The sequence below is a fragment of the Gallinula chloropus genome (assembly GCF_964237585.1).
Source record: "Gallinula chloropus genome assembly, chromosome: 4".
Classification (NCBI taxonomy): domain Eukaryota; kingdom Metazoa; phylum Chordata; class Aves; order Gruiformes; family Rallidae; genus Gallinula; species Gallinula chloropus.
The window spans coordinates 33543205-33676223 of record NC_140088.1 but is presented as its reverse complement, the minus strand read 5'-3'; the positions used below and the strand labels follow the sequence as shown (position 1 = coordinate 33676223).

The window sequence follows — 133019 nt, the reverse complement described above, 5'->3', positions numbered from 1 at the left end:
CGCGCTCAGGTAAGTGCGGCGGGAAACAACGGCCTCCGGCGCGGGACCGCACCCAGCCCAGTGCTCGGTGCCCCGCTCCCTGATTGGGCTGGGCCCGGGCGCCCGCGCATCTGCCTTCCCGTCCTGCTCCGTGATTGGGCTGGGCCCGGGTATGTTCGCGCCCGCCGTTTCCTGAGGCGCGCTCTGCCCGCCGCCCAGCTCTGCGGCCCTGGGCCTGGCCTGGCCGTACCGGACCAGCCCAGCCCAGTCCAGCCCGGCCGGGGCGACCGGGCGGCTCCTCACTCGCCTCGTCCGGCAGCGCGGCCTCCGCGCCCGGGTGGCCTCAAGCGGGGATGTTGGTGTTCGTGTGGCGATGTCCGGCTCCTCCCGGGGACGCCTGTCGCGGCGCGGGTGAGGGCTGAGAACCGGGGCCGCTTCCACCCGCCCGCCGCCTTGAAAAAGTCTGAGCAACTTAGGAGCTGGAGGCGAAGGCGTGCTGCATCTCCGGGGGGAGCGGGCGGGCGGGTAGGCAGCGGCAGGTGGCTTGGAGGGAGAGCGCGTTTCTTGCACGGCAGCACCCTGCAGCCGGGTTGGGAACGGCAGAGAGCACGTTGTCGGCGAACAGCTGCAGCTGGCAGCGTCGTGCGGAGAGGAGAAACCAAAAACGTATCGCCCGAAATCAGTCTTTTCATCTTCGGCCGCAAAAAGAGCGCTGATTGTAGTTGCTCTTCTGTTACCGCCGGTATTCACGGAGTCCGTGTGCTAGGTGGGTTTCGCTGATCTGCGATGTGGGCAGTTGCCTTCTTTTCTGCTGTCTTTATGTCCTGCTGGTGCGGGAGTGCACAAAGGGGATGGTTTCTGAGTGTCTCGGTAAATCCAGACCGTACGAGTAGTCCACGGTGCAAAATAAGTTTCGTGGGGGCTGGAGAGACGATATTGGAGAGAGTGGAATTGGTGGTGGTGGTATGAATTCATGCGGTTGTTGGGAACGAAAATGAAAAGGGCTTTACACGTGATGAAACGTGAATCTGTAAAACCACTGTCTCTCCGTGTTAGTGATGTACAGGCCAGGTGTGCCCTAATTTTTTTTAAGAAAATTGCTGGATGTATTTTTTTTGTATAGAATGGTACTTTATTAAATAGAAGAAAAAAAGAGGGGACTTCCTAGTGAAAGCAAAAGAGATTACCTCACTACCATGAGGTTCCTTATGTTCTGTGTTTGGTAACAGTTCTTTAAACCTGGAGTTTGCCATAGAATTCTAACTGCCTGCATTTTCAGTGTGCATGTCAGGTAGGAGTACAACGTTGAAGTGGTTAAACAAAAAGCGCAGCTTTGGAGGTGTGGCATGTTATCTTACATGATCTAAGAAAGGACTAGTTGCTTGTATTTCTTTTTTTGAGCTGTTTCACCAGTTACAAGTGCATTTGTTGCAACTAGTCCTGAAAGCAGTAGTTGGTTATGAGGAAAAGTTTCCTAAGGAAAACTTTACCAATTTCACGTGCTCTGCAATTCATGTAGTGACAGTAATAGCATCTTATGAGCAGTGTTAAGGCACGGTATGCTGATATTGATCAGTACTGCTACTTGTGCTTGTCTGTGTATGAATTGATAAAATATGCCAGGGGATTTGCCTTTGTCTATTACATATAAAGATAATTCTGCTTTATAGTGTAAAGAATAACAACCAGTCAACTTTTTCATGTGAAGTTGTATGCTATTTTAGCAATAAGTAGGTTAATTTAATTAGTTTGATGAATGCACAAGAGCTGTGAGTAGTAAAATCTAAAAAAAAAAAATAATAAATCAATCTTCTGTTGCCCAGGTATATGTCAGAGCAACTTTATGCACTGTGTTACCACCTTGCCTGTGTGAGCAGGATTGGTCACTCAGGGTGTGTAGCTTATGATGGTGAGTTGTCATTCAGAGGTGTCCAAAGTCGTGGGCCATTTACAGCTAAAAATTCTGACCGAGCCTGTGAAGAATGCAGAGTATCCCTTGAACAGCTCCCATGTTCCTTCTTAAGAACTAGGAAAGGAACGTTGTTTGAAACCTGTGCTGACATGATGGATGTTGTATGAAAGCAAGAGGTGAGGGCCTGCATGGTCTTTGGAGAGGATTTCGCTAAAATGGGATGTGGAGGAAGGGATGTTTCTTTGCCTACAGTGTACTCAAGAAGCATGTTACTAAGGTATGTGAATCATGGAATAGAAAGCTCAGCTGCAGAACAGTCTTCCCTATTTTCTTTGCTGCTGTAGGAAGTACTGTTACAACACTGTGCCACTGGCATAGCAAATGTCCATTGGAAACCTATTAGAAGAAAGTGGTGGCTTTACTTAAAATAGAGTGAAAGGAGACCCTCCCTCAGGCTTGCAGTCTCCTGAGCGGCAGATTGTGCGCAGTGGGAGATGTCTGTCCTTCAGCCAAGCACCACAGCAGGGGTGTCCAGCAGTCTGGCGCTATGTTTCGCACGCTCAGCAATGTGTAGAGGACAAGGGATGTCAGCTGGCAGGTTCTTTCCTCTTCAGGCTTATTCCTCAGTTGGCAACCATTCTAAGTGTCAGATATGCCTTTGTGTTGCCTTTCAGAGGTGACAGTGGGCTGTGTCTCTACCCTGACACACTCTGTGGGTTATCAGTGTTCTTTGTCTCAATAGCTGGTTGTCTTCTGAAATTGGAGGGGGACAAACTGGCAACTTGATGACATGCTAGCTTGGGTGCTGCTAACAAGCCCTTCTGAGAGCCCCGTCTCTTCTGTACATTCCGTTTTGTGCCTCCACACTCAGGCATTCCCTACCTTTCTACGAGCATGCCAGTCTTAGTCTTTCTTCTGTTGGTTCCCTACGTTGCCTTGGGTTTAGATGCCTGTTTTAAAGTTACCTGGAAAGTAAAAGGCACAAAGGCTACATATGTTGTGTTATGATTTAAGCTTTTGTCATTATCAGCTTTCCAGGTTAAATTTGACACTTTTTAAGCCATTGGGAAGACCTCGGTGGACTTGTGGTCTGCGGTGCTGATTTTGCTTTCTGCATCTTGATACACCTCCACCACATTTAACGCTTAAGATTTTGTGTCTTGTCCTTTCTATAACCTGTTTCTAGATCTTTCATTCCTCACCTACTTCTCAGGCTCTAGGGAAGAGGAATGGAATAATTGTCATCTTCCCTGTTAATTCTGCTTGTCTTCTGGCACATTTGTGTGTGTAAGAGAGAAAGGTAGAGGTGGGGTGGAACTCGGTAGCACAGCATATTCATTTCAGTGTCATTTCCAATTCCAGTGTGCTGATTATGTCAGAACACTGACTCCTCCCCTCCCCCCCCCTCCATTGGTAGTGGATCTATATGAGAAGCCAAATAGTACAATGTTGCAGGTAAATTTGAGATGTTTCTTCATCCCTTTTTCATTCTGAAATTCCTGAAGTTGCCTGTATCCAAGAAATTGTCTATCTTAATGTGAGATTTAGTTTAACTAATCTTCAGTTACAGTAGAGAGGGGGAAAAAAAGGCAGTAGGTTATAACAATAAAATAGTATGTTCAGAATTTTTAACAGAAAAGGATTGCTATGCATAATGTTGAGTTTCCACAAGTATTTCTCATCCCAGATGAGCTGACTGTATGTTCAGTAAGGGATGTAAGTAAGAAAAAGATGAGTTTTTTCCTTCTTCATAATTCCCACTAGATTTTAACTCAAGAGTTGATGCTGTCACCATTGATTTCAATGCCTGCTAATATCCAATAGCCTCGACTTATATCCGGTTACTTTCACAAGTTCAGTTGGTACTAAAGTGAACACTGCTCCCATATAATCCCTGAAAGTCAGATAGAAAGTGTATCAGAGCAGTTAAAAACTGAGGCATCCAAAGTGAACTTGTTGAAATAAAATTTCTTTTAAAATGGGACTAGAGGAAATATTCCTTTGTATGAGATGCCTTAAGCATCACCTGCTTCTATTACATAATAACTTCAGCATTTTATAGAGTTCATCTGTAGTTTTATAAGTGACAGAGAACTCCACTTTTCAAAGACTGGCATTAGGAGTTGTTTCCATTCTGCTAAGTAAGTTTGGGAGAGTTCCTGATAACTGTTCCTTATCAAATTAATTGTTTTGTAAGTCATTTGCTGTTGGTTCCTCAACCTCTCAAAGTCACGTAGCGCTTGGCAAGTTCTTGAGTAGGAGGGGTCAGAATTGACAACGTAAGAATGGAGTAACTGCCCTGAAATACAGGGCTAGGGATCATCTGCTTACTGCAGATTTTCTGGAGGTGCATGTCCCTGGTGCTTGCAGAAATGCTGGTTGGAGGAGGGTTGAAGCTTGTAATAATTTGGAGAGGATACTGGGAGTTTTTAATAATATAAGTTCTGCGTAATGAGATAGTTCTGGTTACAGCAATCCGTTATTCTTCCAGTTAGGTTGTCAGCTCAGCATCCCCGAGAACAGTCATTATGCTTCCCTGCTACAGTGGTTTGCTATTAACATAAAAGTGTCTTTCCTTACTGGAGACTGAAATTGTGTCCATCACAGTTCCTGTAGAACTGAAATGTGCATCTGTTGATGATAGCTTGCCATAACAAGGTCGTTTATCTTCAAAATATGCACAATTTAAAAGTGGTTTTGGTAGTGGTGTACTTAACGCTCCAGGTATAGCCAGTGGAGCGTGGTCTGTAGGCTGTTCTCCATAAAGCAGAAACCAACAAATTCCAGGGAAAAAGGGGATTTGGTACTGTATAAGTTGCGTTCTGTGGAATGAATGATACACGTTTTATTCCAGGGAACAGAATGGCTTCTGAACAAAAGCCTTTCGGGCATGTTTTGGGTGTATGCTTCTCCCCCCCAGTTAAATGTGCCTATCCTAGGTCATCCATACTTGGCTCTAATTTACTTGACCATCCTTTCCCTTAAACTAATGTAAGGGGGTGACCATGATTGTTCGAAAAGAAACGTCAGCATGTTTTGTGTAGAATGCCTGAAACTGCTCACTGGTTTGTGGAAAGTACAGCTGATATTTTGGCTCTTGTGCAGATAATCATGGGTGATCTGAAGAGATGCCTAGGTGCAAATTTAATTTCACTTCTTTGTCTCTCCCTCTCTAGGCTCACTGAAGAGAATGTGGGTCAATCAAAAATAATGGTGAGTAAAGCTGTAAGGTTATTTAGATACTAAAAATCAGGTACTAAACTTCTCCGGTTTGTTGTTTGATTTAGGATGGGTTGGTGTGTGTGAGTTTGGGTTGTAGTTTTTTTTTTGTTTGTTTGTTTGTTTGTTTTGGAGTTTTTTTGTTTGTGGGTTGTGGGGGGTTTTTTTGTGGTGGTAGGTTTTCTTGGGGGTTGTTTTTTTTTTTTTCTCCCCCCTCTATCCAAGAAATCCGTCATAGAGATTTAAATTTCTCATAGGATACTTTCAGAAAACTGACTGTTGCTTTCAGCTTGGGCTTTGCTTGAAAGAAACTTTGATTTAACTTTATATTCTAACAAGAATAAGTGCTTTAAAGTTCTAAAATTCCTGCCCCATGGTGTCATTTTGCTCTGCTAAGCAACACTAATTGTGTAATTGTATTAACTCAGAGTAGTTATCTTAAAAGCTGTATTTGTTAAAAGGTAAGATTGAAAGAAAGGTAACACAAGCAAATGTCAGTTATATACAAAAAAGTGCATTCAAAATTTCTAACTATGACAATCAAGATTTGTAGTTTTGATTTATTGGTTTAGTTTTTTAATTTTTTTTCCCTAGTGAGTGAAATAAAGATACTCTGGTAGTTAAGATGTGTAACAGTGCTACGTGCTGCTTTCAGCCCTGACACAAACCTTTGACATGTTTTGTTGCAGCTCTCCAGGTCTCTTTTTTTCCCCATCTTCATAACAAGAGTAAGACTTTCCCAACAGTGTGAGCATGGATGGTCAAGCTCATGATCAACTGAAAACATTTGAGTGCCTCAGAGAAAGCAATTGTGATGCATGCTGTTACTTCCATTTCCACGATGATCTCACTACTTCTAACATAGGAGTTGAAAAATTTCACTGGAAGATTATTTCTGAGCCTGAACAACTACAGCATTAAGGTAATTACAATAAGGTGAGAAATGTAGACGGAGAATAGAGAAGAAGGGGTTAGAATCATAGAATGCTTTGGGTTGGAAGGGACCTCGGAGATCATCTAGTTCTAACACCCCTGCCATGGGCAGGGAAGCTTTCCACCAGACCAGGTTGCCCAAAACCCCATCTAACCTGGCCTTAAATGCCTTCAGGAATGGGCTTCAACAACCTCGCTGGGCAGCCTGTGACAGGGCTTTGCCACCCTCAAGGTTAAGAATTTCTTCCTAACCTAAACTTACCCTCTTAGCTTAAAGCCATTGCCCCTTAGAAAATACATAGCTCTATGGGAGCTAAGATAATAAATGTTTCTGGAGAATGATAATAAATGTTTCTGTCATGAGCTGTGCAGGAGCACACCTGCACTACCTTCCATTCCAGGCTGGCTGCAAACTTAAAGCAAAAAAATTGGGTGTTAACAGCTACTGTGACTAGGTGATGCCAGGTGAGTGTTGCTGATGAAAGACGAGGATTTCAGTGACAAGGTGGTAGTTGTTGAAGAGTGTCTGTCCTCTGTATAAGTGGGGAGAAATGAGTAAAAATAGGTACAAGTAAAAATCTAATCTGTGTGATCTTACAACTGTTATAAGTGCTTTTCACCTCTACGGCGCTGACAGTTTGGTAGTTAATGAGGTGGTAGCTTCTGGTGTCTCTTTGAATCGGACCTGCTGTAGCAGAATATACTCTGTGTGTAGCGTGCGTTCTGGTGCTACCTCAGCCTTGTCATGGTACGTGTTGGAGCCACAGTTAAGAAGCCCCATAACTAATTAACACCGATATGCCTTTGGATATATTGCGCCTGAGTAAATGCATAGTTCTGCGTTTCTTGTGGCATTTCCTTGGCCAGCTTAAGAACATCTACAGTTAGATACAAAATCTTAGAGAGCAAGAGATCATTGCAGTTTGTGAAGCCAGCTAATTTTGTTGATTAGAACCAGGCTTTTAAAGTAATGATCCCCTGGGTGTTTTAATGTTGAATTTATTTTTATTCTGTTTCCTAAATTACCTCTTCTGGGTTTTTTTATATTTTTATTTTGGGATTCCAGATCCTCTCCTGACGTTCAAGAAGGAGGTCCTGTTGCTTGCTTGTAGGCTCTGTGATGTGGATGTTTCTCTTTGAGCAAGCAAAAACCCATCCTTTGCTTCCATGGAGCTGAACGAACAAAGATCTCTCTGCTTCCTGTTTCAAGCATCTCCCCCAACATTTGATCCACCAGATGACTTCTGCAGAAGTACCCCGCTGTGTTATCAAAGCTCAGAAGCAGAGTAACAGAAATCAGCGTGTGTTTCCCTGAAGAAATAGCTCCTGTGCCAGCTCTTCATCCAGCTTTCTGCACTCTGTTTTAAAGTGAGAAATACTTCATCATCAGATGCAGGTGGAAGCTGGTGTTTATCACTGACATCTCCTTCTTCGTTTTAGGAAGGTGAAGTACTTCACTGTGTCATACCAGAATTCCTAGCAGATAAAGCGTCTGCGTGCGTTGCTATGTCAGACCATCTTGACATGTACGAAAAGTTGCAGAAGGGAAACCAGAAAATATTTTCTGTTCTGACATGAGGAAGGAACTTGCCAAGCACTTGGGGACATCACATACAGGTATTTTCTAGTCCAGGACCCAGGCTTGACTTTGTAGATAGATGTCTTGATGTCAATTCACATAAAGCAGCTAATGCACAGGAACAAATGCAGAATCACCTTGTCCATAGTGTGTAAATGCATTGTCCCAGTCTGGGATCAAAATGTATATTTGCATGTGTAAACCTACGTAAGTGCTGGATATGAAGAGCTTTCACCAGAAGGAGGAATTACTCTGCACCATTTCATCTTTAGCAAAGAAAAATGAAGCTTTAAAGGCCTCTGGGGTAACAGGATAATGATGAGGTTTATGTTAATTCATTCCCTTCCTCTGGCTTTTTAGGAATTCTTAGCAGCAAAAAGAACAAAAACATTCTGAGGTAGAAGAGGTGGGGCAGAACTTCTCTCTTGGTTAAAGAACTTAACTTCTGGTGGGATGGAAGAGGACAGAGGTGTGAAGTTGCAGTTTATCCACTCAGCTTCCTTGGCACAGTTTTGGGTTTACATACTGCTGATGAAATCAACTTTTTTGGTTGTTCTGTGACTGAGATGACCTGTACGTTTCCATCTTCTAGGTAGAAATAGGTCTGAGAGAATGGACTGTTAGCCACGTAGGGGGGTTTGTTTGAGAGACAGTGGAAATACTTAGGATAGGCCTTCTTCTGGTTCCTCTTACTCCTTCCCAAACTAAGGCGCACCCTTCTTGTTCCTATGTTTACACAAGATTCTTTGTCTCCATCATTTGTGATTTGTCATTTTGAGATGGGAGCATATATGGTTTACGTGCTCCCTGCTATGGTATTGTATATGGCAAGTAAGACTTCTTGGCAAAAAATCCAACCCCAGAACTGGGATATGTATTCTATTCCACTTCAAATCTGGAGCTCTTCTTAGTGCACCTTATTCAAAGCTTGTGATTTAGAAAATGTGACTCACTAGCTTAAAATAATAATATTTTCAGATCTGGATCAAATAGAGGTATATAGGTTCCATTAATAGGTTTTGGGAGAGAATAGCGTGGTTGGGAGTGTGTGTGTTAGAGTTCTTTTGTTCTGTTCTTCCTGTTAGAAAACTGTTGGAGAGAGAGCCAGACAGCCTGAAAATGGCTGGAAAAGCCAACAAGGGAAATCCTTCTTCAATCTTAATGTTAGTGTTCTGATACTTAAATTGTGGTGACCTTGTATGGGACTAAGTTCCATGGCAGAGCAAGAACAAGTGTTGCTGTTGATCCAGATCTTCAAAGTAGAGTTAAGTTAGGTCTTTGTTTAGACTTCCTTTGTAACAACAAGATTTGATGTCAGCTTTATGCATTTTTTGTTTCCATGAAGATCAGAGGCCCAAGCTAAAGAGTGGTGGTGGGCAAGACACTGCAAGTCCAAATGGTGTCAGAGGCAACAAGCAGAGAGGTGCACTAAAGTTTCCAGCGACGATGTGATGAGCTGTGTTACTGTATTAGTTTAGTTAAGAGTTACTTTGATCTTGATGAGGTAACCACCAGCTTGGCCTGACTTCTTTTAAGAACACAGAATTTCTTTGCTGAATACAGCCTGAGTTTTCTGGCATTGGAGGCAGTTAGAAAAGGGCACTTCCTTTTAGGGCCTCCTTATGTCAAAACCGGCAGGTTTTAATGTAGATGTCTGTAGAAGCAGGATCCATCTTGAAGCAATGGAGAATATTGTCAATATCATAGGGTTAGAAGTGTTTCAGAGGTATCTGGTATAAGAAGGATCTGATGTTAAATCTGGGAACTTCCTTTTCTTCCTTTTACCTGTACTTACCCGTCTGACATTCGAGGTAGCGGTTGTGCTTGATGACAAAATACTTGGGTGACAGGAAGGTGTTTTTGTTTCCTGTGGACATGTTCAAAAGCTAGGAACTTGTCTGACTGGAGAATAGACACTTTAAGCTCTTTGATTTATTTTTCCATTGGAATAACCCTCAACATTTTGTAACCCTACATTGTAACAAAACAAACAAACAAACAAAAAGAACCAAACCAATTGCTGATTTTTCCTGACTCCTATCCATGACAATGTAACGATATTAGTTTTCAAGTTTAATTTTAGAACATAATATTTTTAGCAGGGCTAAGGATCTGTGGCTTTCACAGAAGTAATACTCCAGTAGTGCATGCCCAGAAGACCCCCGTTGCCGTACCTTTCCGGCCAGCACTTTTGTAAAACTGCTGTGTTAGGAAATGCTGCCTCAGCCTACTTACTGTTTCTTGCTCTACCTTTTCTCTGTGTTGGTTGGAAATCTTCCCATGTGAAAGATTACAGAAACAAGGGGCATGTGCAATACGTCATATATATATACATATATATATTTTAATACTTGTGGACAAAATGATGTTACAAGTTGTTTGAAAACAACAAAATCACCAATGTCTTCCATTTTGAGATGTGTATAGTTCCATAAGCATTAGTGCTTTGTAGCAAACTGTAGTGCCATGTTAGGATCAGTGCATGAGCCTAGTAGTATTTTTACAATTTCAGAGTGACAAATTTATTAATAAACAGTGATAATGTAATTAACAATAGAAAGGATACAATAGAAACGTCACAAACATGGTCTAAACATGCAGTATCCTCCCTTTGACAATGGCAACGCTATCTGTTAGAAATGAAATGCGTTCACTTAACAGGCTTCATAGAATCATAGTTGACTTTTTGTTTTCAGTCTGTCTGTCTGACTACAGGAGTGAGCTAGTGTGTGTCAGCGTCCAGAACTCTCATCTCTGTCAGTGCCAGTCTCTTTTTCAGTCTTTGTTGGAGATGCTTTCTTCCATGTGCAGCATTTTCAATTTTATTAATTGCCCATCCTGTAATATGCTCAGAAAAGTACAAATATGCTAAGGAGTTCGTGTGCTTTTTGCACGCCTCTCTGCTACCTGAAGATCATTTACAAAATCTAGTAAGTAATTTTTTTGTTGCTCAGCTCTGACTACATAATTTTCATAACTAGTTAAACATTATCCTTATCTAATAAGTTAATGGTTGCAAAATGCTACCTGCCAACCGCGCGTAGAAGACTCTTATCCATTATTGCAGGAGTGGGGAACCTTTTTTATTTTCAGCTGAAGTCCTGCTAAATCTTTTAATGCCTTTGGTGGATCCTGTGTTTACATACATCTTAATAAGAAGAGAGGATGTAAAAGTCAAGGGCTGTTGTAAAACAAACACTGCAGACTGTGTCTGTGCAGCAGGCTATCTCTAGCCTACGGAACAGAGATTCCCCACCCCTGTATTATTGAGAATTCAATATTCTGTATTTTAGGGAACTTACAGAATTTCTTTCCAGCTCTAAGCTCAATTTTATTGATTTCGGTTGCTCCCTCTGTTGGTTTTTTTTTTTTTCTGAAGGAAAGTTTAGACCAGATTTAGTACTCAATGGGCAGCTTAGACTGGTCGAATAAAAGACTGGTATGATTCCTGAGATGTGCAACGCTCTGTGGATGGCATCCTCTGATCTCCTAGGAAAAAGTCTTTTATTTGGTGCCAGTGTTGCTCTTCACCCATTTCTCTCTTTTACGAGAACAAAATTCTCTTTCCACTTAGAGAGGATACTGCATCTTTTTTTCCTGAGACCTGCCTGTAAATGGCCATTAGGGGGAGGGAGGGAGCGGGTAGCTTGGTTTTGTAATTTTGATGCGATATATCTCTAGAGTAATTAATTGAGAAGCACGTACTTTGGTGCAAAACCAGTAATCCCTGCAGAGTTAATGCATGTAACAGGGAAATGGACAGAAAACCCTCTGCATTGAAATGAATTTCCAAGAAAATTGGGCAGGTGGGCCATTTACAGCAGAGCTCTGGGGGACCTGTGCTGAGAGTTAGGTTCGCTTCTAAGGGGGGGGGAGTAGCTGTACCATTGAACAAAGTAGTTTAGTGCTTGGGAGAATCAATTGAAAAATACCTCTGAAACTGGAATGCAAAATAGCACAGTATGTAGGGGGAAGAATCCCTGATGCAAACAAAGCCATAAGATGATTTAATAAGAAAATAGAACTTTAGTAGCAATAACTGTTTTGCATGTGATAGTAAATAACTTGCATTAGCAAGACTGTACAGTAGAGTAAGTGGGTAATAACCAAATAGGTTTGTGGCGCTCTGTGCTGCGGGGACTTGCGTTGAAGAGTCTCTTCCTGAGAAGATGGATGAATTCCTCTCATGTTCCTCTCGTTGGAGGGTGTTTGGCACTTGAATACTTAGTTAATGAACCTGATATAAAAAAACCCCAAACATGACAAGCATTTAGCTTTGTCACATGTTAGAAGCACTGTCAGTGAGTGCTGGGGGAAGGACAGACAGTTCTTTCTGATAGCTGAAGTTTCCCTGTATCTCTTTTTTTTTTTTTCTTCTTCTTCTGTAATTTAGCATTTGCTCTGTTTCTCTGAGAAGGAACCAACCCCTTCCAAATAGCAGACCATGAAGAGAACCCGATTCTGAAGTTATAAGCTTTTATTGTGGGAAGCCCATCTTTTTTTTTTTTCTTTGTTTAAAAAGACCGATCTGGGGTGACCTTTAAAAAATTAGAGAACACTTGACATTCAAAACACTTGTACATCCCAAGCAAAAGTGTAGAATTCTTAAAAAAAGTTACTTTACTGCAGAAAACAATTTTAGCCTTGCTGAATGCTCTGTTTCAGACCATAATTGATTTCTGTTGATGCCTGAAGTTTCGCAGAGGAAAGTACTGTGAAGCCTCGGTAATGCAAAGGTTTATTGATCTATGGCTGAAGCCTCTGCACCCAGCAAAGTATTTGCTATCAAAAGGTGACAAAGAAGAGCCGTGGGAGCTCTAAAATGTCCCTAGTTGACAGTGTTTTCAGTGCGGATGTGTAGTTCACAGAGACAATATGGCCCAACAAATAAATGCCATATTCTGGACAGAATTATTACATCAGAGGTTTAAATCTCTCTGGCTGGATTTGTTCTAGGAAGCTGTAGTAGTTCTGGGTGTAACTTCCAGCTGAAGGGAGGCTTCTGATGTTCCCAAATTACGGAGTTGAAGCCTTTGCCTTCTTCCTAAGTTGGTAATGGCACTGTGAGGGCTGTGAGCATTTTTGCAGTATAAAGTAACCAAGATAAGTGTGAGGGATGTCTAAATTAAGTGCTGGCTAATATGTAATATGTGTATGAAAAGCTAATTGATCTGGAAGGTTGTAATCAGCTTAAATTCCAGGTATTGAATTATTGATAAAATTGGAAGCTGGCCACAGGGGACCTTAATTTGATTGCTATCTGATTACATTAGAGAAACTATAAATTTATTCTGGTTTGTGCAAGTACATTTACATAATAATGAAAAGATGGGTCATGTTTGTACTTCAGAAATACGAACCTTGTGGCTGAAAAGAATTCTTTGAGGTTTTAAGCATTCAGAGAAGGGGCAGGGATGAAATGAAGACCCATCTTAGCTAGGCAAGCTATCTTCGTATTCTTCCCAGTTCAGACTTCTTATAATGATATCTATCTTTATGGGCTGCTAGACTAGAAATTACAATTCAAAGCAACAAAAGGAATCCCTTTGCCTTTCAGCTCTTGAACTATGGCGTGACTTCTGCTCCAACCCTCTTGACTTCACTGTTTCTAAAACCAAGTGGAAGCATTAGATGCTATCACACTTTGGTGTGAGATGTCAGAGGTGTAGTGGCCTGTGCTGACGTACCTCCTTTAGCAGCACTACATCTAGATAATAATGCACATATGTGCTGTTTCTGTAGCCAGGAGTGCTGCTACAGAAGGTCTAGCCCATACTTTTGGTGGGAAACATACCTTCAGGAATTGCACCTTCTGCAGCAGAGGATAATTGTAGAATTTAAGGCGGGGGGGGGAAAGTCTTGCAAAGACTCCTTGAAACAAGCGGTAAGAAATTGTACCGAGCTTTGGGATGCTGACAATTCACACAAGGTTTACATTGTTGTGAGCTGGCGGTGTGTTTTTTGAGCAGGGAAGGGGAAAAATAGGGAAGAGAAGAGCAGTTTTTGATGGATCAGTGATTTTAGGAATAACAGCTTCTTGTACCCCTAGGAAACTGTCTGGTCTTCCCCCAAAACAAACCATTGTGCTTGCTGTTCTGGTACAGAGCTGCATAATGACAATTCAGGTTAGATTCTGTTGGGTTTCTTTTACTGGACCACCCAGCCTTTTGCCCCTGCAGTGCTCTGACTGGCACACAAAAGCCAGCAGTTGAGCCAGGGTGTCTCATTTAACGGGGCAGAACACTGCCCAGGGATTCTGATCTCTGTTCCCTTCCCGTCTGCTCCAAGCTTTCTCCTGAGCTTTAGAGAAGGTGGCAGAGTTAATCACGGAAGTGAGCATATTTCTGTCTTTCAGCCTACTCTGCAGGCTGTAACAGAGATTCCCTACGGCTTTCCAACACCTAAGGTTAAAGATAAAAGGTTGTAACTTACTGTTCAGTGTGTTCTATGTCAGTCCTGTCTGCTTCTCTCCACTTCTCCTCCAAAGGAGCGTGTTTGCTGGTGAATGAAAGGGGCTAGTTTGTAATGCCTTAGGCGTGAAGAGCTGCATGGAGAAACTGAAGGAAAGCGGCACAGGCCCACAAGCCAAACTTAGAGCTAGTATTCTAATTATGCATGATTCAAAATGTCTAGTGTAACGTAGTTATTACCAGTAAAATGAGATATGCATTTATACATAACGAAGCAATAGGAATTAATATATCAATAGCTTGAACTTCCTGCTTTGATTCTCAAATTCTGTTGGGGTTTGGTTTTTTTTTTTTAGCGAATGTGCTGCCTCTGTAGAGAAAGGGGCAGAATGTATAGTTAGGGACAGAAGCATGGCACCAAAACTGTAAATCAGGAACCAGGATCAGCAGAACTCGCCTTTATAACCTCTCGTCTGGTTCATACTACTGCCCTGAGCATGTGAAAATAAAAAGCAGGGTGTGAACTGAGCATGTTTAGGGGCGAGAGGAGGTTTCTCACCTGCTGCGGCTGTAGCAAGGAAAAGGGTGCAGAGTTTCTTACAAGGTGCAGGGGGAGCAACTGGTGGGGAAAAATAAACCACAACACACAGGGAAAAAAAAAAAGACAAAAACAACACAAAAAAAAGAGTTAATGGAAACCACCGACTCAAAGTGAGTGTAGTCTTTGCCAGGCAGTAGGTAATAAGCTTGGGCATGGTGAGAGAAATTACTTGGAGAAGACTGAAATTAATAAGCACAGTACATATATTTCAGGTGTTGAATAGCTTTTTAATAAACAGTGTTTTCAGGTAACTAACTTTAGCTACATAGGCAGCTGTACTGACGCATACTGGTATCAGCCAGCAATAATGGCACCTGCAGGAACGAACCTGAAAATACTGGAAATCTTATATATTTTTTAAGTTCTTCAAAGAGATTTTTAAAAACAGAAAGTGAGATTTGATCACTGAAGATCTTTATCTTCTGCAACACAGGTTGCAATAGTCTTCTTTTTTTTTTTCTTTTCTTTGTTTCACTTATTAAATAAAAGGGAATCTGGGTGCCATTTTTCTGTGAACTTTTAATGTGTTCTCTGTAATATTTCCCGAGCCTTTTAGTGGATAATGCAGTGAATTTCTGCTGGCAGTTTGAAAATAACATAGGCCATGTGGCATAGCCTGTGTCACTGATACTTTTCCAAGTTTAAACTTGTACTCAAACATACTGAATACTAGCTTGTTACTGCAGAATTCCTTACTTGTAGCTTAGCTTAATTTTCTAGGTGGGCTTAACTTGTGCAGAACACTTCTCCGTGTATGGAGGCTCTGTCCTCCTCCTGTTTGAGGAGGAGGAGGATGTGTCTTGGAGGATGAAATCGAGTGTCAAGTTAAATCCTGTTCATACTTGTAGCCAGCCATCCGTAACGCGCCGCGACGTGGGTTTAGAACGGGGGTTGCATTTTTTCCTCATTAACGCTCTTTCCAGAGACACAAGAATTGCCAAATGACGGTAGGAAATACTGTAAGAGAACTGTGTTACGGTATCGGAAGGTAAGACGAAGTGAAATCCTTTGAGCCAATTTCTTCAAGCAACAAGGGAATTTGTAAAATGAGTTTAGCCCGGGGGTTAACCGTGGCCACCGGAAAGGCATTCTTCAGAACGTCCTGCGTGGTTCTAAACCCCGTTATGTGTGTTTTCTTTTGTGTGGTGAGTAAGCAGCTGTATCCTTTGGTAATGCTGATCCCCTTCAGCATAAAAACCTGGGGAATAAACTTCTTTAGGATGTCAGTGAAGACATCCTCCTTTTGAGAAGTACAACAGCAAAGGAGAGAGATTTAGAGATGCTGAAAAAAGTACCGTGGTAGCTGAAAAGCAGGCTAGAAAATACTCCTTACACTGAGCTTCTCTAATGGCATGCTCACATGGATTAGTGGAGGAAATGACTTGTGTGGCTAGGGTCTGTGTACCCCCATTGCACGCGTTTTACGTGGTAACGGTGAAAGAACGTCTCCCTGCAAATTATGTTTTTCCAAAAGGCAGCTTGCTTTTATATCTATGCATCTTTGAGGATTTCAAGATAAGATTTTATTATTTTGACACTGTAAAGAGGAACTGTTTAAAAATGAACTTGGAAACTCTGCACCTGTATACAAATTTTTTTAGCAATAAAGCAGCACAGGCTGAGAATGCACTAAAATGGGATCTGTCATTTGTTCAGAAAACAAACTAACCAGCTTTCTGTATGCTGTGGTCACTTCTGAAGCATGTGTGTGCTTCTTGTGCCTCTCTCAGAACTTAACCCTTTGAGCTGACCTCACACGTGCTGGATATTTGCATTGGGTCCAGGCTGTTCCAGCAGACTTCAGGCACAAGAGCCTCTGACGTCATGGAAGGCAACTGAAGAAAAATTGTTAATGCTGCTCCTACTAAGATGGACAGTTTATCAGATGAAAGTTTCAAGGGTTGTTTTAGGTGGCAGCAGGAAGCTTCTGTTGCTTGCCTAAAGGCAACCCCCCCCCCCCCGAAAACTGTTTCATGTATGTGGATTGGTTATTGTTTTGGGAGCTACCTTTGAAGAACTCCTTCAGTGGGGGGTGTGTCACAACCTCGAGGGAAGCACAACTTTCCTTACAGTTGCTGCTGGAAGCAGTTTTGGGAAGTGCTGTAACACAGCAGCATGACCCCACCTCCTGAGGATGGTGCTGAAGAAGCCTTGGCTCCCACCCCTGCCCCAAACTTTCCAGACCCTGCTCCGGATCACTGACCTTGAGCTAGCTTAGGGAAGGCAGACAGTATGATCGGTGCTTCGGTAGCCTGGTCAACCACCTTCAATTGTTTCATTTTCTAGTTGTTTTTGTCTTTATATCCCAGAGCAGGTGGGTGCTGGTTAGTGAAGGTGCAGCAGCCTGGCCTTGAGACTCTCTTTCCAAGGAAGAATCCATCCATCACACGGGGACATTCCTGGCTTGTTGTCCACCAGCACTCCTAGGTGGTGCTTGAGGTTATTCCTTCACAGGTTCAGGACCCTATATTTATTGAATTTCATTTGGTTCCCCTCTGCCCAGGTCTTGCTGAAGCCTTCTGCTCCAGGCCTCCAACCAGACTGCACCACGTAACTGAGCTCTGCCATTTGGCCAGTTCTCAACCCACCTCACTGTCCAGCCATCTAACCCGCACTTCCTAAGCTTGCCTATGAGGGTGTTAGGGGGAGATGGTGTCAAAAGCCTTGCTGAATTCAAGGCAGACAATCATCCACTGCTCTCCCCTGTCCACCCAGCTGGTCATGCCATCATAGAAGGCTACCAGATGGTCAGAAGTGATTTCCCCTTGATGAACACATGTTGACCACCCCTGAAAACCTCCACTTGCTTACTGATGACCCCCAGAATGGAGGTGTGGCTGGCTGGCCCATAGTTTGGTAGGTCCTCCTCCTTGAAGACCACAGTGACATATGCCTTCCTCCAGTCCTCAGGCACCTCTCCTGTTCTCCTTGACCTTTCAAAGGTGATTGAAAGTGGCCTTGCAGGAACATCTGCCAGCTCCGTGAGTACTTATGGGAGCATCCCATCAGGGCCATTGGATTTGTGGATGAGGAGTTTACCAAGATGTTCTATAACCCGATCTTCCTCAACGAAGGGATAGTCTTCCTTTCTCCAGCCATTCTTTCCTACCTCCAGGGTCTGTGATTCCCGAGGGCCAGCTTTAACAGTAAAAGTTGCAGTGAAGGCAGCATGCATTTAACAAAACGCAGAGAGAGGAACCATTAATTCAAGGCTTCACAATGACCTGGAACCCAGGCAAGATAAACAAGTGTGGGTTTTCTGCAAACATTAAGGCAAATGAGTGGGCTTCTGACCCTCATGGTGTTACTAAGTGATCCACACAATGTATTTTCCTGAATTTCAGCTGTTTTTTATTTTCAATTTTTTTTTTGTTTACAACTGTAAAGATAATATATATAAAAAAGTGTACCTGACAGGTTGCTTTCCCTTGTAAGGGGCAGACACTCAGCTGAACAAAGCAAGATGCACTTTGTACACGGTATAGGTGTGAAGTGTCTAGAAAGAAAGCCTCGGTGCAGAAACTGGAATGAAAGGGCAAAAGGGAGCAGTCTGTTACCAGCCACATCCCTTAGACTGATGGAGCACCGGGGCTGTTGCGTCCAAAGCAACCGAGAGGCGAAGCTGTGCAATGGAAAGCTTTTACCCGCGACAGCAAGGTGCTCACAAAGACAGCTGAACCAGGAGACCAACAGGCCCTTAGATACAATGCAGAAGTCACCGTGCAACGCAACTATGACACACTTATTTGTTCTTAATAGTGAAAGAATCAAATGCAGCATCTCCAGAGTTTATGTGCATTTACAGTAATAGCTGTTAAGAACATGCTTCCAGGTAAGGGGTCAGGAGGGAGCTCATGTTCGGGGGATAACATTAGTTATTACAGGCAATGTAAACAGGTCTGGCAGCAGTGGAACACGTACTGTGTTCATACCCTAATTCCAGTGACAGCTAAATTCATACCCTGAATTTAGCTGTCACTGGAAAGCTCTGTATTTTTGCACGTCATGCCTGTGAGATCTGTAACACAGGCAAGTACCATAGATGGCACGCAGCACCAGCACCAAACAGTGAGCACCCCTCCTCTCCCTGTGGGCTAGCTGCTGGCATTCCACCTTACCCCTTCATTCCAGTGAACTGAGACAACCACAAACCTTCATCAGAAAGCAGTCCAGCAAACAGAAGTAGTGGTATAAATACCAGCTGCCTTCCTAAAGCCCTCAAAATGCCTTCCAGGGAGTTTTGTCCCTTCTGCTCCAAGCCCAGAGTGCCACCTGCCAATCGCATACAGAAGTAGAAGTACAGCAATAGCCAACTGCGTCACTGCAATACCTTGATCAAGTCAATGCACTCCTCTCTAGACTGTTACAGGCAGCTACTGAACTTTATGGAGGTTTAAAACATCAACGCTTTAGGCAGCACAAGGGAGAGGACAGGAACTCTCAACCTTTCAACTAACAAAAATTAGGGATTAAGACACTCTGTCCCAATAACAAGGGGTAAGTAGTGTTCTTTTCCATCAGATTATTTTCCAGGTGTTTGGAAAAAAGCAGAACCCATTCAAAACAGAGAGAAACACCAGTGAGAACCCAACTAGGTATTTCTTGGGAAACATCTGGACCGGCCAGGTGAAGGCAGCAGGCATTCCACCACGGCTTCAGCAGGGCAGTGCTCCCACAGCAGCAGGAGTGCAGAAGAAAAGACCATTGCTTGGTTTCACAGCTCAGCCCCAGAAAGAAAGGCTCATATCCATTCAAGGCGTTGCTCACAGCCTGAGCTTCGTGGAGCTGCCAGAGCTCGACTCAGTCCTGTGCAGCCACTTCCAAAGGACTTGGCAGGCAGATGGGTCGCTGCTGATTTTGAAATCCAAAACCTTGTGCTCCAGCCAGCTTTGTGCCATCCAGCTTCATGCACTAAGCACGCTGTGCAGCTTCTAGGACATGCCAGCTTGCTGCTTCTACAGGCCACATAACCAAACAAATCTAAAAATTAATGAGGCAGCTGTTGAGCAGGGCCTCCTGTACCAGAGGTAGCCCACGAGCCACGTGACCAACAGCTAGCTGCCATTAACACCGTGTCTGCAGGAAAGAAGCAGAAACAGAACTTTAGATCTCTAAGAACGCTCAACTTGTAAAATCTCCTCTTGAATCTCATCTGCAAGTGTGTTTTACGTCATTCCAGAAACTCGATTTTAGTAGTTCAAAGGGTGCTTTACACCCGTGAAGCCATTAGAGAGAATCAAAGCCATAGTTATACTATCATAGTGATGTGCTGCATGGGCCAGCAAGTTGTTTGTCCAAGCAGAACTGTCAGATTTTCATGTGTCCCCCTTAAATCGAAGGGATGCATTTAAACATCATCCTTTCTATACACAAATCAAATGAAAGATCAACACTCAGACATGTTCTGGTGCATTATTGCATCATAACACACAAACATGGCAGAGATGCAGAAACAACTCCAGCAGTTCTTGAAAATGGGATGCAATTAGCTGACCCTGACTTGCATATCCTGTAGAAAGCCAACTGCATCTGATGCAGAACTTTGCCCTTCTGCCACATTATTGGTTTTGTTCCTCCAGCTTCTTCATCACATAGTCTAGGCGAAAGTGGGCCTTCACAAGCTTTTCTTTCAGCTAGAAAAATAAGAAGAAAAAGGAGTATTAAACCAGAGAAAACCATTCTAACAGTGGAACTCTGAATGACCTGCACCCCAGTGCTGGCTAAAGAGCAGCTGACTTAGAAGACAGAAATTGTACTAGGATTTAATTTCTGTACAACCAGATCAGAGGCTGGCACTGCAAAGAGAAGATAGGGGCTGTGCTGGCACACATTCATCTTCAGAGATGCACAGAAGTACTCTGCTTCAGGAAACAAGAGCTGCTAGAGCCTCACTACATCCCAAGTTCTCACACAGCCAGAGACCTCCTTTGACAATATTTGGACAGGCTGTTTCATCATTAGCTTAGGGATACACATGGACGGTCCCTCAAAAAAATGCCATTTCCAGAGTCTGGGCTATAAGGGAACAATTCTAAAGCACAGGAGTAAAATCCTGCTGGCAGTAGGTCTCAAAAGGCAACAACGGGATTCTCGTGCTTGTTCTAGTCAACAAGCGAACTACAGTGTCACACAATTTCTGTTTGCAATGCAGTACTACTGGGGTTTTGTTTTAGTTCACGTATCTCAACTTCGGAAGCCTTGCCTTGGTAAGGTTTTTGTGTTTTAGCCCCACTTCACCTATAAAACCACTCTTATCTTATGGTAATACGCCAAAAGATTTCTTTAAAGAGGACAAAAACTAGAGAGGACAGAAACTTCACTGGCATGTTTCCATGCTCAGAAGAGAAAGTAAGCAAAACAGTAAGGAACGAGTGAGCACGTCCATAACGGACAGGCTGGCTGCCTCCTATGCACAGTAACTTCCTTACAGGACAGGCAATTCACTAAGTTCACAACCAACCCAGTTACAGGCAAAGACTTCCAGTTTAAACACAAAAAAGGAGTGAGTTCTCTGAAACCACAAGCAAATACTTGAGCTTACATAGCCACATATACAGCTGTGCTAGAATCCCTTTCAAGTTAACAAATCAAGTGCCAACTTAGACAAAGTCTGTTAATTCTTGGTCTTTTTTCTTTTCAAAGCGTCAAGATGAAAGGGTAACAGTCTTGCCAGAAAACTGACCAAAACTGGGTATGTTTTCTGGGTAAGTTGCTCTACAAAGCGTTGTGCATGAGGCACGCACACGAGTCACTGTAAGTTGGTACATTCTCCATCTTAAACACTTGAAAAAAACCCTCATCCAATATTTTGTTACTGCTATTTTTGGACTAATATGAAAAAGTATCCACATAAAATATTTTCCATACAAATTAATACAGAAACCTTACTTCCTGCACTTGTCCCTTTAAGGTCACAGAAGGAAAATTCACCTTTGAAGCTTCTATTACCATTTGGTTTTCTAAGAGATAACTGGAAAACAAAAGGGGAAAGGTAAAAGAAAACCAACAAGAAAGGCAGTTAAAACCCCCATAGTTGCATTCGCTGTTTAGACATATTATTTAAGATGATTTTAAAGCAGATACAAAGTTGTTGGCAAAAGTAGTCAATAAATTGTTAAAAATACTAAAACCATAATATTAGATTTACTCTGAAGTCATAAGATCATCTCATCACCAGCTATGAGTAATACAGTTTCTGTAGCCGAGTCCTCAGCCTGTTGCAGAAACACTCGGATTCTCTACGTTAGCTAAGTGAATCTGGAACCAGAGGAGGCCGCACTATTGCAGGCAGTTAAATTTAAACCTTCAAGTCATAAATTTTAAGCACGAGGTCACTCAGTTCAAGGCAAGTCAAGTGGAGTTACACCAACACGACTGAAACACAGAGAATATATAAAATCTCACACCAAGCGCACTCGGTCAACAGTGAAGTTATTTCAGTTCGGTGTAGAGGAGTCATACTCACTGTTGGAGTAACTGTGAAACCACCAACTCAGAATACAGTGTGCTCACCAGATGATACTCTCCTTGAGGAAACAGAAGAAGCCCCGGAGATACGCCAGGCCACGGGGGGCACAATGAAGAACGAAGCCCACCATCAAGCCACAGGACTGACAGGTTAACGTGTTGTAAGAGCTGAAGGGAGAAAGGGAAAAATAAGAAGCTTCTGAAACCATAGATAGGGCACACTTGTGAGAGGACATGAAGTCATCGTTCCATCAGGACAGCAAAACAAAAGGAAATAATGCTTTCTGCTTAAAGAAACAATATGCCCAAAGAGAACATGAACATAAAACATTGGGTGTGTTGTGCAAGAAATAACCTCTGTAATAAGCAAATCTGCAATTAGGGAAGAAAATACATGTCTTATCTTCACAGAGTAGTTCAGGATATGCTACTTGAACATGATTTAACTGCCAGTCATGTTCACATCCTTCCCACCACATGAACTCCAGAGCTGCCAAGCCTATTACTAACTGCAGGCTCACAAAGAGAGCAGAAGTTACTTGTTTCCAGTATAAAGCACGCCCCAAGCAGAGGGGTCACTGATTTAGAGAAGGAGCAGAAGGAGGAACGAGGGCTTGGCTGTCTTTCACTGCCTTGTTCAAACGTTCCTATCCCGCAAGCGCGTTTAGAACAGCAGAACTTGGGGGTTCTGGCAAAAATTAAACCCACAACTGGTTTCTCTCTCTGAAACGACGACGCGCGGATACCAGAAGCACCTCGGAGCCCCAGCGCGAACGACAAGAGTTGCTCCCGGCTCCCAGCCCCGCAGCGGCCTCTTTGTGCCCAAGCGATTCACCGCAGCGACCGGCCCCGGGGCCGAAACGCGAGGTCCGGCGAGCTACGCACCATCCCGCCAGCGCTCCCTCGAGGCCCAGCATGAGCGAGTCCTCGCAGACCACGTTGTTCGTGACTTCTGAGGAGAAAGAGAGACCCGCTGAAATCGAGACAGCCCCTTCCCCCGAGCGGCTCCGGCCCGCCCCGCCGCCTCGGGAGGAAACCCGGCGCGAAGCGCAGCCCCGGCGGGACTGGGGGGAGGCCGCCGGCCCAGCGCGGGGCGGGGGCCGCCAGGCGAGTACTGACTGAAGCAGACGAGGAGGCCGAGCCGCTTCTCCTCTTCCGCGCAGAGGTGCAGCGAGTCCCCCAGCACGACCCAGCAGCCGCGGCAGTGGAACACGGCACAGTGCCCCGGCTTCGGCCCCTGCCGCCGCCGCGGCGGCGACACCGCCGCCGCCCTCGCGGCGTGCGACGCGGCGAGCGACGGCCTCTCGGCTCGTGCGGTAGAGGCTGAGACCGACGATCTCTCCATCGTGATGGACCCGATGAACTCCGAGCCCCCCAGCAAGCCGCGCAGCTGCTGACGCACCGCCATCTTCTCCCGCTTCAGCTTCGAGCGTGGTGCCCGCCTTCCGGGCCTCGCAATTGGAGGACTCTTTGCTGATCTGCGTTGCCATTGGGCAACGGATACATCAATCCTCACCACCCAAGGTGATTGGGAGCAGGGCACCACTGAGCCGCTCGGTCGGCCAATGAGGGCAGAGGTTTCCCTCCCCGGGAGCACCTATCGCGTTTGAAAAAAAGCAATGCTCACTGGCCGCGCCGCCATTGGCGGTTTCCGTGTCCTCCGGCCCCGCCCATTTGCTTTTCACAGCCAATGGCTCGGCGCGGCCGGCGAGTTCGAACGGCGGGGCGGGCGGGGACGAGGCGTGTAGTGTCAGTTGGGCGCGAGATTCGAAGCGCGGCGGTTGGCGAAGCGGTGCCATGGCGCTCTCATCGCTCCGGCAGCTGGACTCGCTGAAATATGCCGAGCTCCAGCGGATGGCCAAGGCTGTTGGTTTGAGGGCCAACCTACGGGTGAGGCGGCGGCGGCGGCGGCCGTTGCGGGGAGGGGGCGGTGCTGGGGCTTGAGCGAAGAAGAGCGGCTCCGGCTCTTCTCTGCTCGGCCGGGGGCTGGGAGGAGCGGGTGTCGTGCCGCTGGCCTGCCCCGGCCGTCCCCGTTGCTGCGGGTATCGCGCTGACCCCGCCTTCGGTCCCTGTCCCTTCCTGGGGCTAGAGGCGGTGTCGGCAGGGGCACGGCCCGGCCCCCCGGGCTGGCGGCAGCTTCGCGTCCCCTCCTGCCCGGTGCGCTGGGCAGTGAAGAGCCTGGGAACGCGCGGCTCCCTGTCCTCTGAGGCGGGTCCGCTGCCGCGCCGGGCTGCGCGTTACCCCGCCGTGCCGGGTTGCTGGGGGTCGGGCGAAAAGTAACGACAGGGCATGGTGACCGCGGGAGGGGGTGGAGAGTGTCTGCGGGACGTGTGAGGGCGCCCCGGTGCCCTTTGTCTCGAGGTGCGGAGCTGAGACAGGCCGCTGCCGGCGGGCGCTGCCGGCCAGCGCTGCTGCGCGGCTGGTGGGAGAAGGGCACAGAGCCTTCCGAGAGAGGAAAGGTCCACGGCTTGGGTGGACAGAGGAGCTCCTCGTCCTGGCAGGGCTGAGACTTCTGCTTGGGGTTTTGGTTCGCGGTCGTTTTGTTTTCAAAGCTCTAGCTCAGGTTTGGTGTTATGCTGGCCTCTGCCACTGGGTATTTGAGAGGCTTTGGTACCCTAGAGCATCGAGGATGTAACTTTGTTACTGTGTTGTTGCCGGTGGGTGTGTACGAGGGGTAAGGAGAGGGCTTGGCACACAGCATGGGCAAGGCTGAAGCTGCAGCAGAAATTCGGTAAAGTTCTAATTGACGTTTGGCTATGCAGGGCTGTTAAAAACAGTCGGTACCGTTCATCATTAAACAATTGGCACCTCTGGAAAATAGATGGACCGGGAGAAACTAGTCTTCATGCCACTGCTGAGAACATGCTGCATGTTTACCTGCAGCCTCAAGCACTCTCTCTAACCTGATGGCCTTGAATGAAAGTCTAGGGCGCCCCTTATTCCCCCGTTGGGCTCAGGAAACGTTCTGCTTGTTTGTCGGATCAGTTTATACGACACTAGTTGGGTTGATGCCGTCTTACTTCATGACGTAAGGCAGTATTTGGGTCACATGTTCTTTTGATTTCTCTCCAGGCGGACAGGTTGTTGAAAACACTGAAGCAACACTTTGATAGAACGGAGCAGGAAAATGAAAACATGGTAATGGATGCAAAATCAGCCGTGCTTTTTAGGAGAGAGCGATCTAACCCTGTAACAAGCAGAGCCTGGCCTGTACTACAGGTTGAGTTTTATCGTGATGTGCACTGCAGTAAAAATACTCTTTTCTTTATGTGACCACTTTAAACTAAATGCGCTGTTTTGATCAAAACAGATGTGCTAATTTAGCTTTGAAGTGGCTGCCTCTTGTGTGACCCAAAGCTAGTTTCTTTTCAGCTGTCACAAATAGCAGTGTATTTTTCAGCATCGTGACAAAACTGGTCTCTGTGAGCACTAACATTTTAATTTGCACTGAACAAATCTCAGTTCTTGCCTTTTTAGCTCCAGACACCAGCCAGTGCCACACAGAAAAACATCTACTTGTTTTGTGTGCCTGAAAGTGACTAGATACTCCTGGGACAGTGGTTTGAGCCTACTAAGGTTTCCTTAAGGTGGAACCTATCATGAAAGTGACATTTTAAAGTTTTCCTTCTGTAACCTGCACTATTTTGTTGGGTATGGCGATGTCATTTACATTTTTGATACAAAGTAAATAGCTATCCCCTTTTTCTAAAAATATATCTCCCTTTAAGTGCTTCCTTTCCAAACTCCCTGAGAGGTCTGAGGAACCCACATAATCCTTGTCAGCTTACATAATTTTAACAAGGGAGGAAGGGGCTCTGCTTTTTTAGGGGAAGAGTAATCTACAGAACTGTACAAATCTGGGAGGGTCACAGCATCACACAAGTCTAATTAAAATAATGTATTACTTTTTTTGTAGCCTTTACTAAAATGTTATATAATAAACCCACCACATTGCCTTCAAACAATGAGCTTTGATGTTTAGGGAAATAAAATACTAGATACTGCCAATTTCTTGATTACTCTACTACAGACTGGTATGCTACTGTTTTTCTTCTGTGTGAAATGCTTCTTCCAGTAATAAAACTGAAGCGCTCACTTTGGAGTATCCAATTCATGCTTGTGTCCAGTATGTTCCATGTTGTAGTATTTTTCTACTGCAGGACTCTGGAAAAACCCCATCTGTTCCCATCAAATCAGAGGAGCTGAGCAATAGTGAAGAAGCGATGCCTGATGCAGCCTCTTTCATTACAAAACGGCATGGAAAAGAAAAAAAAACAACCAGAAAGAAGAGGACCTCCAAGAAGGAAAGTAATGCCAGTGAAGGAAGTACAGGGCTTTCTGAGGAGAAACAGGTAGCAATCTGCTTTGCTTGGTGTTGTGTGCTGCCCACTTCCCCTGCTCCTTCCCTCAACCACAATTTAAACACACTTGACTCTTTTTCTACTACTATTTAGCAGGTGACACACATTTTTTTAACATGTATGTAAGAATTTCATAAGCAAACATTCTGCCACTGGTCTTCTGTATTTGGTAATGCTGATGTTATCTATCTTGATTATGTGCTATTCCATAATGAACAGAGATTATTTGTGTAGGCATTACTTCAAGTAAATGAAGTAATTTACTCTCTAAGTAAATGAAGTCTTTCACCTCTAAGAAATCTACAACTCCAAGCACCTTATCTGAATGTTAAGACTGCTTTCATATCATGGTATTCTGGACATTAGGCTAGCTCCAGAATTTAGCTACAATAAGGTTGTTTTCATTTTCTTTACATTACAAAAGAAATAATAGAAATTGCATGATTGCCTAAGCACCACCATCGATGGCCTGAGGCTGCACCAGGGCAGGTTTAGATCAGACATAGGAAGAAGTTCTTCACCAAAAGGGTTATCGGGCACTGGAACAGGCTGCCCAGGGAGGGGGTTGAGTCACCAACCCTGGGTGTGTTTAAAAGATGGGTAGGTGAGGTGCTCAGGGATATGGTTTAGCATAGGACAGGAACAGTTGGACTCAGTGATCTTAAAGGTCTTTTCCAACCTTGGGATTGTGTGATTATTTTTTCAATTTTTTTTAATTCCCAGCCTTCTCAGTGGGCACTTTATTCATGGGTTGTATGACTTAAGGGAGGGGAAACTTCAAGGTGAGGTGAGGGTAGAATTATTTTTCTCTAGGACTATGTGCAAGTCGTGAGTCACCTAAGAACTGTGTAGGAGACTTACTGATTTGGAGTTGGAGGAGAGAAACGGGAAGTTGAGGAGTGTTAGCCTGTTAGTGTCGGTGACTTGAACAGTAACCAAAGCTGCAGCATTAAAAAATAACAAAGCCAGCGAATTTATTTTCAATTGCAAATAATTAACCTTTGTCAGCAAGGGCAGTTTTATATCAACAGGCTAAGTGTTGTACAGGTTAATTCAGGTTGGACTTGACAGAGTCTCTTGCTCCATCTCCCAATCAAAGCAGGGTCAAGTATGAGGTTAGACCACGATCCTCAAGACTTTAAATAATCTGATATTGAAAACCTGTAAGAATGGAGGCTGCCCAACCCTCTGGGCAGCCTGTTCCACTGACTAACTCTTCGCAGAACAGCAGCTTTTCTGTATATTTGGTCAGAACAAACTGAATAAATGAAGTATGTTTAAACTGCAGGAGTGTTCTGAAATGAAAGAAAATGAAGTGCCTCAAGATGAGCATGAAAAGGGACAGAAAGTATTCCAAAATGAGGAACAAAGAACTAAAAAGAGGGCTACTGAGAATCCAGGGATGGGTACTGGTCAGAAGGAACAACCAGAGAAGACCTCTGCTAAAAGCAGAGTTAAATGTAAGTAGAAAATTCAAAAAAAGTAAGTTTAGTGATTTGCACTCCTAAAATTCACCTGTCTGTTCTTTTATTATGGCTGCAAAGCTTTTTGTGGCCTGTCTGTACCGTACTTGGGGATACCAGAAAACACGTTTTCTCCTTTGCATGGGGGTTTCTCTTACAATTTGTTCAACAAACAAACAAGATCTACACTGTGGAGATTCTGCTGGCTTTGCTGTTATAACCTGATGTTTTAAAATTGGCAAGAAAGGGAGAGAGCTTCCTCCTTTGTGCTTCGCTGCTCTTTTCCCACAGATGAGCACGTTTTGTCATTTCCTTCCCAGGAGTAAAATTGGTAGAAAAGGACATACTGACAGAATCCTTTGTAACGATACCTGGATGTATTACAATGCATCATCTTACCATCTGGTGGCTTTTTTAGACCTTCAGACATAATGCTGCTGAAAACATTAAATATTTCTCCCCCACTCCTTCACTTGTGGCGTTGGCATGAACAAGGAAGTTTGGCTGCCCCTCTGATAACGTACTGATGTTGTGGGTCTGCTGAACAAGATGCCACGATCTGTTCTGGATAGGCCAGGTATAAGTAGCCAGGAGCTGTATTACAGATGTTCTCATCATTCTTACTGGATGCCATCTATAGCTTTCAAACTGATTTTGAAGATAAGGATTTTCAATGAAGCTTCTTTTTACAGCAGAAGCACTAGAAAACATAGAGGCAGTGCAGTTGGTGTGACACTTGTCTCTTCCTGTAACTGTGGCTGTAAGTACCCATACAGCTTTCTGTGGTGGTGGTCTTTTCAGTTAGTTCAGGCAGCAAGAGCTGTGTGGCAGAAAAATATCGTGTGTGTGTTTAGTGTTGCAAAGTTGATTTTTAATTTTTTTAACAGCCCCCAGTTTGCTTCTGGTAAGGATCTCTTTCAATATATTGAGATCATCCAAATTTACTTTAAAGGGGATGTGAATTGATAGAAAAGCAAATGTTTGCTTTTGATTTGCAAATACGGAACTTGATGTGAAGTCTTTACCTGATTTTTTTTTCATTAAAAACAGTTGCTGAGTTGTGAACATGAGCTTAATACTGTAACTAAGAGCAGAGAGAACAAGAGCTTCAACTCTGTAGATGTATGTAAGGCAGTGGCAGAAGAGCTGGCCAGAAGCTATTTCTTCTTTATTAACAACACTTAAATACCACAAGACCTGTGAATTTAAAGTTGTCTGTACTTACCACAAGCACAGTTCTCTTTAACTTACCCTGCGAGATACTTCGCATCCTGGATGATGATCCAGCACGACTGGGTTTGTAGTTCATCAAGATGGACTGTTACTGCCATGCCATTTGAAAGGCTTTGGAGAGACTTAGGATGCACTTTTTCCAGCTGATGTTTTAATTGCTTGAAACCTAGACTTAATCTGAGGAGTGTTTTGGAACAAATACTCTTCAAAAGGTTGTGTTAACATTAAAATATTTTTTAAGATTTCTAATGATTTTGTCTAATCTTGTTGTACCAGGTGATGCTCAAGGTGCAAGAGGGAAGACTGGAATGAGAGCTACTACACCAAGTAAGTAAACTATCTTTCGAGATAAATGGGTTTGTATGTGAGGGGAGACTTGACTTAGAAAGTTGGGTTGTAAAAAAATCAAGCCAACACTATTTCTGGTTTAATGGTCCCTTCTAACCCAAATCATTCCATGATTCTGTAGTTCTGAGCATGCACCAGGCCACTGCCTGAACTAGATCCTATTTTGTACTGTCAGGTAACCTGTGAATACATGGGTATTCTTTAATTAGAGGGATATGCTGTATTTTCTTTGAGGCCATAACAGCAGGTGTTGCAAGATTCTCCTCCTCAGTAGTAAAATTCCTTAGGAACTTATCAGTTACGTGACCCTTCTTATTTTTGAAACTTCTTAGACTTCAAAAAGTTGCATGACGCTCACTTCAAGAAAATGGAGTCTATCACTGAATACATGGAGAGGAAAAAGAAAACGATTGAAAGCTACAGCAATTCTCTCAATGAAGTCAAGGTAAGTGATAAAACAGGAAGATATCTGTTGTTCCTGTATTCTCTTATTTCTCAAGCATCTCTGTGAAAGTCCTGTGGAGTCTCTTTACAGCAGTAAGCAGCTGGCTGTGTGTATGTGCAGTGGAATGTGGAATTTAACTGCAGTCCTATATAACTAGTTATAGCGAGTTGCTAGTATATACAGCTATCCAAGTTACAAGCTCTTGTATATTAAGAATGTCTGGTTATAGGAACCAACAAATAACTTGTCAGTTTTGCACAAAAGTATTGTCACAATTCCTTTTGTGAAGGATGTCTGGGAGCTTTTGCTTCCAACTGTTTGACTTGCTCCAGATCTGAACCAGCTGGATGGGTTATTTTTGAAAGAGTGGGAATTGAATGTGAAGTTCCTCTTTTCTGCTTTTGAAGAACTGCTGCCCAACAGCTGCAGTTGTCTCTCCTTTACCCTACGTGCAGTATACGTAGTTTTCAGTGACCCTGGCTCTGTGCTCTGGTCTTTCACGCTTGCGTGGGTGGAGGCTGCTGGCATGGCTTCTTTCAGAGTGCACAGGCCCTGGGCAAGAGGCAGTCAGGTGTCAGTGAATGTCTGAGGGACTTTGCCAGTGGACACGCCAGCACAGGAACACTGAAACTCCTGAACACTGTTTCTTTTTTCTATGACATACAGGTATTAATGTATACTTACTGCACATTACTTTTGGTAGGTGCTGGCCACAAAATCCAATCACTTAAAAGCATCAGAAAAAGGCAGTCCACACAGCATTAAGGTATGTGTTTTCAGATCAGTTCAATAATAATAATAATAATAATAAAGCTACTTAAGCTTAAAACACGCTTTTAATGAGGGAAAGGGAAATCTGAAGAGATTGTGTGCATATTTTCCCCTCCTCTTGTTTTTTTTCTCTGCTCTTTTTCTAGCAGAGCATGCTAACTTGTTATCATCTTTTTCCTAGAAACAAAGCAGTGCCAAAACGTTTTTGTTCAGCCCAAATCCAGGAAGAGGCAGATTCTCTGCCACCTGCACTCCCAGTAACTCCCGTCGCTCACCACGCACTTCTCTGAACGCTGCCAACCGGAGTATTTTATCTCGGAAATCTTCTTTTAACCCTTCTGTCCTTTCAACGACCAAAATGAATGTCAGGTAAAAAGAACAACCCAGAACTTGGTCTGATATGCATGAAATAATCAAAACTGCTTTTGATTTGATTGTGTTATTTTGAGTCCAAACAAACCTACATGAGACTAATTCTGACTACTAACTTTCAGCCTAGCTGGTTTAAGCCTTACTGTGCTATTGAGTCTTTGTTTTGATGTCTGGTGATAGAGGAATTTTGCATCTCTTTCAGCTCTCGTTTACAAAATTTTTTTTCCTCCTACTGTTAGGTTTTCCATTTATTCAGACAACCTCATAGTCTCTGTCATATCTGAATTAAATCATCTTTGAGATTTGCTTAACCAGAACTGTATCCAGTATTCTGTGTGAGTCTTGTGATGGACTCACTTGGAGTCAGCAGGGGCTCATCTTGTGATTGATTACTGCAAGCAGGTGGGAACCAAGTTCTCACCAGAAGGTCATGAGGGATTGCTAAATGAATGAGGTCATACTCAGTGCTATCAAATCTCCTTTTCTTCTAAAACATCACACACTCTTCACTGTTCCTACATGGTAATCTAATTCTCTATTGTGTTCCTATTTGATGAACTTTGTTATCAATATATTTTATTAGCTTATTACTAATTTTTCTGAAGTCTTAAAAAAAACCCCAAACCTCTTAAAAGAAGGCTGTAAAAGGACAAGTCCTTGTGGCACTTCATTGATAAATGCCTGCTTGCCCAGCTTTCAGCAGGAGTCCTGGTCTGTTTCTTCCTCAGGTTCTGCCTATCGTACTATGTGCAACTTTTTACTTAAGCTCTCCACTGTGATGTACGTTCAGATTTAGACATTTTATAACTTACCTGTCTCCTCCTGCTAACAACACCCTGTTAATCTCATGTTTCAGTTCTGCTATTTTTCTGATAACCTTCACTTCTCAACTTCTGCATACCAAGATACAGCTGCTGGGATTCTTTCTGCCCCTAAATGAAGCGTGTATGAGACTGTTGTTATTGTCAGGGGTGTAATTTCTGATATAGAGATCTCCTAATAATTATGGGACTTCTGAAGGCAATTCTTCTGCTATTCAGAACTCAAGATTATGCATTCCTTGGAAAACCGAACTCGTAATTTACTGGCTGTGTTCCTACTTGAAATCTGCTGTCTTTCAACAGATAACAACAAATGAAAACAATAATCATCCTGCCTCTGGCATCCTGCTGGACATTCTTTGTCTTCACTGCAGCTCTCTTTGATCCATAGCAATATGGAAAACAGAATAACATTTCTAGAATTTGCTTTCATTCTGTTTGTCCAAAAGTACGCTGAGGGTGGATCTTGGCGGCTGTGCTTCATCTGTAATCTTTCTAGTTCTCAAAACAGCTTTCTTCATCACTTCCTGCCTGTCATTCCTTATCTTACAGGCTTTTGGCTTATTCTCAGCACCTTTTTGATAAGGGTATTACTTTATGCAAGATTTTAAATTTTCTTTCAGGTATTTATGTACGTATGCATGTATATACATTAAAAATGTGTGTATAGACACACACAGGTATGTGTGTGTCTTGGTATGCAGGTAACTTGTGTGCTTTGACTAAATTTCCAGCTGCTTGCTCTTGTAGATCTTTGAGTTCTAGTGTTAATTAACTTTCTTTTCGGTTTTCCCTAACTTGAATTTAAAAATTAACAATATTTACATATAATGTTTTACAACAGAATCCCAATTTAAAGTAAATCATATCTGTCAGTGAAGAAATCTGCTAGCTTATTGCATCCAAATATATTTTCTCTCCAAAATAACAAGAATGTCAGTCCTTTGTAATTCCTAATCTTACTTACTGCTATTGATGATGGCTCTGAACTTGAAACCTGCTGGCAGAGTTTATGCAAAAGCTGTAAACACCTTACGCACAGGAAAACTTTTTACCTGTAAGAAAAGCAGAAGGTAGAACTAACTTTATTGTGTCATGTCGTTTACGTGGCTTGTAGGTGACTTTTTCTTTTGTATAACTTTCAGGTTCTCTGAAGCCACAAAAGATAATGAGCATAAACGCTCTCTTACCAAGACTCCCTCTAGAATGTCTCCATACTTCCAGGAGATCTGCACACCTGACAATCAAAACAGCTGTAAAGTGAGTCAGAAAACCAGCAAGGGAAGCGTGAGAAACAATGATCTGACCACACCAAAGGGGAAAGCAGATGGTAAATATTGGGTTTTTTAGATCAAGACTTTTGTTGAATTATTATATATACTTTTTTATAACCTAACTACATCTAGTCCTAGGTTTTAATTTAATTCACGAATTTATGACTGATTCTCCAGAAACTGTAGTAGTTTCTTTGGTTTTGTTTGGCTTCAAGTGTTTTGACTAACATGTTTGGTGCATGGACCTAGCTAACTACAGGAAAGGGTACAGAAAACCTTTTAGACCATTAGGGACTATGTAACAAAAGATTTCCTGTCTGCAGTGAGAGCTCTCACTGAGAGTTCCTCCTCTGAGGCTTCATCTCCCTGTGGAGGACTGGTATTGCACCAGGCTTCTAGCTGTGTTTTAGGCTAACCTGTTGTTAGCATCTTCAGTAGCCCTGATTAACTCGGGAACTAAAGCTCTGTGAGAAAAAGTCTTCTGACTACTAATACTGAAGATCTCTGCACCAGCACATGCAGCCACATATGCATTGTACAGCATAATCAGAGCAGAAGGGCCAATTCCAACTCTTGCTTTCTATGGACCTGAAATCTCCCTATTCCAAGCGAGTTGTGTTTGTGCCATTTGACCTTTAGAGGTAGCAGAAGGAATGTTTAATGTCTCTTTGGCATTAACTATTGGAAGGAGCCTTTATAGCCACTTACTGAGGTGCTAGGTACAATGATGTTCTTGCTGCTATACTTAAATACGGCATCTTTTGTAGCTTTGACCCCCTTCAAGTTTGCAGCTCAGCCAGCCGAACCCACAAGCGCAAGGAAGACGTTTGATCTTAAAGCAAGTCTCTCAAGGCCGCTTCGCTATCAGCCACATAAAGGTACTGTGATCTTGTGCTGGGTGTACCCCTCAGGCTGAACTGTGTGTGCCTCACATAAGGGGGCTCGTGTGCTGCTGCGTGAGAAGCTCAGCTGTGTGTGATGTTACTTGTAAGCCCAGTCACCTGTCACGTGTAGAAAAACATCTCATAGGGAATGAGCTGGTAAAACTGGCATTCAATCTTTAAAGTCAACAGGTTAGCTAGTACAAAATGTGTGACAAAGTTAAGCACACAATTACTCAATTACCAAACTAATAATTCAATACTCTCTCCTTCTGTTGTCCTCAAATTGTAGGACGACTAAAGCCATGGGGGGAAAGTAAAGAAAATACGGTCCCAAATAAGTCTGGCAGTAGCAACATTTCTTTGCGTAAGAAGGACTACAAACAGCCACACCTGCAGACAAGGTTAGTATACCCCTCTTTATGAATTGTGTTTTTTAAATAATAGGATGACTTGGGTTTCATGATTTCAGTATGTGGTTTGGGAAAGGAAAATTTATACTGTAGCCCTTTTTTTGCCTTCAATAGTCTCTCTAGTGTCAGGAAGGCCAACAAAGAGGCTGACCCTGAACCTGATAGCTTTCCTCAGATAAAAGTCTATTAGTGATAGCCTTTGGACATTCACCTTCACCTTGGAAGAAGCTGTATTCACAGCTGACTGCCTGAATGTGTGGATTCAGTCCAAATTGGAACTGTTCTCTGCCCACTGCAAATGCAGCACAGTGGTTAAAGAGATGTTAAGCCTCAGTCAGTTTCAGATTCCTTTGGTTACTTGTGTCTCTACCCTTTTGATAACTTGGTATGGTCTGTCTCTCTTCTTTTTTCCTTCAGGGAAGAACGGCGTGAGAAACACGAGCAGGAGAGGAAAAAGAAAAAGACTCAGGTTCTTGGAAACCGTAGGGGACTGACTGTGGGTTAGAAGGAGTAAGAAGTATCTAAAATTGCTGTAAATACTGTCCCTGTCATGTAAATATTTGTGGTGTTTGTGTATAGCTCAGGTTGCCCTTAGCTAGTGGAATCCAGAAAGCATTGAGTAAGAACTTTTAACGCACCTGAGCATAATGTTTTAGGGATCAACTTCAAGATGGCAGCTCACAACTTTTAGGAGCTCAAAACTATCTCTGTTTGCTTAAATATTGTTCTCATTTAACTAGACGATGTTAAAAGAAAAAACATAAGCAGAAAAAAGATGCTCAAGAAGCCTCTGTATGGAAAAACTTATCCCCCAGAACACACCTGTTAGCCACTAGAATGCACACTCTGGATATCAAGCTTTAAAATGTTCCATGGGTAAATGACAGGAGTTAGAGATGTCTGTTTGCCTTGTTCTCTGTATCAGTCTTTACAACCTTTTCTAACCACTTTTACATCAACTATTCAGCATTTCTAACTGTGTGTCTGAAGTAGTAGGGAATTTCCAAGAGAGAAAATGTGCAAGCTCTCTGGAAAACTAAAACTTATAGTGCAACCTAATTGTAAAGTACTGCATTTTTTTAAAAAAGTCATAATTGAAAACTGGCTTTACAAATTGTTCAAAACATCCAGTTGGTAGTTGAAGTTTTGTTCTTTTTCTGTAGTGAGTGGTAGATAAACATGATTCTTGTGTTTTTCATCTCTACGCTTATATGAGGTTACAGTAGTGTTGAGGCACATCCAGTACTTTAGACTTAAAAAGCTGTTGTTACTTTAAAAAAACCAAAACAGGTAGATGGCATGTCTGGATTTATTATGGGTGGAACTGGATAGGTAACTTAGCAGTTGTAATCTCAGCTAGAATTGTGAACAAATACTTATTTTGATGCATTTACTGGGCTATCAAATATATACTGGAATGTCAAGAACAAGCAATATGTTTTTATAAACTTAAGGGGGTGCAAATAAATATTTTGTGTATGCTTTGTTCATCATTGGTTATATCATCCAGTTTACTATGAATTGTCTACTGCCTTAGCAAAGCACTAGATTTTGTCACACTTGTATTAGCTACTTGGTGCTTTTGTGATGAGTTCTCCTGCCTGGTGAGCCTACCTCCCACTGCATGAAAGTATGTTTTGTTCTGGCTCCTTTAAAACTGCTAACCATCCCCCTCCTTGCTCTTAAACTATTTAATTCTGTGGAAGAGGAAAGCGACAGCATGAGCCAGTGTTGTGGCTTGGTTTACTCTGCCCTCTTCCATAAATGATACAGGCACACCTAATGTTTGTAAAGCACACGTGATGCTTGGTGAGTTGTGCAAGCTGGAAGGAAACACTTCACCACTGTGTTCTTTACAATGTTTCTCATTTTACTGCAAACCAGACATTGAAAAAGCTGATGCTGTAACATCCGACAGTGCCACCAGTTGAGCTAGTTGTGATCCTATGTGCCCTGTACTGGTGCCAATGGGTGAGATGGGTCTCCTCAGGGGGTGGACAGTGGAGGGTTACCTCTGAGCAGCCTTCAGTGTAGCGAGCTGTCAGTACTTCGTAAGAATGCATTAGAGCTCTCCTCGGGCTACACTCCAGTCTGTGTGTGAACATTCTCCTCAGGGTTCTGTATTTAGCAGCTTGCAGACGTTGCTGCAGTCGATGCTTCATCTGCTTCTTTCAATATTTACGTGGAATCATCAGGTGGTTAAAGCAGTTCTCAATGGGTGGTGCTTACACACATGAAGCGAGCAGCTGAAGAATGTTCTAAAACCTACCAGCTCAACTTAGACTGGAGCACTCTTGTCATATGTTTCATAGGCAAATTCTTCTGTATGAGCTCTGTCATTTAGCAGGCCAATAAAATCGATCTCCAGCTGGAATGGACCATCTACTTTATCTCCAATTGTGAATCCAAGGGTACTAATCTAATTAAAAGACACATACATTAGTATTGATACAATTGTATTGACTGCTTCCAGGTATTCATTCAAAGCACAGCATTATTTCTTAAGGCTCAAGCACTACCCCATTTTCCACACAGGCTTCAGTGGGAAGTTACTTTACATTTGCCTTTCTACCCCTGTCTTGGAAGGGCCTGAGCCAGAAACACCACCACAATTTTTATTCTTCAATGTTTCTGTAGCACCCATTTCATCACACTTGGGCATACAAGCACATTTTCATACAAAAAAAAAAAAGTCATAATTTTATCAAGATCTGCCTTCCCTCAAATACACTTGTACAACTGCACTTTGTAGTACGTGCAAGTGCATAGTTTTTACTGTGAAATACTAAGCATAAGGTAACAAGGAATGAAAACTAAGTGGAGGATGCTTAGATCAAATACTGTTTTGTCCCTGCAATGCTTGAAAAGTATTTTTAAACACCCTAGACACAGCTTTCATGTTTCCATTTACCATTTTGAATGGCTGTATATTCTAAATCCTGGTACATTTTTCAGCGTCTCTATTTAAACACAGGCCTTTTATAAAGCTTTCTTCCATGAAGCGTGTGTTTTTGCAGTTTATCCACCTTCATATCATTCATATTTACTTTATGACACTCAATTTCCCTTTTAAAACAGATTGTGTTCACGTTGCCAGTCACTGAATGGCCCTAACTTTTTTCATTACAGCAGTTTGGAATTAAATGCAGCATTCCAGGTGCCTAGCATTGATTTATGATCCCTGTATTATTTTGGGCAGTACTGTGCTAACTGGCATTTTAGATTTTAGTTACTTTGATCATTACTCAAGTAAGTTAGTTGCGAGTTGTGTCTTGATTATCTAGATCTCTTGAAAGTATTTTTGGATATAATTTGTAGTAACTTGATGCTGTTGTCACTAAGTAGGAATAATTTATATGCAAACTTCTGTGCAATTTCAAATTCACAAACGTGAAAGGATTTGTAAATTAAACCATAATATAACCTTAAAGGATATTCCAGGCAGATAAAGCCTATTGAAAACTTGCCTTGTCTAACCAGATAGGATGCTGGCTATCCTGGACTCTTCCCCGACTGGAGAGAAAGAATTTTGAGAATGGAATCTGGTGGGGAAAAAAAAACAAACCAGACTTTAGTGTCACTAGTACATAGCATAAAAACATAAAGAAATAAAAAGCCTGCCCTGGTGAATGAAATAATACTCTGCTAGTTGGGTATGCAGAACTGGTAGACAGAAGTGGGCCACACTGACCCTTTCACTGGCCACTCTGAACCAGCTCCAACCCCAAACTGTTCTGCGGTGACCGTGTGTAGCTGTGATGCAGGACTGCCACCCTGTTAGGGCACAGTAAGAGGCTGCAGCACAAAAGGTGCCAATTTATATCCTATTAATCTTTATATCTCCTACTAATAACATATTAGCATAAAACAGAAATTAATGAAGAGTAGCATGTGTATCAGCAGCTTGTCTGCACCCAAGCTGTGTATTTCACAGTGCAAGCTTTGTACTGAGGCATCAGTACTCTAGTAGAGCAGTTCAGAGTAATGGAAAAATGACTGTGAATACCATGGGAGCAAGAAAAAGGAGGGGCTGTGTTAAGGCTTAAGAAACTGGAGGGTTGGCTAGCATGGCTGAGAGGAAAACAAGCAAACCAGCAATGACACACTGGTTTGCATCTTCCTGACTCCTCATCTGTGGAACAGCGGGCTGTTCTCCTGTGGCTGGACAAAGGTATCATGAGCACTGAATGCCAGTTCATAAGGATGTGCAAACCTTAATGTTGTCATCAGCAAGTTACAAAACCTCCCCAAGTTCCATCAGAAAAGAGACAAAACTCCCACTTCTTACAAATCTACTTTGTGTCACAGATGCAAAGGCTGTAGATGACGAGCCACATCTGTGAGTCTCTGACTGACTCCAGAGAGCCAGCAGGTAAAGAAAATCCTGTCACAGGGGACAAATCTTACAACAGCCTATGCGCGTTTCTGTTACAGATGTAACAGTTACCACAGAGAACCTTCCTGGTAGCACCTGTGAAGCTTCAATTGTTAGCTATTACTGGAGTAATAAAAACAGATTTTTAGGTCAACGTATGGTGAATCAAATCATTAATACAATTGATACAGTGTGCCTTCCCACAATTCAGTGAGGTACAATTTGGGAACTCCCAAGCCAAAGGCTGGTGTCTGTGGTATAAAGATACATAACAGCAAGAAACTGTGACTGTTGAAAGAATTCCCTCTCCCACAGAGCCAGGGCCAGGACCCCAACACAGTCCCACTGGTCTGAAAGACATGTTAGTTCACCTTTATTTCCTCCCAGTAGGGGCCTCCTCGGGTGAACATGAAGTAGTTGTAGAGGTCATCCTTTTGGTGAGAGAAATAAGGGTCTGTATAAATGTTTACCATCCAAGGTCTGCCATCCCCACGGACACGTAAATACAGACTGTTGAAGTTTGACCAGTCATAATACTTCTTCCTAGCAAATGACCCCTACAAATTATTTAAAAAAATAAAAAAGAATTATTCTTCCTCAATAGAGTGAAACTTTTGTTATGAAGAACAGAGCACTATTGTTTTGATCACTGTCATTATTATGTCAAATAATGCCTACTGTGATACAGTTAAGACTGGGTTGCATCATAGTAGCTGGTGATCTCACTGGATTTCCTTCAGCACTGTATTAGAGCCCACAAACTGCTGTATCACCACTCTGAGGACTCAAAACCACAACCCTGTAACTATCAGAAACCAGACAACCTTCCTAGGACAAAATTCCCTACCAGGCAAGTACACAAACCCTATAGCAATGGATCGGTAGGAATGTGGTTCATGAAATTTAATATTCTGTGGTTACTACTAGATTATTCAGAGATGTTTACAAGAAACTGAAGAAGTGGCATAATTTATCCCCTGTGATAACTTTCCTTATTGAAGACTGACAAGCACTGGAAGCATTTAATGTTTCCCAATACATCTTGTCATTAATTGTGCATAATGATGCAGATTGCAAGCAAGTCTAATAATCACTTTTTTTTTTCAAAGATCTTAAAAGTCCCAGTGTGATTTTCATATTAGAAGATCCAAGAGTGTTCAGAGAATTACACTGAAGTCACTTGGAACAATGTCAGGGGAGGATGGGATGGGGATGATAGTGCAAGGGTTAAGGACTACTCTTGGCCAGAATTGCTTCAACTAAGCTTCAAGAACTGCTTCAAAATTAACACCAAAAAGCCTGAAATTTCCTCCTCATCTTACAGCAGTACCCATCAACTGCCCTTCTACCAATGCATCTTATAGGTAATAAAATTAGCAATACATTAAAACATGTGGGCTGTGGCTACTTGATTTTACATTTTTGCCAGTTTTGAGCCTTTTTACTTACATAAAGAAAAAGCTCTGTATTTAATGTTTTCACCCTCTGATTTCGAACTGCGTTTTAAAGATGGACTGATGCACTCCCCTACTTCAGAAATAGGAGGTTTACAGAATGTTTCAGTAGCAGCCCAGGGAATTTAACTCTGATGTGATTCAACCTATTGTTCCATTCCCTTGATCCAGTGTCACCAATTTAATCAGTGTTCATCCACATCTCATTTGCCCACTGCTTTTGTTTACTCATATTCTCTGCTCTCTCAGTTTCTGGCCTGGAAAAGTTTTTCCCTGTGTATTTGTGCCAAGTCACAAACAATAGAGGAAACTACAGAAGCATTTCACACAGGGAGTCAAAATGTTCCTTTGCTTTTAGAGGTACTTAAAAACCAAAATAAGCAGTATCAACAATCAGCAAATCTATTTCTTGTTCTGTTTTGTTCAATTCTGAGCTATCAGAGTTGTCTCTTGCCTCTTCTGATATACAGCAGGAGTCAGATCTTTAAAAAGCACATTTCAAAGTCTTATTTCTGTGAGAAAAAAAGATGAGCTCACTCACTTAAAGCAGGTTTGACAAATAGGCCAAGTTAAAGCCCAGGGAATTTGTCCTTACGACACATTCAATTAACTTGAAATTTAGAGACATATCTTTTCTAGTCATACCAATTTTGGATATAAAGGTTCGTAACAACCTTTATTTGCAAAGAGGCTACAAACAAGGCTGTCTTAATGAGCAGATGCCCTACTGTACCTAAGTAAATGATCAAACACCTATTATTCCTTTTCTTAGAAAAGGCAAGCAAAATCCAAGAAAAAGTTCAAGTTCCTTCCAGCAGCAATTAGATCCAGGAAGGAATATCTAAAGCTCCTAGAAACAATTAGTTTCACCTGCAGTAAACAACAGTGCATTTGTTATCCCTGGGATTACACAAAAATGTTCTCTGATTAAATAACAGAAGCTATGCAAACACAAAGCTGTACTTACCAGTGGTGGTTTAGATCTCATACTACAATATCCACTGTACTTTGTCTCCCCATCACGAGGGACTTCCGTGTTGAGGTTTCCATACAGCAGAGCAGCCTGGTTATTCCTACCCAACTTGAGGTAAACTTCACTTTTCCCTCCAATCTCTACATCAGAGGAAACAACCCATTTATTTAAATCTTCTTGGCTCCGAAACTCCCACAACACCCGTGTCTGTTCCAACATGTACTGATCGAACGGGCGGCCTCCAGGTCCTATTAAAAAACTTTTGGTCTCCTTCTTCAGCAAGCCTAGCTGAGTCTTCAAGATATCAATGCCCTTCTTAAAACTGAAAGGATTCTCTGGCCAAGATGTTTTTTTCTCAGGCTGTGACCCTGGCCTTTTGTAGCTGCTATACAATTTTGACGTGGAATCGCTGAGGAGAGGTCCAAGTAAGGGGTGCAAAAGTTTGTGCCTGCAGCATCTGCCACGTAAGTAAGCACTGGTCAGCAATGTAGTAGACAGAGCCATGTTGGTAAAGCTGAAGAACTCACTTCCAGCAAGGCAATTAACAGGTCTGGGATTAATTTAACAACAAAACTAGTATCCAGAGCTATCTCACTTTAGTTACCGTAGGGTATTTCCACCTTTAATAAGAAAAAAAAATAATTACATATAGGATGCTTGTAAAACTGTTTAATTTTTTAGAAAAGATATTAACTTGAAATGTAAGCCTCTAGTAAAAGGAATAAAAAGAATAACATCAAGTATTACACCTCCTCAGACTTCCAGTTTACTTAATGATTTCCACCATACACGTGTGTGTCCCCATGATTTGAAATACCCATGTGAATAAGTAAGTAAAATACTTAAAATAAAACTGAAAAATACAAATAAGTAATTCTTGTTCATCCCTGTCACTGTAACTAAGTTTAGGTATTATGAGCAAAAAAAAAAAAAGAATGTTTCTAAAAGATGGCACCTATATATTAAACATGCAAGAAAATCACAAGTTCACAACAGGCAGACCTGCCATACAGGCCAGAATGACAGTCTTGTTTGACAGTCACAGGTGACAAGACTTTTCAGATACTAAGCCCTCCAGTTGCCATCCTACCTGCCTCTTCCCTAAGTCATGCAGCTCCTTGACCCCTCAACACAACTGTCCCAGGATTACAGAGCAGTTTCTGAAGACCAAATAATTTAATGTGAAAAACTGCAATTCAATAGGGGTTTTTTATAAAGTTTTGGAAAAAAAAACCCCTAAAATCTTCTCTTTGTTTCTTTCTGCATCACTGCTGGTAGGAAGATCTATGCCACATCTCTATTCTCTAAATCAGAGGGGAGAAAAAGGAAGAGCCATAATGTTCAATGTGCTGTACAGAAGTGGCTATTTCTGCCTCTTAAGACTAGACAGACTAGTTGCCTGGTTTGGGTTTTCTTCTTTGTTTGGGCAGTTTTGGGGTTGTTTTTTCTGACACAGAATAAATCTTAAAGTGATGTCACATCAGTTCCTCTTATTTGAGCTTTTAAGAATAGACTCAGTCAAACAAATGACAGAAGTGCCATACTGGACCATTCAGCTTATTCAATCCCTTTTGAACCTGAGTCACGCCACTATTCCTTTCACCCACAAAATCTTCTTATGTGGAAGCACCACATATTTCTCAGTTACAAACTCCCGCTGCTCATCAGTGGGAGAGCCCTTTCCTTTTTCACATTTCTCCTGTCTCAAATGCCTTCTTTCCCTCACTGCAATGTGCTGGCATGCAGATAGCAGCTTAATGGGAAACTTTAGACACCCAAACACAAAACATCTAAGCAGGCAGCAACATGTCATATATTAGCCAACCCCACAAAAAGACTTGCAACGAGACCCGCTCTATTCTCTATGTAATACCTTCCTCTAGTCATGGTAAAATCATAGAATTATAGAATATCCTGAGTTAGAAAGGACCCAGAGGATCATCGAGTCCAACTCCTGGCTGGTCCACGGGGGCCAGCCAAGTAAGAGCATGGGACTGAGCGCATCGGACAGATGCTTCTTGAACTCAGTCAAGCTCGGTGCTGTGACCACTTCCCTGGGGAGCCTGTCCCACTGCCCCGCTACTATTTTTCTTATGCTCCGATTAACCTATGCACTGGGGACTAAAACCACGTTTTCTCATAACGCACTCAGCAAAGTAAGAGGCAAGTTCCCGAACAACAAAAGCCACACGCAGGGTGTCCGTGCCCCTTGGGACGGAGGTGCAGCACACGCCGTGACAGCGACGAGAGCCCGCGGCGCGGTGACGCGGCCACTTCTGGGCCCCGCCGGCAAACCGGCCCCAAAGCAGCAGGGGGGAACCGGCCGACAGGACCGGTATGGAGAAGCCGCAGCCCGCGGCTCAGCACAGGCTCGCCCCTGTTTCCTCTGAGTACCGCGAAGGTAAAACGCCCGATTAATCGGCCCTTGTCCCTGCGCCGCGCTTTGCCAGCACGCGGCTGTAACGCCAGCACCGGTTACAGAGCCCGGCAGCCACAGAACCCCGGCTTCCCGCGGTAGTGCCGCCCGCACCTCGCCGCCATCCCCACAGCGAACTCGCGCCGCGGCCCGGGCACCGGGCCCGGACTCCACCCGCATTCCCCAAACCCGGCGGGCAGAGACGAGGCCGGGACGCGGCGACAGGCGGCAGCGGCCTCTTCTATGCAAACGCGACCGCCTCCACACCCCCTCCCTCGGCTCCGCGCCTGACAGACTCCCCGACACTGAGACTTGACCTCACCTTCCCGCCCTTACCGGCGGGTCACACCGCTTCCGGGCCCGGAGGGGAAACGCGCACCGTGCTGCTCGGGTTCCGTCCGGCGGCGGGGGGCACCGAGGTACCGCTCCCCCCGCGGCGGAGGCGAAGTCTTCCCTCCGCGCTAAGGCGGCGAAGAGGCCGCTGCCCAGTGCCGAGCTGTTTACAGACAACTATCTTTACGTTTAAAGAGAGGCTGGAGGGGAAGGGTGCCTGTTTGTGAGAAACACGTCGGCGGGGCGGCTCGAATAAAGGCAGAGCTCGATCGCTAAGCCACTGGCACAGCAGAAGACCGCCGCCTGCTTAGGGGAGAGGAGAAGGCGGTGGCAGCGGCAGCCCGGCAGCCCCACCTTCCTTCCCGCCCCGGCGCCGTGCGCATGCGCGGTGCCCTTTGTGTCCCGGGCGGGCGGGCGGCGCGGGGCAGGCCGGGCCGCTGTGAGCGCCGCGCCGCCGCCGGGGCGGGGAAGTTGGGGGGGGAGAGCCGGCTCCGCCATGGTGAAGAAGCGGAAAGGCCGCGTCCTTATCGACTCCGATACTGAGGATAGCGGTAGCGAGGAGAACCTAGATCAGGTGCGCGGGGAGGCCCGGCCCGGACGCGGGGCCTGGGATCTCCGGCCCGCGTAGGGCTTGGCGCCGCCATCCCTCCCTCGTTCTCTCACTCCCGCCCAGGGGCTTGCGCGCCGCCTTCGCTCTCCTCAGCCCAGTAGGGGCCCCCGCGGCCCCGGTGGAGAGAGTCTGCTCCTCTCCGGCGGGTCCCCGGCCTGCCCCTGGCAGGCGGCCCGCGTTGGCGCGTTTCGGGGGCTCTTTGCAGCGGGCCCGGCGCTTGCAGGAGGGCGGCGCTCGGAGGGGCGATGCTCGGGGACGGTTTGGCCCTGAGGAGGGGGGAGCGAGGCTCGGCTGCCGGTGGTCGTCACCCCTCCGGTAGTGGGGGAAGAGGCCCAAAGGGCTGGGCAACTTTCCTGCGCAGCCTTGGCACGCCGGGAAAGCTGTTACAGAGCAGCGTGTCAGGTTCCTGCCTCCCGCTGGCCCGGTGAGCCCCTCGGGGCAGGCGGGCTCCCGGGAGGTTGCCTGTTAATTTGCGTTTAGTGCTCCCTGCTCAGCGACTGAACTGGGGAAGCGGCGTTAATGGGAAACTGCATGGAGTGAGGAGCATGTAGGTCTAACGAGGGGAAGTATTTATTTGTTATCAGGGCACCTCCTGGGATTGGGGTTGCAGTGTCTCGTGTCAGTTCAACTGTGTCAGGCCTGCAAAGGGGGCGGGGGGGCAGGGGGGAGTCATTCCTCTGGAAGGGGCAGCTTTCAAAGACTCAGCTTTTGGTGTAGCAAGTCTGGATGATGTGATTCAAATGGTAAATAAAGACATTATAGGTGAAGTGTGGTACAGCTTGCATGGCAGTGCTTGTTCCGGAGAGAAGTTTGGCTGTTTAAATATGCTGAAGCCTACATGTCTGATGTAATTTATCTGCTGAACCTTCAGGGTTTTTAATATAGAAGCTGTTGCTATGTTGCAACAAAAAGCCTTCCCAAACACTCAGAAATAGTTTTGCAGCTTGGAGCTTCAGAAAAATAAAACCAGAGGCTCTTTTAGGCAAATATACTGGAGCAGAGCATGCCCTGATGTTGTTGATCTTGCATGCCTTGTGAGTCTTTAGAGTTGCCGACATCTCACCACTAGTATATTTGTTTGGGAGTTTCTTCAGAGCTTGGAAATAAGAACTGGACTAACTCTAGCATAGGTCAAGCTCGCAGAGTGATGGTGATAGGAATAACCACATGGTTCTGCATCTGTTCCATCATTTGCTGGGCGTGTGCAGCTGTACCTGAGGAGTAGGTGCTTCCTCCTCCGCTGAGCTGCTTGTAACAACTATAACAGCAGGGATATGCATGTGCAAGGACGAAGATTAGGTAGCAGGGAAAGCGATGTGTTTGTGGTGTGACTTAAGGATGAGAACGTCAGGGCGGCCTCACTCAGTTAGGTACATGTTTGACAGCCTTCCTTGGCAATCTAGGCTTGGTGAATCAAAGGAGTAGGAGCCTTTCTAATACAGTGTCTGGAGAAACAGAACAAGGGAAGAAAGAAAGAAAATGGCTCTAAATAAACGTAGTGGTAAATATGCTACAATATACAAGGAGGTAATCTGGGTTGAAGGGCTACTTAGAGACAGTTGTGAGAGAGAAATTCTAGAAAAGGTTGTAGAAAAGATCAGGAGTTTCCTGAAGTGAAATGTTAATTGTACAAATATGCCCTCTTGATGTTGCATGCCCTCTTCAGAGAGAGGTCTGTAAAATGCCATTACTAATGGAAGGTTTCTTTGTTGTTAAGTAGCCTAGGCCATCAGTTTCTGCAGTGTTTATGTTGTCATTTGAAGTACTAAATTGCAATCTGATTGCTGTGGAAATAATCTTTCAGTTGTGAAACTAATGCAAACCAATCTAGCGTTGACTACTCACGACTGAAGAAGTTGGTGTGACTGTATTTCTACTCACAGCTAAGATCAGCCCCAGAGCAATGTTTTTAAGAATAAACTATGTGTCACGAACTACAAAGGCAGTAATGCAGTTTTGGAAATGTTTGTTTTATACTACTGCTTCTGTCATCTGAACAAGCTATGGACAACATGATGAGATTATGAGAGCCATTTAGCTCTTTCTGCTGGTGCATGTTCCTTTTTTGCAAGTGCTTCCTTTGGAGAGCAGCTCTACTTAGTTTCACAGACTTTGAGCTTGTTGCCTCTTCTGTGTCTGTCCAAAGCTTCAAGTACATTCTGTGGTATGCAGGGTCAGTGAAAAGGAATTGAACAGCCTGACACAGAATGAATGTTATGAGCCGTTGCACTGCAGTGATGCCTAAAGCATTTCCCTTTTAAAGTGTATAGTTGCAAGCATTTATTTTGTTTAGAAGGAGCTGTTCTCTACCCGTATTTGGCTTTTGGGGTTAATGCTGCATAATGTAGTTAGGGTGATGGCTCTGAAAGTAATAAGTTGTTTGTACTAAGAAAGTAATGGTATAGTGTGTTATCCTCAAAATACTTTTCTGGCATCCAGTTGTATTAAAATGTGTGTGTGTGTGTATGAATGCAGTGTGTGTGTGTGTGTGTGTATTTATGAAACATAAATAGGCTTTGTCCTTTAGTTAGTGGAGATAATCAAATGGATTGTCTCAAATGTCGTTGTACAGAAGGTGCATATGTACTGACATGGATTGGTAAAACTAAGTACTTAAAATGAATGTTTGGTTTTTCACACCAGGAGCTCTTGTCGTTGGCCAAAAGGAAACGTAGTGACTCTGAAGAAAAGGAACCACCTGTGAGCAAACCTACAGCATCTTCAGACTCTGAGACGTCAGACAGCGACGATGAGGTGAGTTTGTCGTGATATTAGTGAACTTGCTATGGGTCTGATGGTACCTAAAGAGTGAAAGTGTGTTTAGCCTGCTGACTTTGTAAAGTGAGACTGGCCATCAGTGGAGCTTTTGGAGACACGTTAAGCCCAGAGGACGTGCTCAGAAATACTTCTTTTTTACTTGTATACGGTTATGATTGAGAACATAGGAATTACAAAATAGTCTGAATGTCTCTGGAACGGATGACTGCTTGTTTAATCCCATGTTCATGTGGTCTGAATGCTCTGGTGATCTGCATGCTTAAATCTAGTTTATTTTTCTGTGTAGTGCTTGTGGTTGAAGTAGCAGTGAAGCTGCTAAAAAGCCGCACTCTTGTATTCAAGGAGATAGATTTTCATTTCTGGAAGAGAGCTTCCTTCCTCAGGGAGGAAAAGTGTCAAGGCAGGTGGTAGTATATTACAGGTGGCAAAACTGTTCTATTTAGCTATTTTGATTTTCCAAGAACTGTTGTGAACTGGCTTATCTGGTCTTTTGAACATGCAACAGACTGGTTTTACTCCATTTTTGAAGAAAGTGAGGCAAGGAAGAGTTTAGAATTACTTGAATTACATTGTGCTAGGGTTTTGTCAATGCCTTGTACAGCTGTGCTTATCTGCTAGATGTCATTTTATTATTTGTTCTTGGTGTACTACCTTCTAGGTCGGGTTAAGTCTTTGCTTTCACCTCTACAAATTAAAATTGAAATCAACTTATTAAAATAGAGGAATTGACAAACAGGTCATACAGGTATTTGAATAAAAGCATTTTTATTGAAAGCTTACCAGTGTCTTTTGCAAGATTTCTACACATTGTAGTGAGGCTGTTTTTACCATTCATTCTTAAAAAATTAACAGGGAGCTGTTTGGTACAGGGGGGTATTGTTTGCTTGCTTGTTTGTTTTGCCCTGAAACTACAGGAAGGATTATTCATTGTGATAATTTGAAAACCAATAGGGTAGGTCAGTAATAAACTGCTAAGCTTTTGGTAGTGGAGCAGAGTTCTTCCAAGTAAGTGTAAAGAACATGTGGTTAAGTTTTGTTTCTGAGGCATTCTTGAAATAAATGTGCTTAGAACTCTGCTTCAATCAATCCTTAAATTCTTAAAATAATCACTTTTTTATTTTAAATGTAATGTATGCTTAAGACATAAGGACAGAGACAGCTATGAATGGACTGGATATTAGGTTTCTTACTGGGTAACCACTGTCACTGTGTGTGTTCAGATCTGCTGGCACACAGCTTAGAATAAATAAGCTGCGTGAAGTGCAGCTTGTCTGGAAAAGCAGACTTAGGTGTGGAGAGCACATTGATGAAAGTGTTTTGTGTGTCTCTCTGAAAACTGACATCATAAATAATACTATTATTATACCATTATGTATAGAATATGACAAGGTGTCTATTCTCAAACTTGCATGGACCTTGCAGATGCAGAAATAATCTCTGTTGCACCTTGTGCATTTGATACTTGTTCTAATCTGTGTACCATTTCTAATTGATATTCTGTTCTGTCTGACCTCTATGCAGCAGAAGGAAAAGATTTAGAGAAGAGGTAATTAGGACACTTGCTTCTATTCCTGTGCCTGAAATATGCATTCTGAACTGCTGCTCGTCACAGCAGGGTGATAGAGCCTGGGTTGTGACAGTTTTGCTTCTGCCAGTTGCTCAGTTCTGTGCACCCCTAGCCTTGATTACAACTACACCTGCTTGAACAACTTCAATTTTAATCGGTGTTCTTGTAGTTGGTTTGAAGTATTCTCAAACTTGGGGGTTGGGAGAGGGGGTCTAAAAGTTGAAATTGGCTTACTGGACTTGTTTACCTTGAGGTAAAAGCATGGAAATTGTTGCCCTGGGCAAATTTGCTTCCACATGGGTTTTGTGGTGTGCATATTCTTTGTGGTTCCTGGCAAGTGCTAAACATTCCAGGATTGTCTCTGTTGCATGTACTGGAAGGCAGCCTAAATCTCTGCTTCAGAGGCTAATGCTGCATTCTGCGTTTTTTTAAAGGGAGGAATGTTTGTTGGACATAGGGGAGAGAAAGTGTGTTTTGGAATTACAGAGTACAGCAGGTACAAGTCATGCCACAGCTATACGTCGATGCCTGAGGGATTTCTGTAGGTCTTCAATGTGTCTTATGTCCCTTATGGAGAAACATGAAAGCTGTTAGCTGCTTCAGGTGTTCATGGTGATGTGTTCTGTAATGCTTTAAGGACCTCCATGGTCTGAATCAAGTTACCTAGGCAAGGACTGCAGGTGTGTTGCAGGCAGTGAATTCCGGGATGCTCTGAACCATCTTGTGGTGGATCCGTGGAATATATGTGACTGAATTGACTATGAACCGTTCAGAGAACGGTTAAACAGCAATGACTGCAGGCCTTTGCACGAAGAAGTGCTACCTTCACAGAGATATGCTAAGCCAGACGTGGATGTGGAGGCAGATGGTTCCTTTATTTGTGGAGTAAAGTGTGCCTTGAGCTCACCATTCCACACTGCTGTTAGCCCGCTGCACGTAACCAGTTTGGTGTGAGCCAAGTTACTATTTGAGCTACTGTGCTGGAGCTTTATGTGTCCACAAGGTTCTCTCATTACTTGTTGAAGGCATTGTGTGGATGGTGTTCCTCAGTTGCAGTAGGTTAATTCCAGGTTCTTGCTCTTCCCTGTATTTTGGCATCATTGCTTACAGTGAGTGAGTTCTTTCTGGTGAGTGGTGAAGCCTTGATGACTTTTGTGACAACTTCGCTGACAGCAGTGTAGATTAGACAGAAGTCCGTGATGCTGTAGGAGCTCCTGTTTGTTTCTCTTGAAAACACGGTGGTGGTATAAGTCTGGGCCTCATTCTACACTCATTCTAATGTTGTGAGGGTGCCTTTTAACAGCTCTAGGGTGATAGATGGAGATAGTTGTATCGTCACTGCTTGGTACTAGTCTGGACTTTAATGAGGAGCATCTCTTTATGCCTTTATTTGCAAGTGTGCAAATTCAATAGGAAGCAGCATAACTGAAAATCCTGACAAGAGCTGTGGGACAGAGGAGAGGAGGTTGGCAGTGTTCATGCAGTGAGTGAGGAAATGGGTCTTGAATAACAGCGTATGATGTTAAATGTCTTCCTTCCCTCTGTGCTTTTATTTAGTAATACTGCTTAATTAAACCTTCAGGAATGAGTGGCTTCTCCAGTCCTGTGAGGCCATATATTTTTTTCAAGCTGAGGAAATTTGGAAGAGGCAGTGCCTTCATCTTCTGACATGCAGAGGCTCTGCTCTTTGTAACTGGCATTTGAAGACAATTGTCCTTTAGCTATTAATGGGTGCAATAGTAAAGCTTTCCTTAAGGGAGAGAGGTATGTTACTTCCCTCAGCCCAGAGTGCAAGTGGAAATCCGAATAGTGCAAGCTAATTGTATGGTAGCTAGCATGTCCAAAGAAGTTATGTGAACCAGCTGTAATCAAAATAGTATAAAATTTCGTCTGCAAGTAGCTTCTTTAAGTTGCAAACTAGCGTGGGATAACTTCTGAGGACTTGATTTATGTGGTACGAGAGTCTGCAGGAGCTCTGAAGTGGAGCAGGTTGCTCCAGAAATAGATTCATGGAGATACTGGAATTGAATAGGTGATGGTATTCCAATTTTTTTCACCAAATGAACTTTTCCTTTGTACTCAGGGAGCAGCTTTTGCTGAGAACAATCCAGTAATGAGGCACTAATATCTATAGAAGTCATTCAGGCTTTGTTAGTCCAGGTAATGCTGGCCTGTGATGCTAGAAACATGCAAGGTATGCATTGACCAAGTGGTTTTAGTTGTTGCTATCTCCAGCTGTTTAGCCCAGGCTTCTGAAAGAAAACGCAGGCTTTGACAGCCAGTAGCATTCCTAAGTATCTTTTGGTTATGGAGAGTGCTGCTGCTTTGGCATTTGATATCTGACATCTCAATGCTGTTTTTCAACACTCAAAAACCACTTTCAAAATACTTCTAGAGCAAATGGTAACTTGCAGCTTAAACTGAATTTAAGTCTACTATAGGTAGACTTTTTTTTTTCATTCTGTGAGCTCCTTTGAGCTGTACTCAGACAATAAAGGTGGATCAGGAGTCTAGTGATATTTTGGCCCATGAAGCTGTCTTGCAGCCAATTCCTGGCAAAGCCTCTTCTGTGGTTTCAGAAGTGTTTCCTTTATGTGCTTATCTTCCCATTTTGGAAAGACACACTGACTGTCCTCTTTGTGTCTAAAATGATCCTTTAGGTTTTCTAACTGCTGGGCTGTTGTCATTGTGAAGGTGATGGAAAGGCAAGAAAAAGGTTTTTTATTTACTATTCAGTTTTAGCAATAGTGGTAGAGAGCCTTTTCCTCCTTGTAGCTCTTGGGAGTGTTGTCACCAGAGTTCTCCCAGCTTTGAGAAACCCTGAAGACAGCAAATGCTGCCTTGTCTGCATATATGTTCTACCTGCTGTTGTCTTCACACAGACTGAAACTGCAGTTTGGTGACTTACCTGGAGAACTGCCTTTTTTTTTTTTTTCCCCTGTATGAAGGGAAGAGAATGGATCAAAGTTTGTTAGCTGGGCTAACAAAACTTGTCCTGTTAAGTTGTCATGGCATGTCAGTTTTATTTGGCATAGGAAAGGAACACATTAGTAAGGGACCTGGTTTTGCTTTGGTGTTGTGGCTTGTATTTTGCCTTTTCCTTATAAAAGCCATATCCAGGCAGGGAGGATATGGCAAGGACAGGCTGGTAACCTTGGTTATGCATCTCTGGTTTGGTGGTTTTTTGGCAGGGAGAATATCTGTTTTCAAAATAAAATCTCAGTGGATATCATTTAGGTACTGTCTGAATAGAAGAAAATAGCAACTGTCTGAGCTGTGGGATAAAAAAATTATACTGTATTCTGCACTCCTAAGAGCAATTATTTTTTCAGCCCCTTTTCTTTTTCTCTCTCTCTCCTCGATCTTACTTCATCTCCCTAGTGGAAATATGTTCCAAGTTTGCTGAGCTGTAAATTATTTTCTTCAATAATTTTGTGTAGTTCCTTGTGTAGAAGCTGACATCTAAATCTGGATGATTTCTAATGTGGGTTTTGGAGGTTTTTTTTGTTGCTGGCAGTCCATTCTTGGTACTGTGGCCTAACTTCAAGTTCTTGGGAGAAATATGCAAGCTGTTAGCACTGTTATGCTTTGAAGCAAGAGGAAAAATTGAAATGTTCTTCTGGCTACATCCTGTGAATGAACCATTCGATCGTACTCAACAAGCACAAAGCCATGTTGCAGTGCACTTCCACATGGATTTATCGACTTGGTGTGTCTGAAACCATGGAGAGTTCCAGATGGTGACTGAAGGGGCAGCAGTGAATAGGGGGCTGTGTAGAAGAGAAGTTATGGTCATGGAAAGCATGTGAGAAGTGTTGACTGACTCTGACTGGGACACAGAAGAAGGAACATGGACAAGCTGCAGTAGAGGACAGATTTTTGGCAAATAGTTTGCTGTTTGAGATGCACGGGGGTTAAGGGAAACAGCAGATAAATGCTCCTGACTATAACTGTATATGCACTTTTAGTTCATCATGCATGCAAACATCGTTCCCTTTCTGATACCTGTTGGTGTACTAGAGTATGAGGAAATGCCTCAAGACTCTGGACTTTGCCTTGCAGCTCATGGCTTTTCAGTATTGTCTTCCACACTATACCTTCCCTCTAACTTACTCTGTTATGTCTTCCTCTGAAATTTGGTGTTGGCTAGTCTGTCTTGCAGCAATGCGGAGTGGTCATTCAGTGTTCAAATGACAACTGATGGTCCCTGAGCCTGCAGAGCGATCTGTGAGCTTAAAAGAGCCTTGCAGTGGCTGCATGCTGGTTTTGATGATTTATTTGTCCTTAAGGCTTGCTCAACCCCCTGTCTTGTCCTGTAGTGGTATCAGGAATGATGAAGCATTCATGAGAGATTGGGATAGCTGAATAACCCTGAATAACCCAAGCACCTGAGTTGAATGAGGAAGAATTTGCTTGTGTAACACTGCTGAAACTGGGAGGTAATAACAACTATTGTGACTTAAAAGATGTAGAGGTCACTTGGATAAAGAAAAGTGAGATGAAGTGTAATCTCCAGGGTGAAATGGAAACCTAAGCAAATTTTCTGGATCAGGACAGATTTTTTTAAGTTACTTCTTTTGTTGAAGAGGTTACTGCACAGCTTGCTTTTCAGTCCCGTCTTCTTAGACCCAGGTTCTCGACACAGCTCTACTTGAGTAAGAGGATGAAAACAGTCATCTGTAGCACATGGATCTACAGCTATTAAACGTTTTTTAACAACTGAAATCCTGCTGTTTTTATCTGATCTTAACTTCTTTCATCTCAGCATGACCTTTCAAGGTCTTGATATAACTGTGGTGTATACTATGTTTTTCTCTGTGCTTCTTCCTTGCTATGCAACATGCTGACACAGCTATAATTCAGTGTTGGAACACCAAAAAGAAGTGTCAGAGCTCTGGGAAGGCAGCACCTCTGCATCCCTTGTTCAGAGGTCTCTGCTTCTCCCTGCTAAAAGCTCAGTTTTTACTTCCTTGCTGTTGTGTTTTCTCTGGCATGCCGACAGTAGATGAGCTCTTGAACAAATAGCAAAACCACACTTTTCTGTAATACCTGGGAGAGGATCCCTTGACATTAAGGCTTGAGCACATTCAGGCAGAGTAGAACCTTGTTCTTAGCTGGTTTACGTGGGGCTGTTAACCAGGAATATTATTAGACAGCAGTATTGTGATACTGTAGTAAAACTTTAATGTGGAAGTCAGTACAGACCCAAGTGCAAGCTCAGGTTGATATCAAGTCAGACGCTTTCTTTGCGGTTTCTCATCTGTCCTATGACCATAACAGACTGGGCAAACTGCATAGGGCATAGATTGCAATCGGAGGCTCACCGCCAGGTAACTTTACTCTTACCTCAGAAAACTTCTGCTTGGCCTCTTAGAGATGGTTTAGAATGTGCAGATGATGCCTAACAAAGATGATGAAGCAGGTGGTAATACGGAAGGTACAAAGCTGGGTGTGCAAGTAATCAAACCCTAGGAAATTCTAAAGATGTTAGTACATCAAGCAGTGGCTTCAAACTCTTTGGTTGAGTTTCAGAGTATTTGAACACCGGAGTTTTCTGAAGATGGTGTGTAATCAGGTAGAAGTCGTCATCAAATTTGATGGAGTGATGGCTGTCTGCAGGGATTTGTGCCCCAGGAATGGGTGGGTGAGAAACCTGGAGTTTGTGTGCACCTGAGCTCAAATATAAAGATATTTTTTCCCCCCTGGTTTGGAGTGCAAGATCTCACTTCTGCAACAGTGTTTGCTCATTTGAATTAGGAATGTATATTTTTTGGTAGACTACATGCTTGAACAGATGATGATGTGAATGATGAGAGGATATACAGGTGCGGAGAGGGTAACGATCTGACTATATGTATATCTGTTGGAAAGAAACTGTCTTAGCCCTGAAAGTCTTGTGCATGGAGAATGTCTAGGAGGTAATGAAGTGGAAAGTATTGTAAGACCTTAAAATAATACACAGGCAATCCTTATGGGTTCTTTTCTGTGGCTTTACCTGGATGGCTGGGACAGTGCAAAAATTCTAATATGGAAACACACTGTAAGGTGAGTACTGGTTCTTCTTGTGGGACTTCAGGATCTGAAGTTGTTACACATGCTTGTGTGGTGCTGCAACTCCTGCACTTGGGAAGTGCAGTTTGAGTTAACTGAGGATAGGATGTTAAAAGAAAATTAAAATTAAGACTCAAAATATGGTTTGTTTGTTTTCCTGACTTCTGTGATTGTGATTTGATTCAGACTTGTGTACATAGATGCAAGTGATGACACTGTTGTCTGAGTGAGTGTGCTATTGGTTGGTTGCATAAAAATACAGGTGCTGTTTAGAAGTGAGATTTTGGAAAGACTGTTGTGTGTAATTGGTGTGCTTTCATGAAATCTAAAATCTGTTCGTGAATAAAGTAGTTTTGGAAACACCTCTTGCTGCTTCTGTTTAATCATAGTAAACTGAAGCTAATCCTTACAAATGCAGTTGGACAGTTGTTTTCCTAGGAATATGTTTTTTGGTATCTCTTTTCTGCTAGCACATATTGTTGAATCAAGTCTTCATTGTTTTAAAAGGAGTGTCCTGCCAATGCTGGCTTGTGCAGATAACTGATTTTTATTTTTTTTAAGAACCTTCCTCCAAAACCATACAACACTCCACACACACCTCCCCAAAACACACAAAAAGTTGTAAAATGTTTTCATTTTATAAATTTTTTCTTTCTTTTTTTATCATTTTTCCTTGTATGATTGATTTGTTGCTGTCAGGTATTGGATTGGTGGAGGGAGAAGAGAGTGATGTATCTGTCTCACAATCCCTTTTTTGGTTCTTCCCTTGCAGTGGACTGTTGGAGGTTCGAAAAACAAAAAAAAGGGAAAAGCGGGTAAGGCAGAGAAGAAAGGAGCCATGAAGAAACAGATGAACAAAGCTGCCTCTTCAGGCAGCTCAGATAAAGACAGCTCAGCTGAGAGCTCAGCACCTGAGGAGGGTAAGATAACATATGTGCAACTACTCGCAGCTTAATTCTAAGTCAAATTGCCCCTTTGTGCACACTGAAGAGAAATGTTAAGTGGTGCACTCCATTAATGGTGTAAGCACTCCATTATAAATGCTACATAAAGAACTGGTTCAGCTCAAGAATTTATGACACAGTTTAGTTCTTGGCTTTCTCCTAGAAAATTCTTTTCTTCCCTCTAGCCTGTCACATCTGTAGGGTGGGTAACATTTTCTTTTATTCCTATTAATGTATTTTCCCTTCCCAAACTCAAGGAAGAGTTGCATAGTGTTGCCTGATGCAAATATCTGCTTATCTTGCGTGCATTTGCTCTGAGTTGGACTTCTTGCACGTTTATACTGACTGGAAGAAGAAGAATCATTACTATAACTTTTTCAGAATTTATTTACATGAATACTGAATCTGTTCCAATGCTGGACAAACGTCCTGTATTCTTTCCTGTCTTCATCATGCTTACGAAGGTTTGCAGGTGGTTAGTTGCAACCTCAGTTGATAGTAAAAAAAACAAAGTTAAAGTCTATGAAGTTTTAAGGATATTAAGCAGAGTGGAGATGGACAAAGCGTGAAGTGACTGAATCTGTATATACCAGTGTATACAAATCAAGGTTTTTCACAGTGTAGGCTTGCAAAGGGGAAACATAACCCCCATTTTAAAAAGGGAAGAAGGGAAGACCCAGGGAACTACAGTTCCAGTCTCACCTCTGTGCCTGACAAAATCATGGAGCAGAATCTCCTGAAACCTATGCTCGGGCCATGGGAAGTTCAGCGGTGTTTGGTGACTGTTTGGTTCACTGATGGCAAATTGTGCCTGACAGATTTGGTGACCTTCTACAACTGGGTTACAGTGTTGGTGGATAAGGGGAGAGCAACTAAAGTCATCTACATGGGCATGTGCAAAGCATTTGACACTGTCCCACATAACATCCTTGTCTGTAAATTGGAGAGACCTGGGTTTGACAGATGGACCACTCTGTGGATAAGGAATTGGCTGGGTGGTCACGCTCAAAGAGCTGCAGTCAGCAGCTCAATGTCCAAGTGCAGGTCAGTGACTAGTGGTGTTCCTCAGGGGTTGGTATTGGGATCAGTCCTGTTTAACATGTTTGTCAGAGACAAGGACAGTGGGATCAAGTGCACCTTCAGCAAGTTTGATGACACCAAGCTGTGTGGTGCAGTCAACACACTGGAGGGAAGGGATGTCAGCCAGATGGATCTTGACAGGCTTGAGAGGTGGGCTCCTGCAAAGCACATGAAGTTTAACAAAGCCAAGTGCAAGATCCTGCAGATAAGTCAGGGCAATTCCAAGCACCAATACAAGCTAGCTGGAGAATGGATTGAGAGTAGCCCTGAGGAGAAGAACTTGGGGGTGATGGTGGATGAGAAGCTCAGCATGAGCCAGCAATGTGCACTTGCAGTCTAGAAAGCCAACCATGTGCTAGGCCGTATCATCAGTAGGTTGAGGGAGAGGATTCTGCCCCTCTACACTGCTCTGGGGACAACCCACTGCAGTACTGTGTTTTGCTTGCGGGTCCCCAGTACAAGAATCATAGAATTGCAGGGGTTGGAAGGGACCTCGAGAGATCATCGGGTCCAACCCCCCTGCCAAAGCAGCTCCCTAGGACATATCACCCAGAAGGACATGGAGCTGTTGGAGCAAGTTGGGATTAGGCCACAGAGATGATTGGAGGGCTGGAGCGCCTCTGCTATGAAGACAGGCTGAGAGAGTTGGTGGTGTTCAGCCTGGAGAAGATAAGGCTCTGGGGAGGCCTTACTGCAGTCTTCAGTACCTAAAGGGGTTCTACAGGAAAGCTGGAGAAGGGCTATTTTGCAAGGGCAGGTAGTGATAGGATGAGGTGTGATGGCCTTAAGCTGAAGGAGGATAAGTTTAGGTGAGATATTAGGAACAAACTCTTCCCTGTGAGAGTGGTGAAGCAGAGAAGCTGTGGCTGCGCCCTTCCTGGCAGTGTTCAAGACCAGTTGGATGGGGCTTTGGGCAGCCGTGTCTGGTGGAGGGTGTCCCAGCCCATGGCAGAGGGAGTTAAAACCAGATGATCTTTGATGTCCCTTCCAGCCCAAACCAGTCTGTGATATTGAGACCAGAATGAAAGTGAAAGAAAGATCCTAATGTCTGCTTTTGTGGCTTGTTATAATGTAGTTTATTACCGCACCTAGTCAAAGCAATTGGACTTGGATCAAGCATAAAGGTGGTGTTACCTAGTACTACTGGGAAGTCATACCTGGGCTTATGGAACAGCTAACTGGGAGGGCTTTTAGCAGTAATAGAGCTAGCATTGTGGCCTTGTCAGTCCTGGGGATAGTGTGTTTCAACTTTATTTTTAGTCCTTAAATGATGAATTTTGGTTCTTCAGGCTGCTGTAAAGAGAGTATTGGTGATGGTTAATAGTGGCATTTGAGGTGCACACATATGCTTACAAAGTTATGGGTGTACAGGCAAATTCTCAGGGATGTAAGCATACAGGTCTAGAAATTTAACCTTAAGACCGTAACATAATCCCCAGACGACCTCCTAAATTTTGCTTGTTGTACAGTTTTCACTTAAAACCCAACATGCGTTCATATGTAGTACCACCCATTTTATAATTTTTAGCATGAATATCTTGCAGTGTTATCATATTTCCTCCTGAGTTTGGTTTCCATGGTATGTATGCTTTGAGTGTAGTGGAAGAGGAGTGTAAAATTCATTCTTGATGTCCTTTTCTGACATGCAACAATGAAGTGGTTGGGCTTTACCCCACTTGAATCTTACTTGTTTTAGGAGAAGTCTCTGATTCAGAAAGCAACAGCTCCTCATCTAGTTCAGATTCGGATTCTTCATCTGAAGATGAGGAGTTCCATGATGGCTATGGAGAAGATCTCATGGGAGATGAAGAAGACCGAGCCCGACTGGAACAAATGACAGAGAAGGAGAGAGAGCAGGAGCTGTTTAACCGGATAGAGAAGAGAGAAGTACTAAAGAGAAGGTGAATTTTGTGTCTTTTGATATTTGGTAGCAAATTCTTACAGGCTGTATGGAGAATATGCTGAATGTGCTGTTATGTTTGGGGTCCAAGCATTTGTTTTGGGGTTGGACTCAATGATCTCTTGAGGTCCCTTCCAACTCCTGCAATTCTCTGATTCTGTGATAGGCATTCATGGGGCAAGTTTTTCTTCAATTTCTTCCTTCTTCCCTTTTCAGCAGCTTCTCTCTCTTCTCACTGAGCGATTTCTCTAGAGGGCTGACATCTGTTGAGTAAATCATGTCAATACAAGCTACTGCCAGACTCCCTGTTTGTCCAAACTATGCCTAGAGCACTGACTGACTGACTGTGTCTTTTATACTGCTTTCAGTATGTTCTCTGGTTTGCTGCTCTCATCAAAGGGATCAAAATGAGTGAGAGCCTGGATTTAGATCAGGTAGAAGGACACCATATTTTTAATTTTTTCACAGTTCCATGGTAACTGAATACTTTTCTTTTAGAATAAACTCTTGAGAAAACTTGATAAGCTAAACAGTTTAAGCTTCAGTTACTGATTTAATCTTAAACAAGTTTGTCCTGTTTTATGTAAAGGGTTTGTCAGGTAAAACTGGGGAGGGGGGGATAGTTATTTAACTTTATGGTGAGTTGAATCTTTCAAAATGCTCTCTAGCTCAGCGTACGTACGAAGTGCTGTGAGTTCATTGGGATTGCAACAGACGTTGCATGTGATACAGTGCCTGTGCCCTGTGCATGGTAATGGCATAAAGAGCTCATCTGGCACCAGTTTCTTGCCTATAAAATACAGGTATAAAGAACTGAAGAACAGACTGTGTAATATGTACGTGGCTAACATGCTTTTAACTTCAGTTATTGGAATCTAAGGAACATTTTTTTCTTGTGTTGCTTCACTAAAGCTGTGACCAGTCTGTGGTGTAGGGAATCTGTCACAGAACAGTTCCAGTGAAATCACTACTCTTGGGAATGTGGTTGCTGAAAATAAGACTTCAGGGTGATGCATTTTGTGAAGGTAGAAATGGTAGTGCCTAAACTGAACTGCAGAAACTGCGTGAGTCTGGCATGTAGCTGTGGGAGGACTCGCTGTAACTTCTTTGCAGTTGTTCTTACGCAGACAAGAGCCAGTAGAAAGGTGCAGTTTCAGTATGTAAAAGCTAGCATGACTTTAACTATTTTTTTTTGCTGTTGAGATTCAAGTGATGTGAAATAGCCAGTTGTTTTTAGAGCTGGAGGCAGCATGCAAGGTCACTACACTGGCAAAAGAAAGAGGGAGTAAGGACAGTTTTCTGTGGAGTAGCCATTGCTATATGGTCTTAGCCCTTTAGGTCAGCTGCCTGTAAGCCTGCACTTTTCTATGTTCAGCTTTTCTTTACCTTATTTTCCTTGGGGAAGGGAGTGGATTGGAATGGGGGCAGGACAGTATTAGAGAGTTATCCGTCTGGAGCAAGCAGTGCAAGTGTTCTTAAAGCCTACAGACAAGTTAAGCTGAGGTAGCAATGGAGTGGTGCTTTGCTTGCTCTGAGAGAGCATTCTTTCATACATCCAATTTGTTTCAATATTGCTACTAGGTTTGAAATCAAGAAGAAACTAAAAACGGCGAAAAAGAAAGAAAAGAAAGAGAAAAAGAAAAAGCAAGAGGAAGAGCAGGAGAAGAAAAAACTCACACAGATCCAGGAATCCCAGGTAGGAAATGAAACCATCCTTAGTAATGAACATTTTTCTCTTGGCGATAGGATGCTGCCTCTTCATGCTCCTCATGTTTTCCTGTTAGGTCAAACGGTGTGGTAAGCAGGCCAGAACTTAGTTCATTTATATGCTTGAGGTATCTTTATACTTCCCAGTTCATTTGAAGAAATTAACATCTTTGGCCTGCTGAGGGGCCATAACTCCCTTTAATGAAAAATGCAAAGCTGCAACTGTGTTGAGTTGGTGTGGTAGTCCTCCTGTATGAGAACAGGTCAGGAACATTTTGCAGTTCCTTTAGCCACACTTTTCTCCTTCTGTCTGAAACGTTCATTTGCAAGAAAGACTTCATATGTGAAGTTTGAGAGAGCAGGTCAGAAACTGCTCAGTTGTTGTCTTAATTATTTTGCATACACATACAATGGAAAGAATGCTTAGTTTCTGCTGGTAGGGGTGTGAAGGAAAAGCTTTAATCTTAGGAGGAACAGAAATATTTTTATACTTTTATAGATAATAACTTTTAGAAATACTTTTTATACTTGTGTAGACAATACCAGGTTTAGGGTGAAGCCTCTGTTACTGAACTGTGGTTTCAAATGGCTAAGCCCCTGCCCTTAACTATGTATATAGTCTGGGCAGATAGGCTCACAGAATGGGTTGGGAGTTGTCGTGTCAAAGAACTAGTTGATTGTCTGCACTTGTCACTTCTGTCCTTGAGCAATGGAGGAGGGCATTCTAGCTGGCAACTCACTCCCATGCTTTTTCTAGTGAGACAGATGATTAACACTTAAATCAAACTAGGTGAGATCAGTTTTTCCTTGGGTGCATTTTGAGTGGATTGACTCCCAAGTCCCTACCCCTCTCAAATCCATGTATGTATGTGTGTGTATGTACCTAAATAGTATATATCTATAATACATAATGTCTAGACTCATATACACGTGTATATATAAAAGAATTTTAGGCTGACTTCTTTTACAGTGCACTCCAGAAATTATCTCAGCTTACTTCAAATGATTGTCTCATGCATATTATAGAAGCTGCTTTATGTGCTACTTGGTATTCCAGATAGACCTGTTAGGGAAGATATTAGAAGACTTACGACACTTAAGATTTGATTCCATATTGCAGGCTTTACTCACAATTTCATTTCTGCTTTAAGTAATTTTTAACATAACTTTTCTCTTGGCTGCTGAATGAAAAGAAGTTCCTTTTTAGCCTGGCAGAAGGAGAAGCAAGTGAAAACATATATTCATCCAAATTGTCCTCGTTGCACGTTAGTTGCAGCATTACTTCCATTTTATTTCTCTTGTCCTTTTTTACCTTGGAGGAGATCTGAGACAAAACCCTGATGGCAGGAATGTTAAAGTCTAAGTATGTTATTTTAGATACAAAACAGAAAAGATAAATATGCTTCAGATTGATTTACCTCTCCCTACCTGCTGTAAAACTGAACTTGAAGAAAAACCTGATTTCAAAATGCAGTTTCTTACTAGTTTCTATTTGAAAAGTTTTCAAAGCCTGCAAACACTCTTTGTTTAATGTATTTCAGTTCATGGGTTGTACTTGGTGTTGAGGGACTTTCTGTGCAATTCCTTTTTTTTTTTTTAGGTCATGTCACATAACAAAGAGCGGCGATCAAAGCGGGATGAGAAGCTAGACAAGAAATCTCAGGCAATGGAGGAGCTAAAAGCAGAAAGAGAGAAAAGGAAGAACAGGACAGGTATGAAAGTGTGTTGCTATTGCTGCATTTTTGAGGCATAATTACAACTATTTCAAAGTGCTGTGCTACTTCCTGTTTCTAATTAATGCAACAGTCCTACATCATGGAGTGAATGAATTCTGTGTTTGCATTTTTCTTGGTCTTTTGCCCAAAATGACAACCTAGACTATCATTTGGTACCAGTGATGCCCTATTTCTCCACCTCACCTCTTCCCAGGACGGTCTGAAAACAAAGCGAACTTTCATCACAGTTCATTGCATGGCACTTAGTAATGTTCAGTTCATGTGTTTGAAGTGGTCACTTAGATTCTGTTATTTAATCTCTGAACCATCCAAACTGTATCTATTGTACTCGTGCTACCCTTTCTGTGTTTGCTTGTTTCTTCACTAGCACGTCATCTTATTAATCTTGCCACAGACTTTTGATGCAACCTTTTTTGTTACTCGTTTTTTATTGTGCCCCTCTCCAAATACTACTTTTCCATTGCAAGATAACATTATGTTTTCTCATAATAGTTTTGTCTGGTATATCCTGTTGTTATGGCCATCTTTGTATTACTATGTGCATTAGGTTGCGAGGCTGAAGATTGGTACAACTGAGATTTAAGATGTTTTTACCTAGGTCTGCTTCTCTCTTTGAATGTATACAATTAAGTGCTTAACTTACTAGTGGATTTGAACACGTGGCACCTTGTGTCCAGTATAAGATTAATGGCTGTCTGCTTCTTTATTCTTAAAACAACAAGGTTTCAGCTCTAAAAGGAAGCTTTCATAAAAAATTCACAGCTTGTTTTTTCATGTTCTCTCTTCTCCACCCCCCAGCTGAATTGCTTGCAAAAAAGCAACCATTAAAAACTAGTGAAGTATACTCTGATGATGAAGAAGAGGAGGAGGATGATAAGTCTAGTGAGAAAAGTGATCGCTCATCCAGATCTTCATCATCTGATGAAGAGGAAGAGTAAGTAGTAAACGCTGGACTGTGATTACTTGTAAGCGTGTGTTCAAAACTGGAGATGCACTTCATGTAGATGCATGATGTTCCAGGGAATTGTTTGGGGGCAGTTCAGCATCCCTTAAGTAGTTCTGCCTCTGAGCTCACTTGCATTGCTCAGATTTGCATCCTTGGTTTTTATATCATGGTGCATGGGACTGATTTACCTTGGATGGGCTTGCAGCTTTGGTTCCCTGCTGTTACCTTTAGCCCTGTGTTTACAAGTTTGTTCAGTCCTACACTTTAGCAGCTGCAGAACTCTGGCATACTAGTTGGTTAGGGATGTGTGCTGGTTTATCTTAAAGCACTGGCCTATAAACTGCCTTGGTGTGCGAGTCTTTCTGCTCTGTGGTGCAGGGGCAGTGGGTCACAACTCTGGGACTTCGCGTTAAGCCTATCTCATGAATGCTGCATTCACATATTTACAGTCAACTAATGCATAATGAATCATTCCTTTTACTAGTAATTTAAACAGTTAGCACTCACGCTGCACCGTGCTCAGGACTCCTTTCTTGGGGATAATGTCTCAACTTTATTCCTTCTCAACTTTCCCAAATCAGGAAAGAAGAAATTCCTCCGAAGTCTCAGCCAGTGTCCTTGCCTGAAGAACTGAACCGAGTACGGCTATCACGACACAAGTTGGAACGCTGGTGTCATATGCCCTTCTTTGCCAAGACAGTCACTGGCTGCTTTGTCCGTATTGGCATTGGAAATCACAACAGCAAACCTGTTTATAGGGTGAGTTTAACGCTAAGGGATTTAGTTGTTTTTATAGCGCTGGCATAGAATATTTGCAACTTAGTAATTCTCAGGTACCTGTAATTGTTTGAATGATTAACATAAAAGGATTGCTTATTATCAGAAAATGTAATTTCTGCCAAAGTAGTGGAAGAGACTGGTTTAAAAGTAAATAAATCTCTGGCACCAGCTGGGTGAAGAGATATATTTAGTGAGAGGGGGAGCATGAACAAATCCTGTTCTTCCAGCTCTGGTTCACGCTGTCTTGTCTCATTTGTATTGCAGACTACAGTTCAGGACTTTGCTTTGACCAAGTAAGGAGGAGTAAAATTCACTCCTTATTTCTGGGAATGTTCCCAAGTTACTGTATGGTCTTAGTTCTTTTTTTTTTTTTTTTTATAAAGTGTTTCTAATACAACAGTGTGCCGCAGAAGAGAAGGCGGTTGAGAATACAGTTTTGTTTTTCTGTTTCATTGCTTTAACTCCACAATCACAGGATGCAATAGTGTTCTCTAAAACTGCACTGAAAAGGTCCCTGGAGCGACTGTGTATGTTTCACTGGTATATTTCACTTGGGACATATGTTAATTGGAAAAGAAATAGAAAAAGTAGGGAAGTCTACATCGTATGAACTGAGAAGATAGGAAAAACTGCATCAAGCATTCAGGTGTATAATTTGTGAAGTCAAGAGCAATGCATGAAGTAACTAATACAGCAGCTGATAAGGTACACTGAAAAGTCTTGCTTTCCGGGATCTAGTTATAATTGTTAGCTAGGTTAAGATTTGTGATCTCTAATGGAAAGGCTTGAATATGCCAGATGTAATCCAGGAACCCAGAAAATTCCAAAAGCCACTTGCATCCTTCTTCTCTATTTTTCTTGATGATATAGGTTGCTGAAATAACTGGTGTCGTGGAGACTGCAAAGGTTTACCAGCTTGGTGGTACCCGGACAAACAAGGGCCTACAGCTGAGGTAAGATGCCGAAGGAATCGTCACCAGTTCATGAATCGGTGCCCTTTTAATAGCAAACGTGGTTCTGTGTGTGGTTTGGAGATGAGGGCAAAAATGCAGACTGGTCCTTGCCATGCTGCTTACTGCTAGAATGGTGGGGTGGGGTTTAGTAGGGGATTTCTTTCCTCTTGGGCATAGTGGAAATTACTTAAAATAAAACCAAAGAAAAAACCCACCTCATGCAGGGATTTATGACTGTGGTGACATCTGAGCAATTAATTTGTGTTAGTAACTCCTAATTGTTTGTATATGCCTCTTCAGCTTTGCAATACTCCTTTGTATATTTTCTCCACTGTTATAATGGGAGGTTAGAAATAGGTATTGTTTAAAGGAGTATGTGATTGGGTCTGGCATAAGTGTTGCAACATAAAATGATGCTTTGGAGGGAGTAAGCTGAATGCACTGTTGGATTTCTCAGTGTTCTTACAGCCCTTATAAGGATCACAAAGATTAACAGTTATAATACAAAATGTCCTGATGAGATAGGACAAGGCAACCATTTGGGAGAAATAGGAAGGCATGTGGAGAATGCATGTGGGTACAAGTATGGAGTCTTACCTAAATCCATTGTGACATTCAGTAACTACTTAGGCTACCTCAGGAGAGAGCTCCATGCTTTAAGTGACATTTACACCACAGCAACTAATATTAGTATTGGTTAATAGCAGTATACTAGTTTAGCAGGTAGAGCTGAGTGCAGTGCTTTGCAGTAACTTTTTAGGGCTTTCTGACTTTCACTGGCCAATGAATGAAAAATTCATTGGGCTTGGCCCCAGGATTGTGTAATTCAGTGCTTAAAAGTTGATTCTGCTGGTCCAGACATGGAGCTTTGCGTTTCCAAAGAGCGTCATCGTGTTGAGATGGAGTGGTGCACTTCACTCACAAGAGAGAAGCAGCACTGAGTTCATTGATATAAAACAGTGATTTAACAGAGTTTGGTAGTAAATGTGACAGTGCTTCAACAAGATTCAATGGCAAGGCATATTGGATTATTTGCTACGTATAAGACAGGGTCAGACAAAACTGTTGGGCACATTCTCCCATTGAGTCATGAGGTTCAGAGATGATTCCCTTGTTCTCTAAACTCTCTCAGAGAATATTCTATGTGCGACTGGATCCAATCCTAGTCCCGGTGGCTTATGTCTAAAGGATTATATGTGTGCAGTCAATCAATCTTTTATATCACTTCACTGAGATCTAAAAGCTTAGTGTGCTGTTAATCACTTAACAAGAATCTATTGTGGTAAGGAATCTCTCAGCCTCAAGGAGCAACCTTGAGAGGTGTCCTTACTCAAGGGGAAATCCCATTGTTACTCAGGAGAGCTCAATGGGTTCTGGGATACTTTTCTAGAATAAGGTGATTGATTTTAGTCATATTTCCATAACAGCAAGATATCTGTTGCAGACAGCCTTGCTTTCCATCTCCCATCCACCCACCCATCCATTCATCCCCCAAAGTCCAGGGTAAGCTGGATGTAGCCATCACAACTTCCACTGGTGGTTATGGCTTTTAAGGTGTGAGGAGGAGCACACTGCCACACATGGGTCACCAAATAGGGGATGTATGGCTTAGGTCTGAGGGATCTGTTTCATTTACCTCCTGAGGGTTTTACTGCCACAGCTGAGTGACTGTTTCTCGCACGCTTGCTGTCTAGTATTCCTTTGCATTGCTACTAGTAGCTGTGGTAGGCTCTTGAACTATGGCTGACCTGACTGAAGTTAGGAAAAGATCGCATGTGAGCCACAAGACGAGCCTTAATATCTGGTTTTGGGCTTCTGAATCATTTTACGTATATTGATCCAAGATGGCAGCTCTCTACCATCAGAGGGATGTTGTTACGCTTTCTCATTGCAGGCACGGCAGTGATTCACGTGTGTTTCGTTTGGAATTTGTCTCGAATCAGGAATTTACTGAAAGTGAGTTTATGAAGTGGAAGGAAGCGGTAAGTTTGCCAGACTTCAGCTTTTTCTTCGCAGCCTTCTGCCAAGGATACTTTAAGTTGAAAACAACCTCTTTTGTCTCTTGTGTTTAGATGTTCTCTGCTGGGATGCAGCTACCCACACTAGATGAGATAAACAAGAAGGAAGTGTCCATCAAAGAAGCCCTCAACTACAAGTTTAATGACCAGGACATTGAGGAGGTAAAGAGTCTGTTCAACAGCTGTGGCAGTACTTAAAGATGATGAGAACTTAGAGTAGAGCACTAGCTGCTGTTACAAAGCAAAACGGTTGTGGTATTTGCTTCCAATTTGCTTCTTGCTCTGTTACCTCCTATTGAACTTGTCACAGAGCTCCGAACTCCTCATCTGAGTATGGCAACTTAGTTTTTTCAGAACTTGAGAACTAAGAGCATCATGATGGATACATTTATTGCAGTTTGTGGAGTTTAATACTTGTGTAAATACTGACCAGATGTGATTAGCATCGCATCCTTGTAGGCTGTAAGAGGAATGGAGCTGTAGCTGATTACTAAGTCAGAAATTAAAAAATGCAGCAGAGGAGGAGCGTGAGTACAATTTTATGTCAGTAAGTCCATTTCTGAGGTGATAGTGATCTGTTGCTTTTAATATTCCACATATTTAAATAGATATTTCACACTTGCCTATTCTTGCTGTTTCTTCTTCACCTTACAGATCGTGAAAGAGAAGGAAAGGTTCAGAAAAGCACCTCCAAATTATGCTATGAAGAAAACACAGTTGTTAAAGGAGAAGGTGAGAGATGAGATGATGACTGCAAGCTTAATGCAGTCTTTGATTTTGAAGAATTGCATGTCATCTGCATTTGGTAGTAGTTAGCATTAAACTTGACTTTTAACTATGCAGCTAAAAGGTGGGTTTCGAGGTTTGTTGATGGGTTCAGAACACTTAGAACCCAGTTAAACTAGTGCGTTCTTTTTTGAAGGGCAACTGCCAACAATTACAGCTGTCTATTTGTCTCCTTTAAGCATGGTGGTCTTAAGCTGTTCTGCTTTAGAAACTTGCTTTTTCTTCCTCAGGGTACCACATAAAAGCATTTAAAACTGATTTCCTATACTTTCTGATACAGGAAAAGTAAGTCACGTTTAATTGTCCTCAGGGGTGACCGACTTGTCACTCTATGGCCAGCAAATTGTATTGCAGAGAATACATTACTGAATGATTAACTTGACACCAAACTCTTCTTATATGGCGTTCTCCTGGAACATCCTCCTAACAATGTTGAAGAAGCCAAAGCCAGGAAGTGAAGTCAACAAGCAGTAGTCTTAAGTATCTCTGAAGATGAAGAGACACATAACACATTCTGTTTGGTTTTATGTGTGTGTTCCTTTTTCAAGACTTCCATTCTTCATGTACAGTAAAAACTAAGAGTTTGTAATAACCTTGGCTTTATGTTCTTTGGCTTAACAGTATTCCTTGATCATCTTTTTACTGTGCTCATACAAGCAAGTTGTAAATTTTCGCTTGCTTTTTGCAAAGTGCAATTGCTTTCTGTTGTCACCAGGTGGCATAATAAGAAAGGGGACTCCCCAACTCAGAAATAAGTGGCAACTGCCAGTTCTTAGTTCCTAAGATGATAAATTCTTTCCCTAAGATGGTAAATAGTGATATTAAATTCTAATCAAACCTGTAGCTTAAATAATCTGATTTTTCCCTCCTCATGCTGGGACTAGTGTTCCTATGTCTCCTTCATTTAAAGGGTTTCAGAGGTTTTCAGAGTTCTTCAGAGTGAGAAGTCCTGCTTTGCCTTGATCTGTGAGGCGAGTTTAGCTCTGTTGCATGCTTACCATGGGGACAGAACACTTGCAGCTGCAGCAGGGTTGGTTGGCTGATCCATGGGTCGATCCCTTGTTTCTCTGACTAGCATTGCAGTAGAGTAGTGCCTAATGAGTTACTGTTTGGTTGAAGGCTATGGCTGAGGACTTGGGGGACCAAGATAAGGCCAAACAGATTCAAGATCAGCTTAACGAACTTGAAGAGAGAGCAGAGGCCCTGGATCGTCAACGAACAAAAAACATCTCTGCAATCAGGTAAGAAGCAGATACTGGAAATTGTATTTCTTACATAGTATGAATCAAAATATATAGAGAAGAGGAACTAATGCAGTAGTAAATTAACTGCAAAGTTTTGTCTCTTCTTTCCCATACAGTATATTGATGAAATGTGTATCATGGTGGTTCTATTAGTGTTTGCCTCTACTCATATCCTTGTATCTGTTGTTCACTTACATCTGTTAGAAATGTAAACTTTTCCATGTACCCCATATAGCAGCTGTGTTGCAATACAAATAACTTATGATCAGGATGAAGCTGCTAGAATGCTGTCAGGTGTTTTGTGTTGTAGGGATTGATAAATGACAGTCACTTTTTTTTTCCCCCCACCTTCCTTTTTTCCTTCCTGCAGTTACATCAACCAGAGAAATAGAGAGTGGAATATCGTTGAGTCTGAGAAGGCTCTTGTGGTAAATAGTGCTGAATTAATACTTCTGTACCAGTAGAGATGAAATGATGCAAAGGGGGATAATTGCATGGTGAAGTTATTACGTTTTTAATGATCTATAAAATCTTTATTATAGACAAATAATGTATTAAAGCTTTACCCTTTTGATGAACTCTGTTACCGGCAGATTACTGACTGTAATAGTGACATGGTGCATTTTTTATGAGAGAAGTCAGAGAGAAGACTTCAGAGAATAAAACAGTAAATTCAGTTCTCTGCAGTGACACGTTAAGGAAACATTAAGCTTGTTAATCAGTGGTTAAACCTTAGCTATCCTGAGAGCTCTGCCCCTATTTTCTGTGTTATATTCAGTGAGGACATTGTGCCCTGTGAAGCATAGGACTGTGGGTGTGTCAAAGTCTTTCTGATCTGTAATGCCGTTGCTGGTTCTCCTCTGATCTTGATATTATATATAGCTGATAAGCACTTGCATGGATGGGGTGCTGTGGGAGGATTTGCAAGCGTACGAATAACTAACTGCAGAACCATGTGCTTTTTCTTCTTCAGGCTGAAAGTCACAGCATGAAAAACCAACAAATGGACCCCTTTACTAGGCGGCAGTGCAAGCCCACAATAGTATCTAATGTGAGTGTAATGCTTAAGTTCAATTGAGGCAATTTGCAAACCAATGTAATGCTGAGAGTAGGAAGAATAATGTTGTTTCTATTCATTTCCAACTGTACCATGTGTTATTAACACTCTGGATGCCAGGGTGAGATACAGTTGAGTGAGATTCCTGTCTCACCCAAAGGAAGGAAAAAGCAGTATTATTTTTTAATGCAAAGCATGAAGGCCATAAGTGGTGTGGGTACCTACATGGAGAAGCAACTGTGGTTTCACTTACGTAGTGAGGAGTTCTGTGTAGAATTACTCAGATTTAGTTAGCTCTGGGAAGAGAGTTTGCTTTAGGTGTAAAATTACCTTCCAATTAGTTGATGCTTCCCTGAAAGATCTGTGAGAAGAGAGAGGAGACTGGACACTTTGGGTCTGTGATAGATAAGTCTCCTCCCCTGGGATACTGTGGCAAAACCTGCTACTGCTGTCCCTCGCTATATAACCGATGGATAGCGAGGTGGCCAGCTCCTACTGCTGAGCAGCCTGGCTTTGAGTCCTGTTCTGGAATAACATACAGTTCTGGTATCAGTACTTTAAATAAAGTCAGGTTGGCTTGGGAATAGAAAAGAATATTAGTACAAGGCTTGAATTAAATAATTATTTCTAAAATAATTCTTTATTAGAAATGAATCATAACTGAGTAGCTTTATTATGGTAGACAATTATTATGTAAAGAAAATAGTCTTATAAAGATTTCTTCTTTCTAGGTGATTTTTTTTTTCAGCCAGAACTGTTAAGCTGAAAGCAAATACATCTAATAATAGTGTTGAGAACGTTCGCAGGAGCAAACCATATCAACGAGAAATATATTTCTCATTTTATCAGACTTTGTCTGTTACTGTTGGGCGCATCACACAGATGATGATTTCAGTTGTCTCTGAGATTCTGAAGACTGGTTTAACTGATTTATGGCCACTCACAGTTTTAGATTCATGGATATGAGTGCTGATTTTAAAAAATGGCAGTATTACCAATTGGCTTTTGCCAATGTAAATACAGTGATTTTTAATTTTATTTCTTTTTTTAAATTTTTTTTCCTCTTCTGCTCTACAGTCCAGAGATCCTGCTGTCCAAGCTGCCATCCTTGCCCAGCTAAATGCAAAATACGGGTCTGGTGTATTACCAGATGCTCCAAAGGACATGAGTAAGGCAAGTTTCCATTTCTGTCTCTGTTAAGTTCCTCCCACTGTCACCGTTTTGCTCTGGAAGCCTATGACTAAGAGTATATGTGATGCTTCAGTTCTAGAAATAAGTACCCTGTAGTGCCTTATCATAGAAAAGAAACAACTGTTTCTTTCTTAGGGAAAGAAAATCAGGTTTCTCTAGCTGTATGAAAGCCAAACTGAGGGTATTTGTGACAGAAGTGGGGAAAAACTTTTTAATCTTTGTTTACCTGGACAGATAAGGGTTGGTGACTTACCTGTAGTTTTTATTTCAGGGTCAAGGGAAGGATAAAGATGTGAACTCAAAGTCAGCCAGTGACCTCTCAGAAGATCTTTTCAAAGTGCATGACTTTGATGTAAAGATTGATCTTCAGGTTCCCAGTTCAGGTAGGTACTGCTGTTTTATTAAGTTGCTGTTCCCTAACTTTGGTATTGCAGATTGTATTGAAGCAGAACTTTAGTGGAACTGAAACACTGGGCCAGGCAGTGAAGGTATGTCTGTAGATACAAACTTGCTGACCTATCCTCCTCAGTACTTCGAGAGTCTGAGAGATGTGGCAAAAATAACTTAGTGTCATAGAATTATTTAGGTTGGAAAAGACCCTTAACCCAACACAACCAGCTCCACCACTAAAATATGTCCCTATGTGCCACATGTACACGTTTTAAATGCTTCCAGGGATGGTGACTCAACCGCTTCCCTGGGCAGCCTGTTCCAGTGCTTGGCAAACCCTTTCAGTGAAGAAACTTTTCATAACTTCCAGTCTTACCACCCCTGGTGCAACTTGAGGCCATTTCTGCTCATCTTCTTAAGCTAGTGGAGGGAAAGCATGGGCGCATACTGGTGCAGTTTGACTTGCAAGGCTTATTTTTTTTCTTGCATTACTGGAACATTTAGAGCTGAAGTTTCATGGAGAATAAGACATTAGGAAGTATTGTAAGAATGCACAAGTATTGTAAGAATGCACAAAGATTTAAAACCCTTTTAAGAATAAAAAGTAGAAGAGGTGGTCTTTCCCAACTAGGTCAAGATTAGAACTCTGGATGTAAGACTACTGCGTGAGGTAGGACACCAAGAATAGGATACTTCCTGAAGCCAGTAGTGAGAGTTGGGAACTTTTGAGAGTGAGCACGTAGCTGAGGATTAGTCAGTAAAGGAGACTGAAAACCAGGAAGGGGACTGAAAAAGTGAAGAATGAGACATAGATAGCATAGATAGAGGTTTAAATATGGCTGGTTGGTTTGTTATTTTTTCCCCTTGGACAGAAGACCACTTCGGGTTTTTTTGTGCATTCTCCTTTCTTAACAGAAGAACCTGGGGACTGGCCAAAGTGTGTGTTGTAGACATGAATTTCTGACCGCTTGCCTGTGTCTCTGTTCTTGCTGTTCTCATGGGATAATGATTTAATAAAGATTAAAGAACTGAGCCCAGAGGCTCTGTTTTTGTATCATGATTTCAGTGTCCCCTAGTAGCTTCCTTAAGAAATGAAAGTGATCCACAACAGAAAGGTGGATTAATGTCAACATTGCATGTCCGTTATCTATAAACTATGAGAAACTGGCTGCATTATTAACTGAAGTTCTCGCCTGATATGTGCTAGAAAAGCCAGGTATGATTTTTATTGTGAAGTTCTCAGCAAAAGCAACTAGTAAAAGTCTGTAGTTTTCATGTACTTCAGTCCTCACTCTTTTCTTATCCCCAACAGAATCTAAGGCACTGGCCATCACCTCCAAGGCTCCACCAGCAAAAGATGGTGCCCCTCGGCGATCATTGAACTTGGAGGACTACAAAAAGAGGCGGGGGCTTATTTGAGCATGCCCACTCTGCTGCTTCTGATCCTGCATGCTCCATGACGATGTCCTACTTTTTCTTCTTCCCTTTTCAGTTCTCCCTTCTGGGTTGGAGCAGCAACAGAGCTGGGAAGAGACTCTTTAAAACTGCCAGTCATCTGTAACATAAACCATTCAACTATTTACTGTATAGACCTCCCTTCTTGCCCTTTCTTCCTGCCCCCCTCACAAATGTGGATCTGTGCTATTTGGGGTTTTCCCATTTCTTTTAGTTTGAGTTTTGTTTTTATTTTGTTGATGCAGCTCATTGGTCCACTCTGTGTTCAGTATTAGCCTGAGGTCTGGATTTTTATAGGAATCTCTTGGTGGTTGCAGAATCGGCACTTGGTGATCTCCCCTTACCTACCACCAGAGGCATGGTGAATAAACATTGGCGCAAGACCTTTGTGGCTGGAAGGTCATCTGCACTTTCTTCCTCCTCTACTTCCTCCTTCATCCTAGCTTTGGAGAAGGGAATCTTCAAAAACTGGCTTAGGTTCAAAGTGTAAATTTTTTTGGGAGGGTTGTGTGACTTTTTTTCAGGTGTTTTTTATCATTTTTAAGCTGCAGTACTATTTGTATCCGTCTGTCACAGTTCTTTACGGCTGTTTTGAATTTCTACCAGCTGTACTTGAGCATCTGAAATTGCAAGAAAGAAACTCATTAAATGTGATTCTTCTTACTAAAACGGCTTGGCTGATATAGCTGTTTAACTTCATGTTCCCTTTTTTTACTTACGCTGATTAGAGAGAGGTACACAACTCTTCAGGTGGGACTTGCCATCTAGCACATCCAGAGTCTCCAGCTGTAACTGAGTGGAGTAGCTTTTTCTGGGATGTCCCTGGGGTGCTCATTGGTTGGGCTTTAATTTCTTCTCCAAGCCTCCAATATTGAATATTTGTTAAGTCATTGTATCTTCCCTGGGTTCTGGCTCACTTTGATTCTTGCTTTGTGAACCATTTAAATAGGACTTCTTTAAACAAACAGAGAAGTCAAAAAAAAAAAAAATCACTTTGTGTAGAAGGGGAGGGGCACAGTAAGGACAAAGTGGAGGGGTCAGTGGGTGATGTATGAGAGGTGTCTGATGCACAGTTTTCATACAGAAACTGGTACAAGCAGAGTGCAACGCTAGCACAAGGATTCTGTGGCTTTATGGAATATTTGGACACAAGGTGACAGCTAAATTATCACTCAGGTGTAAAAAAAATAATTAAAAAAAATCAAAGTGTAAATATAAGTGACATTTAACAAAGAACTTTTCCAAATGAGACAACTGAATATATGGAGCTAAGAACTAAATTAAAAGAGAATTAGAAGTCTAAAAGGTTAGAGGCCCTCGTTCAGGTAAGCGTGCAAGCACGTGTGTGTTCCTACTCAGGCCAGTACGTATGTAATAACTCAAGCACTGAACTGGATAGGAATGTTTCTGGGGGACCCTGAAGAGGGAAAATGCTGATGCTCTTGTCTCTGAGCATTATTGTTTTTCTGAAATCACACGCTGGTTATGTTTAAACCTGTGTTTGATACTTTCTTGTTGGATTCTTAATGAAACTTTAATCTAGTTCTTATTTAACTTTCTCTTCCTTTTTTTAACAGTAGCTTTAAAGAAACATCATGTAATTGTGTGCAGATTGATACTATGAACTGTGTATAAAAAGAAAATCAACCTATGAAGCAACTCTTAGCTACCATGTAAACAGATAATTAGGAATCCTGCAAGACTTATTTACTGAATAGTCCATAGTTCTCAGACACTCGTGGGTTATTCTGTAAATATGTAATTGTGGACTGCTTTATTTGACAGCCTATTGTAGCAGCTTCTCTGGAGTTGTAGTAGGCTCTCTCATATATGTACTTTTAACTTTTTAAGAGTGGATTTATGGAATTGACCATGATAACTTCATAGGAGACATCGTGATTCACTGTGTAGATATGCATTTGATATGATTTTGGATTTTTTTTCCAACAGCTTCAATGATGTTATAATTTGTAATAAAAAAAATTCTAAACTTATTTTGCAATAGCCAGTTTTCAAAATAATCACTCTCCAATGCTTTGCAGAAATTGCAAATCCAAGTGATTCTGGAACTGATTTTTCCACAGAAATGCCTCAGAGCTCTGAGGTGCAGTGACGAGTGGTCTCTAAAGGTAAAGTTTACTCAAATTCAGTATTTTTAATATGCCTGCCCTTGATACATTAGTTTCGATTAACATCTACTTTTAGTAACACAAGAATAATCTGTATTACAGCCAAAACGTTGATGAGACCTGTACAGTGTTGCAAGTAACTTAGTGGAAATACCCGAAACAGAGGAAATGCAGTGAGTTTAGAATCTGCAGGTCTGAAGGACAAATGAAGTCTTTGTTATCTGCAACTACCACTTACCCTCTCAATGTCTCTGGATTCTGATGAAATACTGGTTTTGAGAGGCAACAGTAAATTATCATGCAAACCTCTTCTATTTGGAATAATACATCAAGAACGTACTCTTGACTAGTTACACAACTGTGTATGAAAGCTGTAATCTTTTTTCCTTTTAAGTGCATGTAAAGGTGAGTGACTACACCTCCCACTCTTTAGAGAGGGAGAGATTTGTTTGCTTTGTTTCATTGGTGTCCTAGCATAGTTCATCACAATTGTACAGACTTCTATAAATAAACTTGGTTTGTTGGTTTAATAAGGTCGATTGTTTATCCCTTGATCTGAGGTGCTAAGGATTTCCCCACACCCCACCCTCCAGAAACTGACACTTCATGTATCAGTCTGAATGATCTTACTTAAAATATTCATGCTGTAAAATAATGAAAAGTAAGTATCTTTTGCAAGAATGCTGTTAATGTTAAAGTAATGTTAGAGTAATCCTGGATTACTCTAACATTAAACTAGAGTTGCTCCTTACCACTGGAATCAAATGGAGCCTCTTGGAAAGTCAGTTCACTTGCACCTCTGCTGCATCTCACTAAAAACACAGACTTAGCTCATATTGCAGAAATCAGGCTACCTGTATAACAGATGCTAAAGCATGTAGCTGAACTTAGAGAAGCTAATGAATGAGATGAACAAGGCTGTTCTCAGGGTGGGGCTTGGTGGGAGAATGATGCAGAACAGGTCTAAGTTGAAACAAGATGAGTTCTGCCAAGGTGCAAGGAAAATCTTTTCCCCTTTAGGACAGTCAGGACTGTGGACTAGGCTGCCCAAACAAATTGTTCTGTCTCTAGGAGATGTTCAAGAGAAGGCTGGATAGAGCTGTGAGTAACATGATCCATCCTTCATAGTTTACCCAGCTTTGACCACGAGGGTGGACTCTGGTGACCTCTCCTCCAACCTGAATTATCCCATGACTCTTAAGTAACTTCATATTGCTTTCTCCAGTTTTATTTGTCTTATCTGCATTTCCCAACATACATCCTTCATGCTTGAGCTGATTGTCTCTAGACTTGACACTGAACAGGCTGGAGGACTTGGCGTGTGACACTGTAGGGGGAGGAGCTGTAACTGAGGTTTGATTAGCAAAGTGTTTCTTCTGGTGCTCTTTGATCAAGAGGGTAAGTTTTCAGTTTTCCACCTGTGCACATGGTTTTAAGCTGCTGTGCATGGTCCCAGTTTTTCAAGGAACATTTAGGACGGAGGATCTTGAGGATGGGTTCACAGTTTTCAACTGGCTTTTGGAAGGATAGGCAACCAACGGAAAGAGTACTGTCTCTCAAAGGAAAAGGACTGAACTCACTGTGAAGAAAGTGCTTTGCAGCCAGTTAATCCCTAGCCCAAAGATGTGTGAGAACTGAAAATGGAGCCTGCATGAATGCTTCACTGGTTATACAAACGGAAGGATAAAAAACCGATGTGGATATTATGTCAAATTTGGGCTTTGGCATCTTTGTCTTTCCCCTGTCCTAACTGGAAGATAGCTAAGCTTGTCCAGTTCACTCTGAAATTTGGGTTTCCTCATTGTGGAGAAAAAAAGTGCTGTAAACATGGTACTTAAAGTTCTGATACATATGCAATCTCGCTACATTCAGCACAGTCACTTAGTCTTTTAGAGGGAGATACTTAAGCAGCCAAATAAACGGGTGAGGTTTTTTTTAAAATTACTTTTACCTGGAATGGTAAAGTGCTTACTGGCTGTACCTTACCACCATCATAAATTGCTTCAGATTTTAGCACCCCTTCTCATGCTCAGCAGATGAGGGAATATCGTATGAGCAACTTTGGTCTTGCAACATGTGGAGTTACCTGAGTCATCTCTGCAGTCCAACTGATAAAACAGAAATAGTAAACAAAGTTGTGGTAACATCTTAAACTTCTCCAGCTGTTTGGAAAGCTGGCCACTAGATACTCCCTTGGGATTCTGTATGCCTTGACATCTATACAGATGTTAAAGGCTCCTGTGGTCCAAGTATATCAGGCCATAGCTACTAGGTGTTCCTCGTGTGCCAGCCTTTGGACACTTGACTGTTTAGCATTTCTCCTTTCTACTGAGAAGACTCGGTGTTCAGCTAAGAGTATGAGCAGTTAAAGGAGGTAAATTTAAGTAGGAGTTTCCTTGGAATATCTAATATATTGCAATTACCTGTTGGTAACAGAAGGTAGGGTGAGTATTCATGGTAGTTATGATGGTGTATCTGGAATTTTGTGTTAGACCACATGTAGAATACTGTGTCTGTTTTGTGGGGGGTTCCCCACTTCAAGGAAGGTTTTGACTACCTGGATCGTTTAGTGGTGAGCCATCAATGTGGTTAGGGGCTGGGACTTGCTCAGCTGGGAGAGGGTAACGATGTAGTACCAATACTGTATTACTACTGTTGGTAGCAGGCCATACTCCTAGTGCTGAGTCTGCAAGGCCTGAGGCTTATTAAGTTTCCCTTTCTGAATGTTCTTGACCTACCTGTAGCTTTGTTTTACTTGGCTTTTCTCTACTGATTGTTCTGACTGGCCAGGTGTCTGTGGCTAATTTGTTTTCTTTCTGTTTACCTTTGTGTGATGCAACTATATTTTTGTATTTTTATATATATAAAGTACTCAGTGTAATAAGCTGTTACTTCATGAAGAAAGAGATATTTATGACCAAAACAGTATGGTGAGGAGAAATGCGGTCGTGGCGCAATGGCAGAGACCTTTAAAAGTAGAAACAAAGGATGTAGCACAGAAGTAGATAGACTATGGAGCATGTCTGTGGGACTGGAGACCCTACAGTCATATACTGGTGAGTGGTTATTTGACAATGGTAAAGTATATGTTTGGTGTTTCTTGTTGTTTTGTTGGGATTTCTGTTGTTTTGTTTTTAAAAAGGGCAAAATTGTATTGGGAACAGAAGAATCACATCTAACATATGTGGGCATCACATGTCATAAACTTGGATGTAGACCAGTGAGGAAAGAGAAAGATGTAAAAGCATGTCAGCAGATACAGAGCCCTGCAAGTGGATCCTAGAGGGAGGAAGAAGAAACAGCAGCATGTTTCTCCCAACAGAGGACTCAGATGCTGACAGCTTCATGTTCTCCTTTCCAGAGGAGCAACAGAAGGCTGAAAATAACCCCTAGAAAAAGCATAGAAACAAAAAAAAGTGTGTCACGATTTTAACTGCATTACTGCCACTACTTCTGTATAGCAGTACTCTAACTGCATTATTATTCTTCCATTTCCTGTAATAATTAAATCTAGGCTAATAGTGATCCTTGAATTAGGTTAGGATTTCCATATGCTAACAATAAATTTTTAGCTTTACTTATATATACGTTATTCTTCCTCTTTGTGCATAAAGATCTTCAGGGTAACAGAATAGCATCCTTCCACTAAATATGGAGAAGTAATCAGGAAAGCAGCCTGCTTTTTACAGTTGTGTTTATAATTAGCATAATTTGAAATTAGAGGTTCTGATTAAGGGTGATGAAACCCCTCTGTGAGGACAGTCAGTGAAGCAGGCTGCCCCAGGGGGTTGTGCAGCTTATCCTTGGAAGGTTTCAACTGAATAAAGCACTGAGTACATGGCCTTTGGAGCTGATGCTGCTGGGTGCAGGAGGCTAATCCTAGGGACCTCCTGAGGTCCCTTCGAGTCCAAATTATACTATGACCCTATATACAGTAAATTCTGAGTGAACCCCAAGCTTACTTCGCATTAACTTGTCTGCTTCATAGTCAGGCTGTTTTAAGACAACTGATAGGATTTACCTGGGTAGCCAAACACAGGGCTTTGCCTAAAAGCCTCATTTGCAAATAGCTATCCGTTTAATTACAGTCTGTCTTCTCTAAATATATAATCGACATGTAAGGTCCTTAATTTGTGTCTGTTAATTGAATGGAAAATATAAAGAGCCGTTCTGCTACCACAGCCCACTGCTGGGGGATAGTGACTCTTTCCATCTTGGGAAGAACTTGGAATTTAGTAACTAAATTCATGGCATCCTGAATTCCAGTACTCTGTGGGTGCTAAAGTGTATTTTCTGTAGAGCAAATAATCTGAGTGTTTAGGTTGGGGAGAATATATTTTGGATAGGATGTATTTTTTATTCCGAACTTTGCATTTTGTTTTGGTATTGAAACGTGAGAGGCAGTATTTGAAATTGAAAAGGGCTGTTTTCTCTTTAGAAGTACTGGCACTTGGTGTCAAAAAGTAAGAAAGCTGAATGCTTTAAGAATCTTTATACCCTTATGCAGCATGAAGTAAGGCAGTGTCATTTCCTTTCTTAGGGAGTCATAGGGTTTTTTTTTTTTTTTTCCCTTCTTTTCTCCTTATAAAGCTTAAAAAAATAAATTGATTGACTTTCCTTATGATTTTTGATCATGATGATAGCTGATGTCTTTCTAATTCCTGAAGGCGAGCTGCTGACTCTACCCTACTTAAATGATTTACGTGCCATTCTGAGCTTCTGTGTTTCCATACATTCGTAATCCCCTGACAACAGAAGAAATGCTGCGCCCTAATGAGGGGGGGAAAGAGTGGCAATAGTCTGGAAAACGGTGAGAACCTCTGGTGTGTGAGGACAAATACTATGCAAACTTCAAGACATAATATATGCTGCCGGATAGCACCTGTGCCAAAGGTGGCACCTGGATTGAGCCAACCATGGTGTTTTCCCATGTAGAAAACCAGCATGCGGGAAGTAATTGTCTGAAATGATTTTTAAGGAATGTTGGAGCATCAAAAAGGTTAACTGGTAGTTATTCATCATGCAAGCAACATCTGTGACTTACTTGCATGTGCATCAGCTACTGTGGATCCTATGTGAGTTGGTCTTGGCTTTTTTTCTTTGTTTTAATAAATGTGTAAGATTTTGCTAGACGAGCTGTGTTTTTGAGTATGGTTCTGGAGAAGTTACAGTAGGTCAGTGTAGAAACGTGATCACAACAAAGGAGAAAGGGAAGAAAGGTATTGGGAGGTGGGGGGAAAACCAACAAGCTTTGCCGGAAGTGATGGGTTCATGTCCTAAATCTCCTGTTAATTATCAAGTAAAAATATTACTTTTCTTCTGTCTTCCTAGGGCAGGTTTTTGTTTAGCTAGTAAGTACCCCATCAGCTTGCTCTGCAGAAAACACAAAAGGTGGTGAGGGCAATAAATTACACTACATGTGAGTTGTTTAAGCTCATTTTAGACAAGATTCATGCTAAATAACATACCTGGAAGCAAAGAATGCAGCTTATTTTCTGTAGTGGGTTTATATATGTACATTGACCAAAATACCTGAAGTTTGGAATTGTGATTCAGTGGGTTGAAGGAAGGGGCAGTACTGATTAGAAGCTGGGAGTAATCTGCCTTTGCAAACAGCACGAACATGATTACCCTGCCTTGTTTCGCTGCACCTGCTTCAGGGAATAATTTCATAAGATCTTTACCTAAGAGCAGGGAGGAGGAAAGTTCAAGAGCTACAAAACGTGCCACTAAATGAGAGAGAATTTTATGTGAAATGTGTGATGACTCTGACTTTGTGCTCTCTGAAAGGATGGTTCTTGAATTGTTTATTTGTTGTTCTTCACAGCTACGGACAAACGGGCTATTGCCAGAGACCCAGTCTGGGGCACAGGAGTATTTGCTTTGAGTACCACAGCATAAAGTGCCGCTACTTGATCCCCTCCCCATAGTTCTCTCTGGTGGCACATCTGCCAACAGGTAACTCACTCCTGTTGTTTTCCAAGGTGAAACGGCTGTGTGAAAGGTCAGCTCCTAAAAACAGATGTGTGGCTGCCAGTTTTCAGGCCTTTTTACAAGGAAGCCATCTGTCTGGATGCCAGAGACTCCGCAGCCAGTGTGGGGATGTTTTCAGAGGTGGCAGTTCTAGTGCACCCTCTGATGGTTACTGATACCAGGTATTTCTCAACTTCTTCAAGTAGCAACTGACTTTAAGTGATTGACAGTATGGCAATTAGAACAAAATTGTTGCTCCTATCCCAAATATGCTTTGGAGGACTGCTATCAAAAATTGCATCTTTCCCGAAGAGTGGCCCTAATGCAGTGTTTTTTTCTGGCTGCAATTAGCACAAACAAGCTCAACAGTTGGTTTAAAGATTGTATACAACACAAACACTGAAAAGGAAGAAGACAAACTTTTCTTTCATACTTTGCTCTTGTAGACTTACTAGCCATGAAAACCTGAGAGTAGCTATTCTTTGTCACCAGACTATGGAGGCAAATTTTTCAACTTGGAGATTTAAATAAATGCTGTCTTAATCTGAAAAAGACTAATTAATTTGAAGCATTAATATGAAGCATTCATTAATATGAAGCAATAATTTTCAATTTTGAATCAAGATTAGTTGATTATTTGAATTTTTATTTCCATTGTAAACTTCCTCAATATTTTCTCAAATCATCAAAGGTAGGAAGTTGAAAATAGCAAAAACTGAAATGAAAAGTAAGCTGAGAACAATTTTAGCATTTTATAAGATTGGTTTTTTAGCTCTGCTCTGCTCCTAGTAAAGGCTCTGCTCTGCAGAGTTCAGCAACTTAGCTTAGCAAGCAAAATCTGGGAGTGTGAATGAACTATTGTAACAGCGTGGGATATGTGATTTTTGTCAAAATCTTTCACTCAAGCTAAAATCCCTTTTCTGCTTAGCACTGAAGAGTTTTTAGTATTGCAGCATTAGTATTGCAGAATGTACTCCTGGGTTTCCTGTCACTGTGTTGCCTGTTTCAACCAGTATCATCTGTTCACAGCAGCTAGTACTCTTCCAGAGGGCAGATAAAGAGTACTGGGAGGTAAGGAGAAATATGTTTATAAGTAGGATCTTGAAATGCTTCAGAGGTGAATACCAAGAAGCTTGAAAACATACAATCCCAAATATTGTATAATGGTTTATTTACCCTCTGCTGCAGCAGATGGGAGGGTTCTGTGGGAGGCAGTGGAAGCTGGAGAGAGTCCTCATGGAAAAATATTTTCACTCACAGGTGACCTGAACTGCAAAGTCACAGGGCAGAACTGTTCCTGTTGTGATTATTTTATGAATTTACTGAATGCTTGTGGACTGCCACACTATCCAGTTTTGTGTGCTGGGCAGAGATGGCCTGGTCAATTCCTCTGGTCCCGCTCTCTTCAAGAAGTGATGGGTAATAGGACCCACTGTCATCCACCATAATGTGAGTATTGCTCACAACAAAGAAGTTTGTTGATGCCTGGTTACTAACCATAAGTTATGACTATAAAATTAGAAAGCACTTAAATTCTGAAGGCTGCTTACTGCCCCTTTGTTTTTCTGCGTTCCTGCTCATTAACTTCCACTTTCAAACCAATTCTTCATTTTATCACACCGTGTGTATTTAGATGGTATATTAGTTCCTTTTGCTGCGGTCTCTTTTCAAAGGGAACAACAATTCTAACTTACCTTTGGAGGCAGAAACCAAATCTCTTTCATTTGTAAAAGATTTTAAGATACCACATTTGCTGGACTGTCTTTACATTAGGTCTCACCTATCACTGTCCTTAAAAGTACTTGGGTGGTTTTGGCCTGACTTCTCAAGGATAGTAGTAGGTGGCCACAGCAGAACAACAGATCTTTTTTCAGATGGTGAAGTGGGTTCAAATTGAAGTGAGAGTTTTCCAGGAATATAACTAGATATCAAATGTGAGCTGAATCTCAGTTTTGGAAGGAGATGCTGGCTGAGTGGGCTGTGCTTACTCACCTGAGCTCTGTGCTTTTGCGAGGTGGCAATAGAAACCAGGAAGGAGGCACAGCAGTGTTATTCCTCAAACAACCTTTCTGACTTTCCCATCATTCTGCATCTTTCTCCCTCTGTGATGGGGGAGCATGGAGCTCTGAGAAAACAAGGTCTGGTTCCTGGGACAGAGTGAGGGGATCTAGTGATGCAGGGGTGCCTGGGAAGCAAGGAGAATGGAAGGCAGTGCCTCAAAGGATAGGCCACGCAAGCCTGGGAACTGTTTGTCTGAAGCAGGGCCTGGCTTCACCTGCTAGTGGTTCCTTGACTTGTTTTCCCAGTCTCCTGAGCTCAGGAGAGCGAGGAGACCATGTTGCTCTGGAGCATGCCGAACAGCACAGTAAGGCTGGTAAGCACCCTTCTTCAGTTGCTTTCACTGTCTTTTTGGCACAAGTTTGTACTAACACAACTATACTTGATTAGCTTCTAAAAAATGTGCCTGGAGTTTACTACTGCTTTGGGTTTCTTCAGAAAACAATATACATATCTGTGTATATTCCTACTCTTATTACTGTGGCTGAAAATTAATCTTGGGAAAAGACCAACATGGTATTGTAGAAAGTCATTCAGTATTAAAAAGAACCGATTTGTCAAGTGCAGGGGAGAGGCAAAGCACCATTCAGCCATGGCAGGCAGCTATGGTAACCATCCACTTGGGCAAGCACATTCAAAAACATCACCTTGAGGAGCACACGGGCTATTTTTTAATGTCTCTTAAAAAAGAGAAAGTAATATATGGTTACAGCGTGCATGTTATCCAGGAAATCAACCACATCAGGAAATTCTAGGTTCTTCAGTAAAGCAATTAATGTTAAATTGGTGAAAATATCTTACATGATACTCATCTCTATAACGAGAAGACAATTGAAGGGTCAACATGATGATATTTTTCCAGAAGTTCTCTGGCTGAAATTAGACTGTTCAAAAAATTAGAGACAAAGCTAGTCTATTAGAGTAGCTATTAATGAGGAGAAACAGACACATACAAATCCAAAATCCAAGTTAAAAGTGGACTGAGCCACATGATTTGACTGATGTCGTTTTAATGTACTAGCACTCAGCCTGTTGTTGCAGTTCCAGGTGCTTTTTTAACTCTTAACGTTGAGCGAGGAGAGTGAAAGGTGAGTTTCTTGAGAGGTTTCTCTTGGTGTGGGAGGACTAAGACTGCAGTCCTTGGATGCAAGTGAAATTGTTTGGTTTCCTTGCTTGGTTACTGAAGGAGTAGTGGCTTGCTTGCTGAAGGGGTTGAGATAATGCTCCAGCTTACACCTGGTACAGTGTTCTTTTTGTCTCCTATGTCATGATCCCAGGCTTTACCTACAGACACGAACAAAGCTAAGGCAAAATGTAATTTAGTCAAATAGGTGGTACTTGCATTATCAAGAAGCAAGAGGAGGAACACTTATTTGTGATGGTAGGACACTTAAGGTGAAATTTCTCATTCTGGGCAATAGCAGACAATGAGGCTACAGAGCTAACTCACATCAGATGTGAACACGGCACTCAGTTTCCATCAATTAAACACAGACACTCCTGAAGCTGGTAATCAGACTTGGAGGGACAGGATATTTGCAAAATAGTTTATTTTTGGTCTTTAAATTGATTTGGGATTAATTTTAAAACAGCAGAAATCTTGTGAGGATCTCTGGAAAAAGTAGATTTCTTGTGTGGCACAGGCATACAGCTATAAAAACTTTACTTTCTTGCTTACCTGACCAGGTTGTAAAGGATTGATTTATCTCTCTTTCAGTCAAGAGAATGAAAGATTCACAGCAAAACTGTGTGGTGAGGGAGAAATAGTGAGGGTTCTAACAGCTTCCCGACAGGAAGGACTTCAAATCTGTTAAGTGGAGAAACAAAGGTGCTGGCTGGGGAAGGGCTCCCATGAGAAGGCAGTTAGACTGTCAGAAGTTTTGCCAGGAAATAACACTCCATCTCTTCTTTAGAGGGAGGAGCAGCAGCATTCCTCTTCTAGGTGGGGAAGGACTGCCATCAGAGCTGTCCCACTGAGTCTAATCAAATATCCCTTTGGGCCATTACCCTGCCTCAGACAGCAGCCAGTGTGGGATGATTAGGACAACAGTAAAGAATAGCCCCTCCACACCCCCCACTCCCCCAAAAAAGCCCCTAAAAGCTCTTTTTTCTTTATAGCTTCTAATGTTTTGAAACCATTGTGTTTAGTAACCATCAGCAGACCTAGCTGCTTTGGGTTTGTTCAGTCTCTTCTGGAACTAAGAGAAGAGCAAAGTGGCAGAAACCACTACATTTTGCACAAGTAATGGAAGCAAAGAGACATGGAGAGGAGCTGTCTCTGAGATTCACTAGCAAGAGTCTTTTGGAGGAGGAGCAAGGACCAAGGAGAAACTATGATGGTCTTCATTGCACCCAAAATTTGCATAGGAATTTTGTAGTGTGGGTGTATTTGTAGATTCTAAAGTAGCTGACTTGTTGCTAAAGATCTTGCTTTTTTTTTTCCTTTTTCCCAAGCAATGAACAGGTGAAGAGGAACTAAGAGAAAAAAAGTGGTACTGGGGGAAACATGTTGAAGCACCTTTCAGTTTGGGTAGTATGGGTACACTTGTGGTGAGATATCAGTGATACTTTTCAAATCCTCTACTTCTTATTTGGAATCAAAGAGCAAACTGCAACACAAGCAGCGTAGGAGTAGGGCGTATGCCCAAAAACCACCCCTCTAAGATGGCTGGCTTAGAGAGGTGGTTGTTGGCATGTTATCCTTGTTGAGGAGAGAGCAGAAGCAGTGCAGGGGTTTGCTGGTGTGGGGGAATAAGCATCATTCCTCTGGCAGGCAGCCATGCTCAAAATCTTCTCTCCAGCTAGGGCTCAGCTGGCTGAGCTGGGCTGCCCTGAGAAAAGTTTGTGGAGAAAATTTTATAAAGCTTTTCAGATGTCCCTGTGACATGGCCACCTTTCTTCATTTAACTGCAAGATAACTCTGTTCCGGACTTGTCCTAGAATCTTATTTCTTGTTGTTGGGTTGACAACATATGATCCACTCTCTCTTTCTTTTGATCCCTTTTCTAGCATATACTTTTCTAATTACATCAGGCACTGGCTATATGCCTTCATTTTCAAGGCTCTCTGCTGTTTATCCCCGCCCACCTAATTATCTTTTGTTAATGAGATGCCAGTTCCTGCCTCTCATCTCCATGGCCAACTTAAACACCTTTGATAAGCTCCTTCATGCTTTCTGCCATGCTGCTTTTAAGGTTTTGGAGGGGCTTTGTGCAAACACTCTCAAGGCTCCCATCCTTATGTTTCCTCCACAGTTCCCCACCCAGCCACCTCCACCCACGCATCCCTCCTCTCCTGTTTACCTCCCAGCCTGTCAGGCTCAGCCTTCTCCCTAAGCTCCACTCTGGGCCATGCACCTTGACAGCAGGGACTGGATCTGTCCAGAGTGAGTCAGTAGCAGAGATTTTTCCATGATGGGTCTAAAGGCTGTTTAAATGTTCCAGATGAAATGTTTTATATCTATAGAATAGGTATTCAGAATAATTATTTGCTCATCTTCCATAAAGATAATTGTATTGCCCTCCATATATTTTCTTCTTCCTTAAAACCTCTCTTCAAACTTGTCAATGTTTTTGTAAGGCTGTTTGAAAGTTTAATTTTATGATGAGAAATCACAATTTTTTGGTGACTCTCTTACAGCTTTTTAATAATCTTGTCCCCTCTCATATTTTTCCATTTTAAAATTATACGTAGCACACATTATTTTTTCATACATTTTTTTCCTTTTATGAGTAACTATTGTACAGATTAATTGATTAAAGTGTTCTTTTTCCCCCCAAGATCTCAGGATGTTTTTAAAGAGGATACAAGAAAAAAACAACTTCAAGATCATGTACAATAACTCATGTGAGGTTTTTTCCAAATACCACTCAAATAGGTAAGGAGCCCATGGGTAAATTTCAAAGGTGCTGATCTCTGCCTACTAATATTAATCCAGTTTTGAGCAAACAAATATTTGCATCTCACATCTTGCCAGCACGAACCAAGCCTACAGGGAAATTCTTGTAGAAAGTGTAAGGTCATTGTCACAGAAAAGGCACACTGTTTTGATCCCTGTACTCTGTTCAACACTCAATAGTTCTTACTGGTGTACTAATCAAATAAACGAAGAAAGCAAATGTCTGATGTGAATGTATTTCATGCAAACCCAATTGATGAGTTGTTTGATTGCACTTACTGGCAAGTCTTCATTCCAGTACTTCCTTACATTAATCATAGGGCTCTCCTGAAGTTCAGGGTGGTGATCCTGCTTTTTGCTCCCTTTCTCCCTCTCAGGATTCTGAGGTCCACCATCTCACAGTCACTGCAGCTAAGTCTGCCTTTGATGTTTACATGCTTAGTGAGCTCTTGCTTTTTGTGAAAATGGTCTACCAGACCACTTGTCTTTGTTGGTAACAGCTCTGCTGTCACTTTGGTCAGGAATTTATCATCAGTATTCTCCAGGAATCTTCATGATTGTATATGACCTGCTGTGTGGTTCCTCCAGCATTTATTGGGGTGGTTGAATTGCCCCAAGAGGACAAGGGGCTGGGAATATCAAGCTGCTACCAGCTGGCTGTAGAAGGTCTCATCTGCTTGTTCTTCCTGGTCAGGAGGCCTGTAACACATGCTCGCTACAGTGTCAGCATTATAGTCCTTACCCATAGGCTCACATCATCCACCCTCCACGCACTGAAGCTGTTCTGTCACATAGAGCACTAGTCCTTGTCTTCACAGCCTGCACTTCCTAAGAGCCTGCATTCCTCCATTGGAGTACTCTAACTCTGCAGGCCATTCCACCATGTCTCCCTGATCCCAAAAAGGTCACAGCCCTGCAACTGCACCCGGTTCTCTAAATCCTCATGTTTATTCCCTGTGCTGCATGCATAAGTGTACAGGGACTTCAGTGGGGCACACTGGTGTGTTGGTAGGTTTTCCCCTAATGGTCCCTTGTAGATACTTCCTTGCTTACATGCAATTTCTTGTAAGCAGTTGAGGTGACCTTGTTTTCCTGGTTTGTTGATTTTTGTGTCCCTTTTCCTTCATATCATCCTGGATCCTTTGCTTGTCAACCCTGTCCATCACTCCCTCAGAGGGCTGCTGGAAACTCTCTCCTTTCCCCTTCATAGTAGGCATAAGTTTCCTCTTCATCCTCTAGAATAGATGCTTTGCAGAATTGCTTGTGCATCCTGGAAAACCAAAACAGGTTTATTTTTAAGAATATAGGATAGGGACAGAAAATTCTGTTCTGTCTTTGAATATTTATGCTCACTGGAGTTGTCATTTCTTTTCATGGTCTACAGGAAAGACTACACAATGTGTGCACTGGTGCTAGGTAAAGGTACGTAGGAGGAATTGTCTTTTATCCTTGACAAAAACAAATGTTACTGAAGTCTCTTCCAAAAATGTGAATCATACAATAAGGTTTCACAGAATACAAATGGTCCACTATGTTCACGTATTTATTAATATTTCTCAATCCACTCAAAGGTCATACAGTTCTCAAGTGATCAAACAATGGCATTACCACAATAGCTGTTTCATCATCTCTCCCTCTCCCCCCGTCTCTCTCTCCCCAAGCCTGAACATGCCTTCACATTTGCTCCATCATCTAAGTGAAGCCATGAAATGCATTAGAGTTCGGAATAAGTATTTCTGGCACATACAATGGGAATTTCACAAGCTGTCCTCTAGGAAATCTCTCCTTGTGGATTTAAAATGGTCTGTTGCCCAGGCTCACAATAACAGATTTAAATCAGTGAATAATTTGGTCCAGAAAGAAGGAAAACAGCATTATGGCAAGGTTCAAATTTCATGTAGAAGAAGCTGAAAAGCTGGTGTTAAAATGCTGTGACAACCTGACTTGTTCATGTTATAATCTGCAATGCCTTAGCCTCTGTTTACTCTGGGCAAACATGGTGCTGGTGAATGTTGCCTGTCTTGCAGCCCTGTGGGAGAACGTCCTTTGTCTATTCAGGGAGCACATACTGTGCTCCCGTGGTTGCTTCACCTCCCTGCCATCATTGCTCTGCTACAGAGCCCTCCTGCCTGCCCTGATGAGAGGAAACCTCAGGGAAAGAGGCAGAGAGAGAGAGAGAGACATAGGGGTGCACCATCAGGAGAGCTGATGTGGTTTTTTCCATTAAGGGCTCCTTTTCATTCTAAATTTTAACTCTGCCTTTGTTCTAGCTACCACAAGAAGAGTGCTCCCTGCTACCAGGAGCATCATCCTTATTAGCAGCCAAGCACAGGTAATTGTGCATGGAGTAGGACAGGAAAATTAGTGTGTCAAGAAACCGCACGTGGGCTGATCCTAGGGCATCTTGGAATAGGATGCTGGCATCCAAAACTGAGGAAAACATAGATGGAATTTCCCAATTTAGACTTAGAAAAATAACAATGAAACTTCAGTGGGACGTGAATAAAATATCAAGGCTCCAAGTGTTGGAAGGGGGGAAAAAGCATGTGTTATCCTGGGTGGTATTAAATAAACACCAGAAAGAACAACAGTGAAAATAACTTCCCAGACATAAGTGTCTTAGATATAAAGATAAAATTGCTTACCATTGTTTTAGAGAAGAAAATATTTATTCCATGCTTGTAAACATGCCAGAGCTTGCTAAGAGGATGTGTAAATTAGGTAGGCACGTACTCACTGGCAGGATGATCAGTTTAGAAATATTTTAAAGGTGTGAGAAGGAAATTGCTGTAACATGAGATGCAGTTGTACTGACAAAACAAGAAATTAAAAAAAAAAATCTGCAAATGTTTCTTTAGCATTCCATCAAAAACATAGCGAGGAGTTGGATAAAAAGAGCAACAAAGAAAAGCAGGTTAAGTAGCTTAATTCTGTAGTACGTATGGAAAATAAAGGTGTAAAAGCTTGCTTAGGGACTAAGTTTCAGGGACTAATGCAATATCGAAATGGCTAAAATTGTATACTCTCAGCATCAAACAAACATAAGTATAGAAGGTTATTATACAAAGCTGGGAGGGGTGGCTGACACGCAGGAACACTGTGCTGGCATCCAGAGAGACCTGGACAGGCTGGAGAGCTGAGCAGGGAGAAACCAGATGAAATTCAACAAAAGCAAGTGTAGAGTCTTGCATCTGGGAAGGAATAACCGTCTGTATCAGTACAGGCTGGGGTATGACCTGCTGGAGAAGAGCTCTGTGGAGAAGGACCTTGGGGTCCTGGTTGATGACAGGATGGATGTGAGCTAGCAGTGTGCCCTGGTGGCTAAGAGAGCCAATGGGATCCTGGGGTGTATCAGGAGGAGTGTAGCCAGCAGGTCAAAGGAGGTGATCCTCCCCCTCTACTCTGCCCTTGCCAGGCCCCACCTGGAGTATTGTGTCCAGTTCTAGGCTCCCTGGTATAAAAAGGACAGGGATCTCCTGGAGAGAGTCCAGAGAAGGGCTACAAAGATGATTAAGGGCCTGGAGCATCTCCCCTATGAGGAAAGGCTGAGGGAGCTGGGGCTGTTCAGCCTGGAGAAAAGAAGACTGAGGGGGGACCTAATCAATGTTTATAAATATCTTAAGTATGGGATGCAGGGGGAAAGGGCCAGCCCCTTTCCAGTGGTCTGTGGAGACAGGACAAGGGGCAATGGCTGCATATTGGAGCACAGGAAGTTCCGCACCAACACGTGGAAGAATTTTTACCCAGTGAGGGTGACAGAGCCCTGGGACAGGCTGCCCAGGGAGGTGGTGGAGTCTCCTTCTCTGGAGATATTCAAGACCCATCTGGACGCCTATCTGCGCAATATGAGCTAGGGAGCTGCTTTGGCAGGGGCGTTGGACCCGATGATCTCTCAAGGTCCCTTTCAACCCCTACAATTCTGTGATTCTGTGATCAAAGGATGTAAAATAAAAAAATCAGAAACACCATGGAAAAGTTGGAAATTCTAACTGCAGAAACTTAATATCTGCTGTTGAAGATGGCTTAGATTTGCTTGCACGTGTTTGAAAGAAATTCTATACCAGTTTGGATTATTTTCTTAATTCACAGAAATAGTACTTATCAAGTACTAAATATGTAATATAATTTTAAAAACCTTGGTATATTTGTGATGCCATACTAAATGTGATCACATCTTATAAATAATACTCATTTTGGTTACTGCAAGTTGAAATCTTTTGTGAAAGGATACAGCCGTACCTTTTTTCTACAGGGTATCTGCAATCCAATATTCTTATGGAAAAAAGTAAAGAGATTTGGAGAGAGTTAAGCCCAAGTTTTCAATTGGCACAGCTAAAAATATTTGAAACTTGAATATTATCAATAAAAAACTGACAGCTGGACTTCTTAACGATATAATGGGCTGCAATAAAAATGTGAATGTTGTAATCTGTTGTACAAGCAAAAAATGAAAGATGAATTCTACAAAAAAGCAGATGAGATGGTGGCGAACAAGATTATGCAAGATGGGTTTCTGCAAGATGATTCTTGAACATAATGGGTTACATAAAAGCAAGAATGAACATTTGAATTCTTACATAAAAAGGGAAAAAATAAAGAAGATAAGTAAGTGTTTCTAAGTTAAAATACAGGATGAGCTGTTAAAACTTGGTATCTTTGAAGGATAGGAGTGAGCCAAACATTGTAGAGAGCAAATCCTAGGAGCTGTTTTGGAGAATCACGAAATGATGTTTGAAAATACCTTGTACAATCTTTTTTATTTTCTCATGGAAGTCAGAATTGTAAAGATAACTGCTGATTTCTGAAGCTGGCACAGATCAGCTGTTGAAGTGAGGCAGTGCTCTACCAGGTTTATGTCAATACTTCATTCTGCCCTAAGCTTCTTTTTTTTACCTCCTACAGTCTTTTCACTCCATGTTAAAAATAGACCTTTCTTATAAGTTTTTGATTGGGTGTTCAGAGGTTTTGCTGTGATATATTAGAGAGTACAGTGATTTATACAGGAAATAAATTAAGAAAAACTGAGTTTTAAATTAGACAATGTGAATTTAATTAGATTATCTCCAAGCTGGAAGATTGATTGTAGCAGCTTGGTGCGTGCATTTATTTCTGGCTTGGTTACTCACACTCTCCTCTTTTCCAGTAGAACAGTGGGAGTAAGGCACTGAACAAATAAGACAAGGAACAAAATAAAAAGAAAGAAAAAGTTTTTTGAATTGCAAACGGAACATTTCAGAGGATTAACTGAAGGCCTGTTAGAAGCTGAATGAAAAGAAAATATGCTGGCACACCAGTATGATTATTTCCATTCACTGTTTATCTTGCTTTCTCCAGCAAATTAGATTAAAGCTACAAAAGCAGATATGAAGTTGCTTTTCAAAAATGATTAACAAGGACTCTTTGGGCATTTCATGGAAACCAAAGCATTGTAAGCCTATTCAAGGCAGCATTTGCTGCAGTGCTGCCATGAAGCTGTGGAGCTTGTGCCCAATATGCTGTGAAGACTCTTGCAGCCCCAGAAAGTTAACCAGGGTTTAGAGGAGTGGTTCATCTCCAGTGCAGATATGGGGACCTAAGGGATATAGACAATAATCCATAGATTATTTTCAACCATAAATTTAAGGAAGCTGTGGCTCCTGGAGGTGAGTCAGACTGACTCAGAGGACCGACTGGCCCTAGTAAAAGGTTTGAGTTTTAGGTACTCCACTGAAAGTGTTTTTCACAAAGTGTAACAAACAAATAGTGCCAAACAAGCAGTGCAGATAAGAAATAGGAGTATAATAACCAGAAAGAGAAGAACCTTAACACTGACGGGTTTTAAGTTGCCAGACTGCCAGACAGCTGATAGCTCAGGCCTGCAGTTTCATGTCAACACCAACATCAGGGTAAGGATTTACCTCAGTGCGGGAGTGCCAGCCCCCAGGGACAGCACTGGGGACACCAGCCGGGCCTTGACTAGCTTCAGCCAAGGCCTCCCGTGAGCTGTGGGCCCAAGGCCTCTATTTAAGCTCAGCCTGGGGCCTTGTGGTTGTGGTTTGTGGTACCTGAACCCTGCAGCGCTCTCCCACAAAGTCGGTTTTGTCTGTGGAAGACAAAATGCTTGAGCCTGTGGTGATCACTTGTGTCTCTTAACTCTTTCCCTTTACCACTCTTTTGGCCTAGTTTAGTTTAGAAGGCCTGCTTGGTAAAATTGGTGTGTATTTTCTGTTTTAAAGATGTAGATTTTTTTTTTTTTCCCTGCTTCTTGAAGTGAGAGGGAGTAGTGATTCCTGAGACACTACAGTCTGACTGCTTTACCTGAAATTCTTCTGTTTCTCTTAACAGGAAACAGCTTGTTTTCTTCCCCAAAGACTTACCAAGTATCCCATAGATTAATAAGGGAAGCTTTAAATTTAAAATTTCAGTCTCAGCAAAAAAATCTCCGTTCTTGGTCAGTCTTTGACCAGAATGCCTAGCTTAGGTTACTTATATAAAAACATGGCAAAACGATTGTCTGACACTGGAAATCAGCAAAAAGAAAGCCTCATTGAAGTGTAACAACTGCTTCTCTAATTCTTCCAAAAGTATAATGCAGAACTCTGCATGATCAGCCAAACATTCAGTAGTCACCATTCCAATAGCCAGCTCTGACCCATATTTATAAATCAGTTCAAATGGTTTATTTACACTACAAAATGTTGAGTGTTTTTTTCAAATGATGCATCAGGTTTTTTGGTTATACAGAATCTCTTTATTTTTTTTTATGGTATAGCTAGACCAGGAGAAACCCAGAAACGACAGCTTTTGAACATCAAGTTCAGAAGAGCAAGATGCCCTTTTCACTGCCAGAGCTGACAGTCATATTGGAGGAGGAAATACTAACAGAAGAGCCAGATGTGCACATTGCCTAGTTCTGTGAGTAAAGAAATCAGTTTTGCATTTCTGAGTATAGGAGGACTCTCAGGTAAACTTTCCTTTTCCCAACTAATATCTTTTCAGTATGCACTTCCAGTGTTTTACTACTTCAGCGTTTTCCAGAGGGTATGGGGGCCACGTTTAGGGCAGAATTTTTCATCTCGTTGTTTCTGTACTCTTCATTGGCCTTCCTAAATAAATATTCAGTTGAATCCCTGCACATGGAGTCTGAAATCTCAATCAAACTTCCTATCATTTTCTTCTGGTTAGAATCTTCTTATGTGTCCTGTGTCCAGTGTTTAGTCTGACTTATAATTATTATTCCAGAGTCTCCCAAGTATTTAGGCACTTAGATATCTAAGGATTGCTCAGATTCCCACATTAGTTTGTTTCTATTAGCCATATTGCCTCAAACTAAGATACTATAGAGACAGTGCTTAATAATCAGTTATAGCCATTAGCAAGTTATATTGCTCATTGGAGTGCAAAACCTCAGGACTGTCCTTTCAGGACAGTCTTGAAGCCAAAATAAGCATCTGTTTACTTCCTTCAGGAGTATCCCTGGGACTAGTTCTTCAATTTTGGTGAGGATTCTGGCAGGAAAGAATAGGAACTAACTTCTGGTGATAAAGGCACGCTAAGGCACCTTTATCAAGAGTACCTATGGCAGTAGGAATACCTGGATATCCATGTGTCCTTACATAAGCGACATCAAGGAGAAAACCAAGAGATAGTGGAATTTCTTCTGGCAGAGGCCACACAAAGTGAAATTTGTACAGGACTTCAGCACCAGACCACAGCAGACAACCTTAGTTGAGAGTACTAAACAGCATAGATGATGCAGCTTTATTTTCCAGTCCTACACACTTTGTTGTGAGTATCAGAGTAGAAATTATGGACTTCTAATGAATGCCCAAGTGTTGCTTTAGGTGGGGGAATATTAGAGTTTTGGAATGCCATCCTTGGATCTCTATGTAACTGGGAGATGTGTCTGGAGGCTTGTTTCTTTACCTTCCTATTCCATGTTATTACTTTTACAAAAATCTAAGCAAAAATAGTGTGCAGGAAGAAAGAACTAGCAGTTTTTGAAGACAAGTCTCAGCTCTTGTGAAAGAAAAGGGGGTTGATACTGCATAAAAATAACAGAAGCAGCGCACAGCTGTGGTGCCCTTGCCTGGCAGCAACAGGAGGAATTTGAAGCAAAGAAGCCAAGTATCTGAGCCACAAAATGAAAGTATACAAACCTCTAATGCTGATGGTGCTGGCTCCATAAGCCTTGAAATGATCTGACCAAAGCTTATCAAGCTGTCATGTCCTAAGAGGACCAATAGCTAATCTTTAAAAAAAGCAAAAGAAACAGAGCTGCTTTAAAAGTTGCTTCTGCAGTATAACCACCGAGGGTCCAAAAAAATATGGTTAGAAACTTCTCAGCTGAAGATGGTGTCATTTACTACTTCAGAAAAGGACTTCGTTTATTGCATGAAAGAAACAGCAGATGAAAGCTGTGCTTAATCAGCTTCACTGTGGAAGGACAGCTTTATCTTTGCAAAGCTGATGAAAACCAAATCACAACAGATTTTAGGGGGTTTTGAAAAGCTTGTTTGGACATCTACAAGAATGTCATGCAGGCAATAGCCTGATACTCAGTATAAAAAAAAAAAAAAAGAAAAAAACTAACAAACCCAACAAACCCAAAAGAAACAAAAACTCCCTGCCCTGGTCATCGTACTTCAGGTTTTATTCTTTGAAACTTTTTGCAAATGGCTGTTCCTTATGATCTACCTCAAACAGCACTGAGGAACAAAAGTGACATTAAAGATTGCCCCGTCCCTGGAAGTGTTCAAGGCCAGGTTGGATGGGGTCCTGGGCAACCTTGTGTTAGATCCAGGCCTGGAGGTTGGTGGCCCTGCCTGTGGCAGAGGGGTTGGAGCTCTATGATCCTTGGGGTCCCTTTCAACCCATGCCATACTGTGATTCTATGATTCTATGATTCTGATTAGAGCAGTTAGTACTTCCATGTACGGCCTTCTGTGATGTGTTTGACTCTAGTAGGTCAATACAACTTGTACTCATTCAAGCAATGTCCCAGCCCCTTGCTGTATTATTAAAAAACATGTTAGAGAAAGTATTTTGATCTCTCGCTAGGGCCCAGTCTCCCATTTTATTTAATAACAAGGTTTTGAAAGTTACTCTGTCTTTTCAAACACATGAAGATGAAGTGATAAGGAGCACTAAGGATTGCATCTAACAGTCATATACATTCTGTAGGTAAATTCTGTGGTTTAATAATCACTCTGACAAATCTTCAAGACCTCGGATAGATTCGCAACCAAATTATGGGCAAAACCCCAGTCTATCTTGTTTCATTATGAGATACTCAATTATTGGTGTAAGAGGATACCTTTAAAAACAATTCAAACTACTTCTTCCCCCATTTCTCACACAGCTGCTTACTTATTAGACTGCACAGTGCTTGTACACCTTCCTCTTCTGAAAAGGCTGGAGGCTTCCATATGGCAGGAAAAAAGAAAAAGATGGATGGATGACTACTTTTGTGAAACATTGGTAATGAGGAAATGTTTTCTGCGTCTCTTTGAAGGGATTCTTGCAGCCCCTGCCCCTGTTCCTATAACATGCTGGCTTCCAGGGCAGCTCTGAAGTGATAGCTCAAAATATAGTAGCCTGCCTTCTCTTCAGAATCAGCCTGCCTAGGGCCCCTGCACTTTCTTCTCAGAAAGCTCCCTCCTCACTCCATCATCAGCTTCCATTGGGAGCGCCGCCTGTGGACAACCAGCCTAGTGCTGCAATAAACTCCTGTTCTTTTCCCACCCAGGAGTCCCCAGGTCTAGATTTTGCTGTTTCCCCTCTCTATGTCTGGTAGGGATGTGGCAGTATGTGTAGCAAAAACAATTGTCGGTTGTCTTAATTAGCATCTTGGAAACCCAGTCCTTAGAGGTGCAGCATGTAGTCCGAAGCAGTCCCTCCATTAGACTGTAGCTTGCTTAGATGGGGCATGCTGGCTCGCTCCTCCCAGTAGCAGGTAAGAGACTGGTGAGGGAGGGCCACCTTAACCACAAACATCAGCTACAGAATAGTCGAGGGACACTCCCTGGAAACAGCAGTGGTAGGCTCAGGGTTGTGGCAGATGGTCACGCAGGACGATCTGGGCTGCTCAGCACAAGTCAGCAGAAAGGTGTCACTTGTGTGGTAAGTGCTAACAGACCTGTGACGTTTGTGTCCATATTTAGTGCTGTTTAAGCTCTGTTTAAGGCTATAAAAACTGTCTGTCTTGGCAGGATAAGGTTGAGACAACTTCATACACGCCTCTTTTTAAGTTATCAAAAAATGAGTTGTAAATGTGTAGTGAAACCTGAGAATTGGTTGCACAATGGCTATTTTGTACATGACTGGACTATCACTGGAATGCTATCAGTAAACTTACTTTTGCTACGGAGGAGAGGAAAGGAATAAAGACACGCTGTATGAAAACCAGTCAACACAGCTGACCGTAAGTGCTGGCACTGCACAACCTAAATACAATTTGATTTAACCTCTCAGTTTTTTCTCAGCTGTACATCAAGAGGCTATGCATATGGTCCCAGGAGTCAGACACGGAGATATCCTCCTGCCTCTGACACGGACGTAATGACCATGCTTGCATAAAGATACAGGGACTTTCTGAGCTGTTCTTTCATATGGTGACAGGAGGAGATGATCAGGAGTAAAGGACTGGATGACAGTTACAAAAGGTGGAACGGGTGCATTACCTGCGTGTTAGGGTGATCAGAAAGATTTTTATCAGGTGCGACCTCTTCTTGAACTTTCCTGAATCTAGTGTGTGTGCACTTCATGGGGTAATATATTCTGAGTGCCAGGGAAAACTGCATTCTAGCAGTTTCCAAACCCTGTAGATGACAGCCCCAGCTTTGATTTCACTTCCAGCCCAACTATCCTATTTTCACAGCTGGCACCTCTAGCAGTGAAACATGGTACTTAAGAGAAAACTTTAATTCTTAATTTGGAACAATTTCTTGGATGGAAACTTTACTCTGAAACACCGGAAAACATGGCTACCTTGTTTTTTGCGTCAGATTTGTGTTGAACGATACCCTTTGGGTTGGATTTTGTCCCTGATAAACAGACAGCTAATGGAGATGGTTATTCTGTGATGCAAAAGGCAAAGAGATTATTTTCCTCAGCTGTACTGAAACAGCCTTATTTTGTATTATAAGGGTTTTTGTCACCTTAGCATTAATAGGTGTCAATGAAGAGTTGCCAGTGCATGAACACAAACACTGTATGAGCTGTAGTAGTACCTTCCTGGTTCTAACTCACCAGGCTTCAGTTTTTTCAAAACTTGACAAAGCTGTGAGTGACTTGATCTGGTATTGGAGATTGTCTCACTTCTAGTAGGGGGTGGGACCAGGCAAATTCCTGAGGACCCTTCTGATGAACTCTTAATTTCTTTTTGTGGTTGCATAGTCTTTGATTTAACTACTACCTGTCAGCATTTGAGCAGAGAACAGGATATTCCAAGTAAAGAATACAGACTGTCAGGAAATCCTGGTCTCTGTAGACAAAGTGTGGATACAGTTGAGTCAATGAGGAAGCTTTGTTTTTAGAAGAATAATCAATTGGTGGGTAGATAAAGAACTATGATCTGGAGGCTGGGATTCAAGCACTGTTTACCTATGCTGTAGTCATTATACTAAATAAGTAAAATGAAGGAAGAAAAGATTACACTGACTTCTGGTAACCGCATTCTTGATTACTACCTTTCTAGCTACGTTTCTAGTACAGCAGAAGCTTTCTAAAATTATTATACTGACTGATGCCAGCACAGTTTTAATTATTGCAGTTGAGCCACAGCTGATTGAGCTTTAAGAATTGAACTGCATCAGTAACCTTTTTGTAACAGCTCTCTTCCCTTTGCACTGGAGGCCAGGAAATTTCAGAATGGTCTGACTTCTTAGGAAAAGAGAAGAGAACCCAAATTACTCATTAGTGCAACTTCACTACACTGAACTCAGACTAAGCTTTCTGTGGAGTCTGAAAGGGTGGATGCAAGGCAGTTGCAGAGTACTTACTGCTTTTCCTGTGACAGGCATATCTTGTGTGTCCAAAATCTTCTGCCAGTTGATTGCATTTTCTTCACCTGTTGTGTGATGCCCACCTGGTGCTATATTCATATCCATAGTTTGTGAGGAGATAATCATCTTAGTGTGCAGACAGGTGGCCCTTAATTATGACCCCTGGCTTGGTTGAGAAAAGCTCACAAAACTGAAAAAAAGTAAAGCTTTCTCTTTCTGATAGCTTATGTATGTGCTGCATGCTTTTGGAAGCATCCTTCCAGCAGTTGTTTGCATCAAGGATGAAAGTTATTGTTCTTGTCTGTCCTTGGCCACTGCTGTGCACCATGTCTAGTACTCACCATCAAGGACAAAACAGCAGCAACCCCAGTGTGCATATGTGCACAGGCTTTCCACAACAGAACAGAATTTTGGCCCCTGTTGTAGCTTGACAGAGCAGAACAAATACCCTTTGTGTGGAGAGGTGATGATGGTTCTCCAGAGGCAGCTCTGCTGCTGCTTTACTGTGGCTACGTGGCTGTGTGGGCTGGGGTGGAGAACAGCCCGCTCTACAAAAAGAGCCCCTTTTCTCCCTCAAGAAAGTGAAAACCAGAGTGCCCCCCTCATACAGAGGGTCTAAATAACTCTGGTTTTAGTGGAGGGGAAGCACTGAGAACCAAGAAAACCATATCATGAGTCACAGAAAAGTAGGACAGGAAGGACCTGCAGATAAGCAACTAAGCCCCAGCCAGCAGAGGATCTTCAGCCTGCTTGGGCAGTCTCTTGCTGGGCTTTACCCACATTATCACTGTACATTTATTTCTAATATCTAACCAAATTCATTGCTATAGTACAGACACATTGTTTCTTTATCTTTCCAAATACAAGGGATTATTTCCTTCTCTTTGCAAAAGTATGTTTCACATACTTGAAGATTGTTACTTTTCATCTCGGCCTTCTCTTGTTTTAGCCTAATAACCTCAGCTTTTACAGTTCTTTATCAGAGGTCATAGTATTTGGATGACTAAGCCTTTCTGTCTCTTTCTTGAGTCCTCTTTGAGTTGACAACGTCTTTCCCAAAGTGGTATGTCCAAAAATTGAACAAAACATATGGGAATATCGGCAAATCTTGTCTTTATTTTTGTTTGAAAATCAGCTTTAGATTATTTTTCTCAGAATTTTTCTCAATTTTCAGCCACAGCAAGGATAAACAGCTGATTTCCCCAAACATCACAATCCAGGAATATGATACCAGGTTCTCATTACTATAACACAAACCCTTCAGCATAGAGTATAGTAATGTAACACTAGAATCTCTGCTCAGTCCTTGTTGGTTTGTGACACGGTTGCCAATCATAAAACTGTTCTATGATTGAACAGGGCTTCTTTGCCCCATTTAGGCTGAGGAAATTAGGTCTAAGTATAACATCCAGCAAATACACTGATTATTGAATAAGGTTAATTTTGTAATTAGTGAGAACTACTTGGAGTATGATGTTTTGGAGAAATTACCATTATTTCATTAGCCCTTTCCTGTCTCCTTCCTTTTCCTATAGATAATGACACATGATGATACAGACAAATGTCTGTATTACTCATTTATCCAAACAACAGAAAGAATGTTTATGCTGAGGCTGCGGCTTAACTGCTGCTGCTTAACTGCTGCTTGTTCACATGCTCTAGGATACACAAGCTGTCCTTCATGCTCTAGTATACACATTTGCTGTCCTTTGTTACATGTTTTCCTTATGAAGGTTCTTCCTATTATAGCATCAGAGCTAAGATTTGACATCACTACAAGTCATGTGTGATGTATGCTAATGATTTCAGCTAGCGTGCCGTGTCTTTGACTGTTCTTAGTAATGTTCTGTTGTATGCAGTGTCAACCAAACCACATCGTAATGGCTTTTTTTTGGGTCAGCAAAGAAATTTTGCAACCTCAGATTTACATTTGAGAAAGTGTCTCAGGGTTCCCCAGTGTCAGAGATGCCATTGTGGAACAAGAAGTGGCCTTACTACTATTTCAGAGAAAGTATCACAACCTTTCCAGGTATTAGACTCAGCGTACAAGATATTTCCAGAATGATAACCCACAGAGTTGAACTCATCCAGAAAAAATCATTGAGGAAAAAACTGCTTCTTACATTGATCAACTCTGAAATTTAATCAAATTTTATTGCTTTATCTGCCTTTCAGTAGAAATGTCCAACTATTAGTAACTAATTTGGACAGTTCACAGTTCAGCGGAATAATGACTTCTTCTGGGTGGGCGGTCTGGCATTTGTAATCAAGGGAAACAGAGCTGATCTCCAGGTGGATGTGGATGTCTTTCTGGTATGCTGGAATTTAATAAGTAATCTGTGTGCTTCAACCTAAATCAGGAGTCAGCAGTCAGAAGACTTGCTGCCTATGACAATGACAGAGGCACTCATCAATTGCCAGAGTGTTATTTGCACTCAGAGCCTGTAGATAAATGCTTTTGTATTGTGTTGCTAGTTCTCCAAGATAATCACATCTTGGATTTCTTAAAGGGTGAGCGGATTCAGCTGATCACTCCTTGATTCTCCAGTTGACGAATCAGCTTATGGATGGGGATCAGGGAATCTCGGTTAGTACGGTATTGTCTTCTGTGCACCGTCATCATAGCAATTGGCACTTGCTGTTCTTCAACCTTCAACAACCCCACAACAGAAGGATCCTCCGAGAGTCCAGTCAAGGCACACAATTGCTCAGTTTCTTCTGTCTCCAAAGCAGCTATTCCAAAAGCCCACCGGTACCCTTTTGGGTCTTTAAAATACCCTCTACGGAGATAATCCATACCTAAAAATGCACGGAGCTTCTGGGCTAGTCACAATTGGGTGTTTCTCCCAGTCCTTCCCAGTTAAGCTCACTTCAGCCTCTAACACAGTCAATTGTTGGGATCCCACTGTCACTCCAGAAATGCTGACAGGTTCTGACCCAACATGATTCGATGGCATTAACATACACTGGGCACCAGTATCCACCAGAGCCTTGTACTCTTGTGGGTCTGACGTGCCAGGCCATCGGATCCACACAGTCCAATAAACACGGTTATCCCTCTCCTCCACCTGGCTGGAAGCAGGGCCCCTCTATTGTTGCTGACTGTATTGGCTGTTCACTGGTGCAGCGTTCTTCCTGGCAGCATTGCGTTGTGCAATTCTTTTACCTCGCAGCTCATTTACTCGTGCTTGAAGGGCTGAGGTGGGCTGCATACTCCACTTCCTCAAGTCCTCACCATGGTCACGCAGGTAAAACCACAGCATCTCTCGTGGTGTGTACCTACTGTATCCTCCCTTCTGGGACGATGGACGCTTTCTCCCAGTAGCTGCAACATTACTCCATACTGGTTGGGAGCTGGACTCATTTTTGTCAAGTCGCTTGACCAGTTTCTCTACCGCTGCAATCACAGAGAGGGAAACATTGGCCTGATATCTCCGGAGTTGGCCGGACACCTCAGATACGGTTGGTGGATATGCATCACTCCAGTCCATTGTTGCCAATGAATTGGTGTGCCCTGCTGGTGCACTTTGTACAACCTTATGCCACATATCTGGGGTGCATAGGACGTCATCAGGATCAGAGGGGAGCTGTGAGTTGTCCAGATCATAATAAATTATCTCCCGTACAGCTAATTCTCTCAGGTGCTGGATAACTGCCTCTATGCTGTTACACTTGGGTGATTGACATGTAATGTATTCCTTTATGGGATACCTTTCCCTCACACCTGACAGTAGTCGCCTCCAGAGGCTGATGATTTCAGGCTTTTCCCCAATTGCCTTATCAATGCCTCCTTCTCTAGCTAGGGATCCCAACTGCTTGGCCTCCCTGCCATCTAATTCCAGACTACTGGCCCCGTGATCCCAGCATCGGAGCAACCAAGTGATGATGTGCTCACTTGGGTGGCGGCTGAAATCTTTTCGAATCTCACACAGCTCACTCAGGGTCAGGGATCGTGTGACAACAACCTCATCCTGAGATGGTTGAGATGGCCCTGCCTTATCCTGAGATGGTTGGGATGGCCCTGCTTTATCCTGACATTCATCAGATGGCCCCGATTCACTTTCATCCTCATCCTCCTTCGCTACAGGAACAACTTTCTTTGTGTATTTCCTCTTTCGTACGGGAGCAACAGACACTGATGTGGGTTGATTTTTTGTTTTATTGGCAGTATCTGCTGTAAGGGTAGCAGTAGCTGCAGCATCGGTTGGGCAGGTTGCAGTAGCCACAGTGCTAGTCACAGAAGTTACAGTGGCCTCAGTGCTAGTCACAGTGGTTACAGTAGCTGCAGTGCCAGTCATAGGGGTTGCAGCAGCTACGGTCTCTGCTGGTCTGTTTTCTTTCCTTTCCCTCTGACAGTGCTGACAGTACTAGCAGTGCTGCCTGCTATCAAGCAGTGTTTGGTAAATAGTGGCCAGGGCCCAGCACAGTGCAGTAAGCTGTGCATCGCTGGGGAAACTTAAGCAATTTCTTTTCAGATATGCAGTCACTTTATTAGGGTCCTGTAACTGTTCAGGGGTGAAACTCCAACAAACCATCGGGCGTGAGAAGGTGCCTAGGTAGTTGCCCATACTCTGCCACATACCCTGCCACTCGTGATTATCTGGCCTCGCAGAACACTCTTGAGTGGTATTCATAAACCTTTGCTTAATATTTAACAAAAGCTGGACCATGTTCACCAAACCTACCAACAGCACAATGCTAGTTTGAATATCCCAGGGATATTGGAAATTTTCAAAAACTGTTACCAGAGCTGTTGTATTTAGCCCAAAGGAAGAGAAAGCAGCGTGGATATTTCTTGCTGTACTCCCACCATACCAGCTGCCGTTATTAATCCCTCCCTGTCTAAAGAATGGACAGGGCAGCAAAATCTTATACAAGTACCAGCACAAGTTCATGATCAATGATATCAGTAAATACCAGAGCATCGTGACCAGAGACTGCTTAAACCAAAGTGCTTATCACAACTTTGTCTTAATTACAATCGGGTCAGGGTCAGATCTACTGTTATCCCAACCTTTCGGGCCCCACGTTGGGCGCCAAAAAGACTGTCGTGGTTTCACCCCGGCTGAGAGCCGAGATCCACGCAGCTGCCTGCTCCTTAAAGGAAAAGAGCAGGGAAAAGGGAAGGGGGGGGGGGAGAAGTAAGGGAAGGGAAAAGGAAGGGGCAAATAACCCCAAAACCAAGAAATTAAGAGGCCTGTGGGTTGGGATAAGGATAGTTTACTAAGATAACAGAAAGATACAATATAACAATGCTAACAGGACTTTAGAGCAAAAATATATGAAACTGTTGCTACACAATGCAGTTTCTCACCAAACCCACAACTCAGGCCGTGCCACCCAGAGCCGTCCCAGAACCCGACCATCCCCCAAGAACCACACGTCCCGGAGCCACCCCTGCTCCTCCTCCCATCAGCCCCCTGTTGAACTGGGCAGGACGTAAGTGGCATGGAATACTCTCTTTGGCCAGTTGGGTCACCTGTCCTGGCTTTGCCCCTCCTTTCTCATGAAGAGCTGAGAAAGTCCTTGACTGTCTGACAGCAATTAACAACATCAGGGTGTTATCAGCACTACTCCCATTTTAACTCCCAAACACAGCATTCCATCCGCTGCTACAAATTAAGTTAACTCCATCCTGACCAAAACCAGAACACCATGAGAAAGAGTAAATGAATAAAGAATAGTTACAATTTTTCATTTAGAAACATCAAATTATAACTGAACTGTACAAAATGGGACTGAAATACATATATGTACACATAAATATGTATGTATAGCTAAAAACCAGCTGAAAAGATACAGGAACAAATGTATTTCTTCCTAATTGCAACTAATCATGAAAAATTAATACTCCTTAAAACTGTGTTAGAATATAAAACAAAAGCTTTATGGAATGGTGTAAAGGGTCCCTTCTAACCAGGGCAGGTCTATGATTCTGTGCAGAGCCTTACAGTTCTTCCCTTTATAGAAAAATGAGTAAAGCACAGATTTGATCAAGTTTGCTTAGTTGTTAAGGATTTAATCAAGAACTTCTTGAAACTTGCCTCTTTTGGTCTTTTCTCTGAAACAACCCTAGCGTAAAAGTAAGCTTATCTGATACTTCCTTCTATATATTTGGCACTGTTTCTTGCTCTACCTGTTTGTTGGCTACCCTAAGAGGTGTATGACTTGTTTCAGGAGTGAGGTTTTGGAGACATACTTAAACCCACAAACTTTCCTCTTAATACAGTGGCGTTAAAAATATCCTAGAGGCACCTTAAATGGTATAGAACTAGGAGTAGTTTATCAAATGGATGTTGGAAAGATGTATTAAGAAGCACAAGTAAAGCAGTTGTAGCTGTGTATATAATCATGATATAAAAACCCAGAAAAGCAGAAGCAAAATCTAGATGTGAATTTTGGGGGAAATTTTTGCTCAAGATATAATTTTAGTAAGCTTGCTATATCCTGGCTTGAACAAGATGTTTATACAGCTATACACCAATTAATAACTACAGTTTACATATAGGTAAGCAAGGAAAACATTTCACAAATGTTCTTTTGAAAAATCTACGATTTTCTGCTGTGTGTCCATTGATTGCTGATGCTGTTTTGGTCTCTGTCAGCACACAGCAAAGGACAAAAGAGGCCACAGAGACTGCAGTTACCCCCTATCCAGAGGGTTAATTCTTCCAGACGAAGGAAACACTCATTAGGAGAGTTTTACCTGTACCTGCCAAAGTCTTTAGGTACCTGAAGATGGGAAAATGGTCTGAGATCCTCAGACATACCCGGTTCTGCCTCTCTTGGGGCTGTTAAGAAAAATGCCTCTTGTTTCTTTTTGGTTATGTCATATATTTTAACCTCTGTTGAAGAAGACTCAATTTGAATTCCATGTAAGGAAAAATATCCCTAATTAATCAAGTGCATATGCCAATTCCTTTGGTGTTTGTACACAGGAAACAGCAGAACTTTGGGTATAGGGATACTACTCCTGAGAGAATTCATCACTGAGTTAACCAAATTGCTTTGAAGATCAATAAAGCAGAAAATCAGAGATGGAAGCCTCTCTGATCACACTAAATAGTTCAAATGAGAAGAAAGAACGCGTTATATTTTTTCTTTACAAGCCAGCCAAAACACTTTGAGTGTTTGAGTGCGAGTCTGGGGAGTGCAGGCAGCGCGCCCACATTGAAAATAAAGTTATAGTGAATTTTCTTTGAACAGCTGAGGTACTGCCAAGGCTTAGGAGAATGATTTAACTTTTTTTTTTTCCCCCCTTTTGATGAATGGAAACTGCTCACTTTGATCAAACAAGCCTTTGTAAAACTGCAGTTTGCTTATTAGCATGATTGTTAGGTACCCAGCTCCTCGCAATGGGCCGTGCTCAGTCCAGGGCAGCTCTGGGCCGCTTCAGATCATGCGTTTTACAGGACTATCAGCTACTCTCCTAGCAAATGTTGTACCTGTATTAAAGAAGGACCAGCAGTGGCAGTAAAACTGATCCAGACAACAATAAGGCCATTAGTCTGACTCAACAGCATGCAAAGCTTTAGAAGGGATTTTAAAGGAAAGAAGTAATTAAGGCAGGACAATAATATGGAACACGGGTTTTTCCAACAGTAGATCATGGTGTACTGATGGGCTGTCTTTGATAAAAGAAATGATCTAGTTAAGAGAAAATGCTCTTGATTTAATTTGCCTGGGCTGCGGGAGAACTTTTAACGTAGTATCAGTTTGCAGCTGAGAGCGCTGCGCTTCTGATGAACATAATAAAGACATACAGGGTCTTCTGAGCATTGATGAGTGGTGTGATTGAAAGGTAGGAAGGAGAGGGAGGGAGTGGATGACAGACTACTGAACTGGTGATTCAGCAGGGTAAGACCATTTACTAGGGCCTGCGAAGAGGCAGTGGTAATAAGTGATGTGTGAAGGGCAACACTCTAATTACAAGTCTTATTTTTTTAGAGCCTTATTAACCAGGGGACTGTGGAGGTGTCTCTGCATATTCTCTTTCCCTTTTTATGTTCTTTAATGAATATAGCTTTTTCATATGCAGCAAGTCTCTTTCCCTCCTTTGTCCTGTCAGGAGAGAAAATTTCTTTCTTTCACAGCATATCAGAACATCAACAGTTTTGCTTGGACTTGTTGGGGTTTAGGGTTGTTTGGTTTGGTTTGCTTGTGTTGTTTTTGTGTGGCTTTTTTGGGGTTTTTTTTAAGGCTATGGAAGGAATTTGATTATAGCATACCCAAACAAACTTTATTTTACATTGGTTATTTAGACAGTCAAATTTAAATAATTTTGAATTATGAAAAAGCTGAGTGGCAAATCAACCATCCAGAGAATAACAGAGTTTGTGCAGAGAATGCAGCCCAATCGCTAGTACTGCTATCTGCTTCCAGAGGCCTTGCTGGCCTTTTATTAGGTAACCCTCTCACTTCAGCTATTTGCCTTGGCACTCAAACATATCAGTAATGTATAATGGGTATTATTGCAATTTTAGTTTTTACATGGAAAATCTTATCCCCAGATCAAGTGCTGAAGATCTCCCTGTTTGACTGTGTGCAGGATTTATCCCTGCCAAATGTTTGTTTGAGACACACCTGCACCTCGAAATTTATCTCCAGGAGATTTGAATACCTATCACCCATTTTCATTAGTTTACTTGGGATAAATAATGCACCAGTTTGCGTGTAACTGATACAGTTATGCTTCTGAACTATGGTGTGAGTATATACATTAATCTTTATTCATGTATGGAGGTAAAGGGTGCCATATACAGATACTCCTGTGTTTAAAGTTGTACGACTTTTATCCATTGTAAGAATGTCTTACTTGTAATCTTTCCCAGATTTAGTTTTTCAGATTGAAAATGTGCAAGCTTGACTTTTTATTTGTTAATTTTTTTTGCAATTGAAACTAGAATTTGTTTGGTATTTCCAAAGCAAGATCAGTGTATTATATTGCAGGCCGCTACCTTAGAAGATAAAGGCTAAAAAAGAGTAATAATGAATGCCTGCTATAAGCCATCTCATGGCAAGGGAGCATGAAGCCAGCTTTTTGGGCTTCTGTGCAACACATTTAGGGAAAATACTGCATTTCAAACACTGACTTAATGAAGCTGAACGTTCTCCCTGTGTTACTGATGTGATCTTTCCTGGCAACAGCTCCTGTACTTCTGTTTGTGCTTTATGGACAATATTGAAGATTGGGGAGGGATTTAAGTATAACCAAATACCCAAAATGTGTTTATGATGGGTACGTTTCAAAGTCACCAGCTGCTCTTGGGTTGTTTTTATTTCTGTCTTTGTCCTACTTTGCAAACCAAAGCTTATGGCAGAAGATTGTTCAGTCTGGCTGGAGATATTTGGCAAGAATCAGGGACTGCTGACTCAATTTAGGCAAATTCAGGCTAGGAAAAAGGTGAAAATTTGTATTAGAGAAGACACAAATGGTTGTGAGTTAAAATAGAATACCTGGGAATGGATTCCTTGTAATGAAAACATTTTAATAAAAAATAGGTTTGGGCTAAAGCACAGATTTCAAAAAAGCACCCATGTATTTTGTTTCAAGCAGTACTCAATCAGGTGTGAGTTCTGCAAGAGGTGAGCCTAAATAGCCAGAGACTCTTCCTTAGGATGTTTTCCCTGTACTAAGGCTCTCAGTCATTTCACAAAGAAGCTCTCATACTTCTGTGATGCAAACTAGGAAGGTATCAGTATTACTCCAGGAACTGGAACAGAACTTTGTGAAAAGGTATCTAATTGGATGCCTTACATCTCTTGCAAGAAGAGAAATCTTAAAAGTTGTGGAAGTTTTTGACAAAATTGTACACGTGGCAAACACAGCTTCCCAGCTTTGCTGGAGCTGTGGGATGCTGCAGTACATGGCACTGCAACTGAAGACAAGGGCACTTTTTTCCTTTGCTATACCTTCTCCTTTTCCCACTACAGGTGGAAATGAAAGATAATGAAAAATGAAAGAATGTAGCTAAGTTTTTTTAATAGACTGAGATTAAAAGATTCTCTTCAGTTTGCACTGTGTTGTTCTGTAATAATAGCATCTGAAAATGTAAGCACATTAAAACACCTTTTTTCAATCTGCTTATACCTTTTCTATACTATAAATATATTGCCCTGAGCTTTGAATGAAAACATGAGAGTAAGGCCAAAGAACAACACACCCACCCACCCCCTTATTTCTCCAATATTAAAGCCTCTTATCCTGAGATGTTGGAGGCTTCCTAATAATAAGCATACTCCATCATCAGGATCAGTTTGTTTCATGAACAGTACTGCTTTGTACTGCTCCTGCCTGGGCATTGTCTTTCTGTTACATGTGCGTGTAAGAAAAACGATCTATTGATTCTTCTGCAGGTATTGCTGTCATAAACAGCCATAACCCATGATAGTTTCCTGTAGGTCATACTTCTGTCACAGTTGTTTTCACTGGCAGTTTAAGTTACAAAGATAAATAGGTAATTTATAAATAGGTAATGTATAACTGATGTGTTTGTGGTTTTAGTTGGTAAGTTGTTGCTCTGCCTAATGGGGTGAAATATGAACACTATCTGGAGATTATTTAATTACAGAAGTTTATTAGATTGTGATTGCCCCATATAGTCAATAACTGGCCATCATCCATCTAGTAAGTCACAGACAACAAGCAAATGTACTGGGAGAAAAACTTCCAGGGAATTTCTGTGGCTTTTCTTGCTTTTTGTTTACATGGACAGTAGTTAACTTAGCGCAGAAAGCATAAAACCAGCAGGTTTATCAAGAAAACCCATTTGCAATTCTGCATATTTTAGGTGAAACCATACCACTTTTAGGATTCACAGGAATTTAATGCATCAGGCTTGTGCTGTGGACTTGGTTGTTAGGGTGCTGTCCTCTCTGGATAGGTGAGTACCAGTAGTATACATCTTAGGTTGTTGGTGTGACCTAGTGATGTGACCTGCTTTTCTTTTCCCAAACTAACACCTAACTGTATTGTAGGCTGCAGTGTCTCAGTTTTGACGTATGAATGAGGTTGTGAAGTGAGCTGAAAGACAAGTCTCAGCAGAGCTGCTAATGCAGAACTACAGGGAGCTGCTATGTCCAGAATCAGACCTACACCTTTTGTGAGCAAAACTTGCTGCTAGCATCAGCAGGTAATGAGTCAGGCTCAGAAAGTCCAGCTTACCTCACACAGTCCCCTTCCTGCTCATGATAAAGGTACTTTCACAGTACTCAGGATGTTGTGTTTAGGATCAGCCCATTTTCTATTTAGGAATTTGTTAGAGTTGAACAACTTCTTTTCGTAAGATCAACAGTGAGCTCCATGAGATTTAAGGACAGATGTTAGAAAAAGGTTTCCCAAATGCATAGTATTAAGGTATTTAATTCCTTTTTTCTGCTTTCATAGTTCCCTCTCTTCTCCTATAAATGTGAATCTCAGGATGAATCCAGTGCAGTTTCACATACTTGCCTGCAAAGTATACTAACATTTCAGGTATGTACTTTTGTCCCTCCTTTGGTCTCCAAGCAGCTCTTGGCACCACAACAGGCTAGAAGTTAAATGATTGCATGCCACACCAGAAAAGGTAGAAATCACTGCATTTTACATCATTGTCTGAAACGTCTCACCCAGACTTCTGCGAGCATTGAATCACACCCTTTTTGAAGTAGGAATCAACAGGTTCCATGGTGCAGGGATAGTGCATAGCTGAAGGGACATGTTTAAAATCAAATAATATGTTAAAATTTAAGGTAAAGGTCACTCAGCCCAAACAATTTCTTCCATTTCTTGCTGAGTTCTAATATTGCTAAGAAAAAAAATTAAACTCTCTTACTGAAGAAAGACCACAGTGGGTTGTGCTGTACATAGAGCATTCAGGGATACACCTTCTTTTCATTTGAACTAAGGCATTAAGTAAACAGAAAGTAAACTGGAACTAGAGTTGTGCAAAGCTGTATCCAGACAGGAAGCTCCAGAGACAGAAAATGTTGTAAAGGTAAGTTCTCTTCTTTTGTTCTGTTTCTCTTAGAATATTAGGGTTTTTTTCTTTTCTTCTAGGCATTTTGCTAGTAAATCAAATTATTTGTATTTTTTTTCTGTGTTTTAAAAGTACTGAGTTCTGATTTTAGTTTGAGTGGTGTCAAAGGCAGTCAACATTTCAGATGATCTCTTCAGATGCAGAAATAATTTTGTAGTTGGTAATGCTTTGTCGTTTACTGTGCCTTTTGTTTTGGTTTACCTTACCTCAGTTGCAATGAAAAGAAAATAATAAATATACAAAATTTAAGTGACTAATTCCTGTTACCTGAGAAATATCAGCGTAAAGGAGATACAAGGCTAAATCATTTGTAGACAATACATTAAAGTAGCAATATGAAGAAGAAATGCTGGTGTTACAGTCTATTTTAAATTTGGTGGGATATTACTTGCTATGTTGTCTGTAATTTTTTTTTCTGCCCTCTTTGATTAAAAGCCAGGATAAAATCTTATTTAGAACCTTCAGTTTCTCTGTTGATACCTGAGACTTTTAGCTGCAAAGCTTTAGAATATCCTCATAAGGAACAAGAATTTTTTGCCCCGTCAAACTTCTGGAGGTTTTTTTTAGCTGTCAATGTGATCTTGTAAACCTATTTTTATAGTAGTGACAGGACTTTTACTTGTGCAAGCATACAGAGAATACAAAAGTGCACACAAATTTCTTCTTTTAGTGTCATTTCGTTGTTGAGATTATTCCCAGGATACTCTTTCCTTTTGCATTCTTACATGTCAAAACCTGAAGCTGCTTTGGTAATCTTTCCACAATAAACTTTTACTTGCAGGATGAGTTCTAGTGCATTGTTTTGGAAGTAGTCAGCTGCCTTCATTTTTCAGCTCTTGCAGTGTTTGAATGGGGTTTGCCAAGGCTTACTGGGAATACAAATGACTTACTAGCCTCTATTTCTATTTCGTACTCTGCTTTAATTTTTTTTTTAGTTTCTAGCCTTTGGAAAGGAAGTTCTACCTTTGAAAGAAAGTTGAAATGAAGGATCACTTTGTGTTTTCCCCCCTCAGGCTTCACGTATACGTACATTTGCTTGTAGGGGCTGAGGGAGCTGGGGGTGTTTAGTCTGGAGAAGAGGAGGCTGAGGGGAGACCTTGTCACGACCTACAACTACCTGACAGGAGGGTGTAGGGAGGTGGGTGATGGTCTCTTCAGCGAGGTGACAGGAGATAGGACAAGGGGGAATGGCACAAAGCTGTGCTGGGGCAGGTTCAGATTAGGTGGTAGGAAAAAAATTTTTACGGAAAGGGTTGTCAGGGCCTGGAACAGGCTGCTCAGGGAGAGGGTTGAGTCACTGACCCTGGATGTGTTTAAAAAATGTGAGGTGTTCAGGGGTATGGTTTAGCATAGGGCAGGTATGGTTGGACTCAATGATCTCAAAGGTCTTTTCCAACCGAATGATTCCGCGATTCTCTAGTAATGCTTCACTAGTTAGGAATCTTGTCAACTGTAGATTTTCTGAGTAAGCACATAAATGTAAAACAGAAGTAAACTTTATACATTTAATCATCTCTGTGTTCAGTGGAGGGAGCGAGAGGGAACCCTGAAAGTGCCATTCAGTTGTGACTTTGTGAAGTGCTGAGCATGTGCTTAGTTAGTCACATTTGTACAACCCGTGTTACGGTTATACCATGCGATACCATGCCCTGCTTCTTAAACAACTGTAAAAAGGGCCATTGAAAGCCATATTTTCTTTGTATTACTATAAGCAGGGTGAACTGGGATCTGTGGAAAAAACATCAGTGAAGAGTCAATGCTTTAAAAAGTAATGAACTTTGAGAAAATATATAAAAACAGGGGTTCATGCAGATAGACTTTTCCAAGGCTACATTAGGTATCCTAAATCCAGATGCTACTATTGCTGCTTTTCTTTTTTGGAGGAGTAGAAGCTGTGGGAAAGCTGTGGTTTCTCTTAACTACTACCTACTTGGGTTTAGATACTTTTACTACTAATTAATATGGTTTAAATTAACATCTCTCCTCTTTGCAGATGTTACAAAACAATTCCACAGTGTCATAAAAATCTATCTCACATCTGAAGATATCACCAGTATCTTCTATACTTAAGGGACCAGGACACAGGAGCACAGCTATCGGCACGTATCTTTGGAGCTCCCTTACACGCTGAGTTTAGATGGATGGTGTTATAGTTGAAAGGTCTATGCTCTGCCAGGAAGACAGCCTTTACCTTTAGACATAAGGCTATTCCCTGGTTTTATAGTTTCAAGACGCTGATAGACTAAAGGAAGGCTTTAGTTTATTTGTTCCTTTGAAAAGCTTTATTCTCAGCCTTATTAGAGGTGAAATACCTAGTCCGCAGCAAAACCTGTTTTTCAGTAGTCTGGAAGGTTTACCCAGAGAAAAATTGTAGGACAGTAAACTTGTGAAAATATTTGTTGTGTGGCCCGTGTAGTAATCTATTTTAGATTAGCACGAATTTAATGCTGTGTCGAGTTTAGAAAGTATGTGGCAAAGAAACCAATGATCTTGTGTACTTCAGACAAATGCAGTGTTCAACAGAAATTCAGAAGGCCGGGAAGCAATAACAAATGGATTTTTTTCCTGGCTGAAATAGTTTATAAAATGTGAAAAATTTATTTTTTCTGCAAGGTTAAAACTGCTTTAAGGAGTTCTTTTTCTGTGCAAAATCACCCAAACATCTGCATAAAGTGAATTACAGAGGCAGTACAGGTAATGACCAACACCGCTATTTGCTGGCAATGGAGCCTTTCCCTAGGAACTCATGGTATGATTAGTACAACTAGCAGCCCTCTGGGAGATTTTCTTTCAGCTGGTCATCCAGTTCTTTTGCCAAGAATGTCTATGTGTTGACAGAATTGGATCTTTGATAGAAGACAGGCAAAATTATTTTAATCTTTTCTGCCCAATCAGGATACTTTTAATAAAGTCATATGATCTTGAAGTCTAGTTAATACGAAGAACAATCACATGAAAAAATTGAGGTGAAGCAACATGATTCTGCAGTTCTCTAACGAAGTGTGTCCTAGCAGTACTTCTCTAGTACTGCACCTAATGGAGTCTACTCCATTAGGAATCCCCATGAAAGGAACACTTCTGACATTTGGAAAAGCGCTGCACAACCATCAAATATTAGATACACTGGGCTCTGGAAGATAGAAGTCCTTTTGCCACAACTCTTCATTTTCTTATGAGAGTTAAAAGGATCTACAGTAGAAAAAAAAGAAGTGGCATCATGTCAGTCTGGGCAGTGGTAAGCCCCACAGGGGCTCTTCTCCCTTGGCTTTTTAACAATGAGCACGGTGTTCACCTCTTGACACATTTCTTGCACAACTTCTGAGAGCTTTCTGAGGAGGGTAACAGCTCTAAGCTTCCCTTACTCCACTGTCAAGGTGTGTTCATATGCACTGACTCAGGCCCAGCTGTCCCTCTGGATAGGACTCATTTCAACTAGCTGTAGCTGCTTTTATACTAGCTATCTCTGTCTTTGCAGGGGTTCCTGTTGCGGTCAAGGGAGACTTAGTACAGTTAATGACCAATAGAGAGCTCTTCTGGAGGTGTGCAGAAAGGCACACTTGGGGATATGGGGAGCTTAAGTCTTTCCAAACTATTCTCAGACGTGTTCTTTTCCTCTTTCAGATTGACTCTTTTTTACTGAATTTAGATATTAGTCATGCAATTACAGATCCTGCTTTTATGAAGAGTGATGGAAAATGTACTTCAGCCTTAAGCGAGTGAGCTATCCCTAGGGGTTTTTTTTTCCTTACAGATTTGTTTTCTTGCTACCCCTTATGTCCACTGCTTTTTGCAGTTAAATTTCTCATTTTGTTTAAGCATGTTGTGCTATTCTTTCATACTTGTCCTCAAGAGTTTGAACTGGTTTCACTTTCTGTACATTTCCTTCTTGTGTTTCAGGTTATTGAAGACCATGTTGCTTAGCCAAGTTGATCTCTGACCATACTTCCTATCCTTTTACTGTGTGGGATTGTTTGTGTTTGTACCCTAAACATAATTTCTTTAACTAACTGCCAACTCTGCTGAATTGCTTCTGCTTCAGCCACGTTTCCCATGAGAATTTACCTCAAGTTCCCAGGGTTTACCGGAGTCTTCTTTATTTGTATGAAGTCCATTGGGCTTGTTTGGATCTTTTCTCTCATTTCTTATATAAAAATAATATAGGCTATCGCATCACAGTTGCTCTCAACAAAATAACCTTTACCCTCATATTCCCAACCATCCTCCTTCTTGGTTGCTTAGCAGGCAGCCTCTTGGCAGGCTGCTCTTGAAGTACTTGGCAGGATCTGACAGTTGCTGTAGACCATACACAGGGAGTGGTTAAATGCTGCTTGTTATACCCAGAGACAGACACAGCATGCTGCTTTGTAACGTGCAACTGGAGATGCTCACCTAAACATTCTCAGGGAAACACTTGCATTTTTTAGCTGAGCATTTAATCAAAACAAAGACAAATACTACATATACAACGTGTTTCAGACGTTTTCCTGTGTGGCTGCAGAAACACTTTGCCCAGCCTTCAAGTCCAGGTAAGGAGAAGATAAAAACCTCTCCCCTATTTCCTTTGCAGACCTAGACATAAAATTAAAATGATGTGTCTCTTCGAACTGATCTTTCTTTGTATGAATCTTTATTTTCTATTTACCATCAATCAGAGGACTGGGAGAACTCCATTGAGGTTGTCTGGTAAGTAAAATAAGGTTGTTAGTAGCTTTTCCTCTTGCTGTGATTTTCATAGTGTAGTCACATCTCCAAAAAGGGATTTCTTTGTCATGGAGTGGTTTTGGTTTCTGTTTTGGTCTCTTGGTGTTTTGGGTTACTTTTTTTCCTTTTATATTCCTATATGTTGAGAAATTGCCATTGAATCTCTCAAGAAATAAACCGAGACATTATTTAGCCTTTGAAATCACATATTGATGAAGTGAATCTTCAGAGGATATTTTTGGCAGTCTAGTTTTCATTGCTATATCACTTCTCAGTTAAGAAGAGGGGAGTTTAATATACAGCCAAAAGTTGATGGTGCTTGAAATGAAGAGACAGAGGCTTTCATTCATTTTCAGGCTTTGCTAGGGGTAATATGCATTTGACTCTTCTTATTTCAATGCAGGTACATGGGATTTTGTCAGATTTCAAGTGCTGAGGCAGAAATTTTCCATGCAGGATATCTGCCTCAGGGTAATTTTTAAAAGCCTTTGAGCAAAAATAGTTTATAGCTTTTTGTACAGGGTGTTTTGCAAACTGGTCTTTTTTTTTTTTTTTTCTCATCTTAAGTGGTTCGGGTGACCTTTCCTCTCAGAAGCTCAGGTATTTTGCAGGCTTTGGGAAGAGCATTTGAAAAAAATGAGGTTAAGGGGATTCCTCTTGCATGTTCTCAGTGAAGCCTCTGCTGGACTGAGGCGGCACAGGGTAGTAAACCACGTGTTTTGAATAACAAGACAAGCATGAACAAGAATTTTTTGGGGAGAGTGCTGGGGATCACTGGCAAGATAGATTCAAAGAGTGATATCAGCAGGAAGAAGCTGTGCCTTGATAAGCAGTGTGAAAATTGATGTGGGAGGGAAAGGAAAGAAAAACGTGTCGGTATGGTTTGGGAGATGATACTAAAATAGCGAGAGGAGCTGAAGTGCCGAGCCTGGGACTAGCTGGGTACGGAGCTGAGAGCGAGAAGCAGTGGGGCTGCGTGGGAGGCTTGGAAGAAGAAGGAGAGACAGATCTGATGAGCTGGGCTCGGAAGTGCGGCTGATGTCGGGGGCTGTCAGGCTGATTGAGGAGACTAAGGGAGGAGTCTGGCAGTTGGAGCCGGCAAAGAGCTGGCTTGTACGTGGGCAGAATGGAACAGCGGAATTGGGGTGAGATCCGATGGGCATTTGGGAAGCTGGAAGACAGGATTTGCTGGACAAGATGACTGGGAACAGTAGGAGGATGGCTTTTGGAGGTGAGGATTTGCTGGAGATGGGGTTCAAGTTTTGCCTGAGGAATGGAAGCAGGGACGGGGGGAGACCGGGTCACACCTGGGGCATGGGCCACTGGAAAAGCACCAGTGCCCATAAAAATGCATGTCCGGCAGGAGGGGAACTCAGTGTTGGAGAGCTGATGGGGAGTGGGGTGCAAGGAGTTAGAACTGGGGCATCAGGAGTGGAAGACTCTGGGCAGGCCATGCTCATGGTGGGTGCAGGAGAAGCAGGGACAAGCCGTGCTGGAGACCATTTTCCTCCAGTGCCAGGAATGGCATCCCTCATGCCTGAGTCTTGCCGTTTTGTTGCAGTCAGCAGGTAAGTCTGACAAGCTTGGATCTCATCATTGTTGATGCTGGATTTGCTCAAAAGATAGCAGTCTGCTGCCACTACCTTTTTACATGAAAGTGTGTATCACAAGATCGGTCAAGGGAGCTAAATGGTTCACCACTGAATGATTTTTGTGCAGGTTGTTATGATGCCACATGAATACATTTCTGGGTCGTTTTCTGTTTTATAAAGAAACAGAATATATATATTCCACACAACTCGACACACACAGTTTGCAGGATGGACCTGCTTTTGAGATGCTCTAGGTCTATGCAGTAGGATCCCTACTATCTACAGCAGATGAGGGAGGTTATGCAGTGAATCACAGAAAGAGGTTTGGGTTCTTTGTCTGCTATAATGATCCCACATGGGGCACAGTGCCCACCTTTTCAGAGACTCTCATTGTCTATCAGTTCTTAATTTTCTAGGTACTTGAGCAGGCTCTGGAAACCAGATCTGCAGATCTTTTGAGTATTCCTGTCTGTAACTGAATCAGCAGAACTATTTTGAACCTAAATGTGTACTGCAGTGTTAAATACTCTGAAATGTCAGCTCTTCAGTTTCAAGGTTGTGCTGCCAAAAGCCAGCAGATACTTCATCTTATGCTCTCTATGATTTAGTTCACACACCACTTTAATGCAACTATTTCCTAACTTCTTAATACTTGATACTGCATGTGCCATAATAGGATATAAAAACATGCTTCATGAAAACAGACTTGAAACAACATTTCTGCTTGTCCTGCAATACAGAGGAGACCAGAAAGGACAGGAAAGATAGGCCTAGATTCACATAGGAAGAGAGAACAATTCATACATGCGGTGTCAGTAATGTCACGATGTTTCAGATGAAGAGGTTATTTCTTTAAAAAAAGAAGGCACCAAAATATTGGTATGAGGACTTGTGCATGATTCCTGTAGAGGTGTCTTTGGAGGAGCAAAAAAAAGAAAGAGTTGGGGAATTGAGAGTAGAGGTATGGTTTTGGACAAACTGGTGTTAGAGCCTGAAAGTGAGGGTCAAAAGATGGACTAGAAAGATAGAAAAAAGCTGGAGGAATTGAGAGCAAAAAGAAAAATAACTTAAGAAGAGACATTATTTTATGTTGCTACATGAAAAGAGAAAGAGAGATCATGGGTGGCATCAGTTGTGTCAGAAGGGTACTAGTGGATGGAATGCCGAAAGGAAATAATGAGGTGAAGAGCAGCCAGGATGTTGCCTAGGGGCTGTGTGCTAAGTGACTGTTAACAGACAGTTCTGGCTTTGCTATTTGGTGTGCAATGGCAGGAATGAATGACGTAAGTTTACACAGGGAGGTGAAAAGTAGGAGGAGGCAGGTTGGATCTAGGGTTGAAACAAGCTGGGTAGACCTGAAAGGCAATGACATCATTGCTATTACCAACAATAACTGAGAAGAGAAACTGTAAGACGCATGAAAAGCCAGAGACCTAGTTATCAATATAATGAGAAAAGCAGAGGGGTTTGTTTGAGGTCACCTCTCCCATGAAACAGGCCCGGGAGGAGGACATTAATAGCCACTGTGGTAGGTGTGCATCAGGCTCTGAGCTTTTCTTCCATACTCCCCTTTCTCCCTCCTTTCCAAATTTCTTAGGTTCATCTAAATTCCCTGGAAGAAAGTGCTGAAGGGTGCTCTCTTGTGATTGGTTTTGCAGCGGTTTAAATGGCAGTTCATACATGTGTGAGGTTTCTAATTAAGCCTTTAGATAAAGTGATCCCACAGTCCATTGCCAGGTAACCAAGCAGAAGGGGTGGAGTTTGTTCACCTATTCCCCATCAAGGCTCTGAAAGCACTACCAGGGCACCAGGTGTCCCTGGACAGTGCCCTGGGGGTTCCAGTGCATGTGTGACTGCAGTGCATTTAATTGAGTTAGTCATTAAACATATGTGGCAATTCTGGACAGTTTTGCATATTCATTTCTGTACTTGCTTCCTCAAGTTTCTTCTTCATCGTCACTTCACTGAATTATACTTTGTGCCTTCCAGTCCCATTCTCAACTTGCCTTTCCCACGGCATTGCCTGAGCAGGCTACACAGCCTTTCCATTTCCCATGGCCTTGGCTCTCCTGCTTTTCCTCTGACTGCTGCTCCTTGCTTCTCTAGGACTTTTTCTGTCACACTCTGTGCTGCCTTTTCCCATAAACTCTTAACTCTTTTTTTTTTTTTTTTTTTTTTTTTTTTGCTTCTCACTTTGGTTCTTTTCAGTCCTAAATTGGCTCTTCCTTTCCCTTGCTCTTTTTGTGGGCTGGTTCGTAACAGTTTTAGCGCACTGGCAGCCAAACTGGTGTTGGCATCCCTGAAAAGGAGGATCTTAAGGAGTGATTTTAGGTGAAAAATGTAATAGCTCTGTAGGTGCTTCAGAAGCTTCTCCTGAAAAAGGGGGTATGCTGGTTTTGGTATGTTTTTTAGCAAAACCATGGCAGGATGGCAGCAGAGAAGAAAGCAGAAACTGGTAGCAGGGGCTACTGGTAGCAGGGGCTAGCAGTATGACTGATCAGAAAGTAAAGCTTTTAGCACTGCTAAGAAATAACAGGTAAAGTAAACCCTTGGTAGGCAAGACAGGGAGATGACGTGGGATGAAATAGAGAAGGAGACGCTAAAAGACAGGTGTAAGAGTGCAGCGTATGATGAATGATGGCAGTGAGGAATGTAGCTCTGCAGGTGCTGAGGCCATAAAGAAATCTGGTGCAGTAGTGGAGGGCTTGAGAGGACCATTGCAGGGAACAGAAATTGCCTGTGTTGGAAATTGTGCCTTTGTACCCACCTCACTGCCATGGAAGTGTGTTATTCGGTAGAACACAGAATATTCTGGGCTGCCCTGTCAGCCCTCTTCCTCGGTAGCCTGCAGTCTAGCTCATACATTGTCTCCCCATTGAGTTTGAACCTGTTCTCACACAAGGATGATTAGAGGGCTGGAGCACCTGCCCTACAAAGAGAGGCTGAGGGAACTGGGCTTGTTCAGCCTGGAGAAGAGAAGGCTGCGGGGGGACCTCATTGCAGCCTTCCAGTACCTGAAGGGAGCTTATAGGCAGGAGGGGATTCGACTTTTTAAAAGAGCAGATAATGGCAGGACAAGGGGGAATGGACTAAAGCTAAAGGAGGGAAGGTTTAGGTTAGATATTAGGGGGAAGTTTTTTACAGAAAGAGTGGTGAGGTGCTGGAACAGGCTGCCCAGAGAGGTAGTGGATTCCCCGTCCCTGGAGGTGTTCAAGGCCAGGTTGGATGGGGCCCTGGGCAGCCTTGTGTAGATCCAGGCCTGGAGGTTGGTGGCCCTGCCTGTGGCAGGGGGGTTGGAGCTCTATGATCTTTGAGGTCCCTTCCAACCCAGACCATTCTGTGATTCTATGATTCTATGTTTCAGCTGTTGCTGCTGCGTGTGAGATGATGTCAGACCCTGGCTCTTGTTGGCAAAATGACCTGGATCAGATGGTTCTTCTGGCCCTTGGCTGTCTGCAGCCTGCTGGAGGTTCCTTATCCACTGATGATTTTCCACTTTTTGGAGTAGGCCAGCCTGCCTGATGAGACTCCAGTTTCTGGGATCTCCCTTCCTCCCTCCTGCCCATCCATAATGAGTTGTACAGGAACAAGGGATCTGCAGATTGGGGTGTGCAAGGGTCTTTCTTCTAAAGGCACAGTTCACCCTGTTAGAACAGCACACTCAAAACTGCGTCCAGGAAAGCTTGTTGTTCATGTTCAGTTTTGATCCTAGCTGTTCCTGGGGGGTTTCTACACGTCATCTCCTACTCGCTGTCTGTATAACTACGTACATATCAGTATGTATGTGTTTGCAATTGTCTTTTTAAAGGGATTAACAGGGTTTAAGTACAGAATGGGGCTCAGCCTCTGAGAATGTTATCGGTTCCAAGAGATTTTTCCCTACCTTCTACTGAGCTGCCCTACTGGTACCTTTTTATTGGTTTTGGTTTTTTTTTTTTTTTTTTTACTTCTGGCTCCAAATGTATCAGGAATACAAATAGCTATTGTTGTAATTTCATTCCTTTAATCTGGAAAGTCCCACTTATCATCAAGTAGGCTGCAGAGGATCACCCCATATACTCAGCTGTGACCAAGTTCTGTCTTTATGAAAAGTTAGTTCGAGACACACCTTTGTAAGTTTATCGCCAGGAGACTTTAAATCCTTATCAACCTCCTTAGTTAGTTTACTTGGAGCAAATAACATGCCAGTGTAACTGATATTAATGTGTTTCTGAACTACACGTATGTGTATGTATACATATATAATGTACACATGCATATAGTTCAGAAATATTATACATACACACAAGTGTGTGTACATGTATTTCTTTATGTATGGTGCCTATTACTGAAGTACAGACTTAATATTATTCAACATTTCCAGTTATAGGACTTCTAATTGTTTATAAAAGTATCAAAATGCTGGGGGTTCTTTCAGACTCATATTTTTTTTCATAATACTTCTCTTAAAACCTGCAGATTTTTCAGTTGTGGTTCAGCAGTTCCAGGAGAAGGATTAGGGAATGCTACATTATGAATCATCATTTTAGCAGTTTAAGGACAACCACGTACCAGTGATACCTGCTAAAGGCAATGCAATCTACTCCACTGCTTGTGCTGGGCATAAGCCTACATGGCAAGATGGAGAACTTGGAGTGTGATCACAGAAACACAGACTTGTAGGAGTTGGAAGGGACCTCCAGAGACCATTGAGTCCAATGCCCCTGCCAAAGCAGGTTCCCTAGGACAGGTCGCACAGGGAGGCGTCCAGATGGGTCTTGAATATCTCCAGAGAAGGAGACTTCACACCCCCCTGGGCAGCCTGTGCCAGGGCTCTGTCACCCTCACCTTGGAAAAGTTCTTCTGCATATTGGTGCAAAACTTCCTGTGCGCCAACTTGAGGCCATTGCCCCTTGTCCTGTCTCGACAGACCACTAAGAGGAGGCTGGCCATTTCCCTTTGTGTCCCACACTTCAGATACTTTTAAACATTGATCCGATCCCCTCTCAGTCATCTTTTCTCCAGGCTGAACAGCACCAGGTCCCTCAGCCTTTCCTCACAGGGGAGATGCTCCAGGCCCTCTGCTGGACTGTCTGTAGGAGATCCCTGTCTTTTTTATACCAGGGAGCCCAGATGTGCTAGGTCACCTACTCACATGACTTGATTGTTGAAACATCTTTGGATGGTAAATATTTCCTAATTGAAAAAAAATTTTCCTAATTGAAATTTGGGGGTTGGACCCGATGATCTCTTGAGGTCCCTTCCAAGCCCTACAATTCTGTGATTCTGTGAAAGAGTTCTAGAAATTCTATATCAGACCATGTTTTTGTCAGGGGAAAAGGAACTCATTACAAAACGACAGTTGGTGGTTGGATAAGTGTGAGTGCTTGTGGTTTAGCTACATATGGCACAAACAGTTAAAGTCCAGACTGCTAGCAGATGTATGGGATGGTTGCAGAAGGTCTAGTGCCACAGAATGGAAAGCAAGTATTAAGACAAGTAGGCCAAGCGAAAGCAATTTAACTGTAAAAAAAAATCTGGTAACTCAGGCATATGATGGTTTTGTGAGGACCTTGGAAAAGTGCAGTCTCATCATTGAGATAGCAAGCTCTTCTGGGTCAAATGATCTCACCTGACATACAGGGGATGTGCAAATAGGCTGCCAACTGTATCATGTAGAAAAGAGGAATGTTGAAAGTAATTGTCATAAGCAGAAAATTGTCATAATTTTCTTGAAGGAAACAGAAGGATGGAAAAAAATTTTTATGGTCAGCAAACCTGAGACCAAAGGTATGAACAATGTGATAGAAATTTTTTTGGTCGGTTATCAGGAGTGCGAATGTTGCGAAGAAAAGAGCCTTAACAATGGATTAGGGAGATGGTATAATTATCAGTAGTGCAAAGAAAGTTGGAATTCAATAAATATTTCTTATTTTTACAAGGCTTCATGACTTTTTCACATCTCACATGCACATGAGATAATTGGCATTGTTTTCTCCAATAATCTGTTCCCCATTTGCTGCTGCTCTTGGCTTGAGCAACTGCTCTGGTTGCACTCACATGAACATTTTGGCTTACATTCTAGGAACCAAATCTCACCAAACTGACAATATTTTTGCTTGGGTTTGTGGATTAAGATATGACACCAATACAGTAGATTTAAAATTGTACAGAGCATTCAATTTGATACTGCAGCAAAATTTGGCCAGGAAGCTAGAAAGCTTTGAAGAGAGGCTGAGGGAGCTGGGCTTGTTCAGCCTAGAGAAGAGATGGCTGCGAGGGGACCTCATTGCAGCCTTCCAGTCCCTGAAGGGAGCAGAGGAACAGGAGGGGAATCAGCTTTTTAAAAGGACAGACAATGGCAGGACAAGGGGGATGGATTGAAGCTGGAGGAGGGAAGGTTTGGATTAGATATTAGGGGGAAGTTCTTTATAGAGAGAGTGATGAGGTGCTGGAACAGGCTGCCCAGAGGGGTGGTAGATGCCCCATCCCTGGGAGTGTTCAAGGCCAGGTTGGATGGGGCCCTGCCTGTGGCAGGGGTTTGGAACTCTGCAATCCTTGGGGTCCCTTCCAACCCAGACCATTCTATGATTCTCTGAAAGCCATCAAATCAGCTGGATGCACATTAGGGGATTTAAACGCCAGCTCACTGACAGCTTTGAAAAATCTCATCACCTGATAGAAATCCTCCTGGAAATTATCTGAAATAAAGGGTTCTGAGGATCGTTGATCTAACTGCCTGGTCTACTGTTTAGTAACGTCCAAGAGAGAGATGAAATCTGCAGTAAGATAGGCAGAGTTGAAAATATGAAGCTATAGCTACGTATGGTTGATCTACAATGATGTGATCTGGCGAACAAGCAAAACCCAGCACTGCAGTGTAAGATCGTTATTTAGAAAATTTTATGCTTCATTAAAGATTAAAAACAAACAAAAAAAATTCCACAAAACCCCCACAAGTGTGTGTAACAAGAATAAAACAGATTAACGCCCTATATTTAGTTTTTAATGTTTTCTCCTTGGAAATATGTTAGTTATAAAGAGACACCGACTCCTAGCTGTGTTACTTTTCATTAGAAGACATTTCTGTCTCTCTCTTTCGGGTCCTATGGTAAGGTCTTTCCACCTTGCCTGTGGCAGTCCGTTCTGCTGCCCTTTGGTTACAGCAGAACTAGACTATTTATTATGGAGTTGTAGTGTTAATGGGTTTAGCACACCTTGACTGAGGAATGCCTTGTAGTTACCCAGTCACCTGAAATCACACTTAATTCAAGGTAGGATGAGGTAAACTGCGAATAGAAGTATTAATTCGCTACATCTAAAATAGACAACACAGTTACAAATATCTGTGGGAGGTAAGTGAAGAAATAGAAGTTAATCCGAGCTATTGACACTGAATGTATCATGAAGGTGGCTTTCCGTTTTCAGGTGATTTGTCCCTTTTCTGACAAAATGGCTCTTGATTTTTTTTCTTCCTGTTCCTTCAGGTTGCTTTTAGGTGATCTTCATCGTTGGAGACTTTGTGTTTCACAGAACTCTGTATTGGGGTCTCCCATTCAGAAGAAACCTTTGGACTTCATCTGCAGGTAGCTCCTCCAAATCATGTCAATCTCGTTTCTTGATTAATTTTTGATGAATGGTTTTAGGTCTTACAGGCAGCTTGCACTTTGAAGTCTTCTAAGGAGTCTAGACAGATTTCACCTGTCACCTTGGAGCTCTTTCTATCCCTCTTTATGGTCTGATCATTCTCCTGAATTAAAACGAGGATTCTTTTGCCTCCACAAATGCCTTAGAAGAGGGCTGTCTCCTGTGTTTGACTACCTCATAAACAGCTTCTTTCCCTCAAGGAGACAAGTCTCTTCCATTTCCTTCTGGAACTTTGGCGTGTTTCAACATGAAATGAAACGTGTCTTATGGCAAAGCTTATATTTTGTACCAGCAATTTAATTAAGAAATATATATGATACAAGGATCCAGAAAGGGCAAATTAATCTTGTTCATTATCTGATCCCTGACACAAGTATGATAATGACAATAACTAACCTGAGGTCACAGCATTTAAGGGAAAGGAAGCCTAGCCTAAGCACACACTAATGAGGAGTAATTTAGCGTCATGTTTCTTTTAATTGCTACACACTGTGAAACTTTGTCTTCAAGCCACTTCTGAAAAAGTTGCTGGACCTTGTGAGATCAATGGCAAAAATCTGACTGACTTTACCCAGGCTTGAAAAGAGAATTGATGTGCAGTGAAGAAAAGGTTAAAGGCTAAAGATCAGCCCACATTTTTTTCTTGTAGCCTTTATAATTCTTATGCAGCCAATAAGCAGCAAAGATATTGGCTGAATGCCTTTATGTGAAAATACTGCATTCATTTGCATGAGTATTGCAGCAGTTTAATGTAAACACGAGCAAATTGTTAATTTGTGTGACTGCAGATTTGTTCCTAAAGCTGTATACAGGTCAGAGATAGTGACCAGTCGTCCCTCTCCATTTCTCAGGTCATGCCCATGCTAAGAGAGATTTAATAATCAATAGTGCTGCTAACTGTGTGAGTTTGAAGATATTCTGGCATAGATGTACAATAATCACCCATCAGCCCAGCAAGGAAGAAGCCTTGAGGCCAAGTCCATTTTCAGCAGTTCAGCTTGTGCTGTCTGTACTGCTGTCTCAGAACACCCAGGAAACCAGCTTCTGTTGGGGCAGCTGGGGTTTATGTACATCCACCCTGGGGGAGAGCGGGGGGGGGGGGGCACCACAAAAAATATTGAGTGGTCCTTTTGTACTTTTGTGAAAGCAAACCAAAACAAGACTGGAAGTTACATCCCAAAGCAATCCAGGCAAGGATGTTTTTATTGCCAGCAGGTTCAGGGTGAAAAATGGAGAAGTGAAAAAGAACAACAGTGACATTGACTTTTTGGTGGCACAGACTTTATAGGACAGAAGTAGAATGTCATGTTTGCACTTCATGGTTGTGCACTAAATTTTGCTACTTCAAATAAGAAGCGATGGAAGGCTTGATGGTGAAGAGCTCTCTAATGGGGGCAACACCATAAGGTTGTGCAGATAACTTAGCTCTTTCTTGGGGAGGTGCATGGAGTCAGAACGAATGAGCACATGAGAGGGAATCTGTTGAGTGTTGGACTGCTTTTGACTTCCCTCCTTCTATCTGTGAACAGGGTGACAAAGCTGGTGAAGGGTTTGGAGCACAAGTCCTGTGCAGAACGGCTGAGGGAGCTGGGGCTTTTTAGTCTTGAGAAAAGGAGGCTGAGGGGAGACCTTCTCATGCTCTACAACTACCTGCAAGGCAGTTGCAGAGATGTCTGGGCTGGTCTCTTCTCTCAGGTGACAAGTGCTAGGACAAGAGGAAAGGGTTTCCAATTGCCCCAGGGGAGGTTTAGGTTAGATATCAGGAAGAATTTCTTTACTGAAAGGGCTGTCAGGCATTGGAACAGGCTGCCCAGGGAGGTGGTGGAGTCACCATCCCTGGAGGTATTTAAAAGGTGTGGGCATGTTGTGCTTGAAGACATGATCTAGAGCTGGAGTAGGCAGGTTTAGGCTGTGGTTGGACTCATCTTGAGGGTCTCTTCCAACCCAAGTGATTCTATGGAGCATCTCCTGTTGTTTCCTCTGGTGCTGCTGTATGTTTACTGCCATCATGGACAATTTTTTGGGGCTCTTACACAAGCAGTATAAGTATATATATAAGTATATTTATGCATAAGTGTATATGAGTATATATATAAGTATATATATGCAGCAATGGCATATATACACCTCCATTCATTTATTGCTAGTAGCTAGGATTCTGTGCTGAAAGGTGGAAGAGTTTCTCCTGTAGTGAATATTGATTTATTTGTACAAAGTGGAAAGCTTCAGTGCAAGAGATGGGAAGAATCTCACCCCGAATGCATCATAGGCTTGTGGGTAGCCCTGTTGCAGGTTACAGAAAACTTTGTACTTCCAGATGCCAACAAGTAAGGTAATTTAAAAATAATACATCTCTGTAATCCTAAAGGAAGTTATTGTTACACAGTGTGTGAAGGGATACAGGGTTTGCCTGGCAGGAACACCAGCTTTAAATGAGAAGGGAGGAGTATTTGCTCATACACAGTTCGTTGTTCTGAAAAAAAGGAGGAATTCCTTAATGCTCTGAAAGCATTAAACTGTCTGCTTTTATAGGAGGACTTTTACTTACTAACAATGCCTGTTTTTATAGGGATTGAGAAATCTTTCCGCTATTGTAAATTCTGTAAGGGAATACCACATTATGGTATCAGTCGTGCAAAATCTAACTTGCATTATCTTTCCTTGTTGACAGGCAAATATCTGCTTGAAGAAATCACGCCATCCTCCTTCCTGTGAAATAATATGAACCAGAAGGTGTTAGCATTCCTTATCCCAAATTTTATTTTGGGGATTTTTCTTTTTGGGTTTTTCTGTAAGAAACAAAAAAGCCTAACAGGTAAGTAAAGAATTTACCAGCAGAAAGGCTTGATGGTTTCTAGAGCCAGGCACACATTTCCCAAATGTGTTAGAAAGAAACTGTGGAGCCTCAGTGATTAACAGCGTGGTGAAAATACCTGTGGCCCTGCTGCTGCCATAGCTATCAGAGCAATGGCTGAGAGGCAGAGCGTTATGCAAACCAGCTGACAATTAGAAGCATTCAAGCAGTGATCGTGCTTAGAGGAATATTGCTAACTGGTTTTCATTTTAACAAACGTTTCCCTAAGCAGGATGGGTTGTTGTGTGTTTCCTGTAGTGGGGTCTGGTGATGGTAAACCAGAAAAAAGTTGATCTTTAGCATGTTGGTAAGTTTTCATTCACAGGGAGCGAGATTGAGTGCTGTGGTTGCCACACAGAGAGAGAGAGAGAGACCTGTGTGCCCATTTCACACTAAGGGCTTGTGCTTTCTCCTTGTTGGCAGATACTTTGCCTAACCCCGCAGAAGACTGGCTGGCAATTCAAAATGATCGCAAAAGCATAATGGCCTCTCTCTGCCTAAAGAACAACCTTAATAGATCGAGGAGCAATTTGGATTCTCGCGTTGCAAGCCAGCTGTTCGTGGAGCATAATCATAAATTTATCTACTGTGAGGTGCCCAAGGTAGGCTGCTCCAACTGGAAGAGAACTATTTTTCTCCTCCAAGCCAACCTGAATGCGGAAGCTTCTGAAATCGAGCATGACCACATCCACCAAACCTCACTGATCAAAAAGCTGGTGTCTTACCCTCCCGCCTTACAAAAGAAATTCCTGAACAACTACACCAAAGTGATGTTCACCAGGCACCCCTTGGAGCGGCTCGTTTCAGCTTACAGGGACAAACTCCTGCATTCTGAGCCCTACTACAGTACCACCGTCGCTAACGAGATCAGGGCGATGTTCAGGAAAAACAAAAATTCTTCAGAAAAAGTAAGTTTTCAGGAGTTTGTCAACTTTGTTATGGCAAAACCACCAGATGTTCTGGACATTCACTGGAGACCCATGTTTCTGCTCTGTGATCCTTGCAACATTCACTATGATATTCTGGGTAAGTATGAAACCCTTGGGTTAGATTCTGAGCATGTTCTGAACGTCATTGGAGCACCGGAGGGACTGCACTACCCCAGCTTGAAGAGGTATGGCTCAGAGAGACGAACTAATGGTGATATCACCTTGGAGTATCTCCGACAGCTAAACTCAGAACAGATTGAGAAGATCAAAAAGTTGTATGAAATGGATTTTTTCTTGTTCAACTATACTATGAAGTATGAGGATTATTTTTCCCTGAATGACTAATACAGGTTAAACAAAGAACCGTTTCCTCTGTGTAAACTGGGCTGAACTGATCCCCACAGGTGCTTGATAGGTGGGTTGGTGACTGAATGCTGCTGAGATTTTACTGGTGTTTGGAGACGTGGTTTATCGTCTTAAGCACACTTACAACAAATCTCTGCCATGATCTGTTGTATTGTACAGTACTTTACCTGTATGAAATCATTATTTTCCTGTTGATCATTAATGATATATGCTTGTTTTATGCAGACTGTTTATTAATTTTAGATTTTGGTCTTTTGGTGAGCGATGGGAAAGGGTGGTGAATGTTGTCTTTCACAATATTTTCAGAACACTCTTTTTTAATAGAAGTTATTTCATTTTTTTTTAATTAGAGAAAGACACAGGAAGCAATAAATAATTGGCTTTAGAGTCAAATCACTGCCTGCAAAGACCCTCTGTCATGCTCAAGCACTATAGCTGGCAGCAGTGCAGCCAAGGTTTCCCTTGTGTCTCTTCAGAACCTTCTCATGAGCAGGTCTGGTGTCTGTGGTCACCGCAAACTTCTTTTCACCACCTTTGTGAGTATTACAGTCTGATTTAAGAGGGAAGGTCTGGAAAATGGGTCTTTTTCTTAGAGAAGTAGTTAGAGGTACCTTCTAAGTTGTACCACCAGGGTGGTGCAGGATCTCAAATCTCAGTGGAAGTGTGACTCTTAGCTATTCCCCCAAAGCACTTACTGCTCAGTCAACTGACCGTCCTGTCAGCACAGGGGCACCAGAGTTTGGGGTTTCCCCATTTGTGCCTTCTGGGGCCCATGAGCCCTTGAGACTTAGCAGAGCATGGCACTTAGGTGGAGCTCTGTAACCTCAGCTAGTACATTTTTTCTGCCTGTTGCTTTCTCACCTCTCAGGAGACAGCATACAAATAAATTGCAGAATTATGGTTAGCAGAGCAAGGAAGTGTGTGGGAGAAGCAACTCAAGGTTTGTTACCCACTTCTTTATTCCTAGGTGGTTCTGTTGTTTTATCACTGAGGTCTGTAACTGGTTTTATATTAAGGATGAGACTTGCCCCATTTTTTTCTTTTAAATTCATTGCTTAGTCACATTGAAAATGAATATGTGACCATATTAACTGTAGCAAATTTTAGAAACTAATTTTGAGTAGTAGCACCCCCATTAGTGGATGCCAGTCTCTCAGGAGCTAACTTGAAAATCTTTCAAATGCACCTAGCTCCTATCAGCTGTATTTGCAAAGGTCCAAAGGCTGGCAGGCTAGTCTGGGATCCAAAGTTGGCACTCAGCTTCTCATGACATAGAAAGGGACAGGGAGAGAATAACTTAATCACACTGCAGCCACCAATCTGTACAGCCATTGCTGCCAAGGTGGAGAGGAAAGGAGTCTGCCAAAAGGAGATGCAATGGTGTTTGAGGCATGAGGGTGGTGAAGAGAGCTCTCAGTGCAGGGAGTGGAATGAAGGGGTGGCCTACCCCAGAGAGAAGATGCAGTGATGTATTTGGCATCAGATGGAGACATTGGCAAGACCACAGTGACAGGAGGAGGCAGAGGAAGGAGCTCTGTGAGTCCCTCCTTGATGGCAGTTGGTCCACAAACCAATGCTACTGTTTGGTACATTTGGTAGCTCTTGCGTGGCTGGCTGTTCTGTGTAAATGGGGCAGCTTTGGCACAGGGAGAGATCCAAACTGACCAGACCAGGCAGGAACAGCAAAATTTATTATTTTTTTCTAACTAGCTTGTGGGTTTACATGGAGTGACACATGGTTCTGGATTTGACCCTCGCCACCGCTATATTTGGTGTCTCCGTAGACCCACTCTCCCCTGACACTGGGTTGCTCATGCTGCCCTGGCAACCCTGTAGTTCACATGGGCGCTTTTTAATTGTGCTGAGGCAAAGAAAGCTGGAAACTGTTTCCATCAAAGTTAAGATTATGCAGAGGGAGCCCGTCTCTCCCCATCTCTCCCCGTCTCACCCCGTCTCTCCCCGTCTCTTCCCGTCTCTCCCCGTCTCTCCCCGTCTCTCCTTCGTGAATCAGAGCCATCTCCAGCTACATGCTACTTTCTTTGCCAGATCATGCAGAGAAAGAGGGGAATAACATTTGCTTCATAACTGGCTTCTGCATGATAAATCCCTCCAGAGCTATAAGCTTCAGCAAAGATACTTTATTTTTGTGGCACCATCAGCCAGCCTATGAAAACTCTGAAGAAACAAACTGGCAGAGTTTGAGAGGTGCCTTTGCTGCCAGCGCTCCTGTGATAACACTCCCCCCTCCCCATTTCTTGCTGTTGGATGTGAGCGGCTTTCTATTCTTACTTCCTCCTTCACACAGTATCACGTATTCATCCTGAACGGATGGCTAATCCCTTGCAAGCACTAGTTGGTAACAGAAGGCTGTCTGTTGATGCAGAAAAATCCTTGCAGCTATTCACCACTGACTTTCAGCTTTGCAGTTTGCCTACAGGAAGCTGTAAGTAGCGTACTGCCTGGAGCCACCGGCTGCGGTAGTGCTGCTGAGCTGGTGCGGGTCGCACCAGAAGACCCTGCAGAGGATGTGTGTGTGTGTGTGTGTGTGCACACAGAGCAGTTCTAGGAAGCTGTGTCCTAAAAGAACGGTCTAAGCTGTGCTGTACCAGTGCTAACAGACAGAGAAAGACAGGATGATGTCTGTGGGAAAACAGGGAAAAAAAGGGATGTTACCTGATGCAGGATCTCATGACGTTCCCCTGCAGGCATCTTGCAATGCTTGACTCAATTTACTGCATTCCTGCTGCTGTGAGCTTGAGAATCGTCCCTAACACCCACACCCAAGCGTGTCTGTGCAGCAGTGCAGGAGTACATAAGGACATGGTGGTATGTTTCGAGTTCATGAAAACAATGGTGATGTGCTATAGGTTATAAAGAGCTTTCAGAGTTTGTGGAGATGGGCATGGATGTTTGGGCTGAGTCTGAAGTTGAGAATTGCAAGGGCTTTTGTACTTGCATTGAGTTGGATGTATTTTTTAGCAATAGCTATCGAGTGGCAATGTGTGTGGAAAACTCTGGTCTGTATTTCCTAATGTGAGAGCGAGTGGCCCATTGCCCCGAGCAGAGCAGGGGCACTGCCACTTTGTTTGTTCCCCATGGGAGCCCCCAGGCTCCTTCCACTGGACGGCATTGCAAGTTTACTGATGAAAGGGCTTACTGTTCTTTCATCCTTCACACTGGCATGTACTAAAAGTCGATGAAGGCTCTGGATCCTGTCCTAGTCAGCCCATGATAACTGCAACACAACTGTAGACTTCATGATGTAAATGAGATGATGACTGTCTTTTCATGGCCTGGGAGATAGATTTCCTGTACTGTCTTCCCTGCCTGTGTACTGTCCAGGCTCTGAGCCTGGACCTCCCTCCTGCCTTTGCCTAGAGAAGAGTGTCCAGTGGAGCTTCTTCAGGTGCCAACTCTGGCTGATGTTTTCCTGGCAGGAAAGTGGGTGCTTGCAGTTGGGAGTGGGGGTGGAGGTGCTGTGGTGTAGCTTAGGTCCTGTCATGGATTCAAAGGGGTAGAGGGTGCCATAACTCATCTTCTGCTTTATTGTTATCTACCTGTGATATGGTCGTTGCTGTGTTTCATTTCTAATAATTGTAATAAAGTGCAGTGAGTTGACGTATGAATCCCTTTGTTCATCCTTCTCAGCAACACCTGTTTTATAAA

The 133019-nt window shown here is 42.3% G+C and overlaps 4 protein-coding genes across 6 annotated transcripts; 3 read left to right on the top strand and 1 right to left on the bottom strand.

Moving 5' to 3' along the window:
* Positions 1–23897: 23897 nt before the first annotated feature.
* Positions 23898–34987, top strand: NUSAP1 (nucleolar and spindle associated protein 1; the record flags this gene model as incomplete). Its single annotated transcript, XM_084262705.1, has 12 exons — positions 23898–23990; positions 25173–25238; positions 26261–26452; positions 27750–27921; positions 29434–29484; positions 29838–29950; positions 30654–30716; positions 30903–31090; positions 33060–33244; positions 33956–34066; positions 34362–34473; positions 34900–34987. The coding sequence occupies 12 exons, from the start codon at positions 23898–23900 to the stop codon at positions 34985–34987; spliced, it is 1434 nt and encodes a 477-aa protein (XP_084118831.1).
* A 1354-nt stretch (positions 34988–36341) lies between these two features.
* Positions 36342–44053, bottom strand: NDUFAF1 (NADH:ubiquinone oxidoreductase complex assembly factor 1). 3 transcript variants are annotated; one of them, XM_084262700.1, is made up of 5 exons: positions 44037–44053; positions 41279–41904; positions 39229–39414; positions 37950–38024; positions 36342–36901 (listed from the first exon to the last, which is right to left on the bottom strand). In XM_084262700.1, exons 2-5 carry the CDS (start codon positions 41786–41788, stop codon positions 36761–36763), a joined length of 912 nt encoding a protein of 303 aa, XP_084118826.1. In that variant the 5' UTR covers positions 41789–41904; positions 44037–44053; the 3' UTR covers positions 36342–36760. The 3 variants fall into 3 exon arrangements, with proteins under 3 accessions (XP_084118826.1, XP_084118825.1, XP_084118824.1); XM_084262699.1 differs by having other exon boundaries at positions 44023–44043; XM_084262698.1 differs by lacking the exon at positions 44037–44053 and adding an exon at positions 44018–44030.
* A 361-nt stretch (positions 44054–44414) lies between these two features.
* On the top strand, positions 44415–75465 carry RTF1 (RTF1 homolog, Paf1/RNA polymerase II complex component; the record flags this gene model as incomplete). Its single annotated transcript, XM_084263516.1, is given in 19 exon segments — positions 44415–44516; positions 44518–44607; positions 47287–47397; positions 55812–55959; positions 58760–58964; positions 60545–60659; positions 62271–62382; positions 63205–63340; positions 63934–64111; positions 65003–65085; positions 66980–67067; positions 67158–67265; positions 67758–67835; positions 69009–69130; positions 69504–69561; positions 70107–70184; positions 71268–71363; positions 71653–71764; positions 73084–75465. Coding segments are annotated over 19 exon segments (2127 nt in total). The 3' UTR covers positions 73191–75465.
* Positions 75466–127925: 52460 nt separating this feature from the next.
* LOC311191023 (carbohydrate sulfotransferase 9-like) lies at positions 127926–129332 on the top strand (the record flags this gene model as incomplete). Its single annotated transcript, XM_084263120.1, has 2 exons — positions 127926–128019; positions 128482–129332. The coding sequence occupies 2 exons, from the start codon at positions 127926–127928 to the stop codon at positions 129330–129332; spliced, it is 945 nt and encodes a 314-aa protein (XP_084119246.1).
* Positions 129333–133019: the final 3687 nt, after the last annotated feature.

What these genes read in the sequence shown, in the direction of transcription:
- NDUFAF1 (XM_084262700.1), bottom strand. Translation starts at nt 41,788, where the DNA reads ATGGCTCTGTCTACTACATTGCTGACCAGTGCTTACTTACGTGGCAGA. An exon ending in CCTACTGGGAGGAAATAAAG is followed by an intron (nt 38,025 to 39,228) that starts GTGAACTAACAT and finishes TTTCCCCACCAG; the next exon opens with ATTCCATTCTCAAAATTCTT. An exon ending in ATCCTATCTGGTTAGACAAG is followed by an intron (nt 36,902 to 37,949) that starts GCAAGTTTTCAA and finishes TCTTTTAATTAG; the next exon opens with ATTAGTACCCTTGGATTCAC.